This window comes from Crinia signifera, chromosome 4 (genome assembly GCF_055691185.1).
Source record: "Crinia signifera chromosome 4, ASM5569118v1, whole genome shotgun sequence".
Lineage (NCBI taxonomy): Eukaryota > Metazoa > Chordata > Amphibia > Anura > Myobatrachidae > Crinia > Crinia signifera.
Genome location: NC_139220.1, coordinates 112,700,514 through 112,844,692, shown reverse-complemented (window position 1 = coordinate 112,844,692; position 144,179 = coordinate 112,700,514). Strand labels below are relative to the sequence as shown.

Below are 144,179 nucleotides of genomic sequence, written 5' to 3'. Positions count from 1 at the left end.
GCGGTAAAAAATCGCACTTTTTACCGCGAAATCGCACTTTTCTAAGTGTGATTTTTAGTCACATTTCAATTCGCATCCAGATGTTTTCCCATTATAAAGTATACAACTCGCAAATGTAATAGGGTGCGATTTTTGGTCAATGTTACCAAAAATCGCAAAAAAAATAGACCAGGTTCTGACAGGCGATTTTGACAGAACCATGCACAGATCATTGAGATCTGTGCATGGTTCTGTTAATAAAAATGTGTAAAAGTGTTTTTATAAAAAAAAAACGGCGTGGGGTCCCCCCTCCTAAGCATAACCAGCCCCGGGCTCATTGAGCCGGACCTGGTTCCAAAAATACGGGGGGACAAAAAGCATAGGGGTCCCCCGTATTTCTGAAACCAGCCCCGGACTCTTGGACCGGTCCTGGTTCCAAAAATACGGGGGACAAAAAATCTGGGGGTCCCCCGTATTTTGAAACCAGCACCGGGCTCCAACAGCCCGCGGTGTCATGCCACAGCCGGGGGACACTTTTTATACAAGGTCCCCCGGCCAAAACATGAGCACCGTGGCTGGTCAGCCTTAGACGCAGTCCTGATTGGCTGAGCTATGCGTCTCCATGGAGACGCATACTGTAGCTCAGCCAATCACGCTCTCAGCCTCTGTAGCACTCGGACAGCGCTACAGAGGCTGTTAGAAGCGACGGAGACAGCCGCTTCTCCCCGCTGCCTGTCAGTTCGGGGGGAGCCGGCTGTAAAGCAGCCAGACCAGCGCTGGATCCAGGAATGGTAAGTAACGCTGGTGTAAAATTGAGGTGTGTGTGTGTAATAAACTTGTACTTCTCTGTGTGTGTGTTTTTTATAAACATTCTTTTTACAGGTGGACTACAAGTCCCAGCGGGCCCATTAATGCCCCGCATGCTGGGACTTGTGGTTCTCCAAGTCCCAGCATGCGGGGGAGGTCTGCTGGCACTTGTAGTTCGCCGGTAAAAAGCAATGTAATGATATGTATGATGAATTTAACCCTATCAGGCCAGCGTCCACTGGCCACGGACGCTGGTGACAGCCCCGGGCTTCAGCCCTGGACGGGTGAAGCCTGAGGGGGGGGGACCCCTTTATTGGGGGGGTCCCCACTCCTCCAGGTACCCCGTCCAAGGCTGACCAGCCACGGTGCTCATGTTTTGGCCGGGGGACCTTGTATAAAAAGTGTCCCCCGGCTGTGGCATGACACCGCGGGCTGTTGGAGCCCGGTGCTGGTTTCAAAATACGGGGGACCCCCAGATTTTTTGTCCCCCGTATTTTTGGAACCAGGACCGGTCCAAGAGTCCGGGGCTGGTTTCAGAAATACGGGGGACCCCTATGCTTTTTGTCCCCCCGTATTTTTGGAACCAGGTCCGGCTCAATGAGCCCGGGGCTGGTTATGCTTAGGAGGGGGGACCCCACGCCGTTTTTTTTTTTACTTTTTTTTTTTGGAACAAAATCGCATTTATGAAAATGCGCACATTTTCATGACTGAAAATGCGCACATTTTCATGACTAAAAATCGCGGCAAATCGCGGCAAATCGCATTTTTTGCCGCTAATTCGCATCTCATTACATATGCGAATTCGCGGCAAAAAACGCGATTTTTAAAGGTGCGATTTGGTGCGATTTTTTTTTAGTCTAAAAATCTCACCCTATTACATTTCGCCCAAGGTATTTACTATTTTTAGCACTTATTAAGAGAAAAAGAAAAGTAAAAAATATATATATATATATATACAAGAAGAGGGGAAGGAGAAGAATGAAGAGGAAAAATGGGAAGGGAGAAGAGGAAAAAAAAAAAAAAATTTTTTTTTTCAGGATAATAATTTAACCCCTTCCTGACACAGCATGTTTTTGCCTTCCTGACAGAGCCCTTTTTTTTTCAAATCTGACATGTATCACTTAAGTGGGGATAACTTTTTTTTGCTTTTACTTATCCCAGTGATTTTGAGATTGTTTTTTCGTGACACATTGTACTTCAAGTTAGTGGTAAATTTTCGTCGATACAGTCTGTGTTTTTTTGTGAAAAATACCAAAATGTCGGAAAAAAATGGAAAATTTAGCAATTTGCAAAATGTTAAATTTTCTGCTTGTGAGACAAATAATCATACCACTCAAAATAGTTAATAACTAACATAGACCATGGGTGACATTCTATGGGATGAGATCTGGTTTTTTTGGCGTTAATTAGACCACAAAATGGCGATATCGCATTTTTCCCTGAAATCGCCAATTTAATGGGATGCGCTAAGGGGCTGAAATCGCATAATATGTGCGTTAAGGTATGCGGAACAAAAGTGCGAGATTATTTCGCATTTATATCGCATCCAGATGTTTTCGTATAGGAAAGTATACAAATCGCTTATTTAATGCAATGCGTTTTCGCAAATCGCACTTTTTAGGTGTCTAATTATCGCACTTATTTCAGACCAGGTTCTGTTTGGCGAATTTGCACAGAACTCATTTTGGTCAAGTGCACACATGGTTAATTTCAACACAGGTGCCCTCATTTTCACTCACAAACACCCCTACATAAACCCCAACAGCATTTAGGACACCTGTGAGGGTTTGAAACATGGAGATTTTGCAGAGTGGTTTGGAGTTGATGATTTGTGATGTGGCCCATTTGGAGGAGCTGCGCAGGAGGGAGGAAGCTGCGCGCCAGATCCAGGTAGCCCCCCGACTACTGCGTACCCCACGTATGTATCGTGCTCGGCTCTACCTGGACTCCCTCTCGGATCAGCAGGTTGTGGGGATGTTTAGGCTGAACCGCATTAACCTGTTGGACTTATATGAGCAGGTGAGAGAGGATTTGGACCCTTTTGGGGAAGGCAACTATGCAGTGTCTGGGCTGCACAAATTAATGTGTGCCCTCTACTATTTGGCCACAGGCTCCACTCAGTCTGTGACCTCATGGGCCTTGGGGGTATCACAGGCCACTTTCTCTAAGCATTTCACTCAAGTGTTACTTGCTTTAAAGAAGTTGTGGCGGACATACATCAGATTCCCCAGTTCTGAGCAGGAGTGGCAGGACCACAAGTTGGCTTTCTATAGACTCTCAGCATTCCCTCGCGTGCTGGGAGCTATAGACTGCACACACATTGGGATTAGGGCACCGCACGTGCGGGGACACGTCTACGTCAATAGGCGTGGGCGGCACTCCCTGAACGTGCAGGTTGTATCCAATGCAAATTTGAAAATCCTGAGTGTTGTTGCAGGCTTTCCGGGAAACTGCCATGACGCCTATATTCTGAGACACTCAGCCCTCTGGAACAGATTTACCAACCACCAAATGCCAGAGGGCTGGCTACTAGGTAAGTACCTTTTAACATAATACCCTGTCTGTCCCTAATTGTACCTGCTGCAATGTGTGTGTTTCCTCTTTCACAAGCATATTGCTCTTCTACCATTGTGTCCTGTTTGAAATCAACACATACATTACCATATAAGGCAATCACTTCCTATCTGTGTTTTAGGTGACTCAGGATATGGTTGTGTTTCCTGGCTCATGACACCTTTGCGCACCCCAGAGGGCCCTGCACAGCACCGGTATAATGAAGCCCACATTGCAACCCGCAATGTGGTGGAGCGCACATTTGGCGTCTTGAAGAGTCGCTTCCGGTGTTTGGACAGGTCGTCGGGTACACTGCTTTACCACCCTGGCAAAGTAGTCATGATTATCCAGGCTTGCTGCATGCTGCACAACATAGCCCTGTCTCAACCTGCCTATGTGGAGGAGGAGCATGCAGCAGTCGTTGAGGAAGCCCAACCTACCACACCTCCGGTAGTGAGGGGTACGCAGAGGGGGAATCTGGTGCGCACACACATCATCAGCCGATACTTTTCTGGTAAGCACATGTGCCCTGTACTGCAAAATGTACCTGTGCTGTAAGTGTACTCATTAACTAATGTGTGACCAATACCATCTGCTTCCACCCACATTTAGCCTAATACACAGAGCCCAACGGATGCAGATGGTGGTGCTGACCTATCCCTTGCTGATATCTAGCTTGTAAGTACTTTTCAGACATGTATGAATGATGTATGCAGTCAAACATGTCTCACTGGTGGTGTGGAACTACACGTGCCAGCATGCCCTGACACACTCTAAGCATTACAGTCCAAACCATGAGTGTCAGAGCCTGCTGGAATATGTAGATGCACAACCTTTGCCAGCCAAGGAGATACCCCACACTACTTTAGTGCAATCCCATTGTCATATACCATTGCAATATTTTAGACTGCACACAATAATTGCTTAAAAATAATACACAAACACAATGGTATGCGGCTAGACATTTTTACTTCTGTATACTTTCTCAGACGCAATCTGCATTTTTGCAGGTGAAAAATAACAACTCTGGGGGCATGTTACAAGATGATTGGGAATGGGAAAAATAATGAAACATATGTAGGAGCTACCTTCTCCCAGCATCAGGCACCCCTACACCACTTCTAGACCCTGTACCAAGCCCACCACGGGTCCTAACACTCCGACGGGGTGGGGAAGTGGGGGAGCCACTTATTGGGGTGCTGGATACACTGCTGAGGGTGGATGCTGTGCCACCTCCCACATTGGCTTCCAGCTGCTGGATTTGGGCCTGCATAGCTAGTAAGGCATTAGTCTGCGCTGTGCATGATTGGGTGAGTGCAGCAATACTTTGCGCCAGGCTGCCAATATGCCTATTCTGCTCCCTTACAGCAGCAGTTAGCTCAGCAAGACGGGTGTCAATGCTGTTAGCAATGCGCACATGAGTGCCTACACCTACCCGTACACTACGTGCCATTTTCCGTAACTGAAGGAAGGTGTCACGCATGTACCCCTGGATATTACCTATTTGGAGGCTTTGGGAGGCCATGAATTCTATCTGTTTTTCCTTGAAATTAACCAAGGAGTTAGCTACTTGGGAAGCCGAAGCGGCTGTATGGGGTGTGTTGGTGGGTGGGGGTGGGTTGGGAGACACCCCACTTGGGGGAAGATCACTCTGTGACGAGGTCTGTATTTCTTCCTCTGCCGCAAAGGTGTCGACTGGTTCAAGAATGATGTCCATTTCGTCTAGCACCATCATTGAAGAATCTGTTTGGTTTGACCCTAGTTGTATAGCACCTGTGGATACAGAGAAGAGGTAAGTACTCATGCATATATAGGCCACACTGTCCTCTATACTGTTTTACATAGGGCTTGAGATGCTGGATGCAAATACCTAGGGGTGTTATGTACTTACACATGTACCCCGATACAGCATGTAACATTCACATTAATAATATGTCACATGCGTAGCTCAGATGACATTCATTTCCGTTGCAATGTAGCAACAGGAGTTGAATGTGGTATGAGATATTGTTGAGGTGACATGGGTGTGTGTACTGTATGTGTAATGGTGTGTTTTTTGTTCATTTACCTGCTTCCGCAGATTCTGCAGCAACGGGCCTTCTGGTCTTGGATGCGTGAGCACTTCGGGATTGACAATCTGTAGAAGGAAAGATGGCCAGGCATTATGGACCTTGCAATGGGGAAGCATTTTGTGCAAACAGGCATTGAGATGACAATAATGGACAATACCCTTTGGACAAGGACTGCTTTATTTCTTTGGCACCATTTTGTTTTGGAACCCACAGATTTTTCTGTGACATTAATAAAATTACACTATTGTACACATGACAACTATTGTATAATCTTTGCTATGTAGGCATGGCAGCTAAACCACCAGTACACCTCTGGGTTTTTGTCCACATACATGTTAGGCTGCTAGAAAGAATGTTACAGTGTTAATCAATGTGAGCAGTTGTGGAACAACAAGGCCCAGCATTATCAGCAATTTTAAAGGAGTAGCAGGCAATTTCTTGTGCATGACCTTGCTGGGCTATGTAGTTCCACAGCAGCACTTTACTTAGCATAACAATACAAGTGAACATTATAGTTATAATACATTAGCATGTATGTTTAGGATTGCATGTGGTCACACTTACCAGCTCTAGATGGCGTTTGTGGCCTATCGGTATCCGCCACGTGCATGCCAGGCAGGACCTCAGGGGGGATGATGCGCTTCAGCTTCACCTCATACGAATTGTAGCACACAGTGGTGGGGCTTCCTCCTCCAGTCTTGGTGGCCTCCTCCAACTCCATGGCCATTTTATTCTTCAACTGCCTTTTGATGTCGTTGAATCTCTTTTTCACATTGCGGACCAGGCGCTTGTGCTGACTCACAGCGTTCACCGCCTGGGTGATGTCCTTCCACATAGCCCTTTTGCGCTGTGCAGTGGTCTTGTGGTGAGATTTGCCAAGCAAACGCTCAAACACTGGCAGGATAGCCCGGACAAGTGCTGCATTTTCTTCATAGGAAAAACGCACCTTTCTGCCACTTTTGGTGCGGCCAGCTTCAACCTCCTCCTCCTCCTCCTCATTTTCAACACCAGCCATGTAGCCCTCCTCCTCCATGGCAGTGTCTTCCTCCTCCTCACCACCATCTGCCTCCACCTCTGACATGTGGCCCTCCTGCAGCTGGTGTGGGGTATGATCAAGGTCTTGGCTGTAGGATGGGGATGCCAGCGGATCCTCCACCTCCTCCTGCTGGGGCTGGACGCCCAGGGCCTGGTGTGAGGCTGCCCTTGCTGTGGCCATGCTGCCTGCCACACTGCTGCCTCTCACACTTGTCTGACTGCTGCCACTGGTCCCTCTGCCACTGGTCCCTCTGCCACTGCTCCCTCTGCCACTGGTCCCTCTGCCACTGCTCCCTCTGCCACTGCTCCCTCTGCCACTCCTCACTCTGCCACTGCTCCCTCTGCCACTCCTCACTCTGCCACCAACACCTGTTCCTGAACGCACACTGCCACTGCTCCTCTCCATGCTCCTTACTTCCTATCAAAGAGTGAAAGGGCGCCAATGACCCTTTATATAGGGGGTGTGATGCATAATGGAGGGGACACAGGTGGGCCAATAGGTTGGGGGGTTCTTACTCATGCGGAGACAGTTTTGTATATCGCACTCCGGTTGGTCCAAAAATCGCACATGACCGGCGGAAGAATTCGCACTATTTTGTTACTTAAAAGCGCACCACTTCGCCGCAAATCGCACCTATTCGCACTTTTCAGCCTCCAAAACGCATCACATTAAATATGCGAATTATGACTGAAAAGTGCGATTTGTAAAAGTGCGATTTGCGGCGATGTGGTGCGCTAAAAAAACATGCGCATTTATGTGCAAGCATAGAATGTCACCCCATATGTCTACTTTATGTTTCCATCATTATTTCAACTTCCTTTTAATTTTTTTGGACACTAGGAGGCTTACAATATGAATAGCAAATTTTCAAATTTTCAAGAAAATTTCAAACACTGATTTTTTTAGGGACCAGTTCAGTTCTGATGTGACTTTGAGGGACTTGTATGTGAGACACCCCCATAAATGATGCCATTTCAAAAACTGCACCCCTCACAGTATTCAAAACAGCATTTTGGAAGTTTGTTAACCCTTTAGGTGTTTCACAGGAATTAAAACAAAGTGTAGGTGAAATTTCAAAATTTCATTTTTTTTGCAGATTTGCAATTTTAATACATTTTTCTAAGGAACACAGTACATTTTACTAGAGAAATGTGACTAAAAATTGATTCCCCCAATTCTTTTGTTTTCATAAATATCCTATATGTGGCCCTAGTGTGCACGTTGACCAAACCACAGGCTTCATAATAGAAGGAGCACCTACTTGATTTTGGAGCCTCCTTTTTATGAGATTATTTTTTAGGCACCATGTAGGTTTCTAGGCACCATAAGATGCTAAAAGTTAGGAACCCCCCCACAAGTGACCCCATTTTGCAAACTACACCCCTCAGGGAATTCATCTAGGGGTATAGTGTACATTTCAAACCCCCAGGGGTTTCACCAATTTTGATACAACTGGGCAGTGAAAATGAAAAATTACATTTTTTTACACAAAAATGCAGTTCTGGCTCCAAATTTGTCATTTTAACAAGGAATGAAGGAGAAAAAGCACCACAAAATCTGTGCCCCAATTTCTCCCGAGTATGGCAATGCCTCATATGTGACCAAAAAATACCAGTTGGGTGCATGGCAGGACTCAGAAGGGAAGGAGTGATTTTTGGATTTTGCAGCTCAGATTCTGGTGGAATGTTGGTGGGTGCTATGTCGCATTAGCAAGACCCCCAAAGCACCAATACAGTGGAACCCCCCCACAAGTGACCCCATTTTGCAAACTACACCCCTCAGGGAATTCATCTAGGGGTATAGTGTACATTTCAAACCCCCAGGGGTTTCACCAATTTTGATACAACTGGGCAGTGAAAATAAAAAATTACATTTTTTTACACAAAAATGCAGTTCTGGCTCCAAATTTGTCATTTTAACAAGGAATGAAGGAGAAAAAGCACCCCAAAATCTGTGCCCCAATTTCTCCCGAGTACGGCAATGCCTCACATGTGACCAAAAAATACCAGTTGGGTGCATGGCAGGACTCAGAAGGGAAGGAGTGATTTTTGGATTTTGCAGCTTAGATTCTGGTGGAATGTTGGTGGGTGCTATGTCGCATTAGCAAGACCCCCGAAGCACCAATACAGTGGAACCCCCCCACAAGTGACCCCATTTTGCAAACTACACCCCTCAGGGAATTCATCTAGGGGTATAGTGTACATTTCAAACCCCCAGGGGTTTCACCAATTTTGATACAACTGGGCTGTGCAACTGAAAAATTACATTTTTTACACAAAAATGCAGTTCTGGCTCAAAATTTTTCATTTTCACAAGGAATGAAGGAGACAAAGCACCCCAAAATCTGTGCCCCAATTTCTCCCGAGTATGGCAATGCCTCACATGTGACCAAAAAATACCAGTTGGGTGCATGGCAGGACTCAGAAGGGAAGGAGTGATTTTTGGTGGTGGAATGTTGGTGGGTGCTATGTCGCATTAGCAAGACCCCCAAAGCACCAATACAGTGGAACCCCCTCACAAGTGACCCCATTTTGCAAACTACACCCCTCAGGGAATTCATCTAGGGATATAGTGTACATTTCAAACCCCCAGGGGTTTCACCAATTTTGATACAACTGGGCAGTGAAAATGAAAAATTACATTTTTTTACACAAAAATGCAGTTCTGGCTCCAAATTTGTCATTTTCACAAGGAATGAAGGAGAAAAAGCACCGCAAAATCTGTGCCCCAATTTCTCCCGAGTACGGAAATGCCTCACATGTGACCAAAAAATACCAGTTGGGTGCATGGCAGGACTCAGAAGGGAAGGAGTGATTTTTGGATTTTGCAGCTCAGATTCTGGTGGAATGTTGGTGGGTGCTATGTCGCATTAGCAAGACCCCCGAAGCACCAATACAGTGGAACCCCCCACAAGTGACCCCATTTTGCAAACTACATCCCTCAGGGAATTCATCTAGGGGTATAGTGTACATTTCAAACCCCCAGGGGTTTCACCAATTTTGATACAACTGGGCAGTGAAAATGAAAAATTACATTTTTTACACAAAAATGCAGTTCTGGCTCCAAATTTGTCATTTTCACAAGGAATGAAGGAGACAAAGCACCCCAAAATCTGTGCCCCAATTTCTCCCGAGTATGGCAATGCCTCACATGTGACCAAAAAATACCAGTTGGGTGCATGGCAGGACTCAGAAGGGAAGGAGTAATTTTTGGATTTTGCAGCTCAGATTCTGGTGGAATGTTGGTGGGTGCTATGTCGCATTAGCAAGACCCCCAAAGCACCAATACAGTGGAACCCCCCCACAAGTGACCCCATTTTGCAAACTACACCCCTCAGGGAATTCATCTAGGGGTATAGTGTACATTTCAAACCCCCAGGGGTTTCACCAATTTTGATACAACTGGGCAGTGAAAATGAAAAATTACATTTTTTACACAAAAATGCAGTTCTGGCTCCAAATTTGTCATTTTCACAAGGAATGAAGGAGACAAAGCACCCCAAAATCTGTGCCCCAATTTCTCCCGAGTACGGCAATGCCTCACATGTGACCAAAAAATACCAGTTGGGTGCATGGCAGGACTCAGAAGGGAAGGAGTGATTTTTGGATTTTGCAGCTCAGATTCTGGTGGAATGTTGGTGGGTGCTATGTCGCATTAGCAAGACCCCCGAAGCACCAATACAGTGGAACCCCCCCACAAGTGACCCCATTTTGCAAACTACAACCCTCTGGGAATTCATCTAGGGGTATAATGTACATTTCAAACCCCCAGGGGTTTCACCAATTGTGGTACAACTGGGCAGTGAAAATGAAAAATTAAATTTTTTACACAAAAATGCAGTTCTGGCTCAAAATTTTTCATTTTCAGAAGGTATGAAGGAGAAAAAGCACCCCAAAATCTGTGCCCCAATTTCTCCCGAGTACGGTAATGCTTCATGTGTGACCAAAAAATGGCAGGACTCAGAAGGGAAGGAGTGATTTTTGGATTTTGCAGCTTAGATTCTGGTGGAATGTTGGTGGGTGCTATGTCGCATTAGCAAGACCCCCGAAGCACCAATACAGTGGAACCCCCCCACAAGTGACCCTATTTTGCAAACTACACCCCTCAGGGAATTCATCTAGGGGTATAGTGTACATTTCAAACCCCCAGGGGTTTCACCAATTTTGATACAACTGGGCTGTGCAACTGAAAAATTACATTTTTTACACAAAAATGCAGTTCTGGCTCAAAATTTTTCATTTTCACAAGGAATGAAGGAGACAAAGCACCCCAAAATCTGTGCCCCAATTTCTCCCGAGTATGGCAATGCCTCACATGTGACCAAAAAATACCAGTTGGGTGCATGGCAGGACTCAGAAGGGAAGGAGTGATTTTTGGTGGTGGAATGTTGGTGGGTGCTATGTCGCATTAGCAAGACCCCCAAAGCACCAATACAGTGGAACCCCCCCACAAGTGACCCCATTTTGCAAACTACACCCCTCAGGGAATTCATCTAGGGGTATAGTGTACATTTCAAACCCCCAGGGGTTTCACCAATTTTGATACAACTGGGCAGTGAAAATGAAAAATTACATTTTTTTACACAAAAATGCAGTTCTGGCTCAAATTTTTTCATTTTCATAAGGTATGAAGGAGAAAAAGCACCCCAAAATCTGTGCCCCAATTTCTCCCGAGTACGGCAATGCCTCACATGTGACCAAAAAATACCAGTTGGGTGCATGGCAGGACTCAGAAGGGAAGGAGTGATTTTTGGATTTTGCAGCTCAGATTCTGGTGGAATGTTGGTGGGTGCTATGTCGCATTAGCAAGACCCCCAAAGCACCAATACAGTGGAACCCCCCCACAAGTGACCCCATTTTGCAAACTACACCCCTCAGGGAATTCATCTAGGGGTATAGTGTACATTTCAAACCCCCAGGGGTTTCACCAATTTTGATACAACTGGGCAGTGAAAATAAAAAATTACATTTTTTTACACAAAAATGCAGTTCTGGCTCCAAATTTGTCATTTTAACAAGGAATGAAGGAGAAAAAGCACCCCAAAATCTGTGCCCCAATTTCTCCCGAGTACGGCAATGCCTCACATGTGACCAAAAAATACCAGTTGGGTGCATGGCAGGACTCAGAAGGGAAGGAGTGATTTTTGGATTTTGCAGCTTAGATTCTGGTGGAATGTTGGTGGGTGCTATGTCGCATTAGCAAGACCCCCGAAGCACCAATACAGTGGAACCCCCCCACAAGTGACCCTATTTTGCAAACTACACCCCTCAGGGAATTCATCTAGGGGTATAGTGTACATTTCAAACCCCCAGGGGTTTCACCAATTTTGATACAACTGGGCTGTGCAACTGAAAAATTAAATTTTTTACACAAAAATGCAGTTCTGGCTCAAAATTTTTCATTTTCACAAGGAATGATGGAGACAAAGCACCCCAAAATCTGTGCCCCAATTTCTCCCGAGTATGGCAATGCCTCACATGTGACCAAAAAATACCAGTTGGGTGCATGGCAGGACTCAGAAGGGAAGGAGTGATTTTTGGTGGTGGAATGTTGGTGGGTGCTATGTCGCATTAGCAAGACCCCCAAAGCACCAATACAGTGGAACCCCCCCACAAGTGACCCCATTTTGCAAACTACACCCCTCAGGGAATTCATCTAGGGGTATAGTGTACATTTCAAACCCCCAGGGGTTTCACCAATTTTGATACAACTGGGCAGTGAAAATGAAAAATTACATTTTTTACACAAAAATGCAGTTCTGGCTCCAAATTTGTCATTTTCACAAGGAATGAAGGAGACAAAGCACCCCAAAATCTGTGCCCCAATTTCTCCCGAGTATGGCAATGCCTCACATGTGACCAAAAAATACCAGTTGGGTGCATGGCAGGACTCAGAAGGGAAGGAGTAATTTTTGGATTTTGCAGCTCAGATTCTGGTGGAATGTTGGTGGGTGCTATGTCGCATTAGCAAGACCCCCAAAGCACCAATACAGTGGAACCCCCCCACAAGTGACCCCATTTTGCAAACTACACCCCTCAGGGAATTCATCTAGGGGTATAGTGTACATTTCAAACCCCCAGGGGTTTCACCAATTTTGATACAACTGGGCAGTGAAAATGAAAAATTACATTTTTTACACAAAAATGCAGTTCTGGCTCCAAATTTGTCATTTTCACAAGGAATGAAGGAGACAAAGCACCCCAAAATCTGTGCCCCAATTTCTCCCGAGTACGGCAATGCCTCACATGTGACCAAAAAATACCAGTTGGGTGCATGGCAGGACTCAGAAGGGAAGGAGTGATTTTTGGATTTTGCAGCTCAGATTCTGGTGGAATGTTGGTGGGTGCTATGTCGCATTAGCAAGACCCCCGAAGCACCAATACAGTGGAACCCCCCCACAAGTGACCCCATTTTGCAAACTACAACCCTCTGGGAATTCATCTAGGGGTATAATGTACATTTCAAACCCCCAGGGGTTTCACCAATTGTGGTACAACTGGGCAGTGAAAATGAAAAATTAAATTTTTTACACAAAAATGCAGTTCTGGCTCAAAATTTTTCATTTTCAGAAGGTATGAAGGAGAAAAAGCACCCCAAAATCTGTGCCCCAATTTCTCCCGAGTACGGTAATGCTTCATGTGTGACCAAAAAATGGCAGGACTCAGAAGGGAAGGAGTGATTTTTGGATTTTGCAGCTTAGATTCTGGTGGAATGTTGGTGGGTGCTATGTCGCATTAGCAAGACCCCCGAAGCACCAATACAGTGGAACCCCCCCACAAGTGACCCTATTTTGCAAACTACACCCCTCAGGGAATTCATCTAGGGGTATAGTGTACATTTCAAACCCCCAGGGGTTTCACCAATTTTGATACAACTGGGCTGTGCAACTGAAAAATTACATTTTTTACACAAAAATGCAGTTCTGGCTCAAAATTTTTCATTTTCACAAGGAATGAAGGAGACAAAGCACCCCAAAATCTGTGCCCCAATTTCTCCCGAGTATGGCAATGCCTCACATGTGACCAAAAAATACCAGTTGGGTGCATGGCAGGACTCAGAAGGGAAGGAGTGATTTTTGGTGGTGGAATGTTGGTGGGTGCTATGTCGCATTAGCAAGACCCCCAAAGCACCAATACAGTGGAACCCCCCCACAAGTGACCCCATTTTGCAAACTACACCCCTCAGGGAATTCATCTAGGGGTATAGTGTACATTTCAAACCCCCAGGGGTTTCACCAATTTTGATACAACTGGGCAGTGAAAATGAAAAATTACATTTTTTTACACAAAAATGCAGTTCTGGCTCAAATTTTTTCATTTTCATAAGGTATGAAGGAGAAAAAGCACCCCAAAATCTGTGCCCCAATTTCTCCCGAGTACGGCAATGCCTCACATGTGACCAAAAAATACCAGTTGGGTGCATGGCAGGACTCAGAAGGGAAGGAGTGATTTTTGGATTTTGCAGCTCAGATTCTGGTGGAATGTTGGTGGGTGCTATGTCGCATTAGCAAGACCCCCAAAGCACCAATACAGTGGAACCCCCCCACAAGTGACCCCATTTTGCAAACTACACCCCTCAGGGAATTCATCTAGGGGTATAGTGTACATTTCAAACCCCCAGGGGTTTCACCAATTTTGATACAACTGGGCAGTGAAAATAAAAAATTACATTTTTTTACACAAAAATGCAGTTCTGGCTCCAAATTTGTCATTTTAACAAGGAATGAAGGAGAAAAAGCACCCCAAAATCTGTGCCCCAATTTCTCCCGAGTACGGCAATGCCTCACATGTGACCAAAAAATACCAGTTGGGTGCATGGCAGGACTCAGAAGGGAAGGAGTGATTTTTGGATTTTGCAGCTTAGATTCTGGTGGAATGTTGGTGGGTGCTATGTCGCATTAGCAAGACCCCCGAAGCACCAATACAGTGGAACCCCCCCACAAGTGACCCTATTTTGCAAACTACACCCCTCAGGGAATTCATCTAGGGGTATAGTGTACATTTCAAACCCCCAGGGGTTTCACCAATTTTGATACAACTGGGCTGTGCAACTGAAAAATTAAATTTTTTACACAAAAATGCAGTTCTGGCTCAAAATTTTTCATTTTCACAAGGAATGATGGAGACAAAGCACCCCAAAATCTGTGCCCCAATTTCTCCCGAGTATGGCAATGCCTCACATGTGACCAAAAAATACCAGTTGGGTGCATGGCAGGACTCAGAAGGGAAGGAGTGATTTTTGGTGGTGGAATGTTGGTGGGTGCTATGTCGCATTAGCAAGACCCCCAAAGCACCAATACAGTGGAACCCCCCCACAAGTGACCCCATTTTGCAAACTACACCCCTCAGGGAATTCATCTAGGGGTATAGTGTACATTTCAAACCTCCAGGGGTTTCACCAATTTTGATACAACTGGGCAGTGAAAATGAAAAATTACATTTTTTTACACAAAAATGCAGTTCTGGCTCCAAATTTGTCATTTTCACAAGGAATGAAGGAGAAAAAGCACCCCAAAATCTGTGCCCCAATTTCTCCCGAGTATGGCAATGCCTCACATGTGACCAAAAAATACCAGTTGGGTGCATGGCAGGACTCAGAAGGGAAGGAGTGATTTTTGGATTTTGCAGCTCAGATTCTGGTGGAATGTTGGTGGGTGCTATGTCGCATTAGCAAGACCCCCAAAGCACCAATACAGTGGAACCCCCCCACAAGTGACCCCATTTTGCAAACTACACCCCTCAGGGAATTCATCTAGGGGTATAGTGTACATTTCAAACCCCCAGGGGTTTCACCAATTTTGATACAACTGGGCTGTGCAACTGAAAAATTACATTTTTTACACAAAAATGCAGTTCTGGCTCAAAATGTTTCATTTTCACAAGGAATGAAGGAGACAAAGCACCCCAAAATCTGTGCCCCAATTTCTCCCGAGTATGGCAATGCCTCACATGTGACCAAAAAATACCAGTTGGGTGCATGGCAGGACTCAGAAGGGAAGGAGTAATTTTTGGATTTTGCAGCTCAGATTCTGGTGGAATGTTGGTGGGTGCTATGTCGCATTAGCAAGACCCCCAAAGCACCAATACAGTGGAACCCCCCCACAAGTGACCCCATTTTGCAAACTACACCCCTCAGGGAATTCATCTAGGGGTATAGTGTACATTTCAAACCCCCAGGGGTTTCACCAATTTTGATACAACTGGGCAGTGAAAATGAAAAATTACATTTTTTACACAAAAATGCAGTTCTGGCTCCAAATTTGTCATTTTCACAAGGAATGAAGGAGACAAAGCACCCCAAAATCTGTGCCCCAATTTCTCCCGAGTACGGCAATGCCTCACATGTGACCAAAAAATACCAGTTGGGTGCATGGCAGGACTCAGAAGGGAAGGAGTGATTTTTGGATTTTGCAGCTCAGATTCTGGTGGAATGTTGGTGGGTGCTATGTCGCATTAGCAAGACCCCCGAAGCACCAATACAGTGGAACCCCCCCACAAGTGACCCCATTTTGCAAACTACAACCCTCTGGGAATTCATCTAGGGGTATAATGTACATTTCAAACCCCCAGGGGTTTCACCAATTGTGGTACAACTGGGCAGTGAAAATGAAAAATTAAATTTTTTACACAAAAATGCAGTTCTGGCTCAAAATTTTTCATTTTCAGAAGGTATGAAGGAGAAAAAGCACCCCAAAATCTGTGCCCCAATTTCTCCCGAGTACGGTAATGCTTCATGTGTGACCAAAAAATGGCAGGACTCAGAAGGGAAGGAGTGATTTTTGGATTTTGCAGCTTAGATTCTGGTGGAATGTTGGTGGGTGCTATGTCGCATTAGCAAGACCCCCGAAGCACCAATACAGTGGAACCCCCCCACAAGTGACCCTATTTTGCAAACTACACCCCTCAGGGAATTCATCTAGGGGTATAGTGTACATTTCAAACCCCCAGGGGTTTCACCAATTTTGATACAACTGGGCTGTGCAACTGAAAAATTACATTTTTTACACAAAAATGCAGTTCTGGCTCAAAATTTTTCATTTTCACAAGGAATGAAGGAGACAAAGCACCCCAAAATCTGTGCCCCAATTTCTCCCGAGTATGGCAATGCCTCACATGTGACCAAAAAATACCAGTTGGGTGCATGGCAGGACTCAGAAGGGAAGGAGTGATTTTTGGTGGTGGAATGTTGGTGGGTGCTATGTCGCATTAGCAAGACCCCCAAAGCACCAATACAGTGGAACCCCCCCACAAGTGACCCCATTTTGCAAACTACACCCCTCAGGGAATTCATCTAGGGGTATAGTGTACATTTCAAACCCCCAGGGGTTTCACCAATTTTGATACAACTGGGCAGTGAAAATGAAAAATTACATTTTTTTACACAAAAATGCAGTTCTGGCTCAAATTTTTTCATTTTCATAAGGTATGAAGGAGAAAAAGCACCCCAAAATCTGTGCCCCAATTTCTCCCGAGTACGGCAATGCCTCACATGTGACCAAAAAATACCAGTTGGGTGCATGGCAGGACTCAGAAGGGAAGGAGTGATTTTTGGATTTTGCAGCTCAGATTCTGGTGGAATGTTGGTGGGTGCTATGTCGCATTAGCAAGACCCCCAAAGCACCAATACAGTGGAACCCCCCCACAAGTGACCCCATTTTGCAAACTACACCCCTCAGGGAATTCATCTAGGGGTATAGTGTACATTTCAAACCCCCAGGGGTTTCACCAATTTTGATACAACTGGGCAGTGAAAATAAAAAATTACATTTTTTTACACAAAAATGCAGTTCTGGCTCCAAATTTGTCATTTTAACAAGGAATGAAGGAGAAAAAGCACCCCAAAATCTGTGCCCCAATTTCTCCCGAGTACGGCAATGCCTCACATGTGACCAAAAAATACCAGTTGGGTGCATGGCAGGACTCAGAAGGGAAGGAGTGATTTTTGGATTTTGCAGCTTAGATTCTGGTGGAATGTTGGTGGGTGCTATGTCGCATTAGCAAGACCCCCGAAGCACCAATACAGTGGAACCCCCCCACAAGTGACCCTATTTTGCAAACTACACCCCTCAGGGAATTCATCTAGGGGTATAGTGTACATTTCAAACCCCCAGGGGTTTCACCAATTTTGATACAACTGGGCTGTGCAACTGAAAAATTAAATTTTTTACACAAAAATGCAGTTCTGGCTCAAAATTTTTCATTTTCACAAGGAATGATGGAGACAAAGCACCCCAAAATCTGTGCCCCAATTTCTCCCGAGTATGGCAATGCCTCACATGTGACCAAAAAATACCAGTTGGGTGCATGGCAGGACTCAGAAGGGAAGGAGTGATTTTTGGTGGTGGAATGTTGGTGGGTGCTATGTCGCATTAGCAAGACCCCCAAAGCACCAATACAGTGGAACCCCCCCACAAGTGACCCCATTTTGCAAACTACACCCCTCAGGGAATTCATCTAGGGGTATAGTGTACATTTCAAACCCCCAGGGGTTTCACCAATTTTGATACAACTGGGCAGTGAAAATGAAAAATTACATTTTTTTACACAAAAATGCAGTTCTGGCTCCAAATTTGTCATTTTCACAAGGAATGAAGGAGAAAAAGCACCCCAAAATCTGTGCCCCAATTTCTCCCGAGTATGGCAATGCCTCACATGTGACCAAAAAATACCAGTTGGGTGCATGGCAGGACTCAGAAGGGAAGGAGTGATTTTTGGATTTTGCAGCTCAGATTCTGGTGGAATGTTGGTGGGTGCTATGTCGCATTAGCAAGACCCCCAAAGCACCAATACAGTGGAACCCCCCCACAAGTGACCCCATTTTGCAAACTACACCCCTCAGGGAATTCATCTAGGGGTATAGTGTACATTTCAAACCCCCAGGGGTTTCACCAATTTTGATACAACTGGGCTGTGCAACTGAAAAATTACATTTTTTACACAAAAATGCAGTTCTGGCTCAAAATGTTTCATTTTCACAAGGAATGAAGGAGACAAAGCACCCCAAAATCTGTGCCCCAATTTCTCCCGAGTATGGCAATGCCTCACATGTGACCAAAAAATACCAGTTGGGTGCATGGCAGGACTCAGAAGGGAAGGAGTGATTTTTGGATTTTGCAGCTCAGATTCTGGTGGAATGTTGGTGGGTGCTATGTCGCATTAGCAAGACCCCCAAAGCACCAATACAGTGGAACCCCCCCACAAGTGACCCCATTTTGCAAACTACACCCCTCAGGGAATTCATCTAGGGGTATAGTGTACATTTCAAACCCCCAGGGGTTTCACCAATTTTGATACAACTGGGCAGTGAAAATGAAAAATTACATTTTTTACACAAAAATGCAGTTCTGGCTCCAAATTTGTCATTTTCACAAGGAATGAAGGAGACAAAGCACCCCAAAATCTGTGCCCCAATTTCTCCCGAGTACGGCAATGCCTCACATGTGACCAAAAAATACCAGTTGGGTGCATGGTAGGACTCAGAAGGGAAGGAGTGATTTTTGGATTTTGCAGCTCAGATTCTGGTGGAATGTTGGTGGGTGCTATGTCGCATTAGCAAGACCCCCGAAGCACCAATACAGTGGAACCCCCCCACAAGTGACCCCATTTTGCAAACTACACCCCTCTGGGAATTCATCTAGGGGTATAATGTACATTTCAAACCCCCAGGGGTTTCACCAATTGTGGTACAACTGGGCAGTGAAAATGAAAAATTAAATTTTTTACACAAAAATGCAGTTCTGGCTCAAAATTTTTCATTTTCAGAAGGTATGAAGGAGAAAAAGCACCCCAAAATCTGTGCCCCAATTTCTCCCGAGTACGGTAATGCTTCATGTGTGACCAAAAAATGGCAGGACTCAGAAGGGAAGGAGTGATATTTGGATTTTGCAGCTCAGATTCTGGTGGAATTTTGGTGGGTGCTATGTCGCATTAGCAAGACCCCCGAAGCACCAATACAGTGGAACCCCCCCACAAGTGACCCCATTTTGCAAACTACACCCCTCAGGGAATTCATCTAGGGGTATAGTGTACATTTCAAACCCCCAGGGGTTTCACCAATTTTGATACAACTGGGCTGTGCAACTGAAAAATTACATTTTTTACACAAAAATGCAGTTCTGGCTCAAAATTTTTCATTTTCACAAGGAATGAAGGAGACAAAGCACCCCAAAATCTGTGCCCCAATTTCTCCCGAGTATGGCAATGCCTCACATGTGACCAAAAAATACCAGTTGGGTGCATGGCAGGACTCAGAAGGGAAGGAGTGATTTTTGGTGGTGGAATGTTGGTGGGTGCTATGTCGCATTAGCAAGACCCCCAAAGCACCAATACAGTGGAACCCCCCCACAAGTGACCCCATTTTGCAAACTACACCCCTCAGGGAATTCATCTAGGGGTATAGTGTACATTTCAAACCCCCAGGGGTTTCACCAATTTTGATACAACTGGGCAGTGAAAATGAAAAATTACATTTTTTTACACAAAAATGCAGTTCTGGCTCAAATTTTTTCATTTTCATAAGGTATGAAGGAGAAAAAGCACCCCAAAATCTGTGCCCCAATTTCTCCCGAGTACGGCAATGCCTCACATGTGACCAAAAAATACCAGTTGGGTGCATGGCAGGACTCAGAAGGGAAGGAGTGATTTTGGGATTTTGCGGCTCAGATTCTGGTGGAATGAATGGTGGGTGCTATGTGGCATTAGCAAGACCCCCGAAGCACGGTGAAATGATGAACCTAAAAATCCATAGATGTGTGGTATATTTTAAAACACTCCTTTATACATAGGCCGGGTTTGTCGGGGCAAGTGTCACACTGGAAAATAGTTTGCTTTCTTATTCCCTTTTTATAGCAAACTTTGCACCTTTTTTGTGTCCTGCCCTTTTTTCCAGTGGAGGGGATTTCATCAGGAAAATGCTGCCCTGGTACAATACGGGGGCCAGTACTAGAAGTACTGGGGCCCTCTGCCTGCTGGTTCCCAAATATTAGGCCCTTTATGACTTCCTCTTGAAAGTGCATAAATGTCCCCCTCTGGCTGGTAGAACGGAATAGCACGTAAGCGTTATACAGTGCCATCTGGATGATATACACGGCCAGCTTCTTGTACCAGATTTTTGTTTTCCGCAGGGCACTGTACGGCTTCAGTACCTGATCTGAAAGATCCACTCCGCCCATGTACCTATTGTAATCCAGGATACAATTAGGTTTTGAGGTGTGGGTACTGGTACCTCGTACAGGGACGGAGGTGGTACTGTCTCCGTGAATTGTTGTCAGTATAAGGACATCCCTCTTGTCCTTATATTTGACAAACAACATATTTTCGGTGCATATTCCCCTGCTTTCACCCCTTCTCATTACTTGGGCAATGTGCGTTTTTGGGAGGCCTCTTTGGTTCTTGCGCACAGTACCGCAAGCTGCTGTACCTCTTGAACCAAGGGTCTTAAACAGGGGGATGCTGGTGTAAAAGTTATCCACATAGAGGTGATAACCTTTATCCAGGAAGGGGTGCACTAAATCCCAGACAATTTTTCCACTAACACCTACGAGGGAGGGGGGGCATTCTGGCGGTTCAATTCTTGAATCCTTCCCTTCATATACCCTAAACCTGTGGGTGTACCCTGAGGTGCTTTCACACAGCTTATACATTTTTATGCCATACCTTGCCCTCTTACTGGGAAGGTACTGGCGGAATTTAACCCTTCCTTTAAAATGTATAAGGGACTCGTCTATGCAAATGAATTTATCTGGGATGTACATCTCTTCAAATTTGGCACTGAAGTGATCAATGACCGGCCTGACTGAATAGCCGGTCAAAGGTGGGATCATCTCTGGGTGGGCACTGTGCATTATCGTTGTAATGCAAAAATTTAAGGATTAACTCAAAACGATTCCGGGTCATGGCCATACGGTAAAGTGGGGTGCTGTACAGAACATCTGTACTCCAATATTGCCTAATTTCTGGCTTTTTTACTATGCCCATATGAAACACCAGACCCCAAAACGTCATCATCTCTACTGCATCTACAGGGGTCCACCTAGCAAATGATGACGTGGGGTTTTGAGCAATAAACTGCTGGGCATATAAATTAGTTTGGTCCACCATTAAATTTATAAAATCATCAGAGAAAAATAATTTGAAAAAGTCAATTTCTCTGAGACCTGTGGAATCAAATTGGATTCCTGGGATGGCCAAAAACTCAGGAACCTGGGGCTCAAAATTGTCTGGTGGTGGGGTCCATACGAGATCAATTATTGGGGGGGGGGGGTCTCAGCTGCTCTACGGGGGCGTCTTTGAGGGGGTCCCTCATCACTAGAGGAGGAAGAGGAGCTTAAGATGAATCCTTCAAATTCCCCGCTTGCCTCACTGGCTGTGTCAGAGTCAGAGGCAAGCATGGCATATGCCTCCTCCGCTGAATACATTCTTCTGGATGACTGGGATGACATTTGGGATGACATTTGGGATGACATTTGGGATGCCATTTTTATTTTTGTGTTTCTGGTAGTGAAATGTTTCAACACGTGTATAGTGTAGGGGGGGTACAAACTTTATTTCAACCAGGGGGGTATGTAGTGTGTAGTGTGTATGTAGTGCAGAAAAAAAAAATACTTTATACAGGAATTTGATTCCAATAAAAAAAAAAAAAATTGATGGGGTTAAAAAAAAAAATTGAAGGGGTTAAAAAAAAAAAAAAAAAAAGGTCCTGCGCCAAAAATTGAGCACAGATGTTGGTCAGCAACGTCCGTCACTGAACAGCGCTCAAAGGCAACAGGAATTTGATCAAAAAAAAAAAAAAATAGATCAACCCTGTGCCGAAAAAGCTGATCAGTGATGTACGTCACTGATCAGCGCACAGTGGCCACAGATCACCCACAAAATCACAGTGTGTGTAAAAAAAAAATTAAAAAAAGACCCCACAGCACCCTCAAAAAAAAAAAAAGGTGATCACTGATGCGACACTGATTACCAGTGAGGGGCAGCAGGTGCACAACCTTTGGTGCAACTGACAGTGCAACTGGCAGCAACTGACAGGTATATATATATAAAAAAAAAAAAAACCTCTGCACCCCCAAAAAGTTGCTGATCACCTCAGATATAGTGATCAGCACAAAAGGCGGGGGCAGCAGACACAAAATATAGCACTCTCTATCACTCTCTGTCACTATCTCTCTCTATCTCTCTATCTCTCACTATCTATCACTCTATGACACTGCAGCAGCAGCACTGACAGTTATATATATGAAAAATAACCCCTGCACCCCCAAAAAGTTGCTGGGGGTGCACAAAAGGGGGGCAGCAGACACAAAATATAGCAGTCTCTATCACTCTCTGTCACTATCTCTCTCTATATCTCTATCTCTCACTATCTATCACTCTATGACACTGCAGCAGCAGCACTGACAGGTATATATATATAAAAAAAAACCTGCGCCCCCAAAAAGTTGCTGATCAGTTAATTTATACTGATCAGCACAAAAGGGGGGGCAGCAGTCAGTTATATAAAAAATATATAGCACAATCTGTCACTATCTCTCTATCTCTCTCTATCTCTCTCTATCTCTCTCTATCTCTCTATCTATAACTCTCTATCTATAACTCGATGACACTGCAGCAGCACAACACAGCACAACACAGCACAGGAAGTCACAAGAAGTAGCAAGATCCAGGCAGTGATCAGGTAAGTATTTTGCAAGGTTCAGGTCAGTATACTGCGGCAGCTAGGCACGGTGACCGCACTGCACGCAATTCCAGACCGCAATGGCGTCTGCAGTGCAGTCACCGTTAGTTTAAATCCCCCTCCATGGCTGTGATTGGTTCGTCGGTCCGACGAACCAATCACGGCCTTTGGGGGCGGGCGGGGTGAGGTGGGGTGACACCAGTGTCACCCTTACACCCCGCGGTGATTGGTGCTGTACTTTACAGCACCAATCACCTCCGATCCCTGTGTCACCGGCGAACGTTATTCGCCGGTGACACAGAAAACGCTGTGAATGGCTGTTCACACTGAACAGCCAATCACAGCGATCGCCGACGGGGGGCGGCATCGCAGCCCCCCCTGGGCATGCAGGGACATGTCTGCTGTCAGGGACAGCAGACATGTTTAAACTGTCACCGCGTCTATAGACGCGGTGGCAGTTAAATGGCATGACGTACATTTATGCCATGTGTCGGGAAGTACTTCCCGACCATGACGTAAATGTACGTCAAATGTCGGGAAGGGGTTAATAATTGGAATCACAGTTATCCGACTAGTGTATGTGAACCACTGTGGACAAATCCAGTTGACAATAAGCAATAAAGTATACCCTGTATCGGAAGCGGCAGTGGCACTGTATGTTAGGCCGGTAAAATTATTATGGGACATGAAAGGAGAGTGTACTTGCAAAATTGCACCTATGCAGTATTCCCCCCCTATCCACCCCCACTAAAGTACTGTAAAACATAGGATTGTAGCATGGCGCCTCACTGTCTTCACAACATATGTACTGTATATTTTAAACTAGCAAAGTACTGTAAATGTCTACTTGTAAATGTGTGTTTGTTATCTAGTACAACCAATCGGTAGTTAACTTATGCTGAATAACATCGGAAAAAAAAAAGTACTAGATATGTCTGTGTAAATGTCTCTAACTGTTTTAAAATTAATAAAAATTCAATGTTAAAAAAAAACAGCCAAAGCTGTGATGTGTCAGCCAGATCTGCCGACGTATCAAATGTTGGTGAAAAGAAAATTGTTATTTTTAGGGATTTTTAAATTATCGCACAAATCTTCACATACCCTCCGACATGACCCATTGCATTCGGTACACAATGCTCTGTTCCTGGACGTCCCTGGTAATGTATAATTGTCATCACTTGTGTTGAAACACCCTTCTCGTCAATTACCTAGTTCCACACAGGTGCTGGCAATAATACATTAGCAGAGCATTGTGTACCGAATGCAATGGGTCATGTTGGAGGGTATGTCTTCAGCCACAACTAAACAGCACCAATATATCAATAACCGTGATGGTGTATACACTTGCGCTGTCTTAATACAGTCGATTCTGTCTGTCTTCCTCTCAATAGTTGAGTAGCTCCATCAATGGAGGTTCACATAGACATACACGAACAGAGACAAGGGAGAAAAGGTCAGTGATTAAAATCAGCGAATCAATGGTGAACCGGGGTATCACCCCTTTAAACTGACCTGCCTGCCGAACCCTATACGCACATTAAGGTTTCTTTACACCGTTATCTGGTCCCTTGCTCCCAAATAAATTGAGCTCACCTTATTGCTGGGCCCTATGTTCCTGGAAAGGTTTATTTTCCGGTCAATGTCCCACTAGTCAATATGGAGTGGGGGTTGAATCAGGTACAATCCCAAAAATATTTTATTCAAAACATGGAGGGGGAAATTTACTAAGATGTGTATTCTACTTCACATGTGATGTTATTATCAGCAACCAATCAGATCCTGTCTGCTATCTTCTAGAGGGTGCTAAATAAATAAGAAGCAGATTCTGATTGGTTGCCCATAGCAACATCACATGTGAAGTAGAATACACATCTTGGTAAATTTCCCCCGGAGGGTTCACAATCTCCAAAACAGTCATGCAATGAAATGGACAAGATAAAACTATAAAAAAAATCCAATAAAAAGATGGTCTGCATACCACTGGGGTCCAAAGGAAACAATCCTGCACCTCAACTAATCTGGGTTTAGAGAGGAGGATGTGTGCCAACAAGATGGAAAATGGCACTGAATCCCCAGGGTAGTAAGACACTATTCCTCCCCACTAACGCGTTTCGGGTCTCACAATAGGCCTTTTTCAAGGTCCAAAATATCGTTTTCTGGATAGCTGAATATTCTTACCAACAGTTACCTGTGAAATATCTCTAATAATCCTTTGGGTATGGGTCATAGAGTTGGCAGTAAGAAGGGCAACAATCAATAGGTCAACCACCATTGGTCGGCAAGTCATAGGTCCACGCATGAAAAAGTTCGACATGCCGTAGTTCGACATGGTCAAAAGGTCGACACAACCAATAGGTCAACATGGAAAAGGTCAACATGAGTTTTTCACATTTTTTGGGGTGTTTATGTCACCATTTGTTGACATGGACACCAAATAAGTGTAGCTGTCTCTGCTTTACAGTTGGGCTGTGATTTCAGTTCACTAACTTTCTTCTTTTGTAACTGTATTTTATTGCCCTTCTGCCTGTGTCCTCCATAGATTTTTTTAAATGTTCCAATTCCATGGAAGAAACACCAAATGTGTCCATACAAAATAAATTCTGTGTTCTACTCCCAGGACAGAAAACTGATTATTACACGTAACTCTTCAAGCTCAACAATTATATGCAATTAGATTGAGACATAACTAGAAAACCCTTTGCCCAAACAACAGTAATTGAAAGGGGTGAATGCAAACAGGGATGCCATCAGGGGGGTGCTGTGGTTACAGCTATCCTGGGCCCTACCTCAGACAGAGAGGGAAGGGCCCTGGCCACTCATTCTGCCCACACCCCCCCAGGGCCGGTGCAAGGCACCGGAGCGCCCCAGGCGAGTCGGGGTGGGGGCGCCCCGGTGCCGGGGGGGGGGGTGGTACCTGTTGAAAAAACTTGCGTCCCTGCAGTCCGGGACCGGTCAGGGATGTCCGTGCCGCAGGGGTACCTGCGGCGCCGTCATGTGTATAAAGCTGGCTATATATATATATCTATATATATATATATATATATATATATATATATATATAAAAACATACATAATGTACATACACACACACAGGATTAGATTACATACTGTAGCATTTATAAGGAAAACTGCTGCAATTTCTGTTCTACAAATGTATGATTTCTCAGCTTGTCTCCCTCTGGTGGTTTAAGTCTTCAGCATATTTTTCACTTATGTTTTCCTATTTGTACTGGTACAGTGTTTATAAAAGAAGGCATTGCAATTAAAATGACTTTGTACACAGCTTTTGGCATATATGTTACAAGTTTGATAGAAATGTGACATCCAGTCCCAGTGGAGACAACACCTGAGTAGTGGTACTGTATATTAAACGTCATTATCACTTGTAAACATATTTTGGAAAATTCCCAGAAATGGGGTCTTGCAAGGATTATGTTTAATGATTATGTTTATGACTTGTATAATTGATTAGCAATGGTTGTCCTTGGTTGAGTTTCACCAGTGCATATCTTTATGTTCTTTAGTTACATTGCTTAAATAAGCTTTCCTAATTCTTAAACAAATATTAAGTTTGTATTTCCATGTTAACTGTTCTAAATTGACTATGGATAACAGTCACGCTACATTAGAGTTGTGGAATTCTCAGTGACCAAACTTGGCAGTATATTATCTAATGACTTCTTAGCTCTATCTATTATATTCACTCTGTTTAGATCCATCAACATTTCCTTCATTACTTAAACTATAGCGTCTTCTTACCACAGTGTCCTCTTATCACAGTGTCCTCTTACCACAGCATCCTGTTACCACAGTGCCCTCCTACTACAGTAAAGGGCCTACACATGGGGATATTTTGCTGAGCAATCTGAGCAATGTAGGATGCTCATCAAGATCGCTCAGCACACAGCGCTGCACAGCGATGTGTCAGTGCTGTGTGATCTGTCAGGGTCAGTGTTCTCTAGTGAGATTCGAACACTGGCCCTGACCGGTGATGTAACTAGATTTATCCTGCATGCTGGATATTATTTGCTGGGTGATAGTGACGTGCGGGGCCACACATCACTACACACTAAGCAATGGCCCCTACACACTAAGCAATGTAGGGGCATTTTCTAAGCAATCTAGTGAGATCACTTTGAGAATGTCCTGAAATCGCTATGGGCCTTATTCTAGTTCTCTCTTTCTGACAAAATCCTTCTTAGATGGACAAAACCATGTGCACTGCAGGGGGGCAGATGTAAAATGTGCAGAGAGAATTAGATTTGGGTGAGTTATATTGGGCGAAATTTAACAGGGGGCAATTTTTTGGTATGTTTAAAAATCGCACAAAATCACACTTTGTAAAATCAAATTTTTTGGCTGATTTTCGCATATTTAATGAGATGCGAATTCACTGCAAAATAGTGCGATATAATGCGATATAGTGCGATTTTTAGTCATGAAAATGTGCGATTTTCAGTCATGAAAGTCGCACATGACATTCAGTCCCCCCCGGCCAAAGCATTCATCCCCCTAACTGGTCAGCATGGGCAGGGATTCTGGGGAAGTGGGGACCCCTTAAAGAAGGGGTCCCCTCTCCAGAACTTAGCTGCCCATGCTGAGGTCCGGGGCTGTCCTTGATGCCCCTGGGCGTGGGACCTATCTACGGGCTTAAGATAGGTAAGTATCAGTATGTGTGGGCTTTGGATGTATTAAAGTTTTATTTTTAATGGGTGTCAGTGTGTTTATTTAACTATTTCTTTTACTGTGGAACTACAAGTGCCAGCGTGCCCTTTAATGCCCCGCATGCTGGGACTCGTGGTTCTCCAAGTTCTAGCATGCGGGGGAGGCTTGATGGGACTCATAGTCCACGGTATAAGAGAATAGTTTTTCATCTATTTTTTTTACACAGAATCAGCTCGATGCTCACAGCCCAGGGGCAACGAGGACAGCCCCGTGCTTCAGCATGGGCAGGTAAGTTCTGAAGGGGGGGGACCCTTCTTTGGGGGGGTCCCCAATTCCCCAGGATCCCTGCCCATGCTGACCGGTCAGAGGGCTGAATGCTTTGGTCGGGGGGACTTCTATAAAAAGTCTCCCCCCGGCTGTGGCATTACCCTGCTGGCTGGTTTTGGGAACCAGGACCAACCCTTGAGCCTGGTGCTGGTTTTGCAAAATCCAGGGGACCCCTACTTGTTCTGCCCCGTGATTTTATGAAACCAGGAGCCCGGGGCTGGTTATGCTCTGGAGGGGGGACACCACGACGTTTTTTTTTTTTTTCACTTTTTTGTTTTAACTCCTTTTTTTTACACCGAACCATGCACAGATCTCAATGATCTGTGCATGTTTCTGACAAACTCGCCAGTCAGAACCTGGTCTATTTATTTTGCGATTTTTAGTAACCTTTACAAAAAAATCGCCTACCATTAAATAGCCGATTTGTATACTTTTTAATGGGAAAACATCTGGATGCGATTTTTAGTTTATCTAAGAACCGCACCTTTAAAATGTGCGAATTTGCAGGGAAAAAAGGCGATTTTTTCCGAAAATCGCACCCTATAAAATATGCGATTTTCGGAAAATGTCTGAAAATGGCTGTTTTTACGGGAAAAAAAAAAAAAAACGCACCCTATTAAATTTTGCCCTTTGTTTCTGTGCAGGGTATACAGCATTAATCTACTGCATGCTTGCCTCTGACTGCTAGGTAGACAGTGATAGGTAGTGGTGATATTTCCTATGGATACACTCCTCTAATTTTATATTGTAGCAATTTAAGTGGGTTCTGTTACTAAATGTTGTCTCTGACATATACAGTTTGCTTCTGACGAACCCTTTGGCTTTGACATGTCATGAACAAGTGGCCACTGGCTGCTAGTTAAACATGCATATATGTGGACTGAATCACCAAACTAAGCACTAAATGCATAATTACAGCCTGTGTGACATTTTGTTATAAAATATATGAATTAGGTATTTATTGTATTGGCAAGTAGAATATTGCTGGTTAAAAAATACCTCTAAATTCTATACAAAACACACATACATACATACATACATACACAGACACACACATACATACATACATACATACATACATACACGCATACAGACAGACAGACAAACAGACACATACATACATACATACATACATACATACTGTACATACATACACAGACACACACATACATACATACATACATACATACATACACACACGCATACAGACAGACAGACAGACAAACCGACACATACATACATACATACATACACACATACATACATAAATACACACATACATACATACATACATACATACAGAGAGACAGACAGACACACACACACACACATACATACATACATACATACATACATACATACATACATACATACACACAGACACACATACAGACATTTTTTTTGTCAATGATTTTTCGGTACTTGTTTCCTAGCACGGCCACAATCGTGGGGATCGTGTACCTTTAAGTTAAGGTACACGATCCCCACGATGGACCCGATTTCCTTTGAAATCAGGTCCATTTTGCCGGCAAAGGTACAAAATCGGGGGCATCGCGTCGGTCGGGACCATTAACATTGGTCCCGACGCGACCGACGCGATGCCCCCGATTTTGCCATAGGCTTCAATGTTAAAATATTTTTTAACATTGAAATCGTGAGCATCGCGTCGGTCTTGTGCCATTATAATGGCACAAGATGAGATGGACTTGATTAAGTCCATCTCACATTGAAAAAAATGTGAAAAATGTGAAATGGGCCAATATGACCCATTTCACATTATATATGGCCTCGTCGTCACCCCACGATAGACGCCAACCCGAAGCGTGGCGGGCGCAGCGAGCGCAGCGAGCCTGCGAGGGGCGGCGGTGCGCGTCCTCCGACCTTTTCATTCCCCTACTATCCACGTCGGCGTGGAGTTGAGAATATATAGTGTGGCGAGCGCAGCGAGCTACCGAGCCCGAAGCGTGGCGAGGGGACGCGTATACCTGTGAAGTTATACGCGTCCCCTCGCGGGCTCGCCGAGCTCGCCACGCTTCGGGTTGGCGTCTATCGTGGGGTGGGGTTTACGTAGTAAAATTTGGGGGTCTAGGGAATATTTTACACTGAATCCAATGTAAAATCGGGTCCCAGGGACCCGATTTACATTTGATTAAATCAAAAAATCAGGTCGGTCGCGTCGATCGCATTGCATGCGACCAAATCGCATGTGATGCGATCGACGCGATTTTTCCGACACGACCACCCCGATGTAAATCGGTGTGGCCGTGCTAGGAAACAAGTACCGGTTTTTCTTTGAGGTAGGAAATTACAACACCAGGACAAAATCAACACAAGCACAAAGAGCAAACACAAACTACACACAAATGCATAACCGCAGTACTGTTAGGTAGCTTACCTGTGCTGTGGTCATTCACCATCCTTTGTCTAAGCTTCATACTAATTTTTATCAAATTCCATGAAAATATGAATGGTGTTTTCTCTTGTGCTGTATGGCATAACTGACTGAAGTTGATTTTATGTATAATTTATCCCGCCAAATGCGACTGGAATTTACTAATCCAGTCCATGTCTTACAGAATTTTTCCATGTCTTACAGAATTGATTTTCTAGACACTATACTAGGTCTTATTTCTTCTTGGGTAGCTATAGTCCCTGGGGTTAGTCATGCTGAAGTGTGTGTGTATCTATGTGTGTCAAACCGCGCTCCAATGGGCGCCATCTAGTGTCCGCTGGTGCATCATGGAGGTGAGGAGCAGCATAAGGCTTTTATTATATAGGATTTATTTTTGTTGTTCAAATGTGTCATCCTTTTAGAGCTCTTGGTCAATTTAGTTTGTTTGCAGTGTATATTTGAATTATATGCAGCTTGCATGCAGTGCCCCCTTTAGATGATGTAACTTTATAGAAGTCTATGGGTATCTATTTGCATTCGAATCGGATCCCTCCCAGCAACCCCCGCCCACATGTATTACTCTGTGCATTCGCAAAAGGACTTCTAGGTCCTAAACCCGGAAGTCTTGAATCACAAAGGTTAGCTCTTACCAGCAGACCTGTCCTTTGCAATTTTCTTCAAGCAAACAGCATTAATAAACACCATTATGCTTTCTACAAGTGGATCAATGCATCACATGCAAAATGCAATTCATCATGCATCCCACCCCTGGTCTGTGGAATTCAGTGGGCGTTCCTGTGAGGTAAAAGGTGGGTGGCTAAGCAGACATACTGTAGGAGTGTCGCTCTAAAGATGCACAACCCCTCCCACAGAAGGTCATTGTCAGAGGTAGAAACCGCACCTGCCATACAAGTTACCAGTTTTATGGTTCATCTATAGATAAGATGTTATAGTACGTAGTCCAGGTATAATGAAACCATGACAGAGCATAAGATGCAGATGCGGCTGCTGCAAAAGATGCAGCCAAGGACCTTTGAGTCAGGCCCTTTTGCTGCTGAATAGTGTGTATAGGCAACCCATGGTGTCTGGATGTATTGATTTGTATAATGCTGTTTATGGTTCCTGCACTGCCAGTGTTTTTGGCTCCCTGGTCCTAGAGATAGCATAAGGCTTTCAGGTCCTTGGCAAAAGTACCTTGACATGTAATGTTGTACTGTAATAACTGTGTATATGTCATGATTGTAGATTGCTTTACAAATGTATTTCATCTGTAGGAAATTAATCAATGTAAGTTACAAATCTATGTGCCTGAAAAGTCATTTTCCATCTTATAAGATAATGTTGATGTTCTAATTAGTACTGACTCAGTACATGTCACATACAATATTAATAAATAAATAAGGGATCTGTTTTTCAGATATCTGTAGACATACTGCATCCTTATCCATTGGCTTCTCAGGCCACCAAGAGTCACTTGCACACCTACGACTTGCCTTGTTAGATCACAGAAGCTGTCCAAAAGAAGATGACCCCACCGGAACAGACAATGCCTGGAACAATGCGATTTTGCTGCACTCTGGAAGGAGTGTAAAAGAATGTAGGACTATAGAAGGTACTGTATGCAGACTCTTCCATGCCTTGGATTCTTAATGTACACTATTTACAAGGAGTATTATATGTATTGGCAGAGTTTTTGGGGAGTAACGAACAAGATAAAAACATCCACATTCCCATTTAACGCAGTGCATGTTGTATCCAGGTATGCTGTTCATCCCAGGCATACAGGACCTGGTTTACAGCATTTTGCAGCATTAGCTATGCATTTCATACCACATTTATCAACTTTACATGTTCACATGTGTATTATTTTATTCAGTTTATCTTGGGGTACTTATATATAGGGTGCGTGGTCTTTGGGGAGAACCAGCTACATCAAATCAGACCAATGACGGTGCCAACCACTAGTTAGCAGGAACTGGCCCCAAGGGGAACAGGGTAAAATATATTTAAAGCATTTATAAAGAGAACACATTGATCAGCCTTTGTATCTGCATTTACAGTGAGCTTATGGCTGCTGCAGAACTCATATAAACTGCCTGCCACAATATGTTTGCACATAAACTGTTGAATTAGTGAACTGAATCTTTGTGAATATTCATGCTTATTTCCATGAATAATATGCATGCCAATCTAAATCAGCACCAGAGAGTATTGGAATGTGCAGGTTGATGTATCTAAAGCCCCGTACACAGTATAGGATCCCAGCGGAGGACCCGGCATCAGCAAGTGTCGATGCCATGGGAGGGAGGCGGGATTAGCGTGCAGCATAGCTCTCGTTATTGATTTGCTCCCTCATCTTTACATGCACAGGTGATGGAGGGGATTGTACACTGCGATATAATGAACGATATTGCTCATTATATTGCCTGGTGTGTACAAAGCTTAAGTCTGACCTGTAATTCCTCTTGGCAATATAGAGTAGTGAATACCTTTGGATGCCACAGTGTAAATGCACCAATTCAACTAGATGTAAGTTGTAATGTAATGTAAAAATTGTTTGGCCAGCGATAATGCTGAGGAGACTGGAAGACATTTCTTGTCAAATTTGCATTGCACAGTAAGGAAACACAGCCTGTGATAGAAATGTGCAGTATAAGGAGGACGTGCACAAATAGGTGAATATTTCAAATGGCAGTAAAGCAAAGTAATGCTGCTTTCCTACTGCCTAAACGGGTAAAGACCAGGTATTTGTAAATGGGTCTTTAAATGGGTAAGAGCTATACAGACCCTTTCCCACTGCAGCTCTTAAACAGTAACTTTCCATTTAAATGCCGTTTTTGTCACATTCACATATACCCATTTAAGCAACCCATTTAAACCCATAGTAAACATGGGCTGTCATATATAATGGACTTTTCTGCCCCCACAGGCCCACACTGATGACGTTTGGAGAGAACAAAAGGAGGGGGTGGGGAGTGGTCTGATCAGTGTTTCAGGGATTACTTCAGGGGTCTGCGGTCACAGCATGTCCTCATTAAACAGGGGTGTGGATGTTGTGGACTGGGCTGGTTCCACAGGTAGTTTGTTAATGTTTGTTCTGCACACGACTGTGCAGCTTCATGCCGACTTTCGGCTGCTTCCAGGCTTGATGATAATGCTACTGGATTAGCAAGTGCAGACTACCCGAAAACCACCATGCATTGGTCGAAGTACAACCACTTCCTAAGTGCAGAGTTGCTTCGGTTCCGGTTCTGGTCTAGTACATTGTGGAATAAGCATTTCAATGCCTTCATCTTATTTATAATTTGCGTAGTGGTTCTTATAAATCCTGATGCTGCCATCATATTGCTGATATTACGGTATATTGCAGCATCCTTTACCATACCGGTCATCTGACACATGATTTCTTCTTCCCCACAAATTCGAATTAGTTCCCTGATCTCCTCGTCTGTCCAACTGGGCTTGGTAGCAGAATGCCAACAGCAGTACAGCACAAAAACATTTTAGCTCTTCTCTGTCTACTGTCTGCTGTGATTACTTTCTGGATGTGGTGACTGTACAGTCATTAACTGTCCAGCAGGCCACCCCTAATTAGTACCTGCATCCTGTGGCCTCTGCACCGGGTGTGACTGTCAGTGGCCATCCCCCTTTGCTGCACTGCCAGTAGAAGGTACTGGGAGGCGCTCTCTTGCCCTTCCGCCAGTGACATCCCTACGCCGTGTAAAACTGCTCCTTATATGAACCCGCCTCCTCCAGGAAGGAACTCCCACTGCCGAACTCCTATTCGTCGCTGCACTGCGCTGGTCCGCACTACATAATTTGAAAAAAAAAAAAACATTCAGAAGGGTGCAGGGGATGCCCGCTGGGTCCTTGGGCCCCCCAAACCACAGGGCTCCATAGCAGTTGCATCCCCTGCACCCTCTATAGTTGTGGCACTTGATTTGGTGCTGGAAAGATTACATTTTGTCTTTTTTGAGAATTGAACTCGGTGTAAAGAACCGAGCAGCAGCTCGCTATGGCTCAGAACCAAGGTTGGTTCAGTTTCCAGTAAACCAAACCTGTTCATGCCTTAATTTAAATGATTTATCACTGATGGTAAAACTTCATCTTATGGCCCATTCAAACTAGACGGTGTTCAGTGAACGATATTGTTGAACAATATCTGTTGAACTTTCCATGTCCTGGACAAACAATATTGTGCATACACACTGAACGATATTCTAAATGATGAGCGATTTAGCTAGAGTCTAGTAATAAGCAATGATATTGCCAAAATTGAGCTGCATGTACAGACGACAGAAACCCTTGTTCACAACTCACAGCAGAGCGCATTGCTCTTTGTTTGTTGCACACACACTGGTTGATAACGATATCGGGAAGAAGGGCCAAAATTATCAATACAGGTTGAGTATCCCTTGTCCGAAATGCTCAGGACCACAAGCATTTTGGATAAGGGATCTTTTCGGTTTTTAGAATATTTTTTTCCATACTTACCTAGTCCCTTCGGTGGTGCCCGATTGTCCCCTGACATCCATGGCGGCCTTCAGGATCCTCTTCAGCGGCATATCCAGTCCCAGGGGTGCATTGCGTGAGTGCGCAATCACGCCGGTGATGTCACCAGCACGACCGGAGATGCTACTGAAGAGGATCTCGGAGGCCGCCGTGGACATCGGGGGATGAGGCAAGTATGAAAAAAAGGAGGTGGGGTAACAAAAAACAAACAAAAACCCCTGAAATATTCAGAAAAACAGTTTTGGGAATATTTTGGTTTTTAGAACACACGGATAATGGCGACCCAACCTGTATGGTTCAAAATAATGCCCAGTGTGTGCGCACCTTTAGTCTGCCAGTACGACATAACATAGATCCATATCATTTATTTGAGGTCAACATAGCAAACACTTTAGGGTGGGTCTTCTAATATACTTTGCACTTTATTAAAAAGCTTTTTTTCGTACTATACCTCCTGAATACTAGGTAAGCATAAGCCACTTTAACCGCTGGCTCTGACTTAACATTAGCGTGCAAAAACTCTTTTAGAACATTCATGCAAATAATCTTTTCTATAAATATTATTTTGAGTCTTTTGTATTATTACTACATTGATTAATGCTAAGCATCATACCCAATTTCACGTTTCTTGTCTAGGCCCTCTGCTTTCCCCTGCACCTGGAGTACTAAATCCACATTCAAATAAGGGAGGAGATAATCAGCAGAATATCTACACAATAGTAAGTAGCGCGCAATAAATGAGCAGCATTTTGTGCCTTGTTTTGCGCATTCAGCTTCATGATTTATAATGATATCCATTAATTTTGTTGATTTCAGTAATGGATGTAACTCAATCCTATAGTATATTTCAAATGTTTAGTCAATAGCCATGGCATTTAAAGGGCATGTCAGCATTTAGAGCACCAATTAATTTGCTTATCATAAAAGAAAAAAAAAATGATCCAGCATTCTGGGCCAGATTAATATAGTCTCAGACAGATACACAATATATTTCATGGCTTGTTAGTTTGCCATGAGATAAATGGTCAGTTTCTGTCACTTTTTAAAAAGAAATATACATAACAATACCAGAAGTGCTCCCCTGAAATTGTCATTAAAGGGTACGATTATTAAAAGGCTTCACCCTATACATCAAGAACTACTGCCAGTGGCAAGATACTATTTTGGTCGGTGATAGTTACCTTACGCAGAGGAAAAGTCTTATTTACTTGATGCCGGATGACTCACCGACAGTCTTGATTCTGACAGTTGTTTCTCCTACATCGGAATCCCGACTTACACAGGCTATTTCCCTCGTGGGATTCCACAACCCCCATAGAAGAGAATAGAATAGCCTCTGAATCCGCAAAGGGCCTTGAATGCATTCGTCACCTGTCGGACTTTTGACAGTCAGGATTCTGATGTCGGAGAAGCGACTGTCGGACGGTTATACAATACCCATTAAATTAATACTCTCTCACATTATATTGATAGTTTACATTAAATTAAATTACGTTGTTTCCACCACTCCATATTACTTTAATAGAACCACAACATTACATTAATGCCCCCCCAACACGTTACATTAATAAATAACCTGAGGTTAGGTGATGTCTTTTTACCTTATGACACCTAAGGGCAGATATCATTCGGGTATAACATTATCATATCGTTAATGTATAACGCTTCCATTCTTCCTGCTTTGTCTCTTCACTGAGGCGTAGGAAAAGGGGGGATATTTGCTGGAGGGAAGCTTCCCATTGGCTGAGCCAATTAGAGCAGAGAATGGTACATATGATATGTAGTGCCCAGCGACAGAAGGAAACCCAGTGCCAGAACCAGCCAGGGCTATCCCAAATATGCCCTGGCTAAACATAAAAGGCCGCTGCCATGCCAGTATAATTGCGGGCGTAGTATAGTCCCATAAATAAAGCTGTCAGCATGAGGGCCCTATCATTCATGAGGTCAGATACACTCAACACCCTGCAGGCGGCAGATATGTCATTGCCAATACTCTATGCATTGTTAAATGTGTGTCTAAATGCATTTCCAACCTGACTGGCAAATGCAAACACCTGTGCAAATAAACCATGAAGGATTCTATGAATGATTATTTTTATTGGGATTTAGCAGAATCCATTTTTTTTGGGCAAGATTACCACTCATTCTGTGACCCTCTACGTAATTTTATATATGATGTGGCGTTCAGTTTTCCTTTCAAATCTTTACAATCCTTTGTGCAATCCTAAAATATAAATTAGATGTGTCTGCACACTTAATAAACATTCTATATCAAGGCTATATAACTGCTGTTGGCCTGTCTGCAAAAGCATGAGTCTCCTCTTGTTGCTATTTTAGAAAATGCCAGCCTGTCACAGAATGCAGCAAATATACATAATTGACGGTAAATTGTGCTTGGGTTGTAGCAACGGCTACTGAATAATTATTAACAGGTCTCTCCGGAGGTCTCCCTGCAGGGATGGCAGTATGAATAACTAAGGTTACCAGATGGCTTCAGGTCAGCAGGGACAGATAAGTGAATTTTCATTAACTGCCAGTTTATTGGATTATGTCATGCAATTATCTCTAAGGGCCCATTCATACATATGGGCATTTTTAGTGATGCATTATTAACATATTTTCAGTGAATAATGTATTGCATTATTACCAATACAATCTATTGTACTGGCTGCACGCTAACTCATGGTGCTGTATTCTAACATTTTACATATCGATGACACACTGGCGTGAATCAGCCTGTAAGTACCCATTGATGCTACTTTTTAGCATCTGAGAATGCACTAACTCAGTGGTCAGGGACCTGGGTCCTCATTACCCCACACAGTGCATGTTTTGCTGGTAACCCAGCAGGTGCACAGGTGTATTAATTACTCACAGACACATTTTATAAGGTCCGCAGGTGGAGTTAATTATTTCACTTGTGATTCTGTGAGGAGACCTGCAAAACATGCACATGGGGTAATGAGGACCCAGTCCCCTGACCACTGCACTAACTGCATGTAGGTGTGAACGGGTATTAAAAGTACCTTTACACTCAGTTGTGGTACACAGTGGTGTGTTAGAATAATATAATGATACATACTGGGTTAAAAAATATCAGGTTGGTTGTTTATCACTATTCATTTTATCACTTTTGAAGCTTAGTGCATCTGGCGGACTATCTGTAGAAATAGAAATGGCAAAAATTGCATGAACTAAATGAAAGACATAATAATTACGCAAAGTCAGAATTTACCTACAGACATATGAAGAAAAACTAGTAGCTAATAACTTACATTTCAAGATAAAAAGTGACTATGCAGTAAGTGTGAAATATTAAACCCTGACCAGTATTACAATGGGGCTTTCGGGGAATAGTATGCTCAGGCCAGGTCTCTTCACCATTACACTGTGTCCTTGCCAAGGAAAGGTCAAGCACTGGGCTTCTACAGAACAAGGTCTACAACAAAACAGCTAGTCTTATTCCATCACACAGCCTGTTTTCCCCCAGCCAGCCCATTTTCCCTGCTATGACTGGAAGCATGTGTTCTTCTGTCCCGTGTGCACACAGTGGGTGTAGACAAACAGGAATAGAAAAAAGTAAACACACCCTTTGCTTTCCTTTCACTTGTTCTCCTTTGTTAGGTATGGCTGACAATTAGTTACCATGCAGACAATACAAAACAATAAATATGTTTCCAGTTGCAGGAAGGAATGGTTAATTGCTATTTATATGTGGATTCATGCTTCATGTAAGATAAAATTATACTTTAGTAGATAGATACAGAGTAGATAGATAAATAGATACAGGATAGATAGATAGATAGATAGATAGATAGATAGATAGATAGATAGATAGATAGATAGATAGATAGATAGATCAATAGATAGACTTTATAAATAGTAAATTAACATGCAAATGGTCTCCTGTTTGGGTTAGTAGAAAACTATGAAGACTAGTTAGAAAACACATACTGTATTTAATTTTGAGATTTCTGAAACAGAGATTTCCATTAATAAAATACTGATTCCCACTTCCAGTTTATGGCTCTCTCATATTACGGTATACTGACACCCAAACATAAAATGCACAGTAGTACAATAAACAATAATCACTGCAGAGCATAAATATACAAAATACTACTTTATTTTTTACCTCTCCGGGCAAAACCAAGAGTAGAGATGCTCATCAGCTCTTCACCCATTGCAGAAAATGCCACATTTTGCAGGACTGTGAGGAGGGGGGCGGGGCTAAATTTATGCAAATGTATCTGAATTGCACAATTATAGCCCCCTCCCTGAAGAGCAACAGATTGCCGGTATTTGACCAGTGGAGGGGTGGTGATGTTAGGTGTTCCAGCGGCATGCAGGAGGCTTGCCCATGTTTCTGGGGCCGGGAGGGCCATACAATTTTCGGGATCTTCCTGGCTATTCCGAGAGGGTAGGCAAATGTTGACTGTCAAAATTTCGGCAGTTTCATACTGTCAACATTGTGAATGTCAGCTGGCATGCCAGAAAGCTTATATTAGCATTAGGCTGAAATGAAGTAGTAGATGGAAAAAAGTTGTGTACATTTTCTGTCAGTGTTAACATTTCACATGTCAGTGTCAACATGCAGTCATTGTTGTCATTCTGAATCACACCTGAAGAGATCAGTATTTCCTAGACACCTGTTTTCCTTGTGCTACTGTTTGTGCATATGTTTGCAGCAGAGATAAACCATCTATTACAGTAGTTCTATGTTTAGACCTAGGATTGAAACTGGCAAAGTATATGTATGCCAGACAAAGAGCATGATTAAAGATTAATGAGTAGAGGCTGGTAATTATAAGTGAAAGCAGAGTAGGATAGTTGGGATTAACCAAGCAATTTTTATACTGTCAGCTACTGAATGTTAGACAAGGGTAAATTATCACAGTTGTCTAAAGGATATATAAACATGTAAACAGTAAGGATCATTTATCAATACGTATAATAAACCCATCCTTGCACTCATGTTGTCTCAGCTGCTGTCTGCTACTTTGTTCACTACTGTGAACACACTAATCCAAAATCAACTATTTTTAGGTGTGCCTGTGCCTCAATAGATGCTTCATATATATAGCAGCTCTCTAGCACTGCCTATGACATGCAAACTCACGTTTAGGTACATTCTGTGCAAATCTTTATTTTAAATGACACAGACCATTCCCAGATGCCTGAGTTTATGTTCTTGTTGGTTGTGATTTTGTTTTTCAATATTTTGCCAGAATTACTGATATCGACTTGGTTTGTTCTTGATCCAATTGAGAAAAATTGTCCCAATTCCAATTTTCTTGTATCCATGGAAATCATTCAGCTCTACCCTACTCATTACTCTTAATACTCTAATTTTCTAAATGCAATTCTCAGACCCTTCCGTCCCATTGTTCCTATAATTGTGCCATTGAACTTGTGCCTGTCCCCTCTCCACCTAAGGCAGGTTATACTGTATTTTTTATCTACTAGAGAAACTCGAGCTATGTATTAAGATAGAAGAAGAGGCATTGCCGAATATTTTTTCCCTGTTGGCAGTGCAGTATGCGTCTTGGAAGGGAAGAACGATTACACACTCATTCTGGGTATAGACTACATAGCCATGAATATAATAACCATCATCCCTTTGATGTCTGAAAGTGAAGCTTATCATATAGACAATATAACGAAGCTCAGCATTTAACAATATAATAGAAGTTTAGAGGAAATTAGCTTTGAATACTTGTGATGGGCACTAATCAATATTTTGTGATGTTCTTTAATCTTCATTTTTTTTATTAAATTTTTATTATTTCTCAAAACATACAGCCTACATGTTTGTATATCTCATACATATCTACACAAAAACACATACATAACATTTACTACAAGACATAATACTCCCTCACATAACAATCATATAATTTTATCTACATGCCTACCCTCGTATTTCCATCATCTCAGAGATCAGTACAGTTCAGAAAGGTTTTCATAAATTATTATTCGTTCAAGGGAACAATCCCTTTGCAAGTACATTTAATAGCACATTTATAGACCAGTGTTGGTTTATGACTTCACAGAAGGCATCTTCCCCGCGTTCTATATATTGTTTCCATACATTCCATTTTTTTTATTAATTTAGTATTTTCTATTATATAATTTATTTCCATTCTGTATGCATAATTTATTTTGTTCATTATCAATGATATGAGGTATTTGGTATTGTTTCCAGTACTGGGCTATTGCCGTTTTTGTCGCTATGAAGGCTTGATTCAGGAACTATGTATTTCTCTTTTTTGTATCATTTGGATAGACGTGGAGGAGTGCCTTGTGAGGGGTCAGTTCATGTTCTTTAATTTCTTTAGGCACCTACAGCATAAATATTTTGTTAATGATAGTGATCATGATATGCTTCTATAATTATGTAACTTCCATCAATATTTGAATTTTGTCTTCAGATTTTCTTCAGCAGAATGATAATGATAGTTCTACATCTGCAATAGAATTGTCCTAGTCTATAGACTACAATCTAAAAGTTTATTTTTGAATGATCACAGGTTCTATGTTTGGCATATATTATGTAAAACTCTAAATATCAGATTGATCAAATTAAAGGTTTAAAGTCACTCCCAGATTTCTTAGTTTTGCCAAATTTGATTAGAATGTCTTTTTTTATGTGTGTGCAATTACCCATGTATGAAAACAAGAACTTAGAAATGACATGATAGATAGCCCCAGTGTCCCCTCTTTGTCATAGGTAATACAAAAAATATACTTGCCAAGCTGTTTTTTAACAGTAATATATAAAACGTTACCAAAAAACATATTTTTAATAAGAAATTTGTTCTTCCAGCAAATTATTAAAGACTGGTAGTTGAGTAGGTCCATTTATTGACAGTCTAAACTGTAGTCTCCTACTTCAGGGGAAAATCAAAATCACAATGAGGAGCTCACTGTATCATCCGAGTAATTTATAAAAACGACAGGTCTTCCGAAAAGGCATGTTAGGTCCTCCTTTTTGGTGATGTAAATCGTCCCCTAAATAAAAGAGAGAATCCTCAAATGAAACATTGGTGGATTAGAGGTTTTGCAGCAAACTCTGGAGGAGGAAATTCATTAGGGTGCATGACTGAAGGATTGAAGGGTAGAAGAGAAGTTTTTGGGAATAATGCCAAGCTATAGAGAACAGTTTGCCATGCCACACTATATTAGCAGAGAGCAGCCAGTTATTTAGCAAAGAGCATTATGTTTCCTGAAGACACATGTACTTGAAAAAGAAAAGACCACTTGTATTTAAATATGCGCGCTCCCAAGAATTCTCCAATTAAAAATGGCTTTTTCATTGCTCGCAGTGGTGGGGTGCAAATTGTCAACCATATGCGATGTGAGAGAAGTGCATAAAAAAGTGGGGAGACATTTCTGGCCCGGGCAGACGCCTGAAAAGTTACAATTTATAAGCACAGTCATATAGAAGAACACTAGTACGAACATGAAAATAATGGATGCTTTTAAAAGGTGCCAAATGATTTGTGCTTTAAAAAAGATAAGATTGGCAAAAGCAAAAGTCACTTATTTTCGAAGGACTGAAATGAAAAGGGCCTAAACAAAGATGCTTGTGGGGTAATTTGCAGCCATTTTGAAGTAATAAAAATGTTAAAATATGATCAGAACCAATTATGTTTGGCTGAAATAAATGCTCTCACTACATTTGAGCTGCGTAATCAAACAAAAAGTTGCTTTTGTGGTAATTTGAGGCCATTTAATTTTTTACCCTCTACAAAGTTGTATAATTAAATGCACAAATAAGCTGTTTGAAAATGGCTAAATTCCTAATTAGCCGTAATAAGTGTATGACTTTTGTGCATTTCTTGAAGTGTGGTAGAAGTTTCCCATGTGTAACCCTCTCCATGGCCATTCACATGTTCATATCCAACTTTTCCCAGCTAATTAGTTTTTGTCAGCACATGTGCAGAGCTACTTAATAGGTGAGAAAGCAGTTTGTGTGCAGGTGAGGTAGCTCCTACATTAGTAGGTAAAAGCAGGTCCAGAACAATGATTTCCTCATAGAGTGGGTGAGGTAGACAAACAAGGGTCAAAAGGGACATTTGTGTAGGAATGCATATGTGTCCTCCCTAAAAAACCAGTCATGTCTTGGTACAGGTATGTTAAAGATGTGTGAATCGGCCAAACATGATAAAATTGCTTGTGAACAAATATGTTTAAATATTTAAATATATATGAGTTTACAGTGTCATAAGCAGATGTAGGAATCCTTTGTTAGAGAGATGTGATTGCAATAATGTGATTGGTGGCATCTTACATCCAGAGTGTAGTAAAATCCAATTCATAGCAGATCAGAAAGTGGTACAGTTCTGTATTTTGGGTACTATACAAAGATTGTGTGCAAAATAGTGGGCATGGGCTTAAAACATTGCTGAAACATCCTTTGTAGCTGTTAGATGTGGTTTATGTATTTGTATCATAAATACAAAACATATGTTTGTATTACAGTGAACACGTTGACACATGTCGACTTGTGTAGATTGAGAGTGCTACTGTGTAAAGTATATGAAAACACGTAGTGAATGTGGATAAATGTTTAACAAATAACTACCTTAGCATATATAAGCAGGTCTTAAAAAGATTCTTACCTTAAATTAAACAAACCTTTAAATGTAGAGAAGTATAGAAAGATAAGCTTACAATGTGTTTGAGTGCTGTGTGTGGCTTGCAGGTAGTGAAATAATGGTTTGGACTTAATAGGCTGCAGCATTGCTTATTACATTCAGGTGTATGTGTTTGAGTAGTAATCAGCGTTAATTAGCAGACCCAGGCATCCGCTGTCATGCGGTTTCTGTAGGGGTGGTCTGAGGTGGCGTGGCGGCCGCCTGTTTTGTGTCCGAAAATGAACAGTGTTTTCGCCGATCGAGCGGTAGTAGCACCGTACATTTTTGGTGCACACCCCCCTGTACGCCCATGTTTACGCCCATTTTCCCTCATTATTTCGGCCGCTCCCCTCAACACGCCCTTATGCCGCCCACAATGACCGTACTCTCGCGTACAGCCGCACGAACCAGAATAAGGCCCTATGTGTGGTGTAAGTCAAGTTGCCATAGTAGTAAAATGATATGGTGCAACTTCAAAAAACTTAAAATGAGTAACAACATGGAGTTCCTGCTTAATGGAATTAGGTGATCATAAAGTACAGGTAGGCAGGATTTCTCAGACATACAGTAAGGGCTTGTAGATTATTCATATTTTAATTGCACAATGGAAAAATATTTTGCTGGTAATTTATCCATGATATGAAGTGGCAAAAGCTTTCTTTATCAGTGCTAATTTATTTTATTTTCTGTAGTTTTCAGGTGATGAAGAGGTGGAGCTTAAATCCCAAGAAGAACGGTCTCATCAAAATGGATCCTATGTAAATAATTGTAGCACAAAGGACTATTCCGTTTATTATGACTCCAATTCTTCAGGTACTTTTAGACATTGCTATAACATAGGAGCATGAAACATTGACATATCCACACATATGTGTACTAGCAACAGAAACAGGTATTTTATTGCGGCAACTTTTTTTAACAATATCTATTGTACAGTATATTATTTTGTGAACTTTGTATTTTCACTGTAATGTATACGGCTATTATATTAACTATACAGATATGATATGGATATTATAGTAGGTGGTTTCCAATATAACACAGAGAACATTGCTATATTGTTCCAAGGCTGCTGAATATATAGATTGCGCCACTTGCGTCCAGTGGCGAAACTACCGTGGGTGCAGGGGGTGCAGCTGCTATGGGGCCTGGCGGCTGGGGGGGCCCGGGCCCCATGGACAGCAAGCAAGCACTCCCCTGCACCGTGACCGCCAATATAATATGCCATTAGAGCCGCCGTGTCCAGGGCTTGGGCTTTCCTGTGCTGGGCTGGCCGGGGGGAGAAGCCAGGCAGAGGAGGACGTCACCGACATGCACTTTGACCCGTGAGACAAGGGCGTAACTACCATAGGTGCAAGGGGTGCAGCTGCTATGGGGCCCAGAGCTGAAGGGGGCCCATCTTTGCTGTGTAATTAATATGTTTTACATACATTTATCACCATCAGTTGCTAATTAGGGGCCCTTATAAACTTTTGCTATGGGGCCTACAAATCTCTAGGTATGCCACTGCCGTGAGATGTAGCATCATCATCTTGCGAGTCTGCAGCTGCTGCTGGTATTAGCCCCGGGCCCGGACGCTTGTCCTGCTTGTGAGGGAGAGACAGAGACATCATCTCGCGAGTCCGTGCATACTGCAGCTGCCTGCTGGTATTAGCCCCGGGCCCGGACGCGTGATGAGAGGAAGAGACTGGCGAGATGATGATGTCATCATCTCGCGAATCCGGAAAGGGGACACTGCCTGCTGCCTAAAGGGAACTGTGGACCAGACGGACGCACGTGCAGGACGCTGCCTCAAAGGGATCTGGAATCTAGATCCATCATTCGGATCTGGCTGCCTCTTGCAGTGACTGTGGGACAGAGTGAGACAGTGAGGGAGGACTCCTGAAAAAGCAGCATCATCTAATATCTCTGGTGAGCTGCATACTGCATACGTGGGTTGCATAATGTGTAATGGTGGGCACTGTGTTGGGTCGCATAATGTGTAATGGTGGACCGCATAATGTGTAATGGCCACCGCGTTGTGTTGCGTAATGGACATTGCGTTGTGTTGCAGAATGTGTAATGGCAGGCACTTTGGTGGGTGGGGGGGTCGGGTGTTGGCGGGGAGGGGGGCATTATAAATTTTGCTATGGGGCCCACAAAGTTGTTATGCCTCTGCTTGTGTCTCTATGACAGTGGAAAGGTGCCCATAAACCAGGAATCTCTGAGGCTACATGAAGTTATAAAAAAAAAAAATTTGAATAAAATCAGGGAACAAACACAAGAGTTCTTTTTTACAATACCATCAGCCCGGTGCCCACTGTCCAGGGGCACCTAGGACAGCTTCAGGCTTCAGCCTGGGTCCCCACTTCCCCAGCATCCCTGCCCATTCTGACCGATCAGGGGTTAAATGCTTTGGCCAGGGGGACTTGTGGTGGCTTGGAGGTGCTAGGCAGATTTGGGCACTGTGCAGTCTGTGGAAGCTATTGTTATGGCCACCGCCTAATCTGTTAATGCTGGCCTGCTGGGATCAGCAGAGCTTCATGTCTGATAGGGAGACAGGGAGTTTGAGGGAGAGTGAGGGATGGCAGGGACAGAGAGAGTGAGGGATGGCAGGGAAAGTGAGGGATGGCAGGGACAGGGAGAGTGAGGGACGGTAGGGACATGGAGATGGGGAGTTTGATGAAAAGTGAGGGATGGCAAGGAGAGTGAGGGATGGCAGGGTCAGGGAGAGTGAGGGACAGCAGGGACAGGGAGAGAAGGACAGCAGGGACAGGGAGAGTGAGGATAAAAAGGGATATAGATACTTTATCCACTAAAGGCACTTTAGTGTGAGTGTGCTTGGCTATAAGCAGCAATCTAAAAAAGGGGGAGTCAACCCCAATACAGTGTGCAGAGAAACAGGAAGAGTTGTTGTATTTCGCTAATATCAATAACGGTTTAAAATATCAATTAATTCAAAGTGGTCAGGTGTATAGCAAAAAAGATAACAATTTAACAATAAAATATTAAAAACACATATTAAGCAAAGAAAGAAACAACATTCAGATCGATAGTCACCCTTTGTTTTCCAAAGTGCCAGATTATTTGGAGCTTCCAAAACAGTGTTGTATGTGGATGCACAAGGTTCAATTTGTAATCCAATTATTGGATGAAGGGACTCAGGTATTGGTAAGTCTTTCTCCACAGATAGTACCGGACCTTTAAGGAGGTGGCATGCCTCCAGGATAGTCTTGTGCCTCAGGATGGAGGGGAGGGACCAGTTCACTTTTCATAAGCTTTCATTTGCAACTAGACACTGTTAATGATCTTACATTTTATGCACTCATTGGAAGAAAGCAGCCTACCGTGTCTACGTTCTGTGTAATTTTTTTTTTAAGTCACGAATGACTGCTGTGATAAATGTGCCTGCTAAATAAATAAAAAAATTTAAATGAAAATAAAGAATAAAGGATTGAGAAGGGACATATATCTATGATTCAATAATCTTAATGCTACACTGCATATTTACTTTCTTACTTCACTTATCTGGGTCTCTCATTAATTGTCTGGACAAGGAATATTGCATCACCTATTCTTGTTAAACAGATTTTAATTGGTGCTAATCCATATTACAAATGAATGTTACCACATTATATAAAACTGCCTAAATGCAAAGATTCATTACGGTCTCCTGGGTTGATGGTTTTTAATTTAAAAATCCACCTACTTTCTAACTGAATGAGGCGTTTACCCCTATCGCCCCCTCTCAGCATGGGGGGTACATGATAAATAATCCTGTATCTCAATGTGGCCATGTTATGCCTGGCTTCGAGAAAATGCCTGGCCACTGTTTGCTCACTTGATCCCTTAATGAGTGCTGCCCTTATCGCCACTCTGTGGTTTGCCATCCTTTCTCTGAAGAATGTGGTTGGTTGTTTTGCCCACATAATGCAAACCACAGGGGCATGACAAAAGATAGATAACATACCTTGAGGTACAAGTGAGCACCTGGCTCTAAAAAAGAGGAGGAGGTTGGTGCATCAACCTCCTCCTCTTTTTAGAGCCAGACATAGGTCTAAACAGAACTGGCTTAAATTTAAGACAAAGAGACCACACCCAAGAAGATGGCAAAAGGGGAAGGGGAAGGCCAAGAGGAAGGAAGGGCAACAGGAATTAATATTCAATCTCTCTAGTCGTGAACTTACCCTGTCAGAGATTTCCCTGTTGTCCAAAGGACTCACTTTCATTCCCACTAATAAATTTGATTCATTCCAGTGGTCGGTTGACCACTATAAAATTAGCCATAAGCTAAGGTTCAAAGAATTTTTCAATAGTAAAGAGACCAAAATAACACCACAGTCTATTACAAAAAAATTGTTTAAGAAACCAAGTTATTTTGACCCACAATCTAATAACGGCAGTTTGAAAACATTTTTTAGGGTAATCAACCAGGTAATTACCTTAAAGGTAATAAGATGAAGCACCATTTTGATAATTTAACTGAAAGTGAAAGGTTGGCATTGAAAACACTTCAAAAAGACAATAGCATTGTAATACGCAATGCCGATAAAGGCGGAGCAGTTGTTCTGCAAGATTTTAAAGATTATAATGCTGAAATAAAGAAACAATTATCGGACAGAAACACTTATCTCAAAATTATGTATAATCCAATGATACAAATCAAAAACAAAGCTGACTCTTTGATCTCTTTGGCTGTAACACAAGGCTGGATTGATGAAGAGGTTACTGAGTATCTGACTGTAACACATCCAGTCTGCCTGGTTGTTTACACATTGCCTAAAATACATAAGGTGGTAGTGAAGGCACCGGGCAGACCAATTATATCAGCAAGAGGCTCTATTTTGCAACCGATTGCAAAATATATTGATTTCTTTTTGCAGCCATTTGTCCAAAAAACATCAACTTTTTTTTTAAGGATACTGGACAGTTCCTTTGTGAAATTAACTCCTAAGGTCCTGTTCCTGATGATTGTATACTGGCCACTATGGACATTTGCTCTCTCTACACTGTGATACCCCACAATGAGGGGATCCCTGCAGTAGAGAGGGCTTTTTTACAGGGTCCATATGAAGGCCGGCCTATTGATTTCATGTTATCCTTGTTGACCTTAGTCTTGGAGATGAATCACTTTATGTATATTGGGGAATACTACATGCAGGTAGCTGGTACAGCTATGGGGTCCAAGTTAGCCCCGGCTTATGCCAACACTTTTATGAGTTGGTATGAGCAAGAACATATTCTGGGCCAGTACTCTGCTAATAAGGTATTCCCCCGGAAATTTATTGATGATATTTGTGTACTGTGGAAGGGGAGCACTGAGTCCTTTTATAAAATGGTGGAGACTCTAAATTCTCTGATTCGTTTCACAGCAACTGCTGATGCTCAGTACAGTAAACTTCCTTGATCTTACTTTGATACTGAATGGACATAAACTTGATTATACATTATTTAGGAAACCTACAGACCGTAACATGCTACTGTGGGCAAGCAGTCCATCCCCAGTCCATCCCCACCTTCTCAAATCAAGTCTCCCGATGTCTCATCTGGTCCAGGTACTACGAAACAATTTTGACATGGCGATGGTGTAAATACAGGTCAAAGAGTGCCAAGAGAGATTTGTTGAAAGGAGATATAGCAGGTCTGTCTTGCAGAGTTGCCTCACCAGGGCTAAGAAAATTGTCTCATCTGATGGTGTGAGAAGGAAACCTCTAGATCCTGACAGAGTTATTCTGAATCTACGGTGTGATACAAATTTAAATAACACTCAAAACACCATTAAGAGAAATTGAGGGATGGTCTCATCTGACCCAGTGTTCAACAGGGTCAGTGCTAGACCCCCTCTGCTCAGTATTAATAGAGGACGCAACCTTAAAGACCTATTGCTATGAGCTGACTTATGCCCAGAGAAGAAGCAATCATCTAATTGGCTGAGCAAGGCAAATGGATGCTACCGCTGCCTTGGATGCACAGATTGTCGCACCATGATGATGGGTAAATATTTTTGCCACCCTCAAAGTGGCAGAAAGATAATTTTAAAATACAGGTTGACATGCCAACTTGATCACATCATCTATTTCCTGACATGTCCGTGTGGACTATTTTATGCCGGGAAGACAATTCGGACATATAGTGAGCGAATGGCTCAGCATAGGTCCTCGATCCGATTGGCCTATGAAACCGGTTCTTCAGAGAAACCGCTCGCAACTCATTTTTTCAACTGTGCACAGATTTCAGCACTCAGAGGAATGATTATTCATTGGATACCTCCACCAAGTAGGGGTGGTGACAGAGGATTCTCTCTACTTAAGGCTGAAGCTAGGTGGATACATACTCTGGATACTGTTTCCCCTAAGGGCCTCAATGAGGTGAACCATCTTCACATGTTCCTCTAGAGATAATGAATTTGGGATACTTGTGCATTAGCATGGCGCCCGTTACGCAGTTAGCGTAGCGGCGCTGTCAGAATCAGCGTAGTGCTTGCACGCCCAGCATAGGCAGTGTAGTCAGCGTAGTGTAGTGTTCGCGCCTAGCCGGAGCTTATGTAGTTAGCGTAGTCAGTCAGGTGTCCCTGTTAGTATCAGCATTGTGTTCCCACCCGTTCGCGGCCAGCCAGAGCTTACATAGTTAGTGTAGTCAGTCAACATTACGCAGTTAGCGTAGTCAGTCAGCGCTTATTACATTGTGTGGGCACCATTGACCATTTAAACCTGGCTGACATGACAGGTGTGAATGTGTTCCTGAAACACCCCCACTATCTACGCCAGTCCGAAGCGTGGCGAGTTCACGCGTTACATGTCCTCCCAACCTTTTCATACCCCCACTATCCACGTTGGCGTTGAGTTGATCCTATAAAGTGTGGCGAGCGCAGCAAGCCACCGAGCCCGAAGCCTGGCCAGCGGACGCGGATTACTTTAAATGTGTTCTGTGACCCCTCGCGAGGCTCGCTGCGCTCGCCACGCTTCGGGTTCGCTGTGCTTGCCACACTTTATAAAATCAACTCAACGCCGACGTGGATAGTGGGGGTATGAACAGGTCGGGAGGATGCATAACGCATCCCGCATTGTGGGGGTTTGAAAAGGAGGCATTTGTCAGTATGTAACATGGAGCACTTGCAAATGCCTCCTTTATTGTGCATAAGACGCACTTGCGAACATGGACAGGGTTGCTGTACCCTGCCGCAATAATAACTGAGACGCAGGAGCATCTGAGACGCAGGAGCACCTGAGACGCTAGCTACGCTAGGCAGCCGTTGGCCTATGCTGACAGCGTAGCTTAGGCTACACTGAAAACGTAGCGTAGCCGGTCGCCGTGCTAATACACAAGTACCGAATTTAGTATGCAATCAAGACATCTATCATTTGGTTATGCTTTGGTTATCTTAATGCCTGGCATGGGATAGGGAAATGTCACACTGTATGTTTATGAATTGAAAGAGCTGTTGATCTTGGATTCATTTACATAATAACATAGAGCACTAGTGTTTCATAGGTGTTTGTTATTTATGCTCAATATTCTGATTTTGATTGCACAATAATCCAGTAATTGCTCCATCATGGGGTACTATTGCTACTACTAAACTAGTTAGTTTGCTGATCAAAAGGATTACATGTGACAAAATAGTGATTTCTTCTGGTGGCTCACCCATTCCCCTCCTTCTTTAAGAGCCATAAAGTAAGAAAAGCAAAGATAATGAGTTGGCGTCAATAAGGTTTAAGATATACTTGTGACCAGCGCGTGGCATGCTTGAGTCTACTCATTTGCATGATCAAGGTGCATTGTCCCATTTTTTCCATTTTATGATGCACAGGTGTAAAAGTACAATTGCTTCATAAATTTTTGATAATCGCTTCAGAGTCATAAATACCAGTTAGACTCTGGTAACTAAAGATTAAAACAAAGCTTTAGAACTAGCGTTATGTTGTTTAAAAACAGAAAGCATTGTAAAAAAATTAATAAATACCTAGTGGCCTCATCCATTTGTAAGCACTATAGCAGTGCAGTAGCCAAGACAAAAGTAATGTTTCCCAAAGTGGGAGAACTTGCAGAAAATCAAAGCAAAATAATTGTGCTTTATATGCTGGTCTGATTTCAACATCTTCACAATTTTTTTTTAAAAAGAGCTAAAGGTCCATACACACTAGGCGATTATGCTCCGTGTGTATGGACAGCGATGACCACTATATTAAATATTTACATTGGAGTACATGGATAAATAATCAGGCTTAGTGAAATCCACAAGTTTAAGGTCCATACAGGGCCGGCGCCACCACTAGGCAGCTCTAGGCATTTGCCTAGGGTGCCGGCCACTGGAGGGCGGTAGTTGGGAGCCGGGACCCCACTGGATGGAGGTGAGTAGCTGTCACTCCTCTCCCCCCCTGCTACCAGCAACACGGCGGCGGCCGCCGCATCACCCCTGCCCGCCGTTCCAAACACACCCCCCTGTGGTGCCTTACAGTGGCGCATCGCGCTAGACACCAATCCTTCACAAGCCTCCTCTATCACCCCCTATGTAGTGACCACGGCGGCCGCATTGCATCTCCCCCGGTGCGTCGGCCGCGGCATGGAACGGGTGAGTGGCCAGCGCCGGGCGGGTGAGCGCCGGGGTGCCCCCCCGCCTGGGGCGCTCCCATGCATTGCACCGGCCCTGGGTCCATACACACTGAGTGGCTTTCCCCCTGCCTGGTGCTGTCAGCAGGGGGCGGGGGGCTTTGCAAAGTGCTTCACTATGGAAAGCCATCCACAAAGCCGCTCATCTGCTGGGAATACAAGCAAATGAGCGGCTTTCCCACTTGTAGTTTTGAGCGTTTTTCAGCTCAAAATCACCCAGTGTGTATGGGCCTTAATGGATCATTGCCATATTGACCTGTTCAGCATTTGTACACCTTCCCAAAGCAAATCTTTAAGTTTAATTTGTATATTTACAGCAGGGGACCTCAAACTATTTTGCTCGGGGACCCCAACATACAAAAAAAATAATTACAGGACCCCAGCAAGTTACTGCAGAAGGTCATCACATCACATGTGTAGTCAGCAGACAGCACATACATGGCAGCATTGTGGAGGCACAAAATGATGGGAGGAGCCTGAATTAATAGACAACTCAACAGATATTTCAGACTCCTTGAATCAGTGACTGAGATTAGAGAAGTCATCAGCCTGATGGTCAGCAACATGGCGTCGCGACCCCATACTGAGAAGGCGGGGACCCACTTTGGGGTCAGGACCCACAGTTTGAGAACTGCTGATTTACAGCAATTAGGCAGAGATAAATAGAAAAACAAATGGGGTGTGGGTTTCTGGCTTATCATTAGTTAGCTACAGCCGTTACCCTTAATCACATTTCTCAGTGCTGACCATAAATCAGGTGGTGCGATCCCCTGAACCGTTGGAAGCACCGATCTGCTCACCGGATTAGCCGACCATCAATGATCAATTAATTGTCAGGCGGCGAGGAAATTAACCATGTTAAAAATATCTGATTTCCTGAACATGGATGAAGATGGACGGGATCGGGGACCTGGGATTTTGAAACATGTTTAATATCCCTGATCTCCAGACCGGGCTGTTGGGGGATTGCAACATAGTCCCAATCCATAGCTGGTGTATAAAGGGATTTACCCACTTGATTAATTGTGAATGTTTGCATACACAAAACAGAAATAACAGTACAAAAACACTAATATTGTGCTTCCAAATAGTTGTACCCATTGTATTGTCCCATTGTTTTGTGCTTATATAAATTTGTACTTTGTAGTACGTCAGTTCTTTCTTAGTACTTTAATATGTTAAATACAACTACATTTCCTAAGGAAATCAGTTGACAGAAAGACCTAATTAAACCAGAAGATTGTTTGTTGTATAGTACTAAGTTACCTAGTATTGATAAGATTAAACCTGCTGTGTGCCATCAACACTGTGGAAAAGATGAAAGAAATGCCTTTTATATGGCATGAGATTTCCTCTTTAATGTTTTATGGTTCATGTCACTCAGGCACAGACTCCTGCACTGATAAGAGACATATTATCATGATCTAGTATTCAGTTGCAGAGTTTTTTTTTATTTTGGCTTCTGTATACTAATTTTAATTATGCTGTTATATAAATATGTTTCTAATCATTTATTATTAAAGGCCTGATTCAGCAGTACGCAACAGACGCTGTTTCAAATGCTCAGGCAGATTCCTTATTATCGGGATTCGGGACCTGTTCTGTGGGTCTGATTACATGCAGTCCCCCATCTGCCTCTGACTGAGAGGCAGTGGTGTTCAGGGGGTTGGAAAGAAGTCGTGGACAGACATAGTTTACGCAAACGGTGGTAAGATCAGGATCTGCGTCTTTGGGCACATACTTTATGGCGTGACAAGGCAACTGCGATGGCCACCCATAGTAAGTTGAGGCTTACTCAGCTGGCCGTCTGTATGAAACATTGCGACCATTGGTAAAAAGCAGCTTAACCGATAATGCAGACACACAGTGGTAAACCATGGGCAACAGCAGTTACCAGAGGTACTATTATAGTGGCAAATGCAGGTGAGGACTGCAGTACATACAGTAGTAAAGTGTCTGCAGTCTGCACATGTGCAGTAGCACATCAGGTTGAAGGTTGTGCCTCCCTGCAGACTTGGGGGTATATTTCGTAAAATAGGATTTTGAGTCCCTTTAACATCAATCAGAATAGAACCAACACATTCCCAAAAAATAGACTAGTGTTTCTATTCCACATAACTAAGAGCTAAGAGTCGATTTTTTTAGTTCAATTCTGCTGTTGATGGTGCATTGGTTTCTGTTTGAAGGTCGTAGGAGACAGTGCACCATACCTGCCTACCCTCTCAGAATGTCCGGTAGGCTCCCCAAAAGGTGGGCAAGTCCTCCAGAATGGCCCCATAACCCCCCCCCCCCCCCCGTGGACTGTGCAATGCATGTAATACCAGCATTGCACAGCAGGGGGCATGGCCACGATGATGTGATCACAATGGCCACTCAATGCACTCAAAGCTCCTTTTCTAAGGCCTGCCTCGAGCCCCACCCCCTTCCATGTCACACCCGTTGGCCCCACCCCTTCCATGTCACACTCGCTGGTCCCACCCCCTACCTCCTAGAGCTGTCTGCCCACTCCCGAAGAGGGCAGACTAAAAGTTGACATGCCTGCAGTGCAGAGTGCTGTTGCCAAACATCAAACATTTTCGAGCACTCAGTTATCTAGCATAATCTTTGAAGTGACAGAAGCTGGTTGGTTTGCTTAAAGCAATTACTCCACATTATCTCTCTAGACTTGATACATCTCCTCTATAGTGTGACTACAAAACTGGAGGCCCAGTAAGCACTGGAGGAGTTATACTGTAAATATGGCATACCTCCCAACTTTGGAGTAGGCTGAAGAGGAACGCTTGCGCGCACCTCTGTATTTTTTTGGGCATGACCTCACGGCCAGGGGGCATGACTTATGCTTGGGGACTCCCGCAAGGCCACTTCCCCATGTTTACCACTATGGAGGCATGGCCAGCTATTTGTGAGCTGCTGACCATGACCCAGCCCCTCTGCCCGCCTGAATAGATGTTGTGCTTATGTGCACAGAGTCTATTACCCACTGATTTGTTAAGCAGACCAGCAGCAGGCAGGGGGGACTCCCAACTGCTCCACACCACGGAGCACTGCCGGTCCTGGGCGGGATGTAGGACTATCCCAAAAAATGGGACGGTCCTCGAAAATCGGGACAGTTATGAGGTATGTATAAAGTGTCAGATATGTTATAAGAAGATTGACTATAATTGTAGTCTGATGACAAATAAGATATCTGATTCGTTGAGGAACACGGTTGAAAATCTGTGGTGTTGAATACTGGGTCCAATAACCAGAAACAAAGAAGCTGCGAAAAGGTAATAGAAAGGAAAACTTGTATATTGTTCTGTAGAATCTGTCCCCTTTTCCTGTCCTCCAGTGCACACAATCTATCTAATGCATATAACTACTTAATCATTGTGCTCATTGGTTATAGATATCAGGCAACATACAGTAATAAACAGATAACTTGATGTATGGATTGCCACTGGCATATTACTCACTGCCATTAACCAGTCATTTGCAGTCAGTGCTTGCTGGGTGTTTTCTTTTGTAGTCATGCAAAAACATGGTTAATTGTCTCTGTTGGGAAAAGCACCAGAAAGAAATGATGATCTGTATACCTGAGATCTGATATTTCAATTTATCTAGTTGGGAGTCTAAATCCTGTGTGACTTTCTGCTGTAGACCTTACAGTCTTTCAGTCCCATGAGATATTATTTGTTTGGAGGTTTAAATCTCTGTACAAAAAAAAAAAAATATTTTAAAGGCCAGTGTTCATTATTATGTATTGTACAGCTTTCATAGCATGTGATGGTCTGTATTTCTGTAAGAAATAACTGTGTATTCAGTATTTTATAGTGTATGCATTCCAGGGTTGCCTACCCTCCCGGAATGGCCAGGAAGCTCCTGAAAATCGGGTCCCCTTCCCTGCCCCCCGGAAAGGTGGGCAACCCTCATGGATTCTGGGGGACCCCCACTCTGCCCCCCGATCGCGTCGTCCTCTTCCCAACCGCAGCATTTAAATACTGCAATCCGCGGGTCTTCACGGAGGGGCCGGGGCTAAAATGTCATCACTGCAAAAAGTGCTGCTGAAAGTCTCCTCTCCGGGCTTCTCCCAGAGAGAAAAGTAGGCAACCCTGAAACCTTTCAGGTTATTATCAGGGACGTATCTGTCCTCACAGGGAGGGAGTAATGTAAGTGTACACAGAGTAACTGATAGAGAGTTGTTGGCAAAGTGTACATAATTTGCATAAAAACTGCACTGCATCAGCTGTATAAGTGCCAGACTTACACTGAGTGCAAAACTAGCATTTACAGTATACGCCTGTATGCCTCAGCTTTAGTAACATATGCGGCATGTTTATGTATTGTTTACCCTGGCCTAGGTCTGATGGAGTGTGTGCAATGCTGTGCACCTCCTGCTACTTTATTTTACAGGGGCATGTCCACGCCCCTTCCATTGACCATGCCCCATCAATTTTACAGACACTTTTGGCACCCATGTACATAAGTGTGTATCATGATGTACACTCATTCTGAAATACATGCAGCGTATTGCACATTTTTAAATGAAGACTACTCACATTTAACCCTTACATCATAATATACATATTGTAAATACACAAATTTAACATTGCATCTTGACAATGGAATGTTATTTTTGGACATACTGTACATTATTAACAGCATATTAAGTATACAGTATGCATAAAGTACTGTCACTCCATCACTAGGTCCTCACATTAATCACACTGTATAGCAAGACTTAGTTCAATTCACTGAATTAATATACTGTATCTCATATATCAAATGTATATATTATTATTATTGTTGTTTATTTCTATGGCGCCACAAGGGTTCTGCAGTGCCTAACAAGCAAATCAAGAAAACAGCAACAGACAATACATGACAAAGTAGGACAAGTACATGGGACATAAACACTTCTCCATCAGAGGACATGACACGAATAGCCCTTTCCCATTGCAAATGCTTCGTCGCACCCAGGATTTGGACACGGGTCTGTCCTGGGAGCGACCTGGTATTTGCAATATTTAGACCCCACAATGTCCCAGCAATAAGCCAGGTCACTGACTTCAGAAAGGGGGCAGGTGGAGCTGACGCTGCCTCCTCCCTATAGTATGAATGGGATTTGGGTCGCTCACTGTACAGCAACCCGGGTCCAAATAATGACCAGGGTCAAACCGGAACCATGTGAAATCTGTCTGTCTGCCCCCCCCCCCCCCCTATTAAATAGGTTTCAGGTTGGCAGAAACCGAGGGTTAGGTGCTGTTGTAGTTAGAATGGAGTAGAAGATAGTCTACAGTATGTAGGAATTGTAACAGCACATGAGGAAAGGAGGCCCTGCTTGGGAGAGCTTACATTCTAAAAGAGGGCTGGAGGCATACAGACAGGGGTCACACAATTAGGGTAGACAGAGAGCTTGGAACAGAGGTTTAGAAGAGAGATGGCTGGAGTTGATGAAGAAGTGCATCTTGAGATCTCATTTAAAGTTTTGTAGCTAGATGAAGAGTCTGATATGGGGCCAGATGCATTACACTTCTAAAAGTCATAAAGTAGAGGGTGATAAACAACCAGCCAATACATCCTTAAACCCAGCCTGTAACATGGCAGTTAAGAGCAGATTGACTGGTTGTTTGTCACTCTCCACTTTATCACTTTTTGAAGCTCAGTGCAACTGGCCCATAGAGAGGTAAATAATTCCAGAGGCAGGGAGCACCTTGGCAAAATTCTTGGAGGCAGGAATGGGAAGAGTTAATCAGTTGGCAGGAGTGGCATCATGTATTTGCAGGGCAGAGGCCAGGTAGGAGTATAAAGGGAGATGGGTGAGGGCTTTACAAGTGAATGTAAGAAGCCTTAATTACATTCAAAAGGGAAATGGGAGCCAGTGTAGGACTTGGAAGAAAGGGGAGATAATGTTGTATGTTTGGAGATGAAGATGAGCTGCAACAACATTGAGTATAGATTGAATTGAGGAAATGCATTTGTCAGGAGGCCAGATAGCAGTAGTTTACATTAGCCCAATCTAGAGATGACCAGTGAGTGATTCCTAGTAACATTCAGGGCAAGAAAGAGTCTGACCCTGGAAATATTTTTCAAATTAAAGCTGCAGGACAGCAATATGTACTTAATGTGTTGGATTCAGGATAATGCTAAAACAGCACACCTGTGGGCTAGAGGAGATAGTTGTGTCATCAATAGATAAACTGTAGGAGGTGAGGTTATCCGGGAGGGTGGGAAGATGATCAGCTCAGTCTTAAACATGTTAAGTTTAAGAAAGCACTGGGATATCCAATGATAGATAGAGGGCCAGTTGGAGATATGAGTGAGAAGGGAGAGGTCAGGGGAAGATTTGAGCATTATGAGCAAAGAGATTATATTGTAAATCAGAAGAGAGAATGAACTTGCAGATAGAAAGAGAAACGGAGAAGTCCAAGAAGAGACCCTTTTGGGATATGTACTATTAAGGGAAGTGCAAAAGAGGTAGAGTCAAGAGAAGAGACCAATAAGATACAGTCATAGAGGTAGAGGGACAACCAGGAAAGGGAGTAGACAATACACTGAAAGAGTTTGGAGGCAAAAGAGAAGACAGATATGGGTCAGTAGTTGGAGAGTGTTATTATCAAAATTTGTTTTTTAAAGAATAGGAGAGACAGACAAGAGCATGCTTGACGGGACAGTTGATGATGAGAGATTGAAGAGGTGGGCAACATGGGAATAGGTAGACGGAGAGAGGTAGATGGGAGGGCAAAAGGTTTAGTTGGAGGGGTGGGTGGGCACCAGATGAGGATCTTTATGTCATCTCCAGATACAGGGGAAAACAAAATCAGTGTTCTTGAGATGGATGGGGAAGGGTGATCAGGGAAAGAGGGGGATGGTTATGGGGGGGTCTCTTGGGATGTGATGTCTTGGTGTATGGGCAGAGAATGAAAAAGCGAGTTGAGGCGATAGAAGAGGGAGTTGAAAGTGGCAAAAAGACACCAGGAGTTTGTAGATTGGGAGGACATGAGGTTCAGGGATGTTTAGGGATGGAGAGGACACATTCGTAAGTTAGAGTATAAGTGAAATGGAGGAAATCTGCATTAGAGCTTGATTTTTTCAAATGTTGCTTGGCAATGTGTTAATATTTTTTAACATTTCTGCTAAATTTGGAATACCAGGGTTGAGGTGTCGAACTGTGAGAGTGAATAGTTGATGCATTGTAAAGGGAAGTGTCTTTTTCAGGGAAGAACAGAGAGAGAGAGAGAGAAAGAGAGAGAGAGAGAGAGAGAGAGAGAGAGAGAACTGAGTCAAACAGGGAGGTTAAGGAAATGTTGTCAATAGTCTCAATGTTGCACTTAGTGATGGTAGCCTTAGGAGGCAGAGGTGAAGAATCACAGAGATGGTTAAGTTAATAGAGCACATGATGGAAATATAGGGGGAATTGGCAGTTGGAGTATTTAGAAATATTACAAAAGTGAGCTTAGACCAGATCACATAAAATCACATAAGTCACTCACATAGGACAGTGAGAATCTCCACTGGGAGAGACACCAAGCAATAATGTGAAGTTAAGGAATATATAGAGGTAAAGGATTCAGTGGGTATATCAATTGGAGTGTTGAAATTACCAAAGATAATGAAGGGGATGTCTTAAGAGAGAAATTGAGTGAGCCAAGAGGAAAAGTGATAAAGAAATTTGGTGGGAATGCCAGGGAGACAGTAAATGAAAGCTAGTCAAAGGTGAACAGGTTTTAAGAGGTGTAAAGCATTGACCTCAAATGTAAAGAATGTAAGGTAAGGTTCTGATGGTACAAATGGGTATGAGTAACCAGAGTATAGAAGATCTCAACACCACCACCACCACCACCACATTGACCTGTGGGCATGGGGATTTGTGTAAATGTGAGGCCCCAAGGGGATAGATGAGTGTGAGAATGGGTGATAGAGGGGGAAACACAGGCTTTTGTAATGACTAGTAGAGTCAGAGAGTTGGAAATGGAAAGGTCAAGGGCAGTGGTGGCTCTTACCTCTGTGGAGGAGGGGAGCTGCCATGATGCCGAGCCACCCCTCCTCTGCTGTTGTCGCGCGCTGGTCCCCACCGCTGCTGGTTCTGACCCCTGCTGCGGGACCAGCGCATGCACAGTAGCTTCGTCGATACTGCACATACGCTGGCCCCCACCCTTTATGGGCTGCTTCAGCAGCAGTCCACAGATGCATATTCAGGGTCCTGGGTCTGGCACATGCACAGTATCATCCTCGGTACTGCATATGCGCATTACCTGTTTCTATGGGCTGCCGTGCAGCATCCCATAGAGGCATCCCGGAGGGAGGGAACACCTCCCAATGGGACTGCCTTGAATGACTAGCAGGTCGGACTTCCAATAGGAAGTCACTGCCAGTCACAGTGAAGCCAGTACAGTCTCACAGACTGCATCTGGCTTCACACAGTGGCAGATTTTACCTGGGGGGGGGCTGCAGCCCTGCAGCCCATAGGCAAAAACCGCCACTGGTCAAGGGTAGGAATCATTTTTTATGACCCGGCATATATAATTTTAAATGTGTTGCTCCAGCAAGTTTAGATAATACAGTTGTTCCAAAAGTAAGTGCCAAGACAGGGCTCTTGCAGGTATCCCACAGGTCGGATGTCCATCACCATATCAAGTTATTTATGCTCAATGTGATAGGCAAAACCAGTTTGTGTGGCTGCCAATCATAAAATATGAGGACAATCAGAAGCAGAACCCTGTACCGTTTGATCAAAAGGGGGACATATAAATGTTACAGTAACCATTTTTTTCGCTAAGTAAACATATCCTAACTACATAATGTTTGACAACTGTTATACTGTACATTTTTCTACTTTAAAGTAGAATGCATCACGTTTGCACCTGCAGCCAGAATATGCAGAAATCTCTATGGGTTGCATGCTACATATGTTTTAGATGCTTCTTGTAGAATGTCATTATTTTTATTTAATTTAAAAATGTAAACTGTTTCATAAAACACACTCATATTGCTTTGCCAATGTCATGCCTACATATCAATCTTGTCTGACAGCTAGCGATAAGATGCTACATTTATTTATCTTCACCTGGATTGAGACCAGTAGATCGACCTTCTCCAAAGGCATTGGCCTTTTGGGGTTGACTACTTGGTCCCAGGGCCGGTGCAAGGCACCGGAGCGCCCCAGGTGAGTCGGGGTGGGGGCGCCCCGGTTCCGGGGGGTGGGGGCGGGGGGTACCTGTTGCGCCGTCTGGGGAGCGGGCAGGGGGGTCCATGCTGGTGTCTGACAGGAGCCTACAGTGGTGTCCTTGCCGCGCGGTTACCTGCGGCGCTGTGTATAAAGCTGGCGGCGGCAGGGGGTCCCTGCAGTGAATAAGAAATAACTAGCACTAGCAAGGACACCACTGCAGGCTCCTGTCAGAAGCCGGCATGGACCCCCCTGCCCGCTCCCCAGACGGCGCAGCAGGTACCCCCTTTGCACGGGGGGTGAGGGGCGAACTGCCGCCCTACAGTGGCCGGCACCCTAGGCAAATGCCTAGACCTGCCTAGTGGTGGCGCCGGCCCTGCTTGGTCCTTCTACTAAATTTCCATCTAAACTCACCTCCTAAGCTTTCACCTGTTCTTTCTGCTATTCTGATAAAAAGAAAAAAAAATAATATTATTTATCTTACAACAAATATTCTATCCATATTTATATCATGTTAACATTATATTATGTTATAGTAATAGATACAGATTTACACAAAGATAACTCCATATTAAAGGCATAACTAGAAATTTTGGAACCCAATAGCAAATATGGAAATTAGTCCTGCCCCAATGATTTAAGAGACCATGCTCCAAAGCAATTGTTGATTTTATTACCAATAATAGTGCCCTAGTTCATTTTCAGAACCACAGTAGTGCCTTTGTTTATTTTATGAACCATCATAGTTCCATAATGTACATGATGTCACATTGTAGGGTTGCCAGTACCCATAACAACCCACAGTATCATATTAGGACATACTGTACAGTGTCCCCAGTTCATATTATGCCACATTAGAGTGCCCTCTCATTCAAATATGCCATTTTACAGTGCTCCAGTTCATATTATGCCACACTATAATGCCTCCATTTCATATTGTGCCGCATTAGTGTTCAATTTCTTAGTATGTTCCATTGTAGTGCCCTTCACATTACAATGAGCAGATAAGAATATGAAACATTAAAGTGCTCTCCAGTTCATAGTGTGCTATATTACAGTGCTCTCCAGTACCTAGTGTGCCATATTACAGTGCCCCCCCAGTTCTTAGTGTGCCATATTACAGTGCTCTCCAGTTTCTAGTGTGCCATATTACCAGGGCCGGATTTGTGCCTAGGCACGTGAGGCACCGGCCTCAGGGCGGCACCAATTAAGGGCGGCAGGCAGGCGGACATTCTGTTAAATAGCAGCATGGCACAGCGGGTGGGCAGCAGCAAGTGACGAGCGCCGCCGCAGACATGAATTATCATGTGTACGCGGCAGCGCCGCTCGTCACCCGCCACTGCCCACCCGCTGTGCCATGCACATTACATCACCACTTAGTGGCCGTGTCCGACGGTCCCCCTGCGCATCCGGAAATGTCTCAGACTCATTCCTGCCGGCGACCGCCCATTGGCTACTCTACACACACACAGTCTATTGGCTGCTGTGTATCCAGCAGCTGAGCGGCGCGCAGATCCTCCCTGCGCTCAGTCAGTCACAGTGTGAGAGAGACTGACGGAGAGTGAGACACACTGTGCTGTAAAACACTGTACTAATAAGTGCCTCCCTCCCTCCGGGTCCTCCGTACAATGAGCAGTCCAGAGTGCTTAAAAAAATATTGAGGTGGGCTACAGTTACATTTTAATGAAATATATTAATAACATTGTATATACATATATGATTACATTAAAATAGGAGGGGGATGACAAAAATGTTGTGCCTAGGGGCGGCCTGACCCCTAAATTCGCCCCTGCATATTACAGTGCCCTCCAGTTCATAGTGTGCCATATTAAAGTGCTCTCCAGTTCATAGTGTGCCATATTACAGTGCTCGCCAGTTTAAATTTTACCACATTACAACATCCATTTCACACTTCTCTCATTGAAAATGTAATGTCACACAATGGTTCAGAACCAATTGCTTATAAGGTAAAACTACTAAATTGGTATGCAATTTAGGTCAGTTAAATAGTTGAAAAGTGCCAATCATGTTCTAGTGACAAAACATGTACAGTACTAGTCAGGGTCGGATTTAGGGATGAGGGCGCCCCTAGGCACAACAATAATGTTCGCACACACCCCCCCCCCCATGCCTAATTGTATTATTTTTATTGATCACTTATAAGCCCTTATTTGATAACAGCCAATATAATGGATTTATAAAAAAAAAAAGCCACTAACTGTGACGTTCTTTTATTATGAATAAATATTTACTAAGTAGGACAGTTACAGGGGCAGTATCTGCATGTCCCATCCATTTACACTCTATTTAAGATGGAATATAGTACAGTACAGTGGATATTTTGCAGATATTGGTACATTTTTGACTGACAGTACTATCACAGGCATCCAAGTGCCGCCCCCAAACATGTGCCGCCCCTAGGCCGGTGCCTCACGTGCCTAATGGGAAATTCGGCTCTGGTACTAGTACATTCTAAGTAACATGGTACAGCTTTGCTGTATATTCTGTTTCCTTCTGTTATCCTGATGAAACCTTTAATTGTTCATATTAAACTACCTTATGCATGACAGTAGTACCAGTTTAAGTAGCTAGAAGCAGTTTGGCATTCCTGATGTTACCTGGAAAGAATCACCACTGTGTCAGGCATCCCATAAGAATAATACTATATAATGTTACATGCAGTTGTTACCAATGGTGGTGCAGGCAGCGATGACTAGTACCCCTTTCCCACTGCTCTTAAACTGTAAATTGCTGTTTTTTTTTAGCCTTTTTAAATGGGTAGAGCTGCAATGGGAAAGCTCCAGGTTGCTTTACCCGTTTAACAAATACCGGTATTTGTTAAAGAGGTAAAAAGCAGTGTTTTACCCATTTAAGAGCCTTTTTTTTTTCCAGTGTGAAAGGCTCTTAAACGGTATATAGGACTCAGGCAATAGCTATGAGAGCGCAGTGCATATGTAATGAGCCGCTCATTAGATATGTGCATATGTAATGAGCACAGTGCATATGTAATGAGCCACTAATTACATATGCGCATATGTAATGTGCTTCTCATTCGTATGCACTGCGCTCATTACATATGTGCATATCTAAAGAGCGGCTCATTACATACGCACTACAGTGTCTTATACAGATGTAGCGGGGGTCATCTTTGCAGGGGCTGGCAATTCTGTCCCCGCCACCTCCCCCGCTGTCGCCACCGGTCCCCCTCGCCACCACGACCCCCCCCAACTGGGCAGCGTCTCCCTGAAGATGGGCAGGGAGACGCTGCCCAGTCGCCGTGATACTGGGACGCGCGTGCGCGTGAGACGCACGCACGTCCCAGTCCCTATCGCCGGCGCTCGCCAGTGAAAGGGATCTGGTGGGCGCCGGGATTGAATGAGCGGCACTACATCTGTAGCTACTGTCTGTCCTGCTTTCACACTGCAAACCTGCTTGAGACCCGGTATTTATAGCTGGTTTCACATTGCAAAAACCTGCTTTCAACTCGTTTTTGGAAACGTTTTTTTAAATGGGTCAAAAGCCAGTTAAACCCCTTTCATATTGCATGTTGTAAAGGTATATTGCAGTTTCAATACCGCTTTTGTACCTTCAGATTCAACCCGTTTCACCCATAGAAAGCCATACAATGTCATTTTAAATGTTTTTTTTCCTGCTTGTAGGCGGGGATCAAGTGTGGTTATCATTTGTAGCAAATACTATTTCTGAGCTGTTCAGACTGCAGGGAAAACGGCTCAAAAACGTGTGGGATCCTGCTTTTAACATGTTTCAAAATACCGGTATTTTTTAACCGGTAAATTGATTGTGGAGCTTTCATATTGCAGCTGGTACCATTTTAAAGCAGTTAAAAATCTGCAATATGCCGTGTTAAAACTGCAATGTGAAAGGGGCTTAAGTGCAGTGTGAAAGGGGTTTAAAACAGTAATATACTATTTTAAATACCGTTTCAAAATACCGGGTCTCAAACGTTTAGACAATGTGAAAGCAGCATAAGTAAATTCAACTATGCATTGTTAAAATTATGTATGTAATAAAAAGGTAAAATATTGTTTACAAATGTTATGTGGTCATTTAAATTTGACTCATTTTTAAATCCTTAAGAATAAATGTGACTATGGGCCTTATTTTGGTTCATTCTTTCTGACAAAATCCTTCTTAGATGGGCAAAACCATGTGCACTGCAGGAGGAGCAGATGTAACCTGTGCAAAGACAATTAAATTTGGGTGGGGTGTGCTGAAACTGAAATCTAAATTGCAGTGTAAAAATAATGCAGCCAGTATTTACCCTGCACAGAAACAAAATAACTCACACAAACCTAACTCTCTCTATACATGTTACATCTGCCCCACCTGTAGTGCACATGGTTTTGCCCATTTTAAGAACAAATTTGGGTACTTGTTTCCTAGAACGGCCACAACGATTTAGATCGTTGTGGTCGTAAGATAAAAAATCGGATCGATCGCATCGCATGCGATTTGGTCGCATACGATGCGACCGATCTATCGACCGATTTTTCACCCGATTTTTTTTTTTTTGCACCAGATTTGTTTAAATTGCCCCCCCAAATGTTAATAAGTGTGCTAGACCCCACGATAGACGTGAACCCGAAGCGTGGCGAGCGCAGCGAGCCCGCGAGGGGCGGCGGTGCGCGTCCTCCGACCTTTTCATTCCCCTACTATCCACTAGGGCGTGGAGTGAGAATATAATAGTGTGGCGAGCGCAGCGAGCCACCGAGCCCGAAGCGTGGCGAGCGCAGCGAGCCCCGCGAGGGGACGCGTCTAACTTCACAGGTATACGCGTCCCCTCGCGGGGCTCGCTGCGCTCGCCACGCTTCGGGCTCGGTGGCTCGCTGCGCTCGCCACACTATTATATTCTCACTCCACGCCCTAGTGGATAGTAGGGGAATGAAAAGGTCGGAGGACGCGCACCGCCGCCCCTCGCGGGCTCGCTGCGCTCGCCACGCTTCGGGTTCACGTCTATCGTGGGGTCATGGCGGGCACATAAAAAATGTGAAATGGGTCATATTGGCCCATTTCACCTTTTTTATAATTTTTCCCTATGTGAGATGGACTTAATCAAGTCCATCTCATCTTGTGCCATTATAATGGCACAAGACCGACCGATTTCAATGTTAAAAGATTTTTTAACATTGAAGTCTATGGAAAAATCGGGTCAATCGGTCGGTCGCATCGCGGCCGATTTTAATTGGTCGCGACCGACCGATTGACCCGATTTCTGTCAATCAAATGGAAAAAATTGTAAAAAATCGGCCACATCGTGAGGATCGTGTCCCTTAATTAAGAGCCACGATCACTCACGATTGTGGCCGTTCTAGGAAACAAGTACCCAAATTTGTACTGAGCTCAGATCAGAATAAGGCCCTATATGCCACACTTACAATAATGAAAGACTCGTTGAATTGTCTTAATCCCCACCAGGCCATATAAGAAAAAACATGACTCTGGGCTGCAATTTTTAGGACAGAATGACCACATTTTCCCTCATCCAATTAATGCAGTGGTTTCCAACCTGGGGTGCGTATACCCCTGGGGGTACACTGCAGACCAGTTGGGGGTACTTGAAAATAATATTGGAAATGGGAGAAGAAGTAATCTCCTGATGGCAGAAGTCTCCCGATGCCATGGATATGAACCACGTTGCATCACTTCCAGTCAGCCTGCAATGTAATCATTGTCTCCTCATGCTTTTGACTGACCAGCAATCTACTGGGAGTTACCGAAGTTGCCCTCAGACTGCCCTGCCCTGACATGGGTGGACAAAGCCATGATACTACAGGCATTAGCGGAAATCCCGGAGACAGTACACAGCCAGCTGCTAGACACATAGGGAAATGATTCCCGATTGCACCTTACTTCTTAATATAAGGACATGCATAAAGATACACATATCGCTCGCAAGTACTGTTGATATTTAAATTTGAGAGGAGGGGGTACTCATAAATGATAAGTCTAATCAAGGGGTACAGGAGAGAAAAAAGGTTGGGATTCGCTGAATTAGTGTAATAATTGTAAGGAAGTTTGTTCAGTTCACAGGTTGCCCTTAAACTTGAATATTTTAATTTGACAAAAACATACATATGTAATTTGCATTTGTCTGACCAGTACACTATCCCATTGTATCAGTATTCAATGCAGATCCCATTCTCACAATACAGAGAGCATTCCTGTGATTGTGTATACAGCATTCATTGGTGGCCAATGTAACTTGCAAACTCTACTCTGTTGGTGTGATATACCCAAATTATTAGGCTACCCAGATGTCAGTGTGGTCAATAATACTATATAACGGGTGGGGATCCTTTTGGGGTCCAAGGGCCATTTGCATTGAGGCATAATGCCTCAGGGGCCATTTAAAGAAAATAATCCTTACAAATTGTCCTGCGGCACCCGTCCCACACTCCGCCGGCTGCCACAGCTTACGAGTCGCCGGTCTGTGTGGTCCAGCGGCTGTGCAGGGAGTCTGATACAGGGGAAATCTTGCGAGAGGTCGGTAGCTTTTGCGGGATTTCAATTTCCCCTGTACTTGCCTCGCTGCACAGCCGGCGGGCCACAAAGACCGGCTCCGGGGGCCGTATATGGCCCCCGGACCGGAGGTTTCCCACCGCTGCTATATAACATAAGGCCGATCCTTACTTTTATGGGGGACATCGGCGGCCACTAGATATTTGACTAGATTCAAGTTTTGCTGCTTTAGGGTTTGCCCTGCTGCTGGCACTGACATTGCTAATATTTTACGTTAATACCCTAATTAATTTAGCATATTCAGAAATGATAAAACCTAGACACTGTTCTAATAACTATCCACATCCATATCCATATATATAAAAGGTTAGCTACTCCTCATCTCTATAAGGTGAAGTACCGCCTCTGACTATTAGATGAACCAAATTACTCTTTGTGTGCTAAAAAAGTCATAACAGAAAGTAAAAGCAATTCTTGCAGGGACGTTGATTTTTTTCAAACTTGCTGGATATGGAGATAGGGTGCTGTGAAGACAGAGATTGGAGGAAGTAGCAGATTGGGACTGGGGGTGGGGTGGAGAGTTTGTGGGCTGAAAACTGTCACAGATCAGTGAAAGTAAAAACTCTCACAGCTCAAAGTGAAAGTACATTGCACAAGCCATCATTTTGACAGGCTTTTAACTAGTGCTGTATGTGTTTTACCAACCTACTGCAAGTATTTAATTGTTTATTTTAAAGTCTTGTGATATATTTTTCCGTAACACTAAAGTCGTGATTTAAATAGCAGTGATGTTCTATTTAGTAATTTATTTATGAAATGGTGGGAAATATATATACATATATATATATATATATATATATATATATATATATATATATATTTTTTTTTTTTTTTTTTTTTCTTATACTTGGATATACTTATCATTGTGGACAAAGTGTCCTAATCCAGGTTGACCTGCAATTTGTTTAATATTTGTAGAAGCAATAGAGAGATTACACTTTATCCATAGATGTAAGCAGTGGGGTGGAGATTAGAATGGGAACAGAATGGGAATGTTTTCTCCAGACCACACACTGATAGGCGATCTTCCTTCTGTAATTGTTACAATGTTCTGTGCTTCCTTTTTATTCCTCTGTAAAACCCATGGTAACATTTCATTGGCACTTGTCATGCTTTATAGAGACAAAGGTACTAAGCAAGAAGGCAATGGTATCTTAAGCTGCAGAAGGAAAAGGGCGTTTGCTTTCTCTTTGTGATTTGTGTAATCAGTTTATTTAAAACAGGAACTTGTGTGTGGGGATAGGCAATAACTACGTCGTGCAGCTTAAAGGTTTGTTTAGCTGCTGAATAAGGTCCTATAACTAAATACTGTATACATGCCAAATGCTGGGCTTTTTAGTGCTGCAGACGTTTCCAGGCCAGTTCAAAAGACTAAAGGTGCCCATACACGTTACAATTATTGTATAAAATATTGTATACAATATTGCATCTCATCGCATCTCGGTTTTGCGATGAGATGAGATCTAGTAAAAAAAGTATGTGCTGCACTTACTTTTTGTACTAGATCTCAGCTCATCTCATCGCAAAACCGAGATGCGATATTGTATACAATAATTGTAACGTGTATGGGCACCTTTATATCCTTATATCCTTTAAAGTTGATGTAATATCTAATGTTTCATATAGATTTTTTTGAATTTATCATTTAATTGTAATGAACACCTTTACACTTCTGGTATGTCTGTATTCATGGCAGTGGTTTCCAATCTTCTTTTTGTATTTTGACACATGCAGCAAGACAGGTCCGCCATGGTTAATCATGCCATAAGACATAAAATTTTAAAAGATTGTAAAAATATTGTAACAAAAAAACCATAAACTTGAATAAATGTTCGTATTTAAAAAAATTTCCATGTTCAATTAAAATATAACGCATACATAATTGTAACTTATTTATAAAGGTTTTTTTTGGTCATTTATTAATGCGTTGGTTGAGAATAACTGCAGTGGTATATTGCCATCCCAACAAATTCTAGTTTGTTAAATATTTATTGTTCTATTTGATTTACATTTTGAATAAATATTTGTTAAGTGTTGTATTTTTCCATTTGAAAATCTTCGTAAAAGTAATATGGTTTCCAGTGGAGCATTGTATTGTAAATGTAAAGGCAGTAAGACGACTCAATGCTTTCATTATGTATATAAGGAAGTGAAAAGACAATTGTCAAACCAGATACAATGATTCCTAGCAACCTAACAAAAAAGCAGCATTGTCAAATGGGAATAATCTTCCTGAAGTTGTCAAATTATTCCCATAATGAAGGACAGCTTAGTGAAGCCATTTGACAGCATCCCCCCCCCCCACACACACACACACGCACAACTTATTTGATTGCAATGGTAACCCTACAAATTTTGGAATATATTTAGATTATAATTTTACTTCCAAAAAGTGGCAGCAAAAATTTCTAGAATTGCTCAAATATCCTTTTTTTTTTTTTTGAATACAAGTTATAACTTTTGTGATCAACTATTACCATAGCATCAGGTTTAATATAAACAAATCAGTACTATCAATACATAATAATTACATTTTTATGCAATATTTTATACAAAATAGCAATTGCACACGCTATTAAAGCATTTTCGTTATGACTGCCTTTTGATGATACTGAAATATGCTTTACATACATTGCAATCTTAAATTGTTAATAGTTATTGTTAATCTCTAATTTCTGCAACAAGTAAATTAAATGACAACAAGGATGTTCTAAGTGGGTTCATTTGTATGCAGTCCACCTATCTACTTTTTAAGTAGTTGTATTATTGTAAAGAATCTTATGTTTGAGCGTCTATTATTTGTGTTGAGTTGTACTTTCAATGTGGATGAGGCTATCTAGTGTTTTATGCATCATTATATTTCAGACGGGCGTTTAAGGCATCTCCAAATTCAGGGGTCTTGTCCAGGAAGCCAAATAAGCTGTACAAGGATAAGCCAATCAGAGGGAATGCACCTGTTAATCAAAGCTAAATGAAAACTAGAGATACACTGCTTAAATCACTAATAGCAAAAGTATTTTAAATATTTCATTGCATTACTTTTGAATTGATCAAATGTCAATAATATTGTCTCGTTAACCTTTCCTCACTGTGCACTTAAAAAATAGATGATTTGCGAATTGTAGCTGCTCAGTGTGAGAGTTTAGCGATTACAATATTCCCTTTAAGCATAATTGGATACTCGGCGCAATAATTACTTAGCACGGCATCTATTATGTGTAAACGCTGTTTTTGTAATCACAGTGCTTAAATGTTTCTATTTTCTGTCCTAATTGGCAGCGATCACTTGTTTCATTTTTGTTTTTTTGTTTGAGGTTTGAGTCATTAGCTTCTAATTAAATTGCCAGGTGTGAGTGGAAGGCATCTTGAGTATATTATTATTAGTTTCTGAATGCTAAATTATGTAGTCAAACAGGAAGAAGTAGACTAGAGATAATCAGAATTTTAAATGAAGGCTGTGAGGTTGAAAATATCAAGATTGTGTATGTAGCAACCCTGATGAATAAGATAACAGTTCTTATGGCTATTTCTACAGCTGAGTTCTCTTTGTCAGAATAATGTACAGATTATGCTTTTGTATATTTAGAACATCACATACAGAATAAAACAGATTTTAACATGTCTTGAATGACCACAAACCACAATGTGATTCTAATGTTTGAGAAAGGAACAGGATCTGTTAGACATAATGAGTAAAGCAAATGTATTATTTTTACATTTCTATCAATACCTTATATTTACTAAAATGTGTTACTCCAGTTACTCCTATGTTATCTCTGACCGCCTCTAGGATTACCCTCATTCCTTTTAGTTGCTGTGCCCCCACAGTGATTGTGTGAAGCTGGGTTTGGTGATCATATCTGTGTGTATTACCACATGAATGAGCACCACGCAGCAGAGAGTGTTTGCTTTTATGCAATGCTGTTTTTGTTCCCCAAAGATTTCTGAACTGACATGTTTCTGTACTAAAAGTACCAATAAACACCCTACGGTCTTTATATTGGTGGTTGTAATTTCAGTCAAAGTGCCCCAGAAGCTCAGTTAAACTTTGTAAGTTAGCAAACGTTAGCTGAAGACATTGCCTGTTTTTTTTTCTCGATTATCCTATTCATCGTCAATATCAGAATGTCTGCGGATCTGAATTTCCCTATGTACAAGAAATTTTGTGCAAATTGTCTGTTAAGGCCCCTCTGTGGCTTCTCAGAGGGAAGAAGTAGCAGGCAATCCCCTTGAACCACCCTAGAGCTCACTGGTGGCTAGATCGCATATAATATATAATATGTGGTCCTTTTGCATATCATATATTATATGAGATTCCATTTAACGCTGCCGGAGGCTGTTTGATCCAACAGATCTTACGTGCAGCACCTCCGATCTGATGTGCACAGGACCGTGTTTCGTATAGGAATCGGAGACAAAACACGTACAATTTGCCACTTTTCATCTGATTTCTCAGCCTGATCCACCAGAATCTAATAAAGAAGTGGCCAAATGGCACTTGTGCTGTGGTTCTCAAAGTCAGTCCTCAGGACTCCACACAGTTCACGTTTTCCAGGTCACTCGACAACTGCACTCATTACTGACTGACACTGTTAAAAACATTCACAGGTGGAGCTAATTATTTCACTTGATTCTGGGAGGAGACCTGCAAAACATGCACTGTGTGGGGTCCTGAGGACCGACCTTGAAAATCTGTGCACTGGTACATGATCAGCTTTACACTCATACATCTATAATTTGTGTAATTTGTCACTATGGGCCTTATTCTAGTTCACTCTTTCTGACAAAATCTTTCTTAGATGGACAAAACCATGTGCACTGCAGTCAGTAGATGTAAAATGTGCAGAGATAATTAGATTTGGGTGAGTTATTTTGTTTCTGTGCAGCATAAATACTGACTGCTTTATTTTTACACTGCAATATAGATCTCACTTTGAAGTAAAACCCCACCCAAATCTAATTCTCTCTACACAAGTTACATCTGCCCCACCTGCAGTGCACATGATTGTGTCCATCTAAGAAGGATTTTGTCAGAAAGAGTGAACTAGAATAAGACCCTATGGTAGAGATTTATCAATAAGTGGGGAGAGATAAAGTACTAACCAACCAGCTTCTATCATTTTATAGGCTGTTTTTGAAAAATGGAAGACTATGATTCAATGATACTGAATCTCTGTCCACTTTATTTCTAGCAAGCTTTGATAAATCTCCCACCAGAAAGTATTGCACAATGTGCTATTTCAGCTATACAGGGAACTAAAGAATCATATACTGTGCTGTAAATTTAATATGCATGCTTTTTACTCTTTATTTTAACTAAAAACCTTTACCAACTATGTTGGTGGCTCCACAAGTTCCTGCCATTATCATGTTTTTCCGCCCTCTAAAGCTTCTTGTAGATTTGTATTTGCGTGCAGCATCGTATGGAGCCTATAAGTAAAAATAATCAAGTTAATACTATTATTGGATCCTGTAGTTGTGGTATGTTTGACTATATACAGATGGAGCCAGCCTTATCCTTGCAGTGAATGGCATTTCTACCACCATCCACGCTGGCGGCCGGCTCCCACCAGGGCGCGCACAAGACGCCCACATGCCCCGTGGCAACGGAGCTTGGCGGGGGTCCCCGATGCCTCCCCCGCTGTATCCACCGGTCCCCCTCGCCGCCATGGCCCCCCTAGAACTGGACAGCGTCTCCCCGAAGCAGAGACAGGCAGGGAGACGCTGCCCAGCCGCCGCGATACTGGGACACGCATGCGTGTGAGATGCACGCGCGTCCCAGTCTCTCTCGCTAGCGCAAGGGGTCTGGCGAGCGCCAGCCAAAGAAGAGCCCTGCTCCATCTGTATATTGTGATGTATGTGTAGCTGCCCCCATACAGAAAAATACATTGGGAAGGGGAGGTGCTTCTGGAGTTATGTGATCATCCAATCTCTGGCTAGCTGTCTATTCAGAGTCCTCTACTCTCTTGACTATGTAAGATAGTATGTAAGATAGTATGGGGAGACCTAATTTACGCATCTCCAGGAAGGGGAGGGGATCGGTTGGTGTAACTCCTTAAAGGAGGAAATCCATTAGAAAAAGTGATGGAAGAAAAAAATATTCTTCATTTAACAGAAAATAATAGATTAGGTTCTGTTCCATGCTGTAGATATTTATGTAACTGTACAGGTATTTTTATAACTAAACTATTCTTGAGCAGAGGAAATTGTACTTCTAATATATATATATCTATATATATACTCTCTCTGACGGTGGCACTCTGGACTTGGAAGAAGTAACAACAGACCACTTTGGTAAAGCAACGTTTCAACGCTTTATTGCAATAAAGCGTTGAAACGTTGCTTTACCAAAGTGGTCTGTTGTTACTTCTTCCAAGTCCAGAGTGCCACCATCAGAGAGAGTGTGAAGTGCCCTGGGGTAACAGTCGGAGTATACGGAAGGCACCTGGCAAGCAAAAGCCTTTATTTCAACACGAGTGCCGACACACAGAGTTTTTATCTATATATATATATATATATATATATATATATATTGCACGTGAGTAAATTACCTTTCCTGAATGTTTTTGCAATCTTTTAGGGTCAAAGCTTGACACGGGTATCTGTAAGGAAGATAATGGCAACCACCTGAATGACAAAGATGAGGAAGTAAAACCTCAACCACGTGGAAGGAAGCAGCCAGTGACCCTGGACCACAGCATAAGGCAGGAGATGGAGAGACAAAAGCTTGCTGAGGAAAGGAGAGCACATGCAGTGAATATGTATTCCAGGCTCCAAAGTTCTCGGACAACAGCTATTCGCACAACTCAATCAATCAGTATTTCCAGGTTTGAAGACTGTAAGTAGAAATGTCTATTTCTTCCAGCTTATTCCGTATAACTGGATTATCTTAAATATAAAAGAGTGAATAAAATTGAGGAAAAAGAATAAGGGGTATATTTATTAACATTTTGTTTACCTAATGAAATGCAGGAAAGGGATTTTGGAGCAATTTTCGTGAAAATCTTTTAATCCTTTAATTTGCATTTTTTTTTTTTTAGTAACCAAATCACATTTCCCATACTTATAATGGGAAATGCGATCTAACCACATTTACTAAAATATAAATTGTAAAAACACAATAAATGCAGCGAGGCCTGGTGTAATTACGGGTTTCTCTGCAATAAGCCTGCCCTGCCTTGCGATAAGCCTTCCTTGCACAGTGATAAGCCTGCACTGGGATAAGCCTTCCTTGCACAGTGATATACCTGCCCTGCACAGTGATAAGCCTGCACTGTGCTAAAGGCCCCCATACACTACGCGATTTGGGCCCGATTTCACCCGATTCTGGAGGATCGGGCTGATAAATTTGGTGAAATTGCCCAAATCACTTAGGGTATGACATCCAATCTGATCCGATGCGCGGTCCCGTGTGCATCGGATCAGATCTGGATGTCGGACAGTCTGCACATAAGATAAATCTTATGTGTAGCCGGCATTGAGCTGGTCTGGGGGAGTGAGGACCGGAGTGCAGGGTCCGGTCCATGTGTGATGCAGAGGGGGTAGTCAGGTGGCGGGGAGCGGTCTCCAGTCCACCAGCTAGCGCACTACCCCTCCTGCAGCTGGACCGGACCCCGCTCCCCGCCACCTCTCCTGCATCACACATGGACCGGACCCCGCTCCCCGCCACCTCTCCTGCATCACACATGGACCGGACCCCGCTCCCCGCCACCTCTCCTGCATCACACATGGACCGGACCCTGCTCTCCGGTCTCTGGTCCCCCGCATGCAAGCTCCCCCCCAGACCCTGCTCTCCCACAGCTCCCCCGGATTTACATGTGATAAATCAATCCGATTTATCACATGTAAAAAATGGCACATCAAGTGCCAAATCATATCAGGAGCTGCCGGGGGAGCTCAAGGGAAGTCGGGGCTGATGTTAGGCTGACTTGTCCTTAGGACAAGTCGGCGTAGTGTATGGGGGCCTTTAGCCTTCCCTTCACAGTGATAAACCTGCACTGTGATAAGCCTGCCCTGCACAGTGATAAGCCTGCACTGGAATAAGCCCATAGTTGCCTACCCTCCTGCATTCTGCAGGGGACTCCCTGAAATAGCAGTAATCTCCCTCTCTCCCTCATTAGTCTAGCAATCTCCCTCATTTCACCTGGCCCACATTACACTGTAACATTTTTGGGGAAAAAAGCAATGAGAGAGATATATTTACATTGAATAATCAGCACCATTTTCCAGAACTTTACCAAGTACAGTAACTGCTTTGAGGCTCATCTACATTTGGATATAAGTCATTTAAAAAGATTCCTCTCACATATAGCAATTCACACCCACGATTCTAGATGCCTCTTTGACATTCTCTTTTCACAATCTCTCCATATATGGAACTAGACATGCCCTTTGTGTGGAGCAGGACACACCCCCTCAATGGGGACACTTTCTATTCTATTACCAACTATAATCTCTCTGAAACTCGTTTCCAAAAGTAGACAAGTATGGATAAGCCTGCCCTGCACAGCTTTCTCTGCCATGATGGACACACTTGCTGATCACAGTGTAAAAAAACAAATACAAATAAAATAAAGTGATGCTGTAAAGGGTATATTCAATTTAAAGCACTGGTGGTAATAGCAGCAGGGAGCTACAATGACTTTCAGCCCTCTATGAGCGCCAGTCACTTATCAACTCGTACTGTAAAGTATGATCATGGTTCGGAGGGGGTGTGGGAAGTGGGCGGCACATTGTGATGGGGAGGTAGCAAAAGGGATATCAAGCGGTGGCCTATGTGCAGATCATGGTCAGGACATTTTACATGAGAACCATGAGCATGTCTGTCATTGGCACAGTGTGAAAAATGAGCGTGTCTGTTATTAGCACAGTGTGAAAAATGAGCGTGTCTGTCACTGGCACAGCATGTAAAATGTGTATGTCTGTCTCACTGACATAGTTTGAATGATGAGCATGTGGCACATACAGTACCTCAAATAAGACATTAGCTAAATGCTCTGTTCCTGGATTTCCTTGCCACTGCCACCCCAAATACTGCCATTTATCGCTGCCTGGGAGTTGGTGTGGCTGCCCTGTGTGAATATTGGACTGTGCTGCAGTCCCAGCTCTGCAACGGCCACTGGCAAGGAAATAGAGAAACAGCATTTTGTTCCTAATAGAATGGATTATGTTGGAGGGTATGGTGATGATGAGGATTTGTGTCATTGGCAAGGTGCAGAATGAGTTGCTTTAAGTACACGATGCAGAGTGGCATCACTTTCTCACACTTTCTGTCCCTTTGGCCTAGGTCTATGATGAGGCCAAAAAGTGTAATGCGGGGTCCACATCAGACAACCCGCTCACGATGCACATCGTGAGCGGGTCGTCAGTGTTTCTTCCGACCCGCTCACGATGACGTGGGGGGGGCACGACTTGCTCACACTCTGTGCCATTTGCTCCAATCCAGGACACCACTGCGGTCATATGCACAGGTATCCAATCAGCAGCCACCAGGGGTGATATAGGGGGGATTCTCTATCACAGAAATGCGGTAAAAACCCCGTTATCAGTGGCAGCGCTGTGGAGGAAATCGCCAGCAAAAGCTGGCGATGTCCTGCAGAAGCCTATGGGCTTCTTACCGCAGCGCTGTTTGAGGGATCCGTCATGGATCCCTCCCAGCATGCCCTGCGGTCGGCGCGTCACTCTGCGCATGCGCAGATGGACTCACGGGTCTCAGACCTGGAAGTCCAGTGCCGGCACTGCATCGCAAGGGACAGCTCTTATCGCAAGAGCTGTCCCTTGCGTTCATAACCGCATATGTTACAGCATATGCCGTTATTACAGGTTGAGTATCCCGTATCCAAAATGCTCGGGACCAGGAGAATTTTGGATAACGGATTATTCCGTATTTTGGAATATTTTAATATTTCAATTATGTATTTTGAAGTATCTTGCATTTATGCTGTATAAACACATGAAATGCACACGAATATATTTTATTTGTTCAAAAAACAAGGTTTTAAAACATGAAACGGTACTTGTGAGTTATCCGGGCGTCCGATTTTTTGATTGTATGCCTTAAGTTAAGGCATACAATCAGATGCGATGCGATGCGATATCGCATCGCATCGCATCGCATCGCATGCGACCATCGGATGCGATGACCCGATTTTTCCATAGGAATCAATGTTAAAATGATTCCTATGGAAAAATGGGTCCTTTTCATACCCCTACTATCCAAGTGGGCATGGAGTTGGATATAAACCTGTGGCGAGCGTAGCGAGCCACCGAGCCCGAAGCGTGGCGAGCGAAGCGAGCCCCGCGAGGGGACGGTATTCCATGTCCCCTCGCGGGGCTCGCTACGCTCGCCACGCTTCGGGCTCGGTGGCTCGCTACGCTCGCCACAGGTTTATATCCAACTCCATGCCCACTTGGATAGTAGGGGTATGAAAAGGACCCTTTTTCCCATTGAATTCCATGTTAAAATGGACTCAGTCCATTTTAACATTGATTCCTATGGAAAAATCGGGTCATCGCATCGCATCGCATCGCATCGCATCCGATGGTCGCATGCGATGCGATGCGATGTCCCGATCCGACCCGATTTAAAAATCGGACGCCCGGATAACTCACAAGTACCCATGAAACAAAATTTGTGTACTATCTCAGATACTGAATTTGAATGCCAAGCAATCATTGTCTTGTACATATATAGTGCCAGTTACATATCCCCCCGTAGTGCTGTTACAGATGTCCCTAGTGAGTTTTTAGCAAAAAAAAAAATTTTTTCCCACTTTCTGGAATGTATGGTTTTCTGAATAATTCGGATAACGGATATTCGGATACGGGATACTCAACCTGTAATAATACTGACCTGCCCTACATGCCACCCACATATTCCCCCGGCATATTATCAGACCTCCCACATTTCCCTCAGATCTCCCCACAAGCCATATGGGGAGTTATTCTAGTTCACTCTTTCTGACAAATTCCTTCTTAGATGGACAAAACCATGTACACTGCAGGTGGGGCAGATGTTACTTGTGCAGAGAGAATTAGATTTGGGTGGGGTTTTACGTCAAAGTGAGATCTATATTGCAGTGTAAACATAAAGCATGGATGGGACGGTATCAAATACCTCCTGTCGACACATGTTGGCTCAAACAACATGAGAAACTAATGTCAACCTTTTCACTGTCGACCTTTCCATTGTCGAACTAGTGCTTGACCCTGTCGACCTTAGTTATGTTGACCTATTTCATGTGTCACCATAATGCCTGTAGCTGTTCAGTGGTCAGGCTGCATTTACCTCTGATCACCTTGTGGACATCCCCTTCCTGTACTCTGCCTGTAAATGTCTGCCCTATGCCTACACAGTCCTGGGTACACAGGACTGTAAGATGTGACCACATCTGTATATGCACATGTACAGTATTGTTTATTATTATAGGTCCAACTCAGCATCACACCTAAGGTGAGCAGCCTATAGATTAGAAGACACAGCTTCAGAAACATGGAACCTGTCTTTGCTTACATCATAAGGGATAAGGGTAGCAAGTTTCCAGAGAGCTAATTGCCTTCACTATGGTGGCCACACCTACAGAGCACTGGCCACACCTCTTGTGGCCTCACAATGTAAATAGTGATTGGCCTAGTCAAATTTTGGGGGTTCCTTGCCTTTGTGGCCCTTTTCTAGCACTATTAAGATGGATGTGGATGGAAATGTCTACAATGTCTAGGTAGAAAATCAATGGGTAGACACCAAAATGTCAGCATTGACAAAAGGTTGCTATGAAAACGACAGACATAATTTTGTAAAGCTTTTTTGGTGTCAGTGTCAATTAATATAACTTTATCCTTCCCCGTTGGAGTCCACGTGCATGTTTAAGTATGAAAAAGTCCAAAAAATACCAAAATATTTACAAAAAATTCATGTTGACCTTTTCAGATGTTGACTACTTTCATGTTGACATTTTGTCAATGTTGACCTTTTGAATGCCGACCTATTGGCTGTAGACCTATCAACCGGATACCATCTTGACCCTAAATCCCTCAAATGTAGGGATTGGTTTAGGGACATTTCCAAGAAGCAGAATTTGGATGCCAACCCACTGGTGCGTTGACTGAAATGGCCCACTTTTTTTAAAAAAATGATCTTTATTGACTTCACTTTTTTTTTCATTTATTTTTACAAATTGAACAGCAAGGAATAAAATATCCATGCAACTGGGACGCTTTCCCATATATTGGTATTTGGCATTGATCAGCATAGCTTGGGGTTGAACAGGGATGTTCACCAATACCTAACATTCATCTGTTATCAGCTTGTGGCAGCTGGATGGGGAAGCTTTAAAGAGGCAGTTTAAAAGGATTAGGATGCTGACACTTAACAGCAGTAATATATTGCTCTACATGGCTGATCTATTTATGTGCTTGTTTTATTCCTTGAAAGGAACAGTGTCACTTAAACCCGAGCACATTGTGACCGCTTTATGGTATATATTGTATTGGACACTGTATGCCCACCAATACATATCTTGAAATGCAAGGTGCGAGAATGTTACACCTAATAACAGGAGTATATCCCAACTGGGAATGTATATAGATTTTTGATGTGATTAAAAAGCATTTTTTTTTTTGTGGCCACTCTTAGCTGTGGTCTCAATTCGTCACAAAAATTCTGGTTGGTATTTGGTATATATTTATAGATAATATGCTTTACATGTTTAATCAAGTGCAGTAATTAATGCTCTCATCCCTCTGCAGTAGACACCTATGAAATAACCCATGCTGTTGTGGCAGAATGCATGTCTTTGTGTTTGTGGATAGAGGCAGTCATCAAATGCTAGAGTGTAATCAGATAAAGCTAGTTGTTTGGTACCAGTGTGCTAGCTTTGTCAGACTCTTAAAATCTTCAATAGGACAAATCTCTATCTTCGTTTGTCACCCCAGTGCACCCTTTGTGTGTGTAATTTCCCATTGGTATTATCCAGAGCTTGGAGTCGATAGGCGACTAGCCTCTTGGCTTGCGCAATTATTTCCAGCAGGCTTGATACATCTGCAATAAATCTGGAAGGATTTGTTCGTTAGCTGGAAATTTCAAACTATCGGAGTGGGTTGATAAGATCTGGTTCCTAAGAAACAAAAGGGTTCTTGCATTAAATTGTCAGTTGTCACCTCCCATCAATTGATTTGATGCGACCCAAGTCATGGCCAGATGTCCAAACAATTAAAAGATGAATGTAATATAATTTATGGCATTTTATTAACTGGTGTCAGAATAGAAGTTTGACTCTTTATCATGTAAGCTAAATAAGATACACTTAGAACTAGTTAATCAAAAGTATATGTGATTGTCAGATTTTCTGAGGATTTTATTGTAATATTGTAAAATAAGATATATTTGTAACACTCCTACAGCCTGAAATAGTGATTTGGTTACATTAATACGGTATAGAAACTATTTACATCAGTGGGGGGAAACTTGGTAGATGTGTGGGTCCCATATTCAATGGCATAGAATCTAGATTGCAAAATATATTCTATCTAGAATATATTTAGCAATCTAGATTTCATGCCATTGATTCCTAGCTTCCATGCCATGTCACTGTAAGGGGTATATTTACAAAGACGCAGGTTTATAGAAGAGAAAATGTTGCCTAGAGCAACAAATCAGATTCTACTTTTGATTTATGTAGCACCTTCTAGCACATAACCCATGGAATCTGATTGGTTGCTATGGGTAACCTCTATAAACCTGCACCTTAGTAAATATATTGCCTAATAGTGCAGTCTTTGGGAGATTGGAGGGATTTATAAAACAGATACATTGTAGGGCCTGATTCTAGTTCACTCGCAAAAGCAAATTCTCTCTCTAATGGACAAAACCATAAACTTACCATCGGCAATCTTTATGCCCCACACTTTAATAAACTTATCTAAACCTTATATAACTTAACACTAAAATAACGAGACAGACACAAGTACTGGCGTTTCAATATGAATGTCAAATTTATTGATTGACAACTATATGTATTGATCTATAAAAGGGGTGGCGGCCCTAAAGAACGGTCATAGAGAAAAAGAGGGGTAAGATCACATCACACCGTTCAAACATCGTTGGTGTTCAACTCTCCCAATGCAACCCACCCGTGCGGATGGTGTAGCCCATGAGGGCTGCCCATCCCCTGTCCAAGGGGCATGTGCTAGTGACATATCAATGTCGGGAGAGCGCACCCCACTATTCTCATACTACTTCCATTTGAACAAGGACCATTCTTTACCGCCGCCAAGAAGATAGAAAAATAGGGAGGGAGGGTGGGGAAATCCGGGCCAGAGAGGCAGATCACCTGACTTCCTGGCTATTCCTAACTATAGGAACTCCTCCCCTGCTCCCTACTTGGCTAATACTGGTCATCATAGCCCCTTGCAAAACACACAACCTAAAGTGCAGGCAGCTCAGAATCCTTTGTTAGTTTATGTCACCTCAAGCTTAATCAGCCTTCGGTTTTCTTGCGCACTTCAGGTGGGGCAGATGTAACATGTGCAGAGAGAGTTAGATTTGGTGGGGGTTTATGCTTCAAACTGATATCTATATTGCAGTGTAAAAAAACAACAACCAGTATTTACTCTGCAGAGAAACAAACTAACACCCAAATCTAACTCTCTCTGATTATGTTACATCTGCCCCACCTGCAGTGCACATGGTTAGAGAGTGAATTTGTTACACTCACCTGGACTCCACGATCACAACGATGCTAGGCCACTCCCCTAAACATTTCATCATGGAAACTTCATCAGAGGGCTGTCCAGGACTGCGGCTCCTCCCCCGATTAGCGCTATTGGCCGCCTAGCGGCCAATCAGTTATCCCTAGGCCGCTAGGCAGCCGATACCGCTATTTTGGGGAGGAGCTGCAGGATGTAAACAAACATTCTGTGGCTTCTCCTCAGTCCGTGCAGGGCTTTGCATTCAGCGTACTGGATGAGTACTTGGAACAAAGAGGACGTGATCTACGCCGGAGGACCCTGGTGAGTATGGATTCCTTACACAGGTACCCAGATGGATTTTCTTCAGGACCAGTTGTGGTACTCCAGAACTGGGGATACCACTTCTTTCTGTAGACATTGCCCTTTTGTTTGCCCACCACCAATATGGTGGGCTCAGGAATGCTGGATCTCGGGCTAAATTTCTGGGACCCTTTTCATTGGTGGTTCAGGAGGGCGCAAAAGCAAGGGGGTGGCTCTGCCTGTTTCTAGGCAGATTATGGTGTATCAACTGGCCCCTGAAGAGTGGAGAGGAGGCTGGCGCAAAAGGAAGGGAAGGAGGAGTGTGGACCAGAGCAGGGAGAGGGCTGAGACGCGCTGCCGGCAGAGAGACGGAGAAGGGAGGAGGAGCTGAGCGGGACTCACCGAGCTGAGGTGTCCGGACAGGGTGGACGACTGAGCGGGACGCAGTGTGAGACGGAGAAGGCACGGAACGGGTGCGAGCGCAGCACACGCAGTGTGGAGCGGAGGTCCCATGTGAGCCTCCGGGCGGCAGCAGAAGTCAGGGAGCACAGCTGTGTGTGCTCTGACGCGGAGGGAGCGACGCGCAGCCGGGAGAAGGAGGCCTCTGACCCCCACACTCGGCAGCCGCAGCGGGACTGAACTCTGAGGCAGGTAGCAGCGGAGACCAGCGTTGCAGCCCCAGCCTTGTCCAAGTGCCCAGCAGCCTTATCCAAGTGCCCAGCAGCTGACCCAAGTGCCCAGCAGCCGACCCAAGCGCCCAGCAGCCGACCCAAGCGCCCAGCAGCCGACCCAAGTGCCCAGCAGCCGACCCAAGTGCACAGCAGCCGATCCAAGTGCCCAGCAGCCGATCCAAGTGCCCAGCAGCTGACCCAAGTGCCCAGCAGCCGACCCAAGTGCCCAGCAGCCGACCCAAGTGCCCAGCAGACTCAAGTGTCCAGCAGCCCATCTGAGAGCGGGCCCAAAGCTCCGTAGTGACCGGCAGGAGCTGGCAACGGCACCGGAATCGCAGGTATTCCACAGATACCCCACTTACACACCACCACTCCTGAGCCAGAACCCCTCCACACAGGCCCCGTGTCTTGGCCCCACGTGGAACTGTTGCCCACAGGAACTTCCCCAACTCACCGAACGAGTGCCCCCCCCCCCCCCCTTGGGGCCAATCGGAGGTTGTCCAGGCCTGGGATTTGTTTGTCCCGTCAGAGACTGCTATATCGCTCCTGGCGGTATATTGTGGTGCACAATAGGCCGAAGGTACCTTAACTTTAGAGGTAAAGACTGCGCAGTCTAATTAGGGCTAGTATATTGTTGTATCTCAAACGGGGGACTCCCGGAGACTGTTGTTATTTATGCTTATATTGTTATTGCCAAGTTGTTTTGCAGAGTATTGTGCGCCCTGCGGTCCAGTGTTTATGGCGGGCCCCATCGTGCACAGTATTCCCTAGGGTTTTGTGTCACAGTTTAATGACGTACAGTATTGACCCTCAATTGTTTATCCATAGTTTTGGGAGTAGTGTACCGTGCGAGTTGCGGCCTGCACAATAGGGCCCGATAGCGCACGGTATACACCTATTAGATCATTTGCCAGAAGTGTTGTTGTATATTTGACTTGATACCCTGTGTTACTCTTTAACGGTGACCTCTAAATCAGAGCCTTAAAATAAAGTATTTGTTCACCGTCCTCACGTGTGGTGAACCCCTCATTCTGGCAGTGGGTGGGTGGGGTTATTGTCTCTTGGGGTTCCTCATGCCTTTGCCCTCAGAGTTCAGGCAAGTGAAGATTGAAGACCATTAGAAGAGGTCCGGCCCGGCGAAGACGACGAGTGCAAGGTACTGTCCACCACCCACCTGAGTTTAGCAACATTACATTTGGCGTCCGCGAACAGGATTCGACGATGTCAAACTCAGATCGCGCAGAGACCCCCACATCGACCACAAGGAGGAGGCGGCTTCCTGCATCACCTGATCAAGGAAACTCAACCACTATGGCGGCAGCACCTATCACCATGCCATATTACTTTGGCGCACCCTGGGTGCCAACCTACGCTGGAGATAACGCTCTGGGTACAAGCACGCTGAAGGAATTCAAAGACAGGATACTGTCCATGGCTCAGTTGTACAAGCTCAACAGGGAACAAGCGGTCGAAGTACTGGTGGGACAACTGAAAGGACCGGCGCTGCTTGAAGTAAAAACGTGGGAAGACGGTGAAAAGAAAACAGTGGAACAAATATTGGAAAAACTAAGGGACATCTTCGAATCCAGGACAGTAGCAGATTTAAAGAGTCGCCTGTATTCGAGAAAACAACGGCCAAGGGAGTCATTGCGAGATTTTGCCCTAAGCTTACAAGAAGCCATGAAGGCCATACAGGCGGTGGAAGGCAAAGACAAAGAACTAGTTGATGAAACGTTAATCAATCTATTCGTGGAGGGGGCACACGGAGAAGCAGTCAGGTCCCAGCTACGGATGTGGAAACACCAGAAACCGGGTGGTACCTTTGCCGAATTCAAAGAGACAGTCCTACGGATTTTGGGGCTGAATAAAAACTCGGAGAGTGAACAGACTAAACTTGAAGAGGGAAACCTACAGAACACTTACCCCTACCCGGATATGGACCCATTAGCCTGCAACAGGGCGGCTCTCCAACAGACCCAGGCCCCAGTCCGAAGAGATCCAATAGAGACTCTGAATCCACAGATGAACGAAGTGACGCTGAATCTATCCCGATTGACACAAAAATTAGAAGAACTTGGCCAAGACAAAGGCGCATACCGACGCAGAGAGTGGCGTCAAGAGAGGGGCACCAGAAACCGCCCCAGATGGGAAGCTACCCGAGAATTCGGCCGGAGGTCTACTGACCAATTCGATCAGCAGGGTCAACCAATCTGCAGGGGGTGCAAGCAAAGTGGCCATATCGAGAGACACTGCCCGAACATTACTTCAAACGAGGAAAGCCCGAGGCGAGGGACCGACCCTCGGGAGGAAGCTCACTAACAGGTCCCGCAACAGGAGACTGGTGGCCCCGATATGTCGGAGAATGCCCCCATCTGGATATCAACCTGAACGGAGTCAAGATGACGGCATTACTGGACACGGGATCCCAAGTCTCCACCATCAGGATAGCAGACTTCCTGCAGCACTGGGAATGGACCACCATCGTGACTCCCCCTGAAACCTGGCTCCATCTATTAGCTAGTAACGGGCAACCCATTGCCTATCAAGGGTATTGGGAGGCAGATGTCCAAGTGGGGAAGGCCCTTCTGAGCAAACAGGGACTCTTAGTCACCACTACCTCTAACGAATACTTGCCGCCTGTGATTCTGGGCATGAACGTGCTAAAAAACTGCCCTGATGAACTGGTAGAGGCCCTCCGACAAGAAATGAGGACAGCTGCCCCCAGGGAGCGAAAGACCTTACAACAGACTGTTTGTCTAATCGAAGGCCAGAAGAAGTTTGCTGACAGTCGGGGGGAAGTGGGAAAGGCCCGAATCTCGGACAGTCGCCCGATTCTTCTAAGACCCGACTCAGAACAAGTCGTTTGGTGCAAGGCCCGGATAGGCCCAGGTGGCAGAGATTATGAAGCCCTGATAGAGACCTGTGACGTTGATGGGCGTCAACCGTTTGTTGTGGCAAGGACCCTGGCGACTGTGAGAGGAGGAAGAGTGCCAGTGAGACTCTTGAACGAGCACCCCTATGCCATACGACTATACAAGTACTGCCCGGTGGCGAAAGCCAGCTGGATTGACTTCCAAGAAATACTGGGGCAGCACGTCATGGTGGCGCAGCAGGGACCAGAGGAAACAAACACAGTGGAAGACCAGGCACCCCCATGGTACGCGGAGATCCAGATTGGTGACAGCGACACCCCAGCGGAGAAAAGAGAGGGGGTCTTGCGTATCGTGAGAGAGAATGCCAAGGCATTTAGCCAACACCCGACCGACTTCGGCAAGGCTGAGAAAGTGTACCATCACATTCCGACGGGGGCGACTCCTCCAATAAAAGAGAGACACAGGCCCCTTCCACCGGCCATGTATCAGCCTGTCAGAAATATGATAGCAGAGATGAAAGAGGCGGGTGTGATCCGTGAGAGCCATAGCCCTTGGGCGGACCCCCTGGTAATCATAAAGAAGAAGGACGGTAGTCTGCGCTTCTGCGTAGATTACCGAAAGTTGAATGCCGCTACTCACAAGGATGCGTACCCGCTCCCACGCATTGAAGAATCCCTGACGGCTCTGAAAACGGCAGAATATTTTTCTACCCTTGACCTGACCAGCGGGTACTGGCAGGTACAGATGTCTCCGGAAGACAGAGAGAAGACGGCCTTCACTACCCCTATGGGGTTGTTTGAGTTCGAAAGGATGCCGTTCGGGCTCTGTAACGCCCCTGCCACTTTCCAACGCGTTATGGAACACTGCCTCGGGCATCATAACTTTGAGATGGTCCTCTTATACCTCGACGACGTGATCATCTTCTCCAAGATTTATGAAGAACATTTGCGACATCTCGGGGAGGTGTTCAAACAGCTGGCCCAGAGTAGCTTGAAGCTCAAGCCTAGCAAATGTCATCTACTCAAACCGAAGGTGCAGTATCTCGGGCATGTCGTTAGTGCCGAAGGTGTGACGCCCGACCCAGAAAAGATCCTAGTTGTCCGCGATTGGCCGACCCCGAAGACAGTCAAGGATGTTCGGAGCTATCTGGGTTTCGTGGGGTACTACAGGAGGTTCATCGAAAACTTTGCAAAGGTGGCGACTCCCTTGCACGAATTGTTGAGGGGCCAGTCAGGCCATGAAAGGCGGGGGTCATCCGCAGTCCATTGGGGCGAAGAACAGCAGCGAGCCTTCCAGCAGCTGAAGACATCTCTGATAGAGGCCCCGCTGCTAGTATATCCCGACTACGATCAACCCTTTCAACTCTACACGGACGCCAGTAACCGCGGGCTCGGTGCTGTACTTTCGCAGATGCAAGGTGGCCGTGAACGGGTCATAGCATACGCCAGTAGAGGCCTCCGCAAGACTGAGCGGAATTGTGAAAACTATAGTGCTTTTAAACTAGAGCTACTTGCTCTCATCTGGGCCATCACTGAGAAATTCAAACATTACTTGGCTGCTACCCCGTTCACCGTAATGACGGACAACAACCCGCTGGTAAATTTGTCCACTGCAAAGCTGGGGGCTCTCGAACAGAGGTGGATATCCCGCCTCGCCAACTATCAGTTCACTACGTCTTACCGCAGTGGCAAAGCAAACGCCAATGCCGACGCCTTATCAAGACTACCCACAGCGGACGCTCCAGAAGATGAGCGAGACATGAATGAGGACATCAAGATGCCCCTGTTCAAGGCTTTCAAGGGAAAGAAAACAGTGACCTCTGGTCCGTTGTCCGCCACGGAAGAAACCCGGTTGGCGAATCCTCTGCTAGTGGCCCCCACTGTCGACTGGGGTGAAGTACAGCGTCAAGACCCAGTGCTTAAAGAGTTCCTGACCTTACTCCAACAAGACCGCCACTTGAATCGAGCCCAAAGGAATGAAGCCGATAGTGAACTTGTCAGGTTGCTGCGGCACCGTGACCGTGTTCACCTTGAAGGAGGCGTTCTTGTACGAGACAGTGTGGACCCGGGCACCCATCACCTCGTCACCCAGGTGGTTGTCCCAAGGAAGCAAGCCCCGTTGCTTCTAACTGCCTATCACGACAAGTCTGGTCACTTCGGAGTACAAAAGACCGAAGCCATCCTACGCACCAGGTACTTCTGGATAGGTATGAGAGAGGACGTAGAGAAGTGGTGCGGTGACTGCGTCCCATGCAACTTGAAGAGACACCCTGATGCCTCCCAGAAAGACTGCTTACACCCCATCAAGACACAACGCCCTCTGCAGATTGTGGCTATGGACCATGTTAAGCTGGAACCAAGTACCAGTGGGCATCAATATGCCTCTGACCCCCACACTCGGCAGCCGCAGCGGGACTGAACTCTGAGGCAGGTAGCAGCGGAGACCAGCGTTGCAGCCCCAGCCTTATCCAAGTGCCCAGCAGCCTTATCCAAGTGCCCAGCAGCCGACCCAAGTGCCCAGCAGCCGACCCAAGCGCCCAGCAGCCGACCCAAGTGCCCAGCAGCCGACCCAAGTGCCCAGCAGCTGACCCGAGTGCCCAGCAGCCGATCCAAGTGCCCAGCAGCCGACCCAAGTGCCCAGCAGCTGACCCAAGTGCCCAGCAGCCGACCCAAGTGCCCAGCAGCCGACCCAAGTGCCCAGCAGACTCAAGTGTCCAGCAGCCCATCTGAGAGCGGGCCCAAAGCTCCGTAGTAACCGGCAGGAGCTGGCAACGGCACCAGAATCGCAGGTATTCCACAGATACCCCACTTACACACCACCACTCCTGAGCCAGCCCCTCCACACAGGCCCCGTATCTGGGCCCCACGTGGAACTTGTGCCCACAGGAACTTCCCCAACTCACCGAACGAGTCCCGTCCCCCCCCCCTTGGGGCCAATCGGAGGTTGTCCAGGCCTGGGATTTGTTTGTCCCGTCAGAGACTGCTATATCGCTCCTGGCGGTATATTGTGGTGCACCTAGGCCGAAGGTACCTTAACTTTAGGGGTAAAGACTGCGCAGTCTAATTAGGGCTAGTATATTGTTGTATCTCAAACGGGGGACTCCCGGAGACTGTTGTTATTTATGCTTATATTGTTATTGCCAAGTTATTTTGCAGAGTATTGTGCGCCCTGCGGTCCAGTGTTTATGGCGGGCCCCATCGTGCACAGTATTCCCTAGGGTTTTGTGTCACAGTTTAATGATGTACAGCATTGACCCTCAATTGTTTATCCATAGTTTTGGGAGTTGTGTACCGTACGAGTTGCGGCCTGCACAATAGGGCCCCATAGCGCACGGTATACACCTATTAGATCATTTGCCAGAAGTGTTGTTGTATATTTGACTTGATACCCTGTGTTACTCTTTAACGGTGACCTCTAAATCAGAGCCTTAAAATAAAGTATTTGTTCACCGTCCTCACGTGTGGTGAACCCCTCATTCCGGCAGTGGGTGGGTGGGGTTATTGTCTCTTGGGGTTCCTCGTCCCTTTGCCCTCAGAGTTCAGGCGAGTGAAGATTGAAGACCATTAGAAGAGGTCCGGCCCGGCGAAGACGACGAGTGCAAGGTACTGTCCATCACCCACCTGAGTTTGGCAACATTACACAGTGGACGGAGGAGACCTACCTACCTATGTGTCAAGGTAGGTAAGTATCTATATGAATGGGCTCAGTATGTAATAAAGTTATACTTTTATTGTGTGTGTGTTTTTATTTCACTATTTGTACTGGTATGGAACTACAAGTTCCAGCAGGCCCTTTAATGCCCCGCATACTGGGACTTGTGGTTCTCCAAGTCCCTGCATGCAGTGCAGGCTTGCTGGGACTTGCAGTTCCACAGCAATATACAATAGTTTATTCTACTTTTAACCATTTATCAGCCCAATACCCACAGCCCAAGGGGCATCGAGGACAGCCACGAGCTTCAGCCTCTGGAGTAGGGGACCCATTTATTGGGGGTCCCCACTCCTCCAGGGTCCCTGCTTGGGCTGACCAGCCACAGAGCTGTGGCTTTACCCAGTTAGTTGTTTGGGCCCGGTGCTGGTTGTGAAAATACATTTTGTCCCCAGTATTTTGGAAAACCAGGACCGGCAATTGAGCCTGGTGCTGGTTTTAAAAATCAAGGGGGGCCCTATTTCTTTTGCCCTGTGTTTTTTTAAACCAGGACAGGCTATTTGAGCCCGGGGCTGGTTATGGTCAGGATGGGGGACCTCGCACCATTTTTTTTTTCATTTGACACAATTTTTTTTGGACAGAACCATGCACAGATTGCACTGGTCTGTGCATGGTTCAGCCAAAATTGCCTATCACAACTTGGTCTGTTTGTGTGACGATGTTTGTTAACGTTTTCCCGAAATCTCATCCCATTACATTTGCGAATCGTATACTTTTTAATGGGAAAGCATCTGGATACAAATTGAAAAATCGCAAGCTCAGAATGTGCGATTTCGTGGCAAAACTGTGATTTTTAGCGCAATTCACATCCCATTAAGTGGTCGATTTTGGAAAAACGTCGGAATTCAGTCTTTCGTAACTAAAAATCACAAAAATATACAAGTTCACATCCAATAACATCTCACCCAAAGGATCATTTGACAAATAACTTCATGAACTGTTGGCTCCCAGGGATATTAAGCATCCAGTTGGGGAAGTAGGCAGTTCTCCGTGAATAGTAAGTACCTCAACAGAGTTCTGTTGGTTCTCCTTGGGGCGTGTGATTTGGTCCAAGGCTGGTTCTAGCGGTAATGATTCTTTGAGAAGGTGCATGCCACACCTACTATGCAGACTATACCTTTCCTTCCATACATCTTGACTGTATTGTGCACAGAGAACTGTGGCGCTAATTGTTACCTGTGATCTGTTTTAGTTTTCCAATTACTGTAATGTTACATTCTGTGTACCCTGAATTGTTACAGTGTGTGCCATATGTATGGCACTGCCAACCACTTGTGGTGCCTTACAAATAAAAGGTAATATTAATAATGATGATGATAATAATAATAATAATAATAATAATAATAATAATAACTGGCTATTAAGCCAGATGTACTAAGCTTGAAAAGTGATAAAATGGAGAGTTATAAACCACCAGCCAATCAGCTCCTAACTGCCATGTCACACGCTGTGTTTGAAAAATGGCGGGTAGTAGCTGATTGGTTGGTGGTTTATACTCTCCATGGGCCTTATTTTGGTTCATTCTTTCTGACAAAATCCTTCTTAGATGGGCAAAACCATGTGCACTGCAGGTGGGGCAGATGTAACATGTGCAGAGAGAATTAGATTTGGGTGGGGTTTTACTTCAAAGTGAGATCTATATTGCAGTGTAAAAATAAAGCAGTCAGTATTTTCCCTGCACAGAAACAAAATTACTCACCCAAATCTAATTCTCTCTGCACATGTTACATCTGCCCCCCCTGCAGTGCACATGGTTTTGTCCATCTAAGAAGGATTTTGTCAGAAAGAATGAACCAAAATAAGGCCCCATGTTATCACTTATGAAGGCTTAGTACATCTCACCCAAACCTATTAACTCACTAAATCAGCTTGTGTTCTTTAGGCCATATTTTTTGTGTGTGCTTTCTGTCAGGATCAAAATTAACAGCTGTCTGTTTAGTCCACACGTTTTTTTGCAGGTATACATTACTTTGTCTTCTTATTAGTTTAACCGCAATTTTATTTTATTTATTTTTGTACTTTATTGTAGTTTATGAAAAAGCTTTGCGGTCACCTACCTTTTGTAATTCATTTCTCTATTATGTGTGCACCTAATACAGACCTCCGCACCTGCAAGCTGCTTGCTCATGTTACCTAGTGTACTTTTTGACATCTGAAGTAATCTTACCAGGTTTCTGGTGCACCTGCTTCACAACAGCTAATTTCCTTGGCACACAGAGATATTTTCTTCATGTTAAGTATTTGTATTTTGGCAGTCGCAGCTTGTGACAAACCCGTGGCAGTGATCAAGTGTAAGAAACATGAAGTATCAATGTTACAGAGCTGGCAAGTGATGAACATCAGATTTTGGCACGTACTGCGATTCATGCTTTAAATTCTAGATCATGTGCATTAAATGAAGCATTCCAAGAAACCTGTATTTAATCATTGTGCCAGGGATATAATCATTTTAAAGGATTACATGAAAGCATGAGAAAGGTGAACTCTTTTGTAGATTAGGTAAAAAAAAGTGTAAATATACCAGCAGTTTTGTTGTATTCTAGAAAGAAACAAATTTCCATTTTTGACTTTATAGTGAAGTGTTACAATGCTGTACAAATTCACTTATTTTCTTTTGTTCACCTTTAGATTTAGAGACTTTGTAGGAAGTGCTGATGCGTGAAAAGAGATTTGAGGATGTAGATTGGGAAGTACTAGGTGACCCTTCAATCATGGGTCTATCTACAGCGTGTGCACAGTTGCCATGGCTATGTGTCCAAAGGCTTCAGGGACCGCAAGTCAGGGCCTAACTTACCTGCACCCAGGTCATAATGGGGTAAATGTACTGAGTCGTAGTAGGAAGCAGTAGCGCCAAGATGTATTATCATCTCTGAAGCCATAAAGGGGGAGTGAAAACTCCACCCTTCGGCGATCAATGACCCACCTATTGCTGATGCACTGTTATTCTCCTCCGGACAGCTCCACTGGGTATGCGTAAGATCTCCCTAGTCTCGTAGATCAGAGCAACAAAACCTGCAGCTGTTGAAATGTTACAGCTGTTGGAACGGTCAGCACTACTGACCATTAATACATTGCCCCTGCATACTAGCATGCTAGCTTGTAGATAGCAACACGTACCGGTAATGTTGCATAGTATGAACTCTGGAAAACTGTGTGGTGTGTAACTGTAAAGTAGCATATTGTTTACTTGTACCACAATGTGACATAATGGGGGAAATTTACTAAGAATACGAATACCTGGTATATACGGCCGCTAATACGAATTTGTATAGCCAGTCTGCACGGATCAGTCAGATCCGTGCAGGCTACAATGTGTAAAGAAAAAAAAAAAAAATTTAAATAAAGAAAAAAAAGCGGCGTGGAGTCCCCCCACAGCCGTAACCAGCACCAGGCTGAAAGACCCGGGGCCGGGAATAAAAAATCAGGGAACCCGGCAAATAGGGGTTCCCCTTTTTTTTTTTAAACCAGCATCAGGCTCCAGGTCTGGGGCTGGTTCCCAAAATACGGGGGACAAAATGACTAGGGGTCCCCCGTATTTTAAGAACCAGCCCCAGGCCAAACCAGCCAGCAGGGTAATACCAGAGCCGGGGGGAGACTTTTTATACAAGTCCCTCCGGCCAAAGCATTCACCCTACCGATCAGTCAGCCTGGCCAGGGGTCCTGGGGGAGTGGGAACCCCCCCAATAAAAGGGGGGTTAACACTGCAGTAATCATTTTTATTGAAGGAACTGCACAACATCTCAAAAGTAGCTGCTGCTCATGAACGAATGACCCCCAAAGCCCTTGCAGCATGCCCAGCATCTGTTCTCTGTCACATTGCAGATTCAAAAATCATAGGCTCCCTGTGGGACTCCATGACTACACAGAATAGCTGCAGGAACGGCAATCCTGGCACCATGTTTTATGCGTACATAATTGCAGTTGCACACCAAGATACATCCCGAAAAACTCCATAACATGCCCGCATTTTTGCAGACACTCCCCCTTACCTCCCCCAAATGGCCTCTTACCCATTCTTTGACTGATTTCTCATGGCAAACAGCATCTGAATGGTATGGTACCTTGGTCCATTTGAACTGCACAGCATACACCGTTTACTGATAATCAACACCGAAGTTGTCACTGCATCTAAATCAGGCCAATGTTGCGCTATCAATATAAAAAATGTTGACATGAGAGAATGTAGACATTAGGTTTAGGTTACGAGACATGAGGATTATAGCTACGCAATAGGAGGAGGTTAGAGTTAGTGCCTAACACTAACACCCCATCAACAGCCTAAGGGGAGGATTGGGGATAAGGTTAGGGCCTTAAAGTTCCAGGTTTAATATTTGAAGAGATTCTAATGAACTGGGTAAAAGACATCATACAGTGTAGTGCAAGGAACTTTTTTCAATATAATTCCCACTGTCTGATAAGCAGAAGTCTGGGAACCGGCAAGGTGGAACGGTGAGTGAAGGGGAGGGAGTTGAATACTGATGGCGAGCTATCGGCACTTCTCACCATCGATAGTTCGCTGTCAGGGTCATTGAATACACCCCTTTGTATCCTTGGGAGTGGTGGATGACCTCACAGCCCCATCTAGCATATAGCTTATTTAGAAAGGACTAACCTTTGCACACAAGGCTTTTACCAGGAATGTTAAAGTAGGGAATATCTGATATTAGTACTATAAAGTGTAGTGTAACTGGAATGCTTATGATAGGCCCTCAGCTTACTCATAATTTACTGCATCAAGCCCCTTGCCTTTATTGTTAACCAGTATGGTTGATGCAATGTCTAATTGTGAACGATGAGTAACATAACATACCTTCCCATTCACCTTCTTCCATTCTGCACCCCCTTCCCCCTCCAACATAGCCACCACCACATCCTTACCTGCCAGTTTCCTTGTGTGCAATAAAAGTTATAATGCAAAAGACTGGTAGTAACAGTATTAGCGCTCAGACATTGCTGCTAAACAGAAATTGTTTATGATTACAAAAAATATTTTTGCACAATAACCATCACAACACTGAAGTGACAATGCTTCCACAGTTGTACAAGTCAAGACTTCATATTATGGGCAGTACGGATGGTGTAATGGTTAGCATTACTGCCTCACAGCGCTGAGGTCGTGATTTCGATTCCCATCATGGCTCTAACTGTGCGGAGTTTGTATATTATCCCCGTACTTGCGTGGGTTTCCTCCGGGTACTCTGGTTTCCTCCCACAATCCAAAAATATATGTGTGCGCTATATAAGAAACTGTTAATAAATAAATATAACAGCAACAAACTGTAATGAATACACACTATATATTTTGGTCCTGTGCAGTATACGGTAACATATGCATAATGTATAATACAAGTGCCCAGTCTGGAACCTGATCCTTAGGGGAGAAGGAGCCACTGGGGGTTTCCTCTGTACCCATGTTGGCCAGTCCAGCCTTCATTCTTCCCCTATCCTAATATGTTATGTATTATATCCAGGGCTTAAAATGGTCCTGGAGAGGTGGTGGAACTTCTCACAAGGAATGGGAGTGGTCACACAATAGAAACTCCACTTAAATTTACAGCACACAGTAGCACAATCACATCGGTATGTAGTGCCCTTGATTCATATTAAATCACACGTTAGTGCCCCTTATACACATAATGTCCACAGTTGTGCTGCTTATACACATCTGTCTCTGTCACTCCAGCAGCTTGCTGTCCATGTTCCTCAGCAGCTCCATGCCTTGTGTCCCTCCAGCAGCTTGACCACCTCTGAGCCTGCTCCTCTTAGTGGCTCTTCTTCACTTCAGCAGCGGTGATGGCATGTCATCACATACGCCGTGCCAGAAGAAAAAGCCACTTGGACAGGCTTTTCTGTTGGAATTGCTGTTCAGGGCTGTGAAAGAGGTGCAACTGAGTTCCCCCTATCATTAGAGGTGGTGGAAGTCAATTCCATCCTGTTCCCCCTCACTTTAACCCCTGACTATATCCTTTTTATAATGTTTCCTTTTTTAAATACCTTTAAAATATTTGATAAAATTCTTCATTATTTTTCAACAAAATACCGTTGTGACTTAGATAAGTATACGCCATCAGTAGTATTTATAAGAGAAGGATCTGTAGTTTCAGAAATGGCATGAAGGTGTAGGCTGTCCTTTGAGCGTCCTGATGCATCTCTAAAGTATCATGCTTGCATGAACAAGAAAAGAGGATTAGGGGCTTGTTTTTCATGTGAGGTTCTAATCATCCCACCTGTGCAAAATGTCCTGCAGTCTTCCCTTTCCCCTTTTGTAATTAGTAATTGCTATGTAATTCAGAAGGTTGAGATGCTCTTTTGTAAGCATTTTGTTTATTTAACAGATCATAATGAAAAAAAAAAAATAGACAACAAGGCCATGTTATGTCATACTACGCAATATACTAATTTGGAGATACTCAATAGGAGATTAGAACTGTAGTGTTTCCCTGTAATTTGCCAAGCATGTCTACCAGTTTTTAGTTTTTGATATGTTATGATAGCTATAGGTAGGCTATCCCAATCTTCCCTTTTCTGTACAAATACAGCAGTAAGTTCAAGCAGTTGTAATCAGTGGCGGAACTTGTGGGGTGGTGAGCCCAGGTGCCAAAATATAATTTGGGTCCCTCCTTCACCCCAACCCAAGTTCACAATATGCAACATGGTAGTGAGTGACAGGGAGGGGTACGGGGAGGCAGAGTGTGACAGGGAGACACAGTGGGTGACAGGAAGAGGGTCACTGGGTGGTAGGGGGCTCCTTAGTCCTCAGGGGCCCCAGTGCACTGTACTTGCTGCACCAATGGTTGTAATATAAAATATGGAGAAGTTACTTGATGTTATAGCTCCTCCACTGATTGCGATCTATGGACTATGGAAACAACCTTTTCTACTTCTAGCTAACAAAATTATTCATCTACAAGGAATCAAAAATGCAGCACAATGATCTGAATATGATGCTTCACAAAAGCCATTAAAAACCTGCAGCAGCTTCCAGTAAAGCAACATTGGGCCACACATATAAAGCACAAAAAGGCTGATTCAGACGATCATCGAATGATTTCTCTCCCCTTCAGTCGCATGCGAGGGGATGTGATCTTGGAATAATCACCTTGCATGTTACCGAGTGGATGCGGGCAGTGTAGGGGGCCGGGCATTTGTCAGGGTGGTGCCTACCCACTCTCTAGGCAGCGAATATACACTGCTTAGCGAGTGGGTCTGAATCAGTCCCATAGTGGCTTTATTCTGCTGGTACACACTGATTTTGGCCAAAGAACAAGGCCAAGTAAGTCAATGCACCAATGCAGTTAAGTCTTTTGAAACAGTGCCGAAACAAAATGGGTTTGGTTCATTGCATTAATAGTGTCTAGATTGACACCAAAAGCTTGAAATACAGAAGGTCAACATGTTATAACGGTCATCACAAGAAAGAAAGGCCGACACATGAAAAGGTCAACATGATTTTTTTTTTTTTTTTTGTGGTGATAATTTTTTTCTTGTAGCACATGGCTTGCTTTTGTCACCAGGCTTTTGGCTTCAGCATTCCAAATCTTAATCCACAGGGGTTGGTAAAGTATGAAAAAATAATATTTTTTTAAAATAAGAGTGTGAAAAAAAATCATGTCAACCGTATGATCAGTATCATGTTGGCCTATTTATCATGTTGACCCACCTAACATATGTCAAACAATAGTGGTTGTACTATTTATTGACAACTTAAAATCTGGATAACCACAAAATGGTATACTGGTGGCTTGTATATATGGCTGCACGTTGCTCTGTTCCTACCTCCCATATAATAAGCTACCCACAAATATAAAAACAGCTGAAAGCAAAATGAGAGAAGCTAAGAAGGGTCATCACACCATGGCAATGGTTATTTAGCAGGTCTGCTTGCTCTATATCCTCTCAGTAGAACTGCTGGACCCAGGGAGCACACCTGCTGATGTCATCTATGTTCCTCCTATGGTGATCCCAAGATTCCCAAATTCCTTCTTGATGATAGCAACTGTCATCAAACATTATAGGGACTGATGGTGGGCTCATGCGCATTCGTAGGGTCATTTATGCGCATGTGCATACGCTGGGTGTGTGCGGCCACGGCGAACAGATGCCCAGCAGGGCCGGCGCCACCACTAGGCAAATCTAGGCATTTGCCTAGGGCGCCGGCCACTGGAGGGCGGTATTTCGCCCCCCCTTGCCGCCCGGGTACCTGTCCTGCGGCGTATATGTGCGTAAAAGCTGGCCGCACGCTGATTGGCTGAGTGCGGCCAGTGTTTCCAAAACAGAAGCGCTTCCGCATAGCCCGGCGGATAGCGCTTGTTATTTCTTATTGACTGCAGGGACCCCCCGCTGCCGCCAGCTTTACAGCGCCGCAGGACAGGTACCCGGGTGGCAGACACCGGGGCGCCCCCACCCCGACTTGCCTGGGGCGCTCTGGTGCCTTGCACCGGCCCTGATGCCCAGCATTTACTGGGCATTCCCATGTAAATGCTGGGTGTTCCTATGGTAATCGAGTCATGATGTCGGTGACGGGGGCGGGCAGCTGACATCACCGGATGTCAACTGCCCACCCACTTCCTCCCGAGGGTGCACACAAATCTAAGTGACCTGAGAGCCACTTAGATATGCGTGCACGTTGCACATCATTCGATGGTTGGCGACCATCGAATGATGTGGGTGTTCACCCACAGGCTGTGAATAGATGTTTATGTTAAACATCCATTCGTAGGCCCTGCGTGCGAACACACGCTGCAAGGGAGGCAGGCGGGTGGCATGGTTTGGTGGCCTCGCAAGGCTGCGTATTCGCAGCCTTGCAAATCATCCAGAATAACCCCCATAATGTGTGGCAGTGGTGTGCGGTGGGGTGAGGCAGGTGAGGCACAGCCTTTCCTGTCATACTAGCGTATATGCCGGCATTTTGAATTTCTAAAGCATGTAAAAAATACAAAATATATAGAAAAAATCTTATTTTTATTATTGTAATCATTTTTATAGTCAAAACTCTGGAGTAAAGTGTATGACAGGTGAGGCAGTGCCTCACCTGGCTACCTTTTCTGTTCATCTCTTATCAAAACTCAGCGAGTCTCCAGCAGTGTATACTGCTGCACATGTGTATAATGCTGGCATGTACCCCATGGTTCATATTTTGTGTGCAAATCTGGCTCTGGTACTTGCCAGGTCTTGAGCCATTTACCTCACCGCACATCCCTGATGTATGGACACTTTTGCATAGTGGGCCTCTTCACACCTTGCTAGAGGTGTGCCAAGGTTAGTCCAGTGAAATTGGCTATGTCGAGATAAACCAAAGTGGTTTGCAGTAGTACATAGGGCCCACTGATCTCAGAGTTTTACATATACCAAAGAATATTTTTTTTCAGAGAACAAACCATGGGGTAACTTCAGAATGAATCTCTGGGCCAAGTACTAAACTGACATTAAAAACAATGTTATAATCCACTCCAGATACAGTTTTGCTATGGGTTGAGTGAAGATTATGTCACATATTTTTGTGTTTCAATAATAAGCATTTTGCAACTAAACAATCACTATAGCTCATGCCGCTCTCTTCAAAATCATTGTACTGTATGGTTGACATGTTGGAAAGCTGGATGATTTATCCCATACATCAATTTCCAAAAGTTCTAGTGCAAAATAAAGCATGGATAAGACACAATGGGGAAGATGTATTAAGCCTAGAGAAGAGATAAACTGGATATAAAGTGGAGATAAAGTTAAAGGAGTGCAGTCAAAGGAGGGGAAGGTTACCAATGGAGTACCCCAGGGATCATTCTGTACTTGGACCAGTGCTTTTTAAATATCTTTATTGGAGACATTGCAAATGGAATTGAGGGTATAATGTGCCTTTTTGCAGATTACACAAAGATAGGCAACAGGGTAGACACACCAGGAGGGGTAAAACAAATGACTGATGATCTAGGTAGATTAGATGAATGTTTAAGAGCATGGAAACTACAGTTTAATGCCAAAAAATGCTAAATCATGCACTTGGGTCTCAAAAAGGCCAAGTGGTTCTTATCTACCGTCAAATTCTATGTTTCTATGAGATAAAGCACCAGCCAATGAACTATGTTTGAAAATGACAGTTGGGAGTTGATTGGCTGGTGCTTTATTCCTTTTACTTTATCTTCACTTTACCTGTTCTCCAGGCTTTATACATCTGCCGCATTGTACCTATTTCACTTTAATATGATTGTATTGGGGAGAGTATCAGGATGCCGGTGTTCGGGATGCTTGCGGTCAGATGTCTGACAGCGGTTCCCCAATGCGCAGGGTCCCAACAGTATTGTAACCCTCCTCCACTTCTCCTAACACTTCTTTCCTTCAGCTTAACCATAACGCCACCTCTTTACAACCTAACCCAAACTGTACCCCTTAGTTATTAACCCTCACTTCTTCCTAATCGTACCCCTTAGTGCCTAACCCTCCCTCCTTGGAGCCTAACCTAAACCCTAAAAACCCTAAACATAACCTAAAAATTATATGCAAAATACAAAGAAGACATTAGAAATATTTTCTTTGTATTATTGTGATCATTTTTATTGTCAGAACTCTGATGTATACTGGATTATAACAGAAGAGGCACTGCTTCACCTGCCTAGCTTGTCTACAACTTTCCAGCAGCACTATATAGTGCTTCACCTCTGTGTAATGCTCACATGGACCATCAGGTTCATACTTGTGTCTGTAACTCTTCCTCTGGTACTAGTCAGCGGCTTCTCAGCCATTTACCTCACCAGATGTCACATGTAAGGCCCATGCTGAAAGTAGTAGACATACTCTAATACTAAATCATTTCCATTCAGGCATAATTCATTACTGTGCATTAGTATTTGCAGCTTTCTGTTTTTTGCCATTTCTTTATATAAATAGGTTGTGCCTACAGTACGTATGGAAAAGTAACTTCATTTGACAAACATGAATTGACAGACTAGAATTTTTGATATAAAGTTTTTATATTTAAATAGAAAGGCGAGAAGATCAGCTTCCTGGCGTCTTCTAAAACCTTTGTGTCTTACATGCTAAGCATCTTTTTAGCTGAATTGACTTGGTGCCCTCCACCAGGTGAAAAGGCTTCCTTACAAACCTAAAAACAAATGATGCCCAAAAGGGGCAGTAATTCGCTATTCCAGCCTGAATTGCTGTCCTCATAATGAACTCTGTAATGCAAAAGGATGTCTTTATGTAAAACTAAACACAAGTGAAAAAGGCTTCCTTCATTGGTTATTGCATACTTTTTGTCCTCTTTTTTAGTCGACTTTTTGGCAAAATACTGCATCTTCAGCCAGGAGAAGTTGGCTGAGTATAAAAGGGCTTTTGAAGCGGTAAGTGTAAATTCAGTCTCCTTTCTTTTCCTCTTCTCTCCCCTCTCCCTTCTCTCCTCCTATGTCTGTAGACAGTTAAGCAGAAATAATAAGCACCGCTGCTTGTGGTGCACGTCCCATGAATTACTTGAACATCAAATGTAACTTTAGAACGGAGGCACGCTTTATTCTTTTTGTAGAACCGTTCCCAAATCCATTCTTTATTTACATGTCGTGAGCCTGAGCGATGCACAGCCATTTAGAACACACACAAAAAAAGAAGAGGCCATTAAACAAATTAAAAGGAGTGGGGCGACTAATACAGTAGTCTTGGAATCTGCAATTTGATTAGTCTGAATTTAATACACAATAGCTGCGCCAAAGCGGGAGGGTAGACTAAACCGCTCCTTAATATCCTTGTACAATTAAATTATGGTGATAAACTTACCATTCTTTAGTTGTAGAAAGTTCCATTATCTAAAATAGCAGGAGTATGTTCTCATTTTTTACTTTGCCATTGAAATGCAATGTATTATGTGTAAAGCGTTTCATCATTATGTATTTTACTATTTTTATAACCTTTCTTTTCACAACTATAAAAGAAATGAAAAATTACGTCTGGTTACTTCTAACAATTACAATTAAGGAGCTGCATGTTAAATGATCAGTGTGGCAACAGGTAAATCCGGAGGAACACTTGACTGCATAGGGATTATCATAGGGAATGCGTTAAATTGTCTGCACGTTGGCTGGCTATATATGTTGTTTAACATGTACCAGTTTTGGGTGGGTTGGGTATGTTACAGTACATGGACAGTTATAATGTCTAAACTGATCATGCTGGCATGAAAATTTCAAAGTGGTCATAATGTTGACATTAACCATGTAGACAGTGATGAAATGTTAGAATGTGTATATCATGTATAATGTATATCATCCATGGTGAGCAAGTGGTCACTTACCTGCTTTAGATGGCTGCGGCAGCATCTTCTAGATCTCGACAGTCATGTGACCACCACTTCCTGGTCAGAACTGTAATACAGCGGCATTCCATTAAGCATTTTTCTGCTATCCCTAACTCTGATCTCTATAGCTAACCTTACATCTTGTGCCTAGCTATTACCTCCTACTGCAGCCTAACCCTAACCTCTACAAATAGAAAATGGTGTTAAATATTCAGTTGCAGATCCCTTCCCTATTTTATAATGTTCTACGACTTAACAATGTTTTGTGTACTGTGTCTTTTTTGCTAGTACTAAACTCCAATAAAAAAAAGGACACCATTTTTTAAAAATAAGGCCTTTCGCTATAGACCAGTGGTTCCTGGGGTGGGGGTACTTGAGGACCAGGGTTGGGAACCACTGCTATAGACAAAAATGGTAATGAAATATTTATCATTTTTTATTATGAAGAGGCAGTACAGAGAACTGTAATTTTTTTGCTGGGACTTATTGTCCACCTGTCAAAAGAATGTTAAAATAACAGACACAGAAAAGTAGAACTTTATTATACACACACAAACACACACCTCACTTTTACACCAATATACTTACTGACCCAGGGTCCAGCGCTGACTCCCTCACAGCTTCTATAGCACTGTCCCAGCACTACAGAGGCTGCTAGTGGCTCCATGGAGACGCATCGACCAACCACGCTAGCAGCTTTTCTGCATATATATATATCAAGAGATGGGGGGTTGTGACCTTTTCTGCGCTGTAAGATTAGCCGCACCTCTAAATACCTCGCTGTTAATAGAGGTATGAAATAGACATAGAGAAAGAAGAAGTATAGAGGTGCGCTGGTAAGTTTCACCCAAATTGCGTACACATTGCTAGAAAAATATTTATAAATATATTTTGTACAATAATATAAAAACAATTGGTATTCCCACAAATAATTGCATCACATTTATTCCGATGTTTGATACCATTTTTGACAAATGTTTTTCCTGAAAGACCCTACGTGTTTCGTCCTGGAGGGACCTCTTCAGGGGTAACAAGGTATCGATCAAAAATGTGTTCGATCCTAAATGGTAGATGGACCAACAAGGGTCAGCACCCTAGAAGGGGTGTTGACTGTTTGGGTATCCTCAGCTTAGGGAGATAAAAAATATCCAACTGATATCTTCACCAAAATTTACATTCTTGACTTAATGCATGGTTTCTGCATGTAGCTGGGAGAAGGTGTGCAAGAAATGTAGACGGGTAGATGGTGAAGAAAAGTTGATTTATTGTACAAACATGATTGCACACAACGACAGCTGTACACCTTATATATATATATATATATATATATACAGTGGTCGAAGTGGGGCGGTATACGGGGGTATGGCATACCCCCACTTTAATCTGAAGATAAAAAAAAAAGTTTTTTTTCCCCCTCAGGATGCTCTCTGATCACTCAGCAGCACATATTGTGCTTTTGTAATACCCCTGTACAACGGGGCAGTCTGGCAGGGGACGTTGATGGACAGGGGGGTGTCCGAAGGTGCGCACTATATTCACTCTTTACTTTTCCATACCCCCACTTCAAAATTTCCATACCCCCACTTCAAAATTTCCACTTCGACCACTGTATATATATATATATATATATATATGTGTGTGTGTGTTTTATAAATGTGATATATATATATATATATATATATATATATATATATATATATGTTTGATCAGGGAAGAAGCACAGGAAAAAAAGAAAATCTATTATGAACAAATTTATATTGATTTATTATCGAAGTCTACACGACGAAACGCGTCAGGGCGTGGCCTACGACGCTCCTACCCTCCTCACAGCTGATGTCTGGACCTTGGTGACCCTTACACGCCTCCCTGCAAGCCAGCATAGCGGTGTTTCCAGTGGATCCTTGTTCCAGCACCTAAGCGTGAGCAGTCTAGCCTCTGGCTACTTTTATACCTTGTGGTACCCAGTCCACAGTGTTTTTACCTATGGTACGAGTCTTTATTTGCCTGTACCAGGATTTTTTATTATCCATTAAATACTCCTAATATTGCACCATGAAGCGCCTTCTCTCTGCCTCTTCCTAGATCTCCATTTCTCTGTGGATTCCAGAGACTACACCTTAGAGAGAAGCGGCAGCAGGTTGAAAAACTGACTTTGGTGCTAACCTTCCCTCAGTTGAATTATTGGGGGATTTTTACTGGTTATTTGGTTGACACACATTTGGCGCAGAGGTTCACGCCTGTTTCATCCATATATATATATATATATATATATATATATATATGTTTGATCAGGGAAGAAGCACAGGAAAAAAAGAAAATCTATTATGAACAAATTTATATTGATTTATTACTTTGATTGACAAGGAAGTTGTGAAATATTATGTCTTCAACTTTCTTAACAGCCATTTCATCACTGAAATGAATTTCAAATAACTGATTAGTGATCAATCTTGACAAAACAGGGAATACTAGAGGTCAAGTTAACAGGATAAATACCAACTACAGTATCTTGTACGTGCTGCCTCCATGTACCACACATAAACCTATTTCAAGATTCAGTTTTTTCTGAACCTTATTTTTGTGATCAAAGAACTAAAATTTTATTAAATGTTTTAACTTAAGAAAAGATGACATTTTCCATAGCAATCATTCCAAAGGGCTATACGAATTTATGTATGACTTATTTTTCTTTTAAGATGGATACTAATGAAGATGGATACTTAGACTGTCTGCAAGTCCTCATGGCCCTAAAAGAAATTGTTCCAAAGAATGCCTTAAGTGATGCTGAAGAACTCTATGTGTATCGGGTAAGTAAACACCACAAAAAATAAATTCACTGTGATAAATGACCAGGGTATTATAAAATAAGGAAACCCCTGTCCAATATCATACACGGCGCCATGGACCACTTGTGGTGCTTTATAAATAAAATGTAATAGCAATGTAATAATACACCCAGCTGTCCAGATTTTCTTAGGACTATCCTGATTTGTGGCAATCAATAGGGTTGCGGCAACGTGTTTGGTTGTGTGGCTTTAGCAAAATGTTACTGTGTTTTACATATTGGGGATGTTATGAAACCTGTCCTAATTTGACCTGCAATGTGGGAAGGTATTTCATATGTTGCTTATTCAATATACATTAATATTGGCTCCTTTGGTTAATCATTTTGTTTTTCTATGTTCAGTCTTTGTTCAGTGGAATCAGCTCTCAGTAATTTTTTGGGAAACAAATTTATACCATAAACGAGCTATATATATATATATCAACTTATGAAATGCAGAGTTGTTACTTAATGCTAATATTTTTACAGAACATCTTAGATATATAAGATATAAACAATGTATTTATATGACCACCTACAGTACATTCATAAACATCTGTTATTGTTATGATAACTGTCCAAACCTATTTTATGGCTTTTTGAGCAGTTACGGCAGCGATAATGCGAGGTACAGTCTACTAATACCACTTTCAGATATGCCACCCGGCAATTACCCGGCATTTTGAGTGGCGAGTCATTTTGCGGGGTGCAGTCTGACCCTCTTTCTCACTGAGCAGCAAATTACTGGTGAATTGCTAAATTACATGGGTATTTCTTCAGTGTGAAAGGGTCAACCTGGGTCGCAAATCCCGGGTTGATGACCCGGGTCCTAAATTTAAGACTCGGGTTGACCGTTTCGCACTGAACAATATATTGGCTTATCTATGGCATAACTATATGCCATAATGCAGCCCTTTCATGTTCCCAGCATAGGGGATGCAAACTGTTTTTCAGACTGTTTTTCAAACAAATAAACAGCCACGACTAAAGACAATAAACAGAAGTGTTTTAAATCCTGCACCTAAAGAACAGAGTGTAATGCATTGTTTACCGAACTTACTGGAGCATTCAGTAAAGAGTTTGTTGGACATTAGAAGACACATAGGTGCACTATTCTATTAAATGCAAACAAAATGGATTCACCCTGTTTTTTTTACCAAGTTTCTTTTCTTGATCACATCAATTACAGAGCATCCTCTCACCAAAAAAAAACACGTTCCAGAGAAAACACCATATTCACAATTGAAACCATGAAAATGGGTCATTTATCAGGGATTTTTTTCTCCCTGCAAAAGTTAGTCACTTTGCACTAGGACAAGCTCTCTTTTACTAAGCTAAAGTATATTAATAAACCACTCTAAGACATCATGAAATAATTTTAACTAGATCGGAGCATCTTCACAGTTTTCGTCATTTTCACCAAAAAAGTGAAACTTCAGGCCTCTTGCCAGAAGATGTTGACTCAGATCAAAAAGCTTTTGCACGTTTCTTATTCAGGTCAAGTCACAACTTTCCCACACTAGCTGATTTTGAATTTCTCAATTTCAGTTTTTTCACTCCGCCCTAATATATATATATATATAGAAAAAACCGTAGTACAGGTGGCGCTGATGATTTTCAAGTCTCTAATGAGTCCAGCAATGTTAGCCCTTTAAACAAAGAGGCACAGAAGTTTCACCAAAGTCCAATGATATAGACTGCAGCTCCCTCAATTGGAAAATGACCAAGCATCCAGGGTCAGGACGTATGAATCTAGAGAAAATATAGAACAGAGGGGCGCTCCATGGTGCATGTAAACGATATATTTATTATGGAGGAACAAACACTCCTTAAAAAGGATAAAAGCAATTGCTCGTACCAATAAAAGAACAGTGTGGGCTGGTTACCACATGATAAAACAAACAATACCACGGCAAATCTGCTCCAACCGCATCTCCACTGGCATCAGGTCGACAGGGACTCGCAGACGCTGGGTTGCGCCGACAGGACTCGGAAACCGGAGGCCGGGGACACAGGCAGAAGACAGCGCCGGGACACAGTCAGCACGGGTATCACTGACCAAGCCCTAACATGTTTCGTCAGAGACTTCGTCAGAGGGCGAAGTCTCTGACGAAACATGTTAGGGCTTGGTCAGTGATACCCGTGCTGACTGTGTCCCGGCGCTGTCTTCTGCCTGTGTCCCCGGCCTCCGGTTTCCGAGTCCTGTCGGCGCAACCCAGCGTCTGCGAGTCCCTGTCGACCTGATGCCAGTGGAGATGCGGTTGGAGCAGATTTGCCGTGGTATTGTTTGTTTTATCATGTGGTAACCAGCCCACACTGTTCTTTTATTGGTACGAGCAATTGCTTTTATCCTTTTTAAGGAGTGTTTGTTCCTCCATAATAAATATATCGTTTACATGCACCATGGAGCGCCCCTCTGTTCTATATTTTCTCTAGATATATATATATATACAGGTCGAGTATCCCGTATCCGAATATCCGTTATCCGAATTATTCCGAAATACGGACATTCCACAAAGTGAAAAAAAAATTATTTTTTGCTAAAAACTCACTGGGGACATTTGTAACAGCATCACTGGGGACATGATATGTAACTGGCACTATATATGTACAAGAAAATGGTTGCTTGGCATTCAAATTCAGTGCTGAGATAGTATACACATTTTGTTTCCCGTTTTGAAACCTTGTTTTTTGAACAATTAAAATATATTTGTGTGTATTTTATGAGGTAATAAAATATATTTGTGTGTATATTATGTGTTTATACAGCATAAATGCAAGATACTTCAAAATACATCATTGAAATATTAAAATATTCTGAAATACGGAATAATCCGTTATCCAAAATTCTCCTTGTCCCGAGCATTTTGGATAAGGGATACTCAACCTGTATATATATATATGTGTGTGTGTAAGAGCGGGGTCGGCACTCTGGAAGAAAAGATCAATGCCTAGGTGCCCTCAAACATTTTATATATTACCAATCCGTGGTTGCTGATGAGCTTCCTACGGAAACAGAGGCGGCACTCAAAGGACTTCAATAGATGTTTATCGTAGAAAAAGGTGCATGTATAGAAGACAACGTTTCAAGGCCTACATTGGCCTTTTCATCAGGTCATATATCTTGCATAGTGGATAAATTGAATGAATCCACTTATTCACTTATTCATTCAATTTATTTAGGGTGTTAACATCACTCATTAGCTGTGTATTATTTCTGCAAAGGCACCCAGGTGCATCGACTCATACACCGGGAGTGCCAGGTCGCCTTCCTGTATATATATATATATATATATATATATATATATATATATATGGTACTCTTTACCTAGAACGGCGCCCATCACGGTGATCGCGACATCGCGGGCAGTACATAAACGGCCGCGACGCGATGCCCGCGATCACCGCGATTTTCCCATAGGGAACAATGTTAAAAAGCCAGATTGACCGCGATTTTGCATTCAATGCCTCAATGCCCGCGATTTTCACATAGGAATCAATGTTAAATGGGCTACAGAGCCCAAATAGGCAGAATTAACCCTTAAATGTCCCCCCAATTTTTGTACGCCACCCCACGATCCACGCGAACCCGAAGCGTGGCGAGCGCAGCGAGCCCGCGAGGGGCGGCGGTACGCGTCCTCCGACCTTTTCATGCCCTACTATCCACGTCGGCGTGGAGTTGAGAATAGAATAGTGTGGCGAGCGCAGCGAGCCACCGAGCCCGAAGCGTGGCGAGCGCAGCGAGCCCCGCGAGGGGACGCGGATACCTTCACAGGTAAACGCGTCCCCTCGCGGGCTTCACAGGTGTCCGCTTTTCGCCACGGATACCTGTGAAGCCCGCGAGGGGACGCGTATAACTGTGAAGGTATCCGCGTCCCCTCGCGGGGCTCGCTGCGCTCGCCACGCTTCGGGCTCGGTGGCTCGCTGCGCTCGCCACACTATTCTATTCTCAACTCCACGCCGACGTGGATAGTAGGGCATGAAAAGGTCGGAGGACGCGTACCGCCGCCCCTCGCGGGCTCGCTGCGCTCGCCACGCTTCGGGTTGGCGTGGATCGTGGGGTGGCGTACAAAAATTGGGGTGACATTTAAGGGTTAATTGTGACTATTTGGGCTCTGTAGCCCATTTAACATTGATTCCTATGTGAAAATCGCGGGCATTGAGGCATTTTAAAGTAAAATCGCGGTCAATCAGGCTTTTTAACATTGTTCCCTATGGGAAAATCGCGGTGATCGCGGGTACACGATTTTTATGTACCCGCGATTTACCCGCGATGCCCGCGATGACCGCGATTTTTTACCCCCGACGCCCGCGATTCTAATCGCGGGCGCCGTTCTAGGTAAAGAGTACCAATATATATATATATATATATATATATATATATATATATATATATATAGTAAATGTGTGTGTGTATATATATATATATATATATATATATATATATATATATATATATATATATACACACCAGTTACAGTGGTCAGCACGCTCCTTTAACTCATCCAGTGCCTGGGGTGTCCATCCAATGGCTTGAAAAGCCAAACATAAACGGGTGTGATATAATACTCCGACAGTCGGGATTCCGACAGTCATTAGTCAGACGTCGGAATCCTGACTGCACAGTGTGGGGAGCGCAATGAAGCCCCTTGTGGGCTCGCTGCGCTCACCATGCTGCGCTCGCCACGCTGCGGGCACGATGGCGAGCTGTGCTCGCCACCTATTTTATTCTCCCTCTATGGGGGTCGTGGACCCCCACAAGGGAGCAGTCGGGATTCCGACGTCGGAGTACTGACTGTCGGAATCCCGACTGTCGGGGAGCCGTCGGGTAACCACATAAACAGCGGGTATATATCAGAATGCACTCACCAGGACTTCTTTAGATTATGCTTTAATTTCTCACATGGGTTACAGCGACAGTTGTCAGGTCATGTGAAATGGAAGGCCAATATGCAAGTTGAATGCACTAGCACATAATATTTTGCAACCCCCCAAGCATGATGCGGATTATAATTACCATTGTTGATTACTGGCATACTCATTATTTTGTTCATTAGATAAAGAGCATTACCACAGCATTCACAGTGAGTCTCCATGTTCTTTCTATGTCCCTTGCTAGGTACATGGTGGCAGAGAGCCAAGAGCACCCAGTGCATGCTATAATAGGCATGTAAAGCAATCCCTCTGGTATCTTAATTCTTAATTGTCCTGCCATGGCAAAGGCTGAATACTATTCAGACATCAAACAGATATCATATTACCACAAGTTGGTTTGAGTTTGTTAAGACATAAGCTAAACCCATTGGGAGGTAATCACACTGTAGCATTGGACCAACTATGTGTGTCATGGGCCAGCATTCATATTGCCATTATAAAACATCTATTCAGTAATGTCTGCCATTGTCGGTTCATTGCATTGACTTTATCAGAGCCATTTTGTCCATCTGTCAACATTATTGTATTCCATCCCTCAATCAGACTAAAAGAGAGTGTATTATCTTATAGGCTTTGACCTTATTTCATAAATGTCCTTCCTGTAAAAAAATAATAATGAATCAGTAAAGCATTATTGTGTGTTTGCTTTGTTTGTGGTTTCTTTTCTTCTGAAACGTAAAACCACAAAGGTAGCGCAGCATTTTCTGCAGCCCGTACGTGTGCCTCCAATAAACATCCCTTTTATTCACCGGTTCCATGTTTTGTTTAGCGCATAAAATAAACAAAGTTTTCAAAGAGAAGATAGAGACAGAATGAGGTAGCTGGGGTGGGATACACATATCTGTCTACATAGACATCACCTGGGTATAATGGAGTTTTTAAGGAACACTTTGTTGTTGCGAAAGTCTGCAAGAGGGAGAACCAGAGTTCTGTGGGTTTGCTCTCAATACTTAAAACACAAAGGCAATTGGCTGGAAAAAAAAAGAGTTTTGTTTGCGAAACAAAGCTTTGTAGGTCACAACCATAGGGTTTTCCATAGAATGGATGCATTCAGAGCAAGGAATATGAAAGGCCCTATAATTAAACTTAACATAATACTCTCTCTATTAGTATTTTAAAATTACCTTAAACAAAGTTGACGTGAAAGTTCCTACTAGACTTTCATGCAAGAACACAATTGTTTGTAATGAAAGCTGGGATAGCGAAGAAAGTGAGGAGGTGGGAGATTAAGGTAAGTTCTTTAGCTTTTTTATTTTTCTTCTGACAGTAGTAAAAGAAAACATAAAGCACTCAGGTGGTACCAAACCCCGCAGCGCTGAAATTGTTGGGCATCTGTTATCAGCTTTGAGCTTCAACTTGTCATTCAGATTTGTTGTCATAGTACATATGCACGTAACTTGCAATGCTACCTAATTATGAAGGCCAGGATCACACTTTCGTTATTGGGCTGCATTTAGCAGGCAATTTTTTTTAGTTCAAGTCAGTTTTGTGTAACTACAAGTTAAGTAATGTGAACCCTGATATTGGTTACAATTTTCAGCTGCAACACAGGATGAGGATGCATGAGTGGATTTCTTTATAGCAATATTGTGTTTTTCTGCAAGAGCAGATAGGGGGTGGAGTATGACAATACCGGTGGTGACCATCCTGATGGTCACAATACTGACTGTGGAATCCTTATGTTCAAAGTTTGAGTATTCTAACCCGTCACTCCTGTAGCCTAACCCAAACTCTCCCTGAAGGCAGCCTAACCATAACCCCCCTCCCACAGCCTAACCCTGACCTTCCCTACCCTCAGCCTAACCCTAACCTTCCCCTCTAGTGTCTAACCCTAACCTAACACTCCTTATCGGCATATGCTTGTATTTTGACCTTCAGGGCTCTGCTGCTGGTATCGTGACCATCGGGATGGTGACCACAGGGATCCTTATGTTAGAAAGTTAAAAATATAGGGCTTTACTTTGCTAACATTGTAAGATAATTTGTTTAAAGTGGAAGACAGAGTGATGCCACCAAAACATCAGACAGCTATTGTGGCAATTCCCCATTATCCCAGTGCCAGGATATTGGAGAAATCCAACATGTTGGAAATGCTTGATTCATGACCAAAAATGATCATTGATATGCACCGATCTGCACAACCAGGCCATAGATATATGGTTCACATTAGTTTGCTTGTACAGATGGAGCAGCCATCAGCCAGCCTGCTCCATCGCCAGATCTCCTCTGCTAGTGCAGGCTGGCAGATGGCAGCTCCGTCTGATGGAGACTCGTGAGCACGTCCCCATCAGGAAGGCGGTGGGGAGCGGCTTCCCTGCCCATCTCCACTTCAGGGAGACGGACAGGGGATCGGGGGGGGGGGGGGGGTGATGGGAGCGGAGGGCTTCTACAGCCTCTGACAGAATGGGGTGCGCGAGCGTCTCATGCGCACACGCCCCCTAATGTCCTCTGGTGGCGGGTGGCAATTGGCGATACAGTTGCCAAGAGCTGCACAAATGAGAGCTGCTCCATCTGTTTGTTCCCATCAGAGGCATATGGGCCCTTATTCTGATTGACTCGGATGACTCCGAATGCAGACGGACGGCCGATGGTTGGTTTTTGCACATGTGCAGAGGCGTATCTGCGTATGTGCGAACGCCGCGCACGTCCAAATATGGCGTGAATTATGTACAATCCAAACAGGGGGTGGAAAGGGGGCGTGAAGGGCTGTTGGGCTCCTTACCATATGCGTATGCCCCGCGTTTCATGGGCATTCCCATGAAAACGCTGGGCGTACGTATGGTAATCCGGCCATGACGCATGTGCACGGAGAAATGCCCGAGTGGTCTGGAGCACTCGGTGCTGCCTGACCACTCGGTCCAGCATTCGATGGTCGGTGTTTCCCACAGAAGGAGGAGGTGTTCACATGAAAAATCCACTCGTGGTCCATTCGGTCGGCATCTTACCGCATACGGACAGTGTGAGCGATCCGTACGGAAGGCGGGGCTAAAAACACTCGGTTCCTGTCCGAAAATACGCATCCGACTGAATCAACTACAATAAGGGCCATGGTTTGTAAAGCCAACCTCAGTGGGCAGGGAATGTATAATAGTACATACTGTACATATCACGTGCATGTATAGGTGATAGTACAAAATAAATCCTGAATGTTGTTCATCCTGTGTGCACACAAACTATTTCTCTGATTACTACCACTCAGATTATTTCATTTTAAAGCTTGTTTTGTTTACTATGCTAATGCAGCTTGTGTTTGTGGCAATCAGAGCTCATTATCTGCCCTTCCAAGCTCAGCAATCTGCTCTTGTTCAACCTTCATCTCAGCTCTATCCATCTCCTCTATTCCAGATACTAGAGATTGTGGACTATTATGTAACAGATGGCCTAACAGACCTGCGACTCTTCGCTGTGCTGGCCAGCTTGGCGCAGAAAATAGCAGCACTAGAGTGAGTATTCAAAGGCATGGACGCTCATTAGTGACAAAGGCATTAAACAGGGAGCAAACTGCTTCATCACTAAAAAGTGTAATTAAAAGACTGGGATGGCTCTCCAGTGCCGAGATGTCTCTTAATGCAAGATTAATCAAACCAGGCTTTAATACATGATTGTGCTTAGCCACAAAAGAATAACTACATGTAACATATACAAATTCCAGGACATACATGATTCTAAATGACACTAATATGGTATCCAGCCTCACATGTGTATTCTGCCCACCAAATGATAGAATATGAATGGAAGAGTATGGGTGATAGTGTCGACAAGAGGAAGGTCGACATGCATTAGGTCGACCACTGAAGGTTGACATGCATGTCTGAAGGTCGGCATGGGGTCGACACAAGCATTAGGTTGACAAGGGGAAGGTCGACAGTCAAAGGGTCGACATGGGGCTTTTCACTTTTTGTACGTGAATGTCGACACAGTTGACATGGACACCATAACGTAGCACTGATACGCTCGCCATGCTTCAGGCACGGTGCCTTGCTACTCTCGGGCACACTATTTTATTCTCCCTCCACGCCCTGGTGGATGGAAGGGCATGAAATACCGCCTGTCGTCACATCGGTTCAAAGAAAAGTGTAAATCCCCATGTCAACCTATTGACTATCAACCTTCCCCATGTCGACCTAATGACCCTGTCAACAAAGCCAATGTCAACCTTCAGACATGTTGATCTTCATGCATGTTGACCTTCAATGGTTAATCCAATGCATGTCGACCACATGCATTGGATTGACCATTGAAGGTCAACATGCATGAAGGTCAACATGTCTGAAGGTTGACATTGGCTTTGTTGACAGGGTCATTAGGTCGACATGGGGAAGGTTGATAGTCAATAGGTTGACATGGGGATTTACACTTTTCTTTGAACCGATGTGACGACAGGCGGTATTTCATGCCCTTCCATCCATATGGTCCCTACTGTCGGGACCATATACTGAATGGAAATACATCATACCTGGATACACCTTATCACCAGAAAAACAACATTACAGTAAATACAGGGTATTGTATATGGAAATACATAACAAAATATGCCTGACCAGCAAACCACTGGGAGCTTCCCATGCTGCACCTCAGACATTAGCAATCATCTGCCCTGACCTTTTCATAGCCCCACTATCCACGTCGGCGTGGAGTCGAATTTATATAGTGTGGCGAGCGCAGCGAGCCACCGAGCCCAAAGCGTGGCAAGTGCACCGAGCCCCGCGAGGGGATGCGGAATAATAATAATAATAATAATGTAATGCTTTTTTTATCAAGGTGCTAGGTGAGAACAAAATACATGTGTAAAGAGGCTTACCTAAATAATGACTGTCTCCAATCGTGACCCACGCCGTGGGAGGCGCTGTAAAATGACATCATCCCCAGTCGGCATGCGTGCCGGGGGCACAAAGGGAGGCCCGTCCGTGTGAACCAATGGTAATGCTGCAATGTTATGATACTGTAACAAGTGATAAAAAGCAAATTACACTACAATACAACAATAAAATAACATAATGTGCTAAAGGTATCAAAATTCATTGCTGTCAATTCATGCGGTGACCATGAATAAAGTGATGTTACCAAAATATACGTGATGTGACGCAAAAGGATTATAAGTTGCCTAGACTAAAATATCAAATAAAGTTCTCAAGTTTATTACATATATATATATATATATATTTATATATATATATATCTTACAGAGAAAAATGAGGACACTCACCGGGCTTCATATATGGATAGATAACTTTTTCTTTTTAATCCATCTTCAGCAGTTCACAGACATATAGGCCCTTATTCAGATCGGCACGGTACGGCCCGCGTGCGGCCGTACCGCCGATGTTTGTGGTCTGCACATGCGCAGAGGTCATTCTGCGCATGTGCAGCCCCCTTCGCCGCAGACGGATTTCGTCCGCCGCAAAGGGGGCGGATAGGGGCGTGAGGGGCTTCATCCCCTCATTTCCCTATGTGTACGCCCCGCGTTTCATGGGCGTTCCCATGCAAACGCGGGGCGTATGCATGGTAATGAGGGCATGACGCCCTCATTACCATGACATGGGGGCGGAAAGCTGACGTCGCCGGATGTCAGCTTTCAGCCCCCATACAAGCTACCACACGGACGATTGTCCGTGTGGTCTCAGCTTGCGGGAGCTGCCGCGGCGTGCGGCCCTGCCTTCGATGGTCGACGACCATCGAATGCAGGGGGCAGCTCCCACCATGGTGGAGGCGTACGCCTCCACCATTTTTGTGCGGATCGCCAGCCGTCCGTGTACGGACGGCCGTGGCGATCCGTCGGGTGGGCGGCCCTTGGTTTGTGCGGTCGGAGCCCCGTGTGCGGCTCTGACCGCACCAACCAGAATAAGGGCCAAAGTGCAATGTGCATGACAGTGGGCCATGGGCCAACGTTTCGGTCTGCCCCCAGACCTTTGTCAAGGCCCCCACTATCTCCTCCTAAAGTGCATGCACTTTAGGAGGAGATAGTGGGGGCCTTGACAAAGGTCTGGGGGCAGACCCAAACGTTGGCCCATGGCCCACTGTCATGCACATTGCACTTTATGTCTGTGAACTGCTGAAGATGGATTAAAAAGAAAAAGTTATCTATCCATATATGAAGCCCGGTGAGTGTCCTCATTTTTCTCTGTAAGCTATATTGGTATCTGGATTATTCTGGAAGCACCTGAGTTGGCACCCCGGCAGTCGACACCCAGCTGGAGGAGAGTGTGATCCATACTTGGGAATATATATATATATATATATATATATATATATATATATATATATATATACAAATGCTAATGGTCATTGCTGGTACCTTAGAAACATAGATAATCGATGGATTCCTGATGAGGCTAAGCTGTTGAATGCTAAATGATGAGACTTAGAGTAAAATATAAAATAAAACACTGACTTGGATGTGCGACCAGATTTGTGATCTATTTGATCAGCTGCCTTTGTGGCCGACATTATGTCAGGAAAACTGATCGGACATTTAAGGAGAGAGCAGCGGCCCATAGATCAGCCATAAAAATAGCAATCTCCTCTGTCAAAAGCGAACAGCCAGTGGCGCGGTACTTTCTAGAGGCCAAACATGCAGTTTCAACTCTGCGATATAAAATTATAGACCATGTGCCACCACTATCTAGAGGTAGCAACAGATCATTATTATTACTACAGAAAGAAAGCCGGTGGATATACACACTCGACACCCTGACCCCTAAAGGGTTAAATGAAAATCTGGGGTTAAGTTGTTTTTTATAAACAATACAGTTCATCTGGCCTCATCACGTGATTTTTCATGTGACAGATTGGCTGATAATTAGATCAATCTAATACCCCGTTCTCACTGCAGCCAAATTCCCGGGTCTAGCATGTGGACCCGGGAATTTGCTTTTTAACACAGGATTTTTGGCAGTGTGAACGGGTCGCATATCCGGATCTCATACATGGGTAAAACACTTCTTTTTACCCGTGTCTTAGATCCGGGTATGCAGACACGGGTTGAACCGTTCACACTGCCAAAAAACCCGTGTTTAAAGGCAAATTCCCGGGTAGAACTTCTTCACCGCGGAATTTGCCTTGCAGTGAGAACGGGGGTCCAGCGTGGGAGTCCCCGGCATTTTAATACAGGGTACAAGCCGTGTCTTTCTCACTCGCAGTGAGAACACGACATAACAGTCTTATCATTCAGCATCCAACAGCTTATATCATGTTCTCATTGCCGCCCCTGCAAAATCCCGGGTTTTTCTTGACGGATTTTTGGGATGGCACAGAGCTTGTCAGCTCAACAGACCCCCTTCACACTTCACCTCAGACCTGGGAATTTCCCGGGTCTGCCCCTTTCACACTGCTTTCCATGGTCTGCCTTCCAACAAGTGTGTGGAATGTAATAGCAGCTTTGATTGGGTGTTGGGAAATTTGTACAAATTGCTGTGATAGGCTGTTTAAAAGCAGCTTTTATTGGCTGGCTAAAGATGATGTCACATATCACATGATTACATCCCCCAATGAGCTCGTTTTTGTGTGAAAAACCCGGGTCTGTGCTGTTCACACTGCCATACACCTGTGTATTACCCAGGAAAAACCCTGCAAAAAACCCGGGTGTAATTGCAGGGGCATAACACCTGGGAATTTCACAAAGACCCTTTCACACTGAGACAGGACACGGGAATTTTCAGCTTGCCCAGGGAAATACCCGGGTTTTTGCGGCAGTGAGAACGGGGTATTAGCCTCATCAGGAACCCATCGATTATCTATGTTTCTAAGGTACCAGCAATGACCATTAGCATTAGTATATATATATGTAATAAACTTGAGAACTTTATTTGATATTTTAGTCTAGGCAATTTATAATCCTTTTGCGATACAGTCACATCACGTATATTTTGGTAACATCACTTTATACACGGCCACCGCATGAATTGACAGGAATGAATGTTGATACCTTTAGCTCATTATGTTATTTTATTGTTGTATTGTAGTGTAATTTGTTTTTTATCACTTGTAACAGTATCATAACATTGGCGCATTACCATTGGATTGAATAAATAACAAAAATAGAGTACAAATAAAGAGCGCCACAGTTCAATACACATTACAGCTTAAATATAAATAATGAGGACTCAATCAACATACTATGAGGGGCTTGAGGCCAATAATGGAGCGGAGTATGCAGACGAAGATGGTCACTGAGTGTTTGAGTATGGGAGAGCTGTGAGTGAAATGTGAAGAGAAGAGGGCTTTGACAACAGGAGGGAAGAGGGCCCTGCCCGGAGGAGCTTAAAATCTAGTAATACAGTATACATGTTAATACCAATTTATGTTGTATTGTTACCCTTTATGCCAGTGGTTCCCAAACTGTGTGCCGTGGCTCCCTGGGGTGCCTCGGGACACTTGCAGGGGTGCCCTGGGTTGGTGGTCCAGGACCAACTCAAATTATTAATGGTTCATTATTTATGAGTAAAACCAGTGCTGGTGGCTGACAATCATAGAATGTGTACAAACAGAGGCAAATCCTGCCCTTTACCACATAACTGACCCTAAGAATCGCATATAAACCCAATCTAAGTAAAAAAAAATTGGCCTAGGGGTGCCGTGAAAAAAATTCTGATACTCTAGGGTGCCGTGATTCAAAATAGATTGGGAACCCCTGCTTTATGCACATATTGTCATGATCATCATGTTCAATTGCTATATGTTCATATACAAAACCCAATAAAAATCACTTTATTTAAAAAAAAAAAAAAAAATATGGACGTATACTTTCGATGGTGTATTCATTCAAAATCCAAAATTCAGATGACCTGTACATTCAGAAAAATGGCCAAATTTACGAATTCTGCTGATAGTAAATGATCTGAAGCTAAATTACCAGGCGTATTTTGCATTGAATGGGTACGAATACGTGCATTCTTACCCATTCGATCTTAGAACATTTCCCCCACAGTTTTTCTCCTGCTTGCTATACTGATGCACATCCCCATGAGGTCAGTATCTCAAGGATCAGGTAAGGTCATTTTGACTTGTAATGTAATTCTGTTGCACATAATTAAAATAGCAAGTGCATATAGCTAAAATCGGCTTCACATAGTCCTTCCCCTGTCTATAGATTCCCCAGAATAAAAACCTCCCTGTATGTATTTGTCAGATGAATCAGATCATGTCCATGAAAGATAGGCAGATCAGTCCAGAACAAAAGGTGCATCTTGTGCTTGGCAAAGTACATTGAAAAAGGATTAAGTACAGTATACAGTATAGTGTTTGAATCTATTCTGAAATAGGATGCTGAGTAGGGATGCCAAACCCAGGGCATTTTTCAATCCTGGGATTCAGGATTGAAAAATGCTCAATCCTGGGATTTTGGGGATACCCAAACTGGGTGCCCCGCAGTTTCACTTACTTAGGTGGTGGTGTTGCGGTCAGGAGCCGGGCGTTGGAGTGGCCGGCAGGAGCCGGGTCAGTGAGGCGTGTGGGAGCAGAGTGGCAGGCGGGCTGCGCAGCATGAACTCTGACATAAAGTCATGCTGCACACTGCCGCTGAGCCGCACAGCCAGGGTTAGGAGCAGTCATGCAGCATCTGAGCGGGTGCTCAGCACTGCCTAGCATTAGATTTGCGCATGCGCAGGCTAATCCTGGAACCCCGGGATTGGAAGCTACAATCCCGGGATTGAAATCCTGGCGTTTTTACAGCCAAATCCCAGGATCGGCCCGAATGTTGAGGTGTAGCTAAGGCCTTCTACCCAATTATTTTCTGCTACCATTGATTTCACTGTGAAGCATATCGGGTTATGCAGCACAAAAACGGTGTCATTTTAAATGAAAATATATGAGTTTGTGTTTACATTGCATTTTGAAAATGTATACATTGTAGTATATTTCCCGTTATTATCCTACCCTCCAGCTTGTTTTACCTTTCACAGAGGACGAGCTGTGTGGGCATCCAGTACAGGCTTCAGTTACATGTAAGATATGTGTGGAGTCAGGTCACTGGGGAACCGCTGCTAATGTTGGCCAATTGGGTGAAAAGCACAATGCACAAATTTCCTTTTCTAAAAGTGTTGTGTGGCTGAGCCCATCTGTTCCTCCCTAACCATATGGTGTACAATAAGCCGACACTGGAGAAATGCAGCTTTTATGTATCTGAATGTGTGAAAGGCTATATGAATGCCATTCCTTTAAAACCACTGTATTTTGTATTTACATGTAAGGCATAGTAATATAATCTATGGTCATGTTATTGTATGTCTCTGATGTGTATCTCAGGAACCCATGTGCACACAATAACTGAATATGTGAATTACGAGAAAAATAAATCTGTAAGGACAAAATCTCAGGACTGTATTCAGGACTTCATGTACTCCAGTGCATAATTATAATACAAAGTTGTCATTTATCAAAGCTCGTAGAGAGATAAAATCGAAAGAGATAAAGTACCAATCAGCTTCTAACAGTCTTCAACACAGGATGTAAAATGTAATGGGACCTACACACAGGGAGATGCTGAAGCGTTCTGAGCGATACTTAATCCGTCAGAATGCTCCGGCAAGATCGTTTAGCACACCGCTTATGTGTCAGCGCTGTGTGCTGAGCGATCTGTGAGGGCCAGTGCTCTCCGGCAACTATACATTTATCAAGCACTCTGGATATTACCCAGCAATAGCAACGTGTGAGGCCTCATATCACTATGGCACCTACACACAGAGCGATGTAGGGGCATTTTCTAAGCAGTCTAGTGAGATCGCTTAGAAAATGCCCTCAAATCGCTCTGTGTGTAGGCCCCATAAGTAGGGTTGCCACCTCAGGTATCTTCGATTCCTGAAGATCCTTCCCCCCCTCCCCCCACACACACACACATGTGTGCATGTGATCCCGGAAAAGTCAGCGCGGCTTTGTGAAACAAGCATGACCTCTTCAGAAAGGTGGGCGTAGACTCTAATACAGGTCTGTATTAGAGACCACGCCCACTTTTCTGAAGAGGTCAGAAAGAGGTCCCTATTGTTATATTTAATAACACATTTCCCCTACTGACAACTCCTACACAGAGATACCTCATACATCCTCCCCTCACCCTGACACCAGTGATAACAACTTAAAAGTAACCTCCCCCAACCCCTCACTTCTCTAACATGCATATCTGCCCCAAACACTGACTGTCCACACACACAAATCCCCTCCTGGGATTGATACACAGTAGCAGCCGGCTTATCTCTCCTCTGAGGCTCAGTTTGGGAGGAAGCGCTGCTGCAGCATCGTAAGCTGTTGGCTGCACAGTGCTCCTCTGTCCTCTCCTGCGGCCCAGTTTAAATATTTCTGGAGGTAGAGGGAGCTGTGGGGCGGACAGCAACTGGAAAGTGCTTGAGATGCACTGTGCATGCCTTGTGGCCTTTCTGGCACCTGGAGCTCACGCTCCACTGGAACCACCCTCCCTATGCCCATGACAGTGTGCACACTCAGTTGGGAGGGTGTGGAGGCTTTAAAAGTAACCCGGATTCCGGGAGAATCCTAGAATCTGGAAGACTGCAAAAACGTCCTGGAGGGTTGCCACCAATTCAGGGAGAATTCAGGAAATCCTGGAGAGGTGGCAACCCTACCCATAAGCAGGGGCTGGCTGGAAACTTTTAACCTGGGGGGCAATTCCAGGACACTGGCCCATAAGTAACAGCACATCAAGATTTTACAGGCTGCTCCCTCTGTAAAATATTGCCAGCACACCACAGGCTGCTCCCCCTGTATAATAATGCCAGGACACCACAGGCTGCTCCCCTTGTATAATAATAATAATAATAACAACAACAACAACAGATCACAGGCTGCTCCCCATGTTTAATGAAAGCTTACAAGACACCACCGGCTGATCCCCCTACATAACAGGACACCACGAGAGGTGATATGCTGAGATAGTGGGAAATGGAGAGGGTGTAGGTGACAGGCAGAGGCAATGGATGAAAGTGAAAGGTAGTGGGTAATGTATAGGATGACGGAAAGATAGTGGGAGATAGAGTGCTAGAGGGTGACACAGAGAGGCAGATGGTGATGGGTGACGTCAGGGTGAGATAGAGTGATAGGGAAAGGCAGTAGGTTGCAGAAGGTAGAGAGTGAGTGGGTGACTGGGAGAGGCAGTGGGTGATATATATGGGGCACTGGGCTGGATGGGAAGGGAGCAGTGAGAGATAAGAGAACACTAGGCTGGAGAGGGGGTACACTGGGCTAAATGGGGGACACTGTGATTGGACTGAGAAGCAATTAGATGGGTCAGTGGGCTGGTTAAGTGAGGGGAGAAACTAGGGTCTGAGCAGCTTCTTCCACCATCTACCTGCCCGGGCATAGTGGGGCCGTTTTCTTCCCCTTTCAACATAGTGGAACTGGCGTTTTCTCCCCTCTACCTCCAGCCAGGGCTGAGCGGCGCTGCCTTCTTGCTCCATCTCCCTGCTAAGGCATAGCGGCGCCTTTGTCTTCTTCCCTCTTCCATCCACCGTGGCTGAGTGTCTTCTACCCTTCCTTGCTGGTGCACCGGCGTCTCCTCACAACCCTTACCAGTTATCAGTACTGGCTTTAAGATCTTTTTAAAAAATGCACTGAAATGGTGCAGCAGGCCCCAGGAACTCCTTGAGGAAGTAGTTCCGCCCCTGGTCCTACATCCCAACCACAGACCAGCCCTCTGTAGCGGCCACCTGCACTAGACATGTCCTCAGTGCAGGAGGCTGGCGGCCATGTTCCTGAAGCCGCGATCTAGATAGGAGAAAATGAGAGAGGGCGAATCATGGTGTATTAAAAGATGGCTTTTATTGGATCTAACAGAAGAATGGTCAACGATACAAATAAGCAATTGCTCGTACCAGCAATTGCTTATTTGTATCATGGATCATTCTTCTGTTAGATACACAAAAGCCATCTTTTAAGGCGCTCTCTCTCATTTTCTCATATATATTTATATATATATATATATGTATATATACATATATATATATATATGTATATATATATATGTATATATATATATATATATATATATATATATATATATATATACACACACATACATACAGTATATGCTGATTTCTGATTTACATTTAGTCTGCTTAGCAAGGATAAAAGAGAATTAAGATCAGTTTTCAGTTTACTGTAATATCAAGGTGAATAATTCCTGGGATGTTGAGTAAGGAAATATACAACATAAAAGGAACAGTAAGATAAGATTAAGCTTTGCTAATCCTTCCTTTTTCATCTGTAGTACCGCCACTTCTATGAGTGCCATAAAAGCTAATGTTTAATATAATCAATCAATCTCAGATAATTAAGAATTGATAGGACACTATAAGACATTAGCAAACATGATTATGGGTAATAACTCATCCAGTGTGCCCCTTAGAAAGGAATTTTGGAATCTGTGCAATACATAAATTAAATAGTAACATAGCAATAACTTAGGAAAGGCCTTTAGAAAGACCTAGGGCCTAATTCAGACCTGATTGCAAAGCATCTTTTTCTCAACAGGGCAAAACCATGTGCACTGCAGGTGGGGCAGATGTAACATGTGCAGAAATAGTTAGATTGGGGTTGGGTGTGTTTAAACTTAAATCTAAATTGCAGTGTAAAAATAAAGCAGCCAGTATTTACTCTGCACAGAAACAAAATAACTCACCTAGGGCGGGATGTTGTAACATCCGCAGCCCTCTATTGCCGGGCATCGCATTATTAATAACGGCATATGCTCTAACATATGCTGTTATTAACGCAAGGGACAGCTCTTGTGATAAGAGCTGTCCCTTGCGATGCGGTGCCGGCACTGGACTTCCGGGTCTGTGCATGCGCAGAGGGATGCGCCGGCCGCAGGGCATGCTGGTAAAGATCCATGACGGATCCCTCAAACAGCGCTGCGGTAAGAAGCCCATAGGCTTCTGCAGGGAATCGCCAGCTTTTGCTGGCGATTCCCTCCGCAGCGCTGCCACTGCGGAGGCACAATACAGCATACAGAAATGCGGTAAAAAAAACAGATAACGGGGTTTTTACCGCATTTATGTGTTAGAGAATCGCCCCCCTAAACTTTCTCTGCACATGTTACATCTTCCCCTTAGTATTCAGCTGCTGGGATTTGCATAGCTGCCTGGGCGACTCTACATTTGTATCTCTGATTCATGGTGCAAATTGTATGTAGAATTAATATAAATCTGAAGTAAGTGAGGAAAGACATGTAGTAGCAAGTATTGGATATCAAGATATCAGTACAGCATTTATTAGAAAGAGTTGTTTTTAACAAATGCAGTAGCAATATATCAGGGGTGTCAAGCCCTTAAACATAGATAAACAAAAATGAAGAGTGGTTTGCTGCGCTATTAAATAAATGAATACATATTTTTAATAAACATATTGTACAGAGAATAAAAATAGCATGCTGATGAATAATCTAAATAAAAAATATATATAGTTATAGTCCGCCGTGGCCTCTGATCCTGTGTTGTTCGGTATTGGAAGGATATGTGTATCCAAAGTCAATTTAAAGGGTTCCTCCAAATAGCTGGTTGTTTTGATAGCAAGATACCTCAGTAGTGCTCGATAGGTAGCTTTCCTCCAGTGAGCTGTAGGACGCTGTATGGTTGCATGGATATACCTTTCTCCCCTGTGCCAGTTGTTGGTAGGTGTGTGCAAATGGTATCCGCAGGTGGCATCCGCAGTGTTGTCCCAAAAGTAGGTGTCAGCACTGAGGGTTCTTGTGTACTCGGCAGTGACCGTGGTGGGCCAGTGGAGGGCGCTGGGTAGCAGGATATAGAAGGTTTGGTATGTGACCTACACAGGGAAGCAGGGCACAGTAGCTCAGTGTTGGCAACTGACAGTGAACAGTCTGGAAGCTGTGGGAGTTGTTGACGTAGGATGTCGACAGTCAGATGGGAGGCGACTGGAGGCACAGGTATAGGAACAGGATGGATTCTCAGATGAGACTGGGAAGCCTGGAGTCTTGGGAGCTTCGCTGACACAGGAGAAACTCTGGGGGCAGATTTGAGCAAGAGACTTTATATAAAACATACACTGGGAACCCGAGCAGAGCGAACCAGAGGGTTGGCGGAGACCAGAAGCAGGGGCGCGGAGTCTAACTTGCCAGCGGTGTTCACCAGGAAGTCCCGCAAGGAACTATGGGCTTGGCTGCGTCTGGCAAGCAGGTCGCGGCCCCCTGTCCTGGTCCTCTGGACGCGGGCTGGGAGTGAGGACACTGGAGAAATGAGGAAATGTCTTTGGAGACGGCCTGAGAGCCGGGGAAGATAGTAGACAGCCTGGGAGCTGTGGGACAGCCTGGGAGCCGGAGTTGTAGTTGGCAGCCTGGGAGCTGCGAGACGGCCTGGGAGCCGGAGATGACAGTTGGCAGCCTGGGAGCTGCGGGATGGCCTGGGAGCCGGAGTTGGCAGCCTGGGAGCTGCGAGATGGCCTGGGAGCCGGTGATGACAGTTGGCAGCCTGGGAGCTGCGGGATGGCCTGAGAGCCGGTGGTGATGACCTGGGAGTCGTCAGTACATGATGTAGATAACCTGGAGAGAGTGACAGAACCTCTGGAGACACTTGGGAAAACCGTTGACACAGGATGTCGACAACAGATGTAGATGTGACAATGCTTGAATGCGGCAACTGATGGATGTCGGAGATGACACGGATGTTGTTAGTCACCAGGAGATGACGGAAGCACAGAGTCTCTGGAGGCCCTTTGGGAAACAGTTGACACAATGTCGACAATAGATGATAACGTGACAATACTCGGATGCAGCAACTGATGGATGCCAGGGATGACGCATATGTTGTTAGTCAGGGATAGACGGCAGAAGCTGAGTGTCGACTGTGAGGTAGACAGTGCCTGTCGGCAGATCAGGACTGAGATGGAAGAAAGTCACTGATAGGTTTGAAGGTAGTTTGGCCTGGAAGCCAAGGGGTCTAGCCTGAGAGCTAGTGGAGATTGCTAGCCAGTGCCAGTGGTATCCTCTGCAGGGAATAGCTTGCTCACTCAACCGCAGGATGGAATTAGCAGGAGTCTCTGGAGATGACCGGAACCAGGTAAGTAGCAGCAGAAGCAGCAGGACACTTGGAGATGGGATCACTGGAGACTGGATAACCAGGAGCCTTGGAACTCTCTGTCTCTGGGGTAACCACTCAGGAAGCAGAATGAACAGTTGTTCAAGGCAAGGAGGACTCTGGGAAGCTGGCTTATATTCCTCCAGGTGATTGCTAATTGTCTGCAGCTGCAGCAGCAGCAGCAGCCAGAACTAAGAATTATACCTTGAGTACCTGGAACATGTGACTAGTGCAGAACTCAGGAAGCTTCATTGGAGTTAATCACTGAGGAATGGAAAGCAGCTGCAACAGCAGCAGCTAGGAACCAGGCCAGCATCAGGAAATAAATGTGAATCAAGTCAGGTTTGTGACAGTACCCCCCCTTTTTAGGGTAGACTCCGGACACCCCAATGAACTTGGCAGGAGAACTAAAGAACTCACAAACTGAGTTTTTCACAGATCTTCTTAGTTTTCATCTTCGGAACAGGTGGACCATCCATCATCAAAAAAAACTGAATTTATTGGAGTATCGTCCTGGAGAAAAACATGGTCGGGAAGAATAAAACCTCCTGGATAGGGAGTTTCATCATAAACTGGGTCATAATCGGAATCTGAGTCCAATTCTAGTGGACATATATGATCCTTTCTCTTGGAGATATCAGTTAGAGAGTCATGTGAATAATGTAAAGTAGAAAAACCAATACAGATTGCAGACTCTGAATGATCAGTATTCTTCTTTTTAGGGACCGAAGTGATGTTAGCTGGTACATCCATGGGGCTAGAATTCCTAAAAGAACCTGCCGAAGAACAGAGTGAAACTACACCCAACCTTAAGTCAGGAGAATGGGGTATAGAAACATCTTTATTTCTGGAGATATGATGACTGTTAATATATGGATCTTGTAGTGTCTGGTCTTGTTCAAGTTTGGATACTCCAGAAATTTGAGACTGCTGATATACCGTGGAGGAATTCCAATTTTTTAATTCAGAAATGTCTTGATTCAATATAACTTGATTTTGTTCGGAAAGTGATGTCTCTGGGATTATGGTAACAACTTCATCCGTTGGGAGAAGACGGTCCATTGAAGAATTTGAACCTGAACCTCCTTTTGGGTTCATAATGGTAAGACCATTACTAAGAGGATCAGACTGAAGTTCGACACTGGGGAAGGCGGAGTCCGGGCTGGAACCGGAACGGACAGAATCCGGGTATACAGATGGTCCGTCTTGGACCTGGACTACACAGGGTGTAGACATCATGGCACAGGAAGAAGGCTGACCTGGAGTAAATGGCTTGGGTGCCATTTCTGGAACTGGAGAAACAGAAACCTCTTCTGGGGTCAAAGCATCAGATGCCTCGCTGGAGGCTGATATTTTCAAAACTCTTCCTTGTACTGTAGCTACAGATGTCCCAACACAAGCTACAGGATTAGGTACCTCATCCGAAGCTACGGACACAGATGTTTTATTTGGGACTAAGGAATCGGAGACCCTTTGAGTGACGCGAGACTTGTACATCCTCTTCTGGTTCTCAGACTTGGAACTAGGAATATGCGTGACTGAGGCAGAGATGGCGGGAGCAGATGTTTCAGAAGTATTATGCAAAAGAGCAGTGCGGTATTGGGGCTTGTCACCTCTCCTGGATGTACAGAGGTTACAGTCTCTAATAAGGTGACTAGCGCTACCACAATAGAAGCATAGGTGGAGCTGTCTGCGACGCTGACGTTCAGCTTCCGAGCATTTGGGATGCGAGGACCTCCTGACTTTGTCTTCACACTGCATGGAAGAGAATAGATTATTTCTAAGAGAGTTTGTAACAGGAGATTGTTTCATAGCATTGGTTCGCACGGAACTTCTTGCGGTAACTTGTGTACTCTGAAGAATCTCTGGTATTAACAGAATTATAGTGGACAGAAGACTTTGTAGCTGTTCCAACAATCTATGAAGAACGCTCAGAGGCTCAGAATCCCTTGGACAAGGGAACTGGGAAATCCGCGGACAATCCATAGGGGACCGGGGACAGGATACTGGAACAACCGGTGTTGAATTGGAATATGGACTAGAAGTACCCAGAAATTGCTGGAGATCATCCAAACTAGAAGTGGCAATAGGTGACGTAAAAAATTTTTTGGCAGTCGACGCAAGAGGTGCCAACGACTGCTGTATAGTATCCAATCGGGTGGATACTCCCTGGAGACTCTTCATTATCCCTTGCTGAGTGGCTTCTTGGATCTTCATACAGCCGGAGACACCTGGAAGAGCCGCTGGTCCCACACTTGGGTCGTGAGCCAAGTACATCTGCCTTGAACAATCTGTCAGCACTGAGGGTTCTTGTGTACTCGGCAGTGACCGTGGTGGGCCAGTGGAGGGCGCTGGGTAGCAGGATATAGAAGGTTTGGTATGTGACCTACACAGGGAAGCAGGGCACAGTAGCTCAGTGTTGGCAACTGACAGTGAACAGTCTGGAAGCTGTGGGAGTTGTTGACGTAGGATGTCGACAGTCAGATGGGAGGCGACTGGAGGCACAGGTATAGGAACAGGATGGATTCTCAGATGAGACTGGGAAGCCTGGAGTCTTGGGAGCTTCGCTGACACAGGAGAAACTCTGGGGGCAGATTTGAGCAAGAGACTTTATATAAAACATACACTGGGAACCCGAGCAGAGCGAACCAGAGGGTTGGCGGAGACCAGAAGCAGGGGCGCGGAGTCTAACTTGCCAGCGGTGTTCACCAGGAAGTCCCGCAAGGAACTATGGGCTTGGCTGCGTCTGGCAAGCAGGTCGCGGCCCCCTGTCCTGGTCCTCTGGACGCGGGCTGGGAGTGAGGACACTGGAGAAATGAGGAAATGTCTTTGGAGACGGCCTGAGAGCCGGGGAAGATAGTAGACAGCCTGGGAGCTGTGGGACAGCCTGGGAGCCGGAGTTGTAGTTGGCAGCCTGGGAGCTGCGAGACGGCCTGGGAGCCGGAGATGACAGTTGGCAGCCTGGGAGCTGCGGGATGGCCTGGGAGCCGGAGTTGGCAGCCTGGGAGCTGCGAGATGGCCTGGGAGCCGGTGATGACAGTTGGCAGCCTGGGAGCTGCGGGATGGCCTGAGAGCCGGTGGTGATGACCTGGGAGTCGTCAGTACATGATGTAGATAACCTGGAGAGAGTGACAGAACCTCTGGAGACACTTGGGAAAACCGTTGACACAGGATGTCGACAACAGATGTAGATGTGACAATGCTTGAATGCGGCAACTGATGGATGTCGGAGATGACACGGATGTTGTTAGTCACCAGGAGATGACGGAAGCACAGAGTCTCTGGAGGCCCTTTGGGAAACAGTTGACACAATGTCGACAATAGATGATAACGTGACAATACTCGGATGCAGCAACTGATGGATGCCAGGGATGACGCAGATGTTGTTAGTCAGGGATAGACGGCAGAAGCTGAGTGTCGACTGTGAGGTAGACAGTGCCTGTCGGCAGATCAGGACTGAGATGGAAGAAAGTCACTGATAGGTTTGAAGGTAGTTTGGCCTGGAAGCCAAGGGGTCTAGCCTGAGAGCTAGTGGAGATTGCTAGCCAGTGCCAGTGGTATCCTCTGCAGGGAATAGCTTGCTCACTCAACCGCAGGATGGAATTAGCAGGAGTCTCTGGAGATGACCGGAACCAGGTAAGTAGCAGCAGAAGCAGCAGGACACTTGGAGATGGGATCACTGGAGACTGGATAACCAGGAGCCTTGGAACTCTCTGTCTCTGGGGTAACCACTCAGGAAGCAGAATGAACAGTTGTTCAAGGCAAGGAGGACTCTGGGAAGCTGGCTTATATTCCTCCAGGTGATTGCTAATTGTCTGCAGCTGCAGCAGCAGCAGCAGCCAGAACTAAGAATTATACCTTGAGTACCTGGAACATGTGACTAGTGCAGAACTCAGGAAGCTTCATTGGAGTTAATCACTGAGGAATGGAAAGCAGCTGCAACAGCAGCAGCTAGGAACCAGGCCAGCATCAGGAAATAAATGTGAATCAAGTCAGGTTTGTGACAGTAGGTTTGGGCTAATAGGTTGGTCAGCAATAGGATCAGGGCATCTGGGCAAACTAAAAGCTGGGTTTGGCACCTCTCCACCGACGCGTTTCGCTGTGTAATATACAGCTTTTTTCACCTTGAAGTTCCACATCAAATAACGATACACATGCACTGGGAAGAACAAGAAACTTCAGGAAAAAAGGGGCAACTTGCACTTACTGTATATGTAACATTCTGAATGAGGTCCTGTATAGGCATTTAGTTAAACAAAAGCTAAAAAGTTTTGCATCCAATCTTAAATCAGCCAATTGGTGATTATGGATTTCATTGAAGGGTTCATGTATATCAAACATTGAATGCAAGTGCTTGGGGCACACTGTGCGTGCTTCCCAGGGCCGGTGCAAGGGTTCTTGGCACCCTAGGCAAATCTTCTGCCTACTAGTGCTTCCAGATGATTACACCAAGGGGTTTGGCACCTCTCCTACCTCTTTTACAAGATTAGAACTGCTTTCATTGACAGGCATGTCTGGGTCAGTAGACAGTAGACAGCCCTTAACTGTGACATTAGCATAAATTCAAATTAGCTGCTGCAACATAAGTCACATCTGCTACCAGTGTGGGACTGATATATGAAGGGCCCACCAGGGGAATCCAGTGTTAGGGCCCCATGCTTAAGAAGTGTGGCCAGTTACACAGGGTGAGACCAGCCCTCAGAGAGGCATGGACAGCCATTAGAGATGCTTTCTCTAATAGCGTAACAATATATAATTTAGATGATCTGTGTGTAACCTGATATTAGATAAAAGGGTTGGGGCCCTCAGACAGTGGGACCTACCAGGGGATCCTTTTGTACCCATGTGTGGGCCAGTCGGGCACTGGATGATACTGCACCTCCAGGTACCTCTGAGTCAGGCACTACAGTATGCCTGAACAGCAGCAATTATTCTTGTTTTATTTTTTTATGATTTTTGGGACATTCTCTATACTTTTAATACAAAAATATTGAAACTAGCTGATTACTGCTGTAACATTTAGCTACACTTACACATGTTATAATGTATATAAAACCATTTCCCTCCATGCTGTGAGGACAGAAGGGAAGGGAGCAACATTTCAGACTGGAGTGAAGGGGTCAGAATAGGAACGGAATGGAAACAAGGAGCTGATGTAGTTTGCAGGGTGAGTTAGGAGGTATGCAGTCATTAGGACAACAGTGTCTAGGTTGACAGTCAAAAGGTCGACAACTATTGGTCAAAAGTCAAATGGTCGACACGTGAAAAAAGTCGCCATGCATAAGGTTGACATGGTCAAAAGTTCGACATGCGTTTTTATGTTGTTGTTTTTTTAACTGACTTGTTCATACTTTACCATCCCAGTGTAAAGTATATTCAATACTGTTCTACTTTCTGTAAATATGTAGAAAAAGGAAAAAGAGCAACAAACAAAAAGAGTTAGGTTAGTATCTTCTCATTATGTGGCAAAAATGACATGTATCTCTATGAAACATTAATAAAGGATCATTTAACCAGACTGTCAGTTCAGTTTAAGCCTGAGTGTTACCAGTTGCTTCATTCATTTGGCCATCCAATGAGAGTTGAGGAAGTCATTCATGCATACTTCTGTCCTAGTGGCTCCGGGCCTATAGTATCCCAGTTTAATAGGGCATTCAGAGCTCATTAGCAGGGAAAGACATCAGCACTGACCGCTGCACTGCCACACTTTGCAGCTAATAGCCTCAGGGAACAGAATCGTTTCTGTTTCTGCTCACTTGTTGTGAATTCTTTTCAATGTCAACAAGTAGTCATGTCGGCAGGAGCCCGCCATTCGCCCGAACAGTTTTATCCGTTGCTGTCCTGAGCCAAACTTGTGTCCTTATTCTTTGTCTGGCCAACAATGCATCCTGAACAATCACAAAGGCTTCACAGCGATTCATCATCAGCTCTCAATTTTACCCAGTAACATTACCCGCCAAAAAATAAAGGTCCACACTTTATGCATAGATTGTAACCGTGCTCTACATAACTTTATGTCACATCATTATCACACTACACTGATTTTGCATAAAACATATGAAACAGAGCATACAAATGACATATAAAGCAGAGCATACAGATAACATGATGCAGGTCATACAGGTAACAGAAGAAATAGAGCATACAAATAATAAAGGCTCTGGGACAGTGATGGAATTTTAGTTTACAGTTCCTCCCTTGTAGTAATTCATCAAAACATGCACCTGTAATATAAACCAATTTAAGATCATTTGAAGTTTTGGAATATTTTTCTAATGTTGTCTAACTATTAACAAGATGCTGTTGGCAAAAGTACTTTTAAGTTTTATTTAACAATTGAATGGTTGAAACTGATGTGAAGAAATGTCAATAACACAAACTGTTAAAAACCCGGCTAGGTGTAGTGTATTCATGTTGTTTGTTATGTTCTCTTATCAATTGTACAGTATTTATTTCATTTATAGTAAAATACCAATCAGCTCCTGCCTGACATTTTTCAAACACAGTCTGTTACATGGAAGGTAGGGCCTGATTGGCTGTTAGTTTATCACTCTCCTTTTTATCACTTTTGAAGCTTAATGCATCTGGCCTACTATTCTTACACTTTGATAAATTTTTACTATTTGTGACCCCAATTAATGTATCTCTTCAACCTTGGTGCCTCGCTCCACTACTGTTGCACTTTGAGCAATTTACTATTCCCAGTCATAGTGTAAGCGGATGTTGATGATGAAAAAGTTAGATTAAAAAATAATGTGTGTTGACTTCTGTCATGCCAACCTTTTGACCTGTCAACCTTTTGAACTAATGCAGATTGACCATATGGGGCATATACTGTAGACCTAGGGGGGAAATTTACTAAAGGAAATTTGTAAAAAAAAATAGGTGTATTTGTATTTAGAAATACGCTTATTTTTGACATTTACTATCCCGAAAATACGGCAATTCGTATTTGTATTGATGTGCTATCAATACGAATACGAATTGCCGTATTTTCGGGATAGTAAATGTAAAAAATAAGTGTATTTCTAAATACAAATACACCTATTTTTTACAAATTTCCTTTAGTAAATTTCCCCCCTATTGTCTGCACTCCACCCCCCACACACCTTTTCCCCCACACACACAGTTAGAAGCAGCACATTGAAGGGCATGTCAGTGTGCAGAAAGATGGAAAATCTTATGACATGTGAACTGTGGAATAGTGTAAACATCACAATATTCTCTCCTATTAATAAACACCTCTTTCAATTAAATTCTGTTTTCAGTTTGTCCCCTAAAATACTGCTTGAAGTTGTAGTTTGCCTAAACAAAAGTTGAAATCAGTGTCGGACTGGGGCATGAAGGGCCCACCAGGGAAATGCAGTGGTAGGGGGTCATATTTAGGGTTGCCGTCGGTCTAATGAGTGGGTGTGGCCAGTTGCTATAGAGCTGATAATGTACCAGATTAATAACTGTAATGCACTGTAGAAAATATGCCATAATCCTGTGCAAAATAAGGTCATATCTATAACAGATAATTAAAGAGCAGTGTCTGGAACCTGATCCCTAGAGAATTAGGTGGGGCCCATCAGGAGCTTCTGCTAAACTCAGACGCTATTACATCTGGCTCCAGGATTGCTTTTATTAAGTAACATTTTGGTGTGTGTATGTGTGAAGATTGCTGGATGTGTACCTAATAATGCAGCTCTGTACCACAGGCATACACTTTTAATTTTTTATGTTCAGTGATTAAGCACATTCAATCAATAGAACACCCTACCCCACTATTGCATTAAAAAACCTCCATAACAAAATTAAAGTATACCCCTTTCACCTTGCAAATGCTGGGTCGCTCGAAGGATTCGGACACAAGTCCATACCGGGAGCGACACGGTATTTGCAAGGTTAAGTTCCCCTCAGCAATCCGGCAAGTGGGGTGGAGCGGTGTCATTGGCTGGCGGGGTAGGAGGCAGCACTTGGAGCTGACGCTGCCTCTTCCCTATAGTGTAAACAGGACCCAGGTCACTCGTAAAGGCCTCTCATTATTAAGTATGTGCATATTTGACTCTTGGCCAGATACAGTCCATGCCTTCTGGATGTACATTTACACTGTGCTTCACTTTCATAATACAAGCCCTCCATTGTTCCCAGATCCTTTCTCCCATCATTAACCAAAACTATACGCCCCCTCACCTCCCCATCCCCTTTTATTGTCTCTTAATTACTCTATATACTTTGTATCATCACCATGATATTCCTATGGCTTTAAACTTTGGTAGCTAACCTGGAATTTAAATGTATTCTTTTTTAATTTGATATAATTAATTTATATAAAGATGCAAATGTCATTATTTTGTTATCAGACATAGTTACTTGAAATAATAAAACTTAGGTACAAGTACCAGTAAACCCATATTCAGTAACAGTAGTTGATAACAGTAGGTATTTTGATAGTGAATGATGGGTATGTATCCAGTATTATATAGACACCCATGCTTTTAGTCCCAGGCCATACAGAAGTTAGGAAGCTTTGTGCTAGGGAGAAGGAGGGAAATCACAAAATAAATATTTAATGTACTATTGGTTCAATAAATTATCATAATTGCAGCCAAACAATTCCCTGTATTATTTAAGCTCTGAACAATGTAATATAATATACAAAGACTGGCAATGGGGGTTCCGGAACCAACCTGTCAATAAAAAAGCTGTAACCAGATGTGAGAATGTCCACTTTTTCGATTGAAGATGAAAAAGAGAAAACGCCAGATCATTGTCGGATAGCAGCCACACAGTAGTAGGAGACCAGATATGCAGCTCACACTCGGCCTCTACTCATTATTTACCCTAATAACAAGAAGGCTGTTTCTTATATTTAGAAAAATTCATCTTTCCATTATACAGAGCAGACAGCAGGGAACATGCATGTTGGAGTTGCAATCAAAATTAGATACAAAGTAAAGGAAACGGTTAATCATCATGTCTCATTTGTGACAGTCAAAGTCATGTTTCTGCTTACACTGTTATGTATCTGGTTCATCTCAGTTTATCAGTGAATGGTTTTACTTGTTTCAAAATTCTCTTAAAATTTTAATGAAACCATTACATGTGGTTACTAACTGTGTATCCGTGACAGTAATATATTTGTATACTTCGTTATTTATAGATGTCCAAATATTTTCATAATGATACAAAATCACATTGGAATTGCTTTGGAAAAATATTCATTTTCTTGGGTATTTAATCATAATTCAGAGCACTGTGGTATGGATTATGCTGTATGCATGGATTATGGCTATAGAACCAGATTAAAACAAGACCTATAAATGCAATATAATTCAAGGGTGATACAGCAAGGAAAAAAACAGTGGCACATAAACCAAGTGAACATTTTTATTAAGCATATACAGGTTGAGTATCCCTTATCCAAAATGCTCGGGACCAGGAGAATTTTGGATAACGGATTATTCCGTATTTCGGAATGTTTTAATATTTCAATGATGTATCTTGAAGTATCTTGCATTTATGCTGTAAAAAAACATCAACCACATGAAATGCACACAAATATATTTTATTTGTGCATAAAACAAGGTTTCAAAACATGAAACAAAATTTGTGTACTATCTCAGATATTGAATTTGAATGTCAAGCAATCAATGTCTTGCACATATATAGTGCCAGTTACATATCATGTCCTCAGTAGTGTTGGCACAGATGTCCTCAGTAGTGCCAGTTACATATCATGTCCTCAGTAGTGCCAGTTACATATCATGTCCCCAGTAGTGCTGTTACATATCATGTCCTCAGTAGTGATGTTACAGATGTCCCCAGTAGTGCCAGTTACATATCATGTCCTCAGTAGTGCTGTTACATATGTCCCCAGTAGTGCTGTTACATATCATGTCCTCAGTAGTGATGTTACAGATGTCCCCAGTAGTGCCAGTTACATATCATGTCCTCAGTAGTGCTGTTACAGATGTCCCCAGTAGTGCCAGTTTCATATCATGTCCTCAGTAGTGCTGTTACAGATGTCCCCAGTAGTGCCAGTTTCATATCATGTCCTCAGTAGTGCTGTGGATGTCCCCAGTGAGTTTTTAGCAAAAAAAAAAAAAATACTTTCTGGAATGTATGGTTTTCGGAATAATTCGGATAACGGATATTCGGATACGGGATACTCAACCTGTACATAACTTCTACTTACATGTTGCAGGCAAATACAAAAACAAATAATATGGACATTCAACCAAATTCTGTAAGAAATTTTACTTGGGCTATGTGACATGGTTTCTCTACTGCCTTATAGCTAGCCTCCTACTTTTGTTACCTCACTAAAAGGTACAGTCGGAGATTGCATCCACTAGCCAAACTAATAATGTGGCTCATTTCTCTTGGAAGATACGCCATCCATTGATTGGAACTGTTGTAAAGTCTCAAATACCAGCAGCAAATGAAGAGCACAAAAAAAAAATAGTAAAAAAAAAAAAGACAAATATATACATACATAAATAAAATAAATATAGCGATAACCCTAATACATTTTTCATTATTTATAATTACAACATGCCCTAACAAAGTATTGGCAGATGCACTCTGACCATTTGTGCCACATCTGACCATAAAGTCCTTTTGCAGACATCATTTCTGTCTTCATTGCAGGAAGACTCCCACTTACTGATCCTGACAAACTCATTTTCTTTAGAGCCAAATTTGAGGTCAGTCTGTGACAGGCTACAGGTGAGGAATGGGACTTCATATTTATATAAACACCAATAACAGGAGTAGAATGCAGATTCTCAAAGATATGGCTGTAGGATCAAACTAAAAACCTGACTTCTAATCTGGAATCTCCCTCCAGTCCCTTCTTATGTCAATATGACCTTAGTACGGATGTTTAAACGTTTATCTGGCTGATATATTTGAAGAAGTATTTGGACTAAGGGAATGTTTTTTCATACATTTAGAAGTGATTTAGCTTAGGCTGCTTCTCCATGTGCTGGATTGTGGGTGAGCCTTATTGCATTATTATGGGTGAGCAAATAGCTTCCTGTTGAACAACCTACAAAATGTAGTCTGTTCCTGAAGTTCTCATTTGTGAGATATGCCTCAATGTTTGCCTATTGATCAAATAACAGGGCTGCATATACCCATTTCCTGTTATGTTGTATCTTATGCAGTGTGCACGCTTTACTACTCTAGTTACACATATGGATTGCCCAGTCCATAGATGTGTGTGTCAGCAAGGCTACTGTCTGTGATTTCATAGACATCACATAAAATACTAACCAGGGCCGGCAACAGAATTCCTGTGGCTCGGTACAGTGATATTTCTGGGGACCACCAACCCCGCCCTCCTTGGGCAGTGCATTTTTATTACATTACATATTGAACATTTTTTATTCTCTGCTGAGCACATTGGTCCATAATAGCACCTGCACTTATATTTCCATTACATAGGGATTATTTAATTATGTGTGTCTGGGAGGGGGAGGGGGGGTAAAATAATTTTTGCCTGTTCGTAAATGAGATCAACAGAGTGACAGCACTTCCACATTGTCACTTTTACCAATGTAACTCCCTGGTACCTATGGTTCCGCTATTCCATCTCCATATTCCAGTCCATGCTGCCTGTGTTTCTCTTAAAGTCTTACTCCACCTTGGTGGATGGATCATCGCCACTGTGGGGGAAGGGCGGGGAAGGGCAGATAGGAATGTAGAACATTGTGTCTTGTGCCGTTCGGTGATTTGCTTGATGCCACTAAACCAGTGCACCCATTTTTCTAAGCCTTACCCTCTGGGGTCCAGCGGCAGCAGAAGTGCTTCCAAAATGACTGGAAATATAGCGCAGTGGCCATTTTTCTGGTGATTTGTGCATGTGCAGTGGAGTTAGACTCAGTGGCGTAACTATAGCTCCGCAGCCCCCGCGGTGTTGGGGGGGCGCAGAGAAATTGGGGGCGCCGCCGGGGGGGCTGCGGGGCTATAGTTACCCGCCCGGCTCTCTGTCGGGACCTTCCTGACGTCACGATCCTGGCCGGCTCCTGCTGCAATGAAAACTGACAATTAGAAAATGGCTGCCCCCATACTGCAGACAGTTTTCTGTCTGCAGTATGGGGGCAGCCATTTTCTAAGAGTCCGTTTTCATTGTAGCAGCAGGAGCCGGCCGGGACCGTGACGTCAGGAAGGTCCCGACAGAGAGCCAGGCGAGACGCAGACCGCAGGTAAGAAGGGGGGGCAGGTTAGGTCGGGGGCGCCGAATAAACGTGCGGCGGGGGGGCGATAAATAGTTAGTTACGCCCCTGGTTAGACTTCACAGTGCTGCGTCGATGCCGGCTGGAAAAATGGCTGCTGCATCATTTTTCCGGTGATACGAGCATGTGCAGTAGGGTCTGATGGCTCTAGTGCTCACACCTTAGTATACACTGCGCTGTTCCCAGCAAAGAGGAGGAGGCCTGGCCGGTGGAGGCTGCTCAGGGCCTCCTCCTCTTCTAAGATGTCCCTGCACTAAACTCATTATTACAGGTAGGTGACCAGGCCCATGGGGGTTACCGGATGGAGGTCCAAGTAAGTTACAGTCCTGTAATCCAGGTGGTCGGGAGGCCAGCTGGCCAGCGCCTTTTAAAACCATTGCTAGGCTCTGCACTGCTGCAGCCATGCTGAAAACACCTGATCCCCTCAGAATCTTGGGACCCTTAACCAGGCTAGGGCCTGGTAAGGGTATCCCCTTTTACTCCCTTGTCGTCGGCCCTGATACTCACACAGATACACTTCCTGTCGATTGTATATAACAGCTGGGTTGATTTTGCTACCAATGAATTATTTTTTCCATCTATAGCAATGAAACTAATATACACGCGTATACTGTATATGGTGAAGTTACGTTGACATTTTTTTTCTTTTTCATCAATGTTTTTCAGTTCCTTTATGAGATCATTAATTGACCATATGGACTTCAAGGCTTTGGAGCTGAAAATGTATAAGGCCAAGGTAGGAATGACTAAACCAATTTAATATGATGTAATCAACTAGGGCTTAGTATTTCTAATTTCCAAAACTGCATCGCAGCCTTCACATAATAACCAGTAATTAATGAAACAGTATTGAAAGTAAAAGTTTGTCCAATAATCAGATTTTGGGGGTATTCAATCTGGGATTTTGCCTCTTGGATCGTCCCGACAGTCAGAATCCCTGGTCGTTTTTGTTTTTCTCGACTGCAACTCGACAGACGGAATTCAATGTTCGGAAAGTCCAAGTATTGGCGAAAATGGCCGTAGATTGCCGAAAAACAGCTGTGAATTCAACAATCTGCACCGATTCTGAAAAAACAGATCCGACTTGTTTTAAGGTCTGATCTGTTTTGTTGGAAACTGCCTTCAATGCTGTCGGAAACGGCAGCATTGAACAGACGGGACCGCTATTTCCGCCATCCGAAATAGCTTCCGGGATTAAATACCCCCCTTTAGCTATTATCTTCTACAAGGTGCTATATAATGATAAGTAGAATCTGATTGTTTGCTATAGACAACATATTTACTTCTATAAACTCGTACTTATTAACACTTGTGCGTTGTGATTATTTTTTTATTGTTTCTTTTTACTGGGAGACTAGTTAATACAAATCAGAGCTCAGTTCACAAATGGAATCTTTTTGAATACGTAGGTCAGTCTGGAGAATGAGCACATTTCTTCAGTCAAATTGGAGCTATATGAAATTGTTGTTGTAAAGTATAATTTGCATTAAAAGTACTTTATATAACAATTCCAAATATTGCTGTAGAGCAAAAGTGTATCACAACTCCAAAGGTACACTAACTGATTTGCCTAAAGTTCTATACACCGTGGATCAATTCCGTGACAACACGGCAGCAGCAGTTCCTTGTCTTTAGAGTCATTAAACAAATTTGAAAATATGCTTTGAACAATACTAGTTTAGAATCAAAGAGCCAAATAAGTAACATTAACAGCTATAGCTGTTGTAAGGCATCTCTACTGATTGTAAGACCGTGCCATGAAGACAACGTACATCACTGTCTAATATTATGCATGCTGTTCACTAGCATATGTTTTTTGTCCTGGATTCATGCTGCATGTCACAAAGAGAAGGATGCTTGGCAGCCTTTAAACAGATTTTTTTTGTACGCGTATGTGTACTTTGTTGGGGGAAGGGACTAGGGACGGGGACAGAAGACAAAGACGGCATTTAAACTGATTTCCTTGGGGAGTTTTTGAAAGACAAATTTAATTGTTTAAATTAAATTTGAGGCCGGGCCTAAAATCTTTACCTAGTTTTATCCACCAGCCACATTAATTATCTGATATTTTGTTTAACCCTTGTTATTATATTAACTTGCAAAAACTTAGGTTTCTTCAGACTTTTCCTTGTTTACACATGTTTCCTTTTTATATAAATAACATATTAATACATGAATCAATTCTACAGTTAAGTAATATCAAGCAACATACGCCAATTTAAAAGTTTAAAGTACAAGACTTTTTCGTTTGTTTCTATTTAAATAAAGTTACAACTGTTGACTACAAAACTTTTCCTGATGTAGCCCGGGAAGCACAAACGGTGTAACACCGGTTTTGACCGGCCACCAAAAAAACGGACAAAAGCTGTCCGTTTTTTTTGTTAGCTGTCAGTGCCTTTCACTGGTTTTCAGTCGGTTTTAAAAGTGCTTTCTTTCAAAATTAAATTGAAAATGGAGTTGTGGTTGGTTACAACTCAGTGAAAAGCTGGCATGTGTGAAAGCACTCATAACCATTAGCTTTTCTGAGAGTTGCATGAACGGAACAGACACGGCAGCCGGGCAAGTCAGTGGATATTTCCGGCTGTACCCCGGTAGCCAGGCCGTATCCGTGCAGTGTGAAAGGACACATAAGCTTCAGTATATAACTACATTTTACATTGGTGAAAAATAGGTGAAAGACATCTGTATATTTGGTGGCCGATCAAAACCGGTGTGTGTGAGAAAGGCCCTAATAGTTGGCATTACTGCCTCACTGCACTGAGGTCATGGGTTCAATTCTCCTGGGGCAGGCACTAATGTGAATGGTCAAATATTTTATATAATGTGCTGCGGAATATGTGTAAGCTATGTTAACTGATGATGATGATGACGATGATGATGATAATAATAATAATGTAGAGCTGCTTTAAGCTAATCTAAAATTATAGTGATGAATTTAATAATTTGATATATATGTATACACAAATAGAGAATCTGTACAAGTAGGGACATTTGTTTTATGATGTTATTCTACCAAGTAGAATAAGAATGGCAAAAATGATCTAGAATTACCAGGTCAGTGACCAGTTTAGTCATACTGAACATTTTTATCTGTCCACATTCTGCAGTTAGACAGAATTATAATGGACTCATCTGCTCAGCAGTATCTCAGAACTGTCAGATTGGATTGGCCTGTATAATTGATTGGCAATAAATTATTGTAAATGATCGAATTGGCTAAGAAGATCACCGAAAGGTGTGGGTAGTTTAGGCATGCATTTAAAGCGGTTTCACTCCAGATTAGCCTTACACTGTTATGAGATGAATGAACGCGTGAATGGGGCTTGCGAGCATCTTATGCGCACGTGTGTCCCATTCTCGACGTACGTCACATCAAGATTGAATGCTCTGGTCGCCCCAGGAGGTTGAATGAACAAGGCTCCATCTGTATATCTATAATAAAGCAGCTGCCATGACAGTCCATGAGAAAAAAAGGTCCATATACAGTGGATGAGATGATTGTTTACATCAGTGAAAGGTATCTGCACCCTTCAATATGTCACTGAGAGAAAGAGAACTGGCCCTGGTTTATGCATTTCTCTAAACTACTTGCCAAGCATCTCCATCACTGTTGACAACTCGACAATCTACCCTACCCCACAAGCTCGTTGCTTAGGGGTCATCCTCTGCTCTGACCTGTATCCCGCATTGATTATTGCAATAGTCTCCTAACTGGTCTTCCCAAGAACAGACTCTCACCACTGCAATCCATTCTAAATGCTGCTGCGAGACTGAACTTCCTTGCAAGACGCTCATCGTCTGCTGATCCACTCTGCCAGTCCCTCCATTGGTTGCCTGTATCTTACCGTATTCAATATAAAACACTTCTACTCACATATAAAGCTATTAACCATACTGCACCAGCATATCTCTCTCTACTTATCACAAAATATCTCCCATCTCGACCTCTCCGCTCTGCACAATATCTGAGACTCTTCTGCACGGATCACCAGCTCCCATTCACTATATATATATTTTTTAATTGAGTATTTTTATTGATTTTGCAAAATAAAAAACAAAGAACACCCAAAAGAAACAAAACTGTGACACAGACAGTGGAATTGCAGGATATCAGTAGTTGTACAGTAGGGGTATACAATACCTAGAGCACTACAGAAATACGTAAGCATGTGTCCAGCGAAGTCTCGTAGAACATTATCAGAATAAATATACCCATCATCACTCCAGGATAAAGGCAAATGTGCAATCATTCAGGAACCCAGAGGCGCCATCCGGGACATTAGAAGCAGATGAATAGGAGGATACACGAATAAGAAGATATAGCATAGAATGTTCTTCACACACTACTATCCTACAATATATAACAATTGGTTAGGAGAAAGGCCACTGCCCAAAAGCAAATAAGCATATACCCAAATCGGCCCGTAGTAATTCTAATAAAGGAAAAAACCCTAACCCCAAAAGGACTTAAATCAAACTCTCCCATTCACTATTACAGGACTTTCATCGGGCTGCTCCCACCCTATGGAATGCCCTTCCACGCACAATTAGACTCTCCACTAGCCTCCAAACTTTCAAGCGTTCCCTGAAAACTCACCTCTTCAGGCAAGCCTATCATATTTAAGTTCTATACGCATAACCCTCTGAGGCACTTATTTATTATATAGCTTCCCTTCTGGACTTGTTACTTGGTGGGACTGCTATGCTATTACTGGTGCCTGTCCTTGTGTTTCCCCCCTATATCCCTATAGATTGTAAGCTTGCAGCAGGGCTCTCCTACCTCCAAGTCTGTCTGTTGTTACCCAGTTTGTTTTATCACTGTCTACTATTGTAAAGCGCAAAGCAATCTGCTGCGCTATATAAGAAACTGTAAATAAATAAATAACTAAAATAAATAAATAAACAGATGCAGAGGGGGAAATTTACTAAAGCAAAATCTTAAAAAATAGGTGTATTCGTATACATAAATACACCTATTTTTTACACATTCGTATTTTCGGGATTTACTATCCCGAAAATAGGCCAATTAGTTTTCGTATTGATGGCACATTCGTATTTGTATTTACAAATACGAATGGATACACCATCGATAGAATATGATAGTAATCACCATTCAAAAGAATGGTGATTCCTAATTTACTAAGCGGCTGTATTGAAATAAAAATGCCCGCTAATTGCCAGCCAAATATACCAGGAAAATATACTTAATTTTCCTGGCCTGTTTGGCAGAAGCCTGTACGGATCGGTCAGATCCGTGCAGGCTTCAGTGTAAAAAAAGGTTAAAAAAAATAAATAACCAATCCCCCAGGACCCCTGCCCAGGCTGACTGCTCAGTAGGGTTAATGTTTTGGCCGTGGGACCTTATATAATAAGTGTCCCCTGGCTGTGACATTACCCTGCTGGCTGGTTGGGCCTGGGGCTGGTTCCTAAAATACGGGGGGACCCGTATTGTCCCCCATATTTTGGGAACCAGACCCAGCCCTGGAGCTGGTTTTAAAAAATCAGCGGAGCCCTACGCCAATTTGCCCCTGTTTTTTTTTAAACCAGCCCTGGCTCTTTCAGTTTAGTGCTGGTTACGGCTGTGGGAGGGGGACCCCATGCCATTTTTTGGTACTTGTGTATTATCACGGTGCCCACTAAGAAATTTGCTTAGTGGGCTATTCTGCGCAGGAAAATCGCATCGTATGCGTTTTTTGGTATGTAATTTATTCACTGGTCTCTGCC

At 43.7% G+C, this 144,179-nt stretch overlaps 2 protein-coding genes and 1 long non-coding RNA gene across 3 annotated transcripts; 2 read left to right on the top strand and 1 right to left on the bottom strand.

Annotated features, from left to right (window-relative positions):
* Positions 1–2,166: 2,166 nt before the first annotated feature.
* Positions 2,167–6,624, top strand: LOC146074313 (uncharacterized). The gene is made up of 3 exons (XR_014473407.1): positions 2,167–4,017; positions 5,028–5,131; positions 5,420–6,624. It is a non-coding gene; the product is annotated as an uncharacterized LOC146074313 (long non-coding RNA).
* On the bottom strand, positions 4,300–6,638 carry LOC146074312 (uncharacterized). Its single transcript, XM_083182255.1, has 3 exons — positions 5,976–6,638; positions 5,408–5,476; positions 4,300–5,112 (listed from the first exon to the last, which is right to left on the bottom strand). Exons 1-3 carry the CDS (start codon positions 6,625–6,627, stop codon positions 4,424–4,426), a joined length of 1,410 nt encoding a protein of 469 aa, XP_083038381.1. The 5' UTR covers positions 6,628–6,638; the 3' UTR covers positions 4,300–4,423.
* A 21,099-nt stretch (positions 6,639–27,737) lies between these two features.
* Positions 27,738–113,647, top strand: LOC146072965 (uncharacterized). Its single transcript, XM_083180138.1, has 7 exons — positions 27,738–27,777; positions 28,010–28,071; positions 44,346–44,466; positions 74,508–74,765; positions 101,427–101,497; positions 105,138–105,248; positions 113,546–113,647. The coding sequence occupies exons 1-7, from the start codon at positions 27,738–27,740 to the stop codon at positions 113,645–113,647; spliced, it is 765 nt and encodes a 254-aa protein (XP_083036264.1).
* Positions 113,648–144,179: the final 30,532 nt, after the last annotated feature.

What these genes read in the sequence shown, in the direction of transcription:
- LOC146074312 (XM_083182255.1), bottom strand. Translation starts at nt 6,627, where the DNA reads ATGGCCACAGCAAGGGCAGCCTCACACCAGGCCCTGGGCGTCCAGCCC. An exon ending in ACAAACGCCATCTAGAGCTG is followed by an intron (nt 5,477 to 5,975) that starts GTAAGTGTGACC and finishes TTCCTTCTACAG; the next exon opens with ATTGTCAATCCCGAAGTGCT. An exon ending in TGCAGAATCTGCGGAAGCAG is followed by an intron (nt 5,113 to 5,407) that starts GTAAATGAACAA and finishes CTGTATCCACAG; the next exon opens with GTGCTATACAACTAGGGTCA.
- LOC146072965 (XM_083180138.1), top strand. Translation starts at nt 27,738, where the DNA reads ATGCCCCTGGGCGTGGGACCTATCTACGGGCTTAAGATAG. An exon ending in CCGTGCTTCAGCATGGGCAG is followed by an intron (nt 28,072 to 44,345) that starts GTAAGTTCTGAA and finishes TATTTTCTGTAG; the next exon opens with TTTTCAGGTGATGAAGAGGT. An exon ending in AAGAACTCTATGTGTATCGG is followed by an intron (nt 105,249 to 113,545) that starts GTAAGTAAACAC and finishes CCTCTATTCCAG; the next exon opens with ATACTAGAGATTGTGGACTA.